Raw genomic sequence first — 144,179 nt, forward strand, 5'->3', positions numbered from 1 at the left:
AGGTATTAGGAGAGTGATGTCTGAGCCACGAGTGGAATAGGCTTGTTGGAGTGGAGCCAGTACGTGACCTCACTAGATCATCAGCAAGTTCTTCATTAGAGATGTCTTCCTGCTCTAACTCCAGGGCAGCCATTGATGCAATTTGGTTTTCCTTTTGCGGTGAGACCCAATTGGTCACATTCTGTATTTACTGCTCAAATGTAGGCAAATCAGTTCATGTGCCTGCTCTAAAAGTATAAAGATCTAAGGCTGTGCTGATAGAAACCTTAAAAAAGCAAGACATATCAAACATGTAGAATCTCTTGGAACTTTTGGCATCCAGGATCAGGAGAATAGAGCACATCCAACAATTAGCATTTTATCTTATAGCTCCTTTAACATTTACAAAATCATTTCTACTGGCATCATATTAATTTGAAGGCAATCTTGTTTGGTGGGAAAAACAGCTTTGGTGACAAGCAGAGCTGCACTTTAACTCAGATGCCACCATACAGGAGCTCTGGGACCCCAGGTGCCCATCACTTGACCACTGTAGGCTCCATTCCTCATTGGCGAATGTGGGTGATTGCCGGGGTCCAGCCCCGGCAGGGTCCAGGGAGTCCCGAAGGAGGAGTGGCGTCGGCGAAATGATGAGACAGGAGTCGTTCCCTTTGAGCAATCTTCAGAGAGAGAGAGCTAAAGCTGCTTTCTCTGGGTCCCCTTTTTATTACAATTTTTCTCATCATTATAGATTCACAATACGTCATTGATTATATAACTTAAAACTTTGTCAAGACATGACATTTCCTTAACCATGATTGAGAGCACACCAATCTACATTCTTCCAGGATATGACCCCCAGCCATACAATCATCAAAGTACAGAATCATCAATAAAACATGTCACCAATTTACATCCTTCAGATTTTCCCAAGATTTACTATTTTTCCCAAGATATGTTATTTCCTTATTAACTAATGCCAAACTACGTAACCAGACTCTAAGTTTCCTAATTAAGCATTAACCTAAAGTACACCTGCACTTTATTTTTAATCTAAAATTCCCATCTAAAAAAGTCCCTTTAAATCTTATATTTAAAATATCCTAAAGTTTATGAATCATCCTTAAAGCTTATCAGAAACCTATATAACTAAAGATTTAAGAATTTCTAAACTTAAGAATCTAAATAAAATAATATTTTTAACATTATTCTAAAACTGTGTGTTATAAAGCTATTTTAATTAATTCCTAAATTTATTCTCATAAAACTGGTTGAGCTGCTTTCTCAGAGAGTTTCTTTTGTTTCTCAGTCAAGGTACACTAGTTCTCAAAGAATTTGTTTCTCAGTCAAGATACACTAGTTCTCAAAAAGTTTGTTTCTCAGTCAAGGTGCACTAGTTCTCAAAGAGTTTGTTTTTCAGAGGATGATTGTTGTCTGTTATTAGGTTTGTCCACAATGTACTAAGATAGAAGAATAGCCTTTTATTTTGTCCTTGATATGCTGAGGGGTGGGTAGCAGAACAGCTTCCAAGGCATGAACTACCTGTTCTGTTCTAGCCATCTGAAAGTTAATTTGTTTGGCATTTAACATACTCATGCCTCCTGTGAGAAACATAAGCATGAAAATGCAAAGTCCCAATTACATAAAAAAGGATCTCATGGTTTCGGTTACCCACCAACCAGCGTGGCTTTGCCAGCATTCATCCTCACTGTGACCCTGTCAAGACAGTGGGAGAGCGGCTTTGCCAACACTTTTTCTCACTGTGACCCTGTCAAGACAGTGAGTGGGGGATCGCCTTCACCAGGTGATCAGATCCAGCCAATGCTGTGAGAGTAGGAGAGAGCCCATATTCAACTCTTGGTAGAGTAGATTCTCTGAAGAACACATATGGCGAATTGCTGACCCAGACACATGATCATATTAATAAGTCTATTAAGCAGGATATAAACTTTCCATTTGTACAGATGTTTGTTGTTTTTAATTTTCTATCTTCTCCCAGGAATTAAAAATTATTTCCTTGACAAAAATTTCCTGTCTTGAATTATGAATGCTCTTTTCTGTTATGAGTGGAATTTGGGGTCATTGCACATTTTAATCCTGTAGGAGTGCCATGGATTTGTGTAAATTTCTCTTGGGTCTTGCAACTCTGACTAGCTTTCTCCTTTTCTGATTTTTGTTATTGTGATTGTGGATTTACCTAAGTATTCTTAGGTAAATAGTGCAGTAGGTATTTGAACCCAAAACAGGTACAGTCAGAAAACAACTGGTTCCTTCCCTTCTCCAGGACGAATTCTGTGACAGGTTCCATGATTTCTCTGTTAGTCTTAAGTGAGTGCAATATTAAAAGACCTTTGTCTGGTTGCCAGCCCCAAACAAATAAAGCTCACGTTGGTCCACTCACAGGAGCAGGCTGCAGGAGGTCTCTGAGCGGAAAGGGTCATTACCTCTTTAGTTGCATTGTATGGGTCTATGGAGGGTTCAAGGAGAAGAGTCAGGGCAGCTGGGGGGGTGAGAGATACAAGGGGACTCAGGCTGGGGCTGTTTTGCAACTGGTACAGAAAGATTTAAGTGTTTAGATGACTATTTAATACAACTGTGTGTGGTTGTAGGATGTAGGTGGCCAGCAAAAGCAAGTGTGGCTATCGCCACCCACTGGGCGCAGAAGGTAATGCAGCGCTTGGGTCAGATGACTTTCTCCCTCCACCTGCGCTGGGAGTAGAGGAAACACCATTATCAAGGAACTCAGGAGCTTTGCGGTGGACTCCCTGTGTAAGCCGGGGATGCCTCATAATAATTGTTGGCCTCCTTCCTAGTCCAGCGCTCAGAATTTTTATCCCTGCAGGAGTCTAGTTTCTCACTTTAACATGCATTTTCTCATGCAATGCCAATTTTTGAAAGGAAATTCAGGGTCAGCCTGATCAGCTCTCTCAGGTTATAATGAAGAAACCCAAAAGATGTGGAATACGACACTCAGATTGACATGAGTTGCCCAAGGTGAGGGTGGGAGCAAGAAGTCAGGGTGCTTCCCTGGGTTAGAGGCTTCTACATCAAAGGAATGACATCATCCAGAGTGCAGAGATATGACCTTGCCATGTAACCTTGGGCAGACCCCATGGTTTCTTGAGACCTCCACTTCCTCCCCTGTCAATGGGGGATAGACTTCTAGTCCCTTAGTGTTGCTGTGAAGGTTAAAGGAGAAGTACATGGGAAGCATTAAACACACTGCCTGGCACAAAGGGAGCTGGCAGTGAATATTCCCTAGGGCAATGACAAGGACAAGAATCATGGTGGTGATGGCCAAGACATTGGCACTTAACCAGTGAGAAGCTATCAGAATGGCTGGAGCATTGCCGAGGTCAAGAATGGGTGTGGGACCTCTGCCTCCCTCCAAGCCTGCCAAGCTCACCCCCAAACCTTGTCATCCTGTCCAGGACACTGAGAGCTGCTGTAGAAGGTCACAGAGCTTCACTGGCAGCCCATCTACCTGTTCACACTCCAGCTTCAAGTATGCTTCACTGATGTTTTCAAGGCCTTTTACTCATTTCTGTTGGCTGTTTGGTTCCCAAAGCACTGTACTCTTTGTCATTGCCCACTATCCTAATCAATTGCTTTTCTGCAGTGACAGAAACCATCTGATCTTTGTTCCCTCAGTTCCCCTCCTCCCCAACTCAAAACTCGAGCTGTTCGCCCTCTCCTCTCTTTCAGAATTTCTCTCTGTCTCTCCCATTTTACCTTTTTCACTTTTTTAGAAGAGGAGACATCTTTTCTCCTCCAGAGAAATGTCTTGAATTGTGTTCTTGATGATGTTCCCTCCCCCCCCCCATTTGATATCTTATTCCATCTTTCCTCTACTTCCAACTTTAGTCAGTCTCTCTTTTTCTCCTTTCTCCAGATCCCTCTGTTATGGGCCAGGCTATATGGGCAATGACCAAACAGACTCCAACTTACCCTGAGATTCCACATCACGTTACGTAAAAACTGCTTCTCCCATGGGAAAGCCCCATCTCTGTACCCATCAGCAGTTGCTTAGCATAGCATGTTTGGCAACACAAAATGGCAATTTTTATACAATGTAAAATTGTTCTCTCTTTGGTTCCCATTTTTCTTGGACAGTGTACCCTGCCAGAGATTGATTGTCTAGATGTCAGTAACCATTCTTTAACTTGTACTCAACTAGGGACATTTTGACCTACTCCCCCTTCCGCTTATGATTTTAGATCTCGATGTTTGTTTATGGTTTTGAATAATAGCAACAGCCACTTATAATTAATATGGCTTTGGACTATAAAAAGGTGTACTCAAACCCCAGGAGGAGGTTGAAGGGTATAGACTTGCAGCCTACCCTTTGGCCCACCAGCTGGTGGATCCTGACTGCCAACTGGTGAATAAAGTTTCCGTCTCCTGCTTTAAGATTGACTGGGTGATTTATTGCAATCTCACCTAACACCTGGATCCCCAAAACGTCTTTCTCAATCTTTTGCAGATGATAACCTGAAATTTTAAAGAAAAAAGATCTATGATAAAGAGTAAGAAGTTCATGATAATTTTTTTTTCATAGCATAGGAAACCTTAAAATCACCAAAATATCTGAGAGGAAAGTTTCAATAAATTATGATGGATTTGTTCACAGTTCTATCATGTAGCCATTAAAATACTGAAAATAAAAATATATTAAAAGTAAAATAATTATGAGAATTATGAGTGAGAAGAATAATATACAGATTTTCTGTACTGCACCTGTATAGATAAATGTGCTATAGTCAAAGAACATGAAACTTATAGTCATATTGTTTGAGTTACAATCCTGGGTTAGTTGTTTAATCCATCTTGTAGGATAGTTAGGAAGTTTGAATAAGATTTTTTTGTTTGATAAAATATTATAAGACAATGAGGTGTCAGTGAGTCATAACTGGTATCTTCCTTCCTCATCTCTCCTATATAAGATCTCATTTCCAATTATAAGATAGTTGCCACCTGCACAAACAGCCTATACCTCAAATTCATTGCAAAACCTTAATTCACACTGTCCCTAATCTTTTCCTATTTCTTTTAATGGTTCTATCTATAGTCAGATGTAAAATCTGAGTGCTAAATTTTTTTTTTTTAATCTTGCAACCCATCTAAATTAAAAAATGTAACAGCTACGGGGCTGGGGTTGTGGCTCAGTGGTAGAGCACTTGCCGAACACATATGAGGTCCTGGATTTGATAAATAAGTAGATAAAATAAAGGTATCATTGTCCATCTACAACTAAAAAACAAATATTTAACAACAACAACAACAAAAATGTAACAGCCACCATTATTGGTTTATAATATTTTCACTATTGTTTTGTTTTGTCACAGAAACTTTAAAAGTTTACTTATGATACCCCATCCACAGGCAGATCCCAATAAGAAGATAAATCCTTGTCCGAGGTTGCTTTGTGGGCATGGGACCAGAACATGGGGGTTAGAAGAGTTAACACGCTCTAGCTAAAACAGTGTGGGTCTTCCAGGACAGTGACACTTGAGGTTTTCACTAAGGCTCCTTCTTCACACGGGAAACTTGGGTGGCCCCTAATGAGGCCTCTGAAGCTTTTTTTTTCTATATTCCAAGACTGACTGACCTTTTGATTTCTTTAGAAATATTAATATCTTTCATATGGTGACTGACAAATATCACAGGCACATAAAATCATAATTAACTGATATGGGTATCAACTGAACTATAAGTAATTTAGCTAAGGAAAGAAGTTATAAGCTTGTTTAGTATGTGGTATAACTTTAAGAAATATCACTTGGAACAATGTGCATACATCCAATGCAAGATCAGGCCTCAGTGGCCTGGCTGCGCATCACTGTGGAGTTTAGCGCCCTCTAGTGTTCGATATGAGGTCCAACACAGCTGACTCTCCATGATTTGCCAAAGGATGTTTTAAAATACATCTCTTATAGGAAGTATCAGAATTTAACTACCAGTTTTAAAAGGCTTTTGTCACACTCAGAATTACAGCTGTAGGCAAAACTGAGAAGAACACAAACTACTTATTTTCCCTTATTTTCTTTTTCGTCTTACTTTCTCCAACAATTTTCTTTCCCCCATGTATTCCCTCTGGAGCTTCCAGATCATCTTTAGTCCTATAATGGGCTTTTACATCATTTAAATGTAAATTAACATTTTAGGCCTCCAAGAATTACTTTCATATGTTATGAAAATATGTTGTGATGTTGACGGATGGATGGAACCAAAGAGAACACACACTCAGTTGCTTCAGATAATGCAGGCACTGGAGAATGCAGGGGTGGTAATCAAGACAAGAGAGCTGGGAGATGGCTTTACTTTTGTGATCCCCCAAATGATAGCCTGTATTCTGATAAAGCCTGGAAAATGACTCAACATAGATGACTATAAAGCATATGGATGTTGACTGCCATGGGCTTACCTCCATTCTATATGTTCGATATTGTGCCAACTTGGACAGGTTATGTAATCTTCCTTCAGAATTTGATTTTCTAGTCTGTAAAATAGTTTTAGACCTACTTCTTGGGACTGTTAGGAGGACTAAATAATGTACGTAAAATATTAATAGTATACAAAATATTTACTTTGAATTTATATTAATTTTTTTTTTTTTTAGAAAGACATGAGGTAAAGCCCAAATCAGGATAATGTAAAACTGCTTATTTGTATAAAGGTCCTGCCATAATTGAATGATTCTGAGGAGGAAAAAACGTATTGTTTTGGCAAATGATCTTTGGAAAACAAAGTGTCACGGCTCTAGACTTTTGAGGAAAATGTTCAGTCTCAAAAGCAAGTTGGTTTTTTAGTCAAAGGCAGGGAACTAAATGTGAAGAGAAGGACAGATTCATAAACTCAAAATGGCAATGACAACTACTAATCAAAGAATAGGCCTTTAATGCCCTAGCTCGATGTTATCATCCAAACACCCAGGATTTACTAAATGGGATTCAATAAATTATACATAGTCATAATATTCTTCTGGCTTTCCCAGATAACATAAACAAACATTTAATTTGAACTCTGTGTAAGGCCCTTATTAGACATGCCACTCACAGGACATGGCAGGTCCAATAACTGCTTCCTAGAGAGAGTAGCTCCCCAGAGTCCCAGCTAGGTGAAGTGGCTGTAGGTTGGTAGAGTAACTGGGGACCTGGCAACCTGTGAAGTGGCGTAGCTTAGAAAGCCCTAGCAATCAGAAAGACCTGATTGGTCAATCAGATTTTCTCCCTCAGAGAGTTGAATGGGGACAAGGTTAGTTAGTCAATAACAGATGTACAAAAGACATAAACGAGAAGCAAAGACTATAAGAGGTTAATAGCAGCATGTTAGATTAAAGATCCAACAACTGCTGCAGAAGGGGCAAACCTTTTAATTTGGTGCCAAAGCTGCCTTAAACTGTGAATGGAGTTATTCTTACAGGCTCTTGTGATACTACATTCCTACATTACAATAGGTTTCTTTTTCTTTTACAATAAACGCCCATTTCTTAAGGGAGTCTAAGATCTCTGGTGCATGTAATCAAATAAAATTAATTAACAGCAGCACGGGGAATAAAAATTAAAGGAGGTGACTCTGCCATCACAGAACTTATATTGTAGTTGGGGGGAAGATCATGAATATTAATTTGTGGGTTATTTATTAGATCACTACTGCCAAGTAGAATATTAGGGATACCAAGATAAATGGGACATAGATGGTGTACTCCAGGGGCTCAGAGACTCCACAGGGATATGGACAGGGCAGTGAGGATAGGAAATGGATAAGGACTGAAGATGCTTTTAATACCCACAGTTACTGTTTCCTATTAGTGGGGGAAAAACATTGACCAACGTTTGCATTCATGTAGAAGAAACTCAGTTAATAGAACTCATGACCTCTTTCTACTCCCTCACCACTTCCTATGTAAATGTAGGAAGAATTAAAATGGTCACATATGGATGAAATCTTCTCTTTTGCCTTTTAGGAGTTTCATTTTGAGAGCTCAAGGAAACAGACTTTCCTACTCTGCCTGCAAGTCATATTTATATCTGTATACCTCTAGAGTTCAGTTAGTAGGTCTACCTGGCCCTTGCCTAAGTTTTCCAGCTTTATCTTCATCAGTGAACTAGATGATTTAATTTCCCATCTGCCTTGTTCTTTGTTGTATATTTCATTTCATTCAGAACTTGTGTGAGGAAGAGAGGTCATTATTTGAAACTCCATGGGGACACTAACAGTGTTCCACATGGAGGTTTTTAAGACCATATGTCCTCCAATCACTGTTGTCTAGACCACGGAAGGATCAGACCAATGCTTAAATATAAACTTGTCAGCAATATATGACGGAAGATCTGGGATTAAAAGATGAGGGAGGCCAATTTTACGTTGCACTGAAATGAAGAAGGAATTCCAGTTTGTAGCAGGGCAGAAAAAAAGCATGGATTATGGCTGAGTCCTGATAATGGTTTTGCTCTAGAGTTGTGATCCCCAAACTCCTGCCATGCCTGCTCTTGACTCTGTGAGGACCAGCTGCATTTTGGATTTCCCCTGATATTAGATGAGCAAGTTGGGAGACAGTTCTTCATGAATCTCTCACGTGTCCACTCACTTTGTGAACACAGTTTTGGTTTGGGATGGTTTTTTGGAAGGATTTTTGTAAAATGAATAGCCTTGGAAGATAGAGATATTCATATAAATAGAATGAAAGTGTGTGTGTGTGTGTGTGTGTGTGTGTGTGTGTGTGTATTTAAGATTATCTCTGGATTCCCTTTTCTTGTGATCCTCTGGAACAAAGGGAAGATTTGTTTCCTATCCAAGTAAAATAAAGATAATGTCTCCCATTGTGACAAAAGGCAAGCAGGATTCAGCCCATTATGAAAGATTTGGGTTCCCTATGCTCTGGGTTCCTCGTGTAATATTGTTTTGCTCGAATTCGGGACCCCCAAAAGACCACCAGAGACTGCGATCGATGTAAGCAGCAAAGAGGCTTTTATTGCGAGCTAGCTCGGTCCTCCACGTGCACACAGCAACTGGTGATGCTGAGAGGCCCCGAGCCCAGGGTTTGCAGCAGTTTTATTCACTCTTTGGGGAAGGCAGGGACTTCACATACATCATAGCATCTCTTAGCAAATCATCACACATCGAGGGAAAATCAAATAACAACTCTAAAACATGATTAGCACATTCACTGGTGGGAACAAGTTGGGTAGGGGTGATTGGTTACTACAAGAGGGGGATTTGTTTGAACTGATTGGTTTAAGCTATGAGGGGAGTAGTGCTGAACTTCATGGTTTCCCAACATGTTATCAACCACTATAAACTACTGGGAGGGTCATCTGGCATCCCAGGTATTTTCCCTGTCTAATGCTGATTGGTGGTTACTAAGGGGTTGCTATGGGTCCTCACCTAGCCTGACTGAGTCAGGGACACCTGGCACAGCAGATCTCCTCCTATTATTTGTAGATATACAACTCAGGAGGGTGGGTATGTGCCTAAGAGTGCTCTGTGGGTCTTTCCAAGGACAAGGGTCACGCTGCCCCCTTCCTTAGACAGGCTTTGCTCTGAGGTAGAGGCTGGTTTTTCAATATAACCCTCTGCATATGTAGATATTATCTGAACCACTTTGTGTTGCCCTCTGGGAGCTGGGAATTGGGAATATGACACAAAAATGTTGGTAGTCTGGTTTCTGCTAATGTAGCAATTAAAAAATGTTCCTTTTTCTCTGTCCAGGAGTCTTGTGTCTTTTGCCAGAATCCATGAAACTGGTAGGGAAACCTGTTATTGTGCAAGGAAGGCAAAATTTCAGACTCTTCCTTATTGATTTTATCTTAAGAAAAAAAAAACCTTCAAAATTTCCTTTTTTCTGAAGACTCTTAATGAAGGCCTCTTTTCCTTCTTAGGAATCCTGACTGAAGATTTTTTTTTTTTTTTTAAATCATGGGGGGGGGGCAATTCTAATTATAGGAATGACATAAAATTAGGAATGACATAAAAGTTAACTAGAGATGGAAATAAGAGAACACACAGACCTACCTGCACTGAGTCCAGGAAGTCACTCAAGGAGAGACCAGTTTGGTATTTTTGTGGCCACAATTACTCTTCATCCATAATTTTGCTCCTCACCCTTGAAAAATCTTGTAGTTCCCTGAGACCCCATTAACCAATCATCAGTGGCTGCATCAACAACTTTACTTTTCTTTTTTGAGCTGCTTATGGCCCCGGACCTTCTTAGTGAGTTCTTAGAAAAGTTCTAAGTTCCTAGGCCTAATGTTTGATACATTCATGGGGGAGTGTGGCTTTGATATATGTATACATTGTAGAAAGATGAAATCAAGACAATATGTCCATCCCCTCACCTGTTTATCATTTTTGTAATGGAAACTTTTGTAAGAGTGCTCTCTCTCTGTCCTTAAGGCAGTTTCTTAATGGGGCAGCTTCTTTGAAAGGGAACCTATAGGTCCAGGTTAAAGAGGGAGGGTGGACGACTTTGGGAGGCCTGAGTTCAAAGATGAACTCTCTTCCAGCAGAGCACTATTGTGGAGAACCATCAGAAAAGACAGACAGGCCCATTTCCCTTCATTTCTCTCTCTGTCCCTTTCTCTCTTTTAAATTGGCTTGAAAGTAATGTAACAGTGGTCCACTTTATGATTTGAATATAACCCTTTGCTGCTCTGTCACTGCAATTTCTTCATTTTAGACATTTTTTTAGTTGTAGATAGACTTTTATTTATTTATATGAGGTGATGAGAATTAAACACAGTGCTTCACACGTGTTGGGTGAGAGCTGAGCTACAACCCCAGCCACAACTTATTTTTCAAATGGAGTATTTCTTTCTCTTCCTCTCTCCCTGCTCCTCCTTAATCCTCCCCCTCCCTAATCTCAGAGGAAACTGGATTACCTTTCTTCCTAGGCAGGGCAGTTTGTCCCTGAGTACACACCCACCATAGGAATGAAGTCATTCAGATTTTGAGGATGGTTCTAGAAGATCTCAGAAATGACAGTCTCTCACATTAACAAATGAATTATAACTCCAGCCAGAGAACACAGGGGATGTAACCTTTGAGTCAACTCTTTGAAAGCCCCCTGCTCCTGCTGATGGGCAGAATCATAGCCTTTGGGACAGGAGTTCCCTGTGTTTTGTTATGCTCGAATTCGGGACCCCCAAAAGACCACCAGAGACTGTGATCGATGTAAGCAGCAAAGAGGCTTTTATTGCGAGCTAGCTCGGTCCTCCACGTGCACACAGCAACTGGTGACGCTGAGAGGCCCTGAGCCCAGGGTTTGCAGCAGTTTTATACACTCTTTGGGGAAGGCAGGGACTTCACATACATCATAGCAAATCATCATACACCGTGGGAAAATCAAATAACAACTCTAAAACATGATTAGCACATTCACTGGAGGGAACAAATTGGGTAGGGGTGATTGGTTACTACAAGAGGGGGATTTGTTTGAACTGATTGGTTTAAGCTATGAGGGGAGTAGTGCTGAACTTCATGGTTTCCCAACATGTTATCAACCACCATAAACTACTGGGAGGGTCATCTGGCATCCCAGGTATTTCCCTGTCTCATGCTGATTGGTGGCTGCTAGGGAGTTACTATGGGTCTCCACCTAGCCTGACTGAGTCAGGGACACCTGGCACAGCAGATCTCTCCTGTTATTTGTAGATAACAACTCAGGAGGGTGGGTATGTGCCTAAGAGTGCTCTGTGGGTCTTTCCAAGGACAAAGGTCATGTCCCTTCCTTGGACAGGCTTTTCTCTGAGATAGAGGCTGGTTTTTAATTTTCTCCTTTGCTAGCAAAGTAATCAATTTTCTTTTTCCTTTTTGTCAAAACTGAGTCCTCGTTATTGGATTGGCATTGGTGACAAGGACCCAACTTTTGGCAACAAAAAGTCTGTAATAGGTCTCGGTGACCTAAAATCAAGGAGTCAACAGAGCTAGTTCTTTTTTTTAAAAGACAATCCATTCTCCCAGTCTTTTTTTTTTTTTTTTTTTTTTGAGAGAGAGAGAGAGAGAGAGAGAGAGAGAGAGAGAGAGAGAATGAATTTCAATATTTATTTTTCAGCGGACACAACATCTTTCTTTGTATGTGGTGCTGAGGATCGAACCTGGGCCCCACGCACGCCAGGCGAGCATGCTACCGCTTGAGCCATATCCCCAGCCCCAGAGCTAGTTCTTTCTGGAAATTCAAACAAGCAATCAGTTCCTTCCCTCTTCCATGTTCCACAGAGGCCAGCAACATTCCTTGGTTTGTGGTCACATAACTTCAATCTTTTTTCTTTGTCACATTGCCTTCTCTGACCTGATTCCTGTTTCCCTAATTTTTAAGGACCGTATTGTAATTAGACCACACCTGTTATGGGAGAAAAGAGGTTTCTGGAGAAGTGTTCAAGGAGTCCCAGAATAGGAGGGAACTCAGGCTGGGGGTATAGCTCAGTTGGTAGAGTGCTTGCTTTGCATGAACAAGATCCTGGATTCAATCCCCAGTACCCTCCCCCACAAAAATAAGAAGGGAACTCAACCCAGGAACAGTGGGGTTCTTGACATACAAGATGGTAAGAATTTCAGCACCAGCCAAAGACAGAGTGAGAAACTAAAGTGACTCCATTTTAAAAAATAAATAAATATCAGCAGCCTCTACCTCAAGGCTTGTCCTAAGGGAGGGGGCGTGACCCTGGTCCTTGGAAAAAACCCACAGAGCCTTTCTAGGCAGATAGCCACCCTGCTGAGTTGTTTACAAATAACCGGAGAGCTCTGCAGTGCCAGGTGTCCCTGACTCAGTCAGGCTAGGTGAGGACCCATAGAAACCCCCCTAGCAACCACCAATCAGCATGAGACAGGGAAAATACCTGGGATGCCAGATGACCCCCCAGTAGTTTATGGTGGTTGATAACATGTTGGGAAACCATGTAGTTTAGCACGTACACCCCTCATGGCCTAAACCAATCAGTTCAAAGGAATCCCCCTCTTTTACTAACCAATCACCCCTACCCAACTTATTCCTGCCATTGAATGTGCTAATCAATGTTAAGAGTTGTTGTTTGACTTTCCTGAGGTATGGAATGATTTGCTGTTTGATGTTGTGACGAATAGGAGAATCCCCCCAAAACCTATAAAATCTCACTGAACAAAGGACCAGGACTCACTCACTCCCTGGGACCGTTGCGTTGGGAATGGTTGTGAGTCCAGGCTCGAGCAATAAAGACTCTTGTGTGATTGCATCGGATTCGGCTCCTGGAGGTCTATTGGGGTCCCACAAATCTGGCATAACAATCTGAGAAGATAACCAGCTAAGTTCTGAGGCTTCATATTACCAAAAAAAAAAAAAAAAATCCAAAAAGTATTTAAAAGTTTTTCCTTATAAAAGCAATGCTACACAGACTTATTATCAAAAGCACTGAAATTTACCATTTTTCTTGATGCTGCTATGGATCTGATTTCAATCAATTTTAACGGACTGCTTAATTGGTTCAGCCTAAGGAGGCTCTCAGGCCCTTGAAGGCTTTGCAATAAAGACTCTTGTGTGCTTGCATCGGATTCGGCCCCTGAGGTATACTGGGGTCCCACGAATCTGGCATAACAAGAGGTTTATTTAAGAAAGTAAATACAAATTCAAGGGAGAATGTGGACTCCAAAGTGAGAAGCAGGGCTTGGGCTGAGGGTCCAATATTAATAGGATCAGGGGTTCAGAATAAAAGTGGATCCAGGATGGAGCCACACAATTTGCAACAGTTTTCCTGCACTTGCCTATTTCCCTCATTTTACAAGGGCTTGGACCAAGTTTGCTAATGTGTTTTCTGCATCTCAATGGCTTGATTCTGCATTTCAATAGTTTGAGGGTATTTCTCTTAAAACTGATCGTTTCTCCTTATTCTAAATCCCTATCACAACACCCTCCAAAATAAACTAAGTAAACTTCCCTTCTCAAGATCCTTAACTTGATCACATTCATAAAGTCCCTATTGACAGACAAAGTACCCTTTGAAGAATCCCCGGATTAGGGAATGGACATATTTGGAGGACCCTTTTCAAACTTTCACAGTATCTATGGTGGATCAAATAAAGTTATTTAAAAGTCAGTTGAATGTATGGTTCTTCTCAAGAGAGATATGATATATAGATATAGATATGCAGTTACTGGCCAAAGTATGCTTAATTTACTGGTGTACCTATAGCAAATGAAAAACAAAAACATATAACAGATGTAACTTTAGGGAGTACTATTCCATAAGGGGTAGGTGTATTAGGATTAACACAAATCAGCTGCATCTTTTATACACTGATTTAAATGAAAAGAATGTTTACTAAACTGGGCTAGTATGGCAGCTTCACCACAGAACTCACATCCCAGATCTTTCTGCCCTTCCATGCTCAGGGGCATAGCTACCTTCTTCAGTAATGCCTTCCATCCAAGATGGCTTCGAGGGGAGCTCAGCTATCTGCCCAGGGTCTAGGCAGGAAATAGAGGCAAAACAAAGGGCAAAAAAGGGAAGTCCTTCTGGCTAAGTCAGATGATGATGATGATGATGATGATTGTGGTGGTGGGGATTGAACCCAGGGCCTTGTGCATGCGAGGAAGCACTCTACCAACTAAATAAACTATATCCTCAGCCCTTAAGTCAGATTCTTTAAAAAAGATATTGCAGAAGTCCCACATGACTGACTCTATTTCATATGCTGACCACACCTAGGAAAGCTGGACAGTGTAGTCTGTTACAGGTCCATTATCTCTCTGAAAAATATCAAGGTTCTGTTACTAAAATTGAAGGGGAGAATGGGTATTGAGTAGGCAAATGGCAGTCTGCAGGAATGAACCCAAAAAAGAAGCTTATGATGGAGACTGAGAATGAATGATCAATGAAATAGGGGAGGAGGAAATGATGGGAAGGTTGTGACTGTCCTGAAGGCTACACCCCTATTTCCTGTGAACTCAAAGTTATGGTATTTGCCATGTAGAAGGCCATGAGATCTCTGCTTTCAGGACATTCTGCTGCAGAACTAGCTTGGGCAGAAGGGGCAATTGCTTCAACATACAGGATGCATTAGAAAAATCACCACACCCTGCCTTGTGTTCTCTAGTATTTAAGATAGGCAGGCCTTGGTGCTATCCTGCCTAATCAACTTTTAAAGGATGGAGACTAGAAAGAAAACCACCAGAATTTTTAGACAGGGTATCTACTAAAAGACCCTGGCAGGTACACTATCTCAGTCTTTACTTGACCTTGAGTTACAGTATAAAAAAACCTTCCTTACATTATTTTGCAAGATAATGGGTTGGGAGGAGGTTAAATGGGCAGGCCCTTCCTGTCACTTCCCACTAAGCACTGACTTTTATTATTTTAAACCAGGCTGCTTCAAGAAACTCACAAGATAAAATTCCTCTCCCAGATCCCTTCCCTTAATCTCTTTGACCTGTGAGCTCAGCAGTGTCTGTTTGGCTAACATAGTATTTTTTTTCCTTTCATCTTACATATGCCCATCAAAGAATTATTTCTTTTCAGCATTAAGTGACATTTATCATTCCATAAATCATGAGACCCAAAAGGAATACTAAACAGACAAGCAAAACTCTGAAAACAACTGGGAAGCTTACTTTTCTGGAGTCAAGTGACTGATACAGAAAATGTGTGGTCCATTCTAGAATTACTGAGGTGTTGAGGTTCCAGGGTCAACAGTTGCTAACTATATACGATTGAATTGAATGTTGCTCAAAACAAGTTAGCAATGCACTATCGGACAGGCCAGGATAAAGAACTAGTTGTTTGGGCTGGGGATGTGGCTCAAGCGGTAGCGCGCTCGCCTGGCCTGCGTGCGGCCCGGGTTTGATCCTCAGCACCACATACCAACAAAGATGTTGTGTCCGCCGAGAACTAAAAAATAAATATTAAAAAAAAAAAAAAAAAAAAAAAAAACTAGTTGTTCACAGGTAAGGGCACTTTAGGTTACACCCTCCCATGACCTGGACTGAACCTCCCAATAAACCTTCCTGTGAGAGGAGTGTGGAGGCTGCAACTAAGCCCCCAAGTTCTTTCCATTGTGCCTCTGATGTACAGACACCTGTCTTGATTTGTCTCCTTTTTTGTTTATATTTACCTTTAAAGTTTAGAAGTGAGGTAAAGCTTACATTTTTTCCAGTAAATAGGATATTAAAAACTGTCAGGTTACTAGAAAAACTAGACACACTTAGGAGATGAGAATATATGAAAATTAGACACCCATTTTAACTTTTGGCTACAAGTCTCAGATCCCCCTTGAAAGAGCTCTTGAAGGAAATGGATTTGGTGGAGGTTGGAGTTCACTGATTCTTAGTCCAGGTCCCTAATAGGGAATGAAACATCACTTGACAGGTGAATTACTAGAATTAGTGCCTGTGTCATGGATATAAATTTCTCTCCCACTGAACTTTTTGTTCACTCTATGTGGAAGAATCATCTAAGTTAGTGTCTTCGTCCCTCCATGCAATTTGTCCAACTGTCAAACAATTTATCAAATTGTCCAGCCCATTTAGTTAAAAAACAGCTAACATTTGATTGTTTATTGTATATGCCAAATATATTCTCCTATTTGTCACAACAACTTTAAGGACTGACGTTAGTGTTAATCTACAGATAAGGAAACTAAGGTGCAGAAAGTTTAACATGCCTCAGATTCTGTTAAGCAGTGCTGGCAGAGGACTCAGACCCTTGGGCCATCTTCCTCCATCATCTACCAGTACAAAGTGTAAATAGTTTTCATCTTACTGACAATAAAATATAGCCAACTCCGTACAGGTAACTTGGAAAAAAATCTATAAATTTCACCTACTGTCTTCAAATTATAATTTCATTACACTTAAGGTGAATAGAAAAATGATAGCTTCCAGAACTTACGCAGACAGCATAATTTGTATTGAAGTGTGGATCACCATGCAAAGCTCCTGCACTGAGAAGAAAGCAAGTGGAGAACTCTTCCAACTTCCCATAGGAGATCGAGGCAGGGGAAGAATGGGTATTAGAGTGACCGAGTATGTGACATCTACTGTTGTCATGTAATTGAACTTTCTGAACCATCACTGAATGTAGATCATTATTGCTCAAAGTGGAGGGTGGGCGGTGACCCAAAACTTCCTTGCAGTCAGGAAGCTGAGAATTCATATCTGAAATGAGACGCAAGGCCAATTGTCATTAGAAAGGTGTAGGGGAGAAACACTGAATGTCTAAAATAACCACAAGAAAACTGGGAAAGAATGGATACATAAAAGGGCAGTTGTAGGGATGGGGTTCGGGTTCAGTAGTAGCGTGCTTGCCTTTCATGCGTGGGGCACTGGGTTGGATCCTCAGCACCACATAAATAAATAAAGGTATTGTGTCCATGTACAACTTAAAAAAATTTAAGACCTTAGCTCTCATTCCATGTTCAACATTCTGTCTTCCAAGATACTCTGGTATGACAAAGGGCAGCCAAATAGCCTAAAAAGAATTGGTTTATTTAGTTTACTTTTGTCTGAGGTTTGACCAATAGGAAATAGCCAAGACTAGTCAACTGTGGAAGGCCAGATGCCTGTAAAGGCATCTTCCTAGACAGCCAACATGGATTTCTTCATATTCTTAACAGTCTTCAGTGGTTAAAGTGAATACATACAATGTCTATAAAAACAAAATTGGAAGTGCAGGAAAATGATGACACAAAACCTTATCTCAGCCACCACCAGAGAGCCACCTATCTAAAATGAATTGCCAGCCAATGAATAGAATAGGTAAACCATGGTAAGTTCATAGAGGTAAGCATAGTAAAGTTTAAAGAATAAGGTACTGGAATCAGTGTTCAGAGGGGCATTATAATGTATTTGCAAGAATCCTAGATTAAGGGAGAAGCACTTTCATTACAGTGGTCACTAGCTGTTTGTGGCTGTGGAAAATTAATTATTTGGATAAAATTAAAAATTCACTTCTACAGTCACAACCCCCCCCCCCCCCAGATTTCAAGGGGTTGATAACCACATGCTGTTGTTATTAGTGGACACACAGGTCTAGAAGACAACCATCTTTACAGGAAGGTCTATTGGGTAGTGCTGTTCTAGACAAAAGCCAGAGTGTGGGTAGCACTTGGAAGAAATACTCCTTAAATATATCTGGCTTTCACTTTTGATACCACTAACCTAGCCAGCTACAATGGACTAGATATGCAATTAAGAGTTCTAGGTTTTTGCCCCAGTTTCTTTTTTTTTTCCTGAGAAATATATATTTCTTTTAGCTTTAATTACTTTATCATTTACACTCTAAATCTTTAGGGTGTTTTAGTTGACTTTAACTGGCCTAGAACATGGCAAGTACAATGTGTCAATGAAGGCCTTAGCTGAAAACAGAAATAAGAATACTTTAAGCTCTCAAGAAAGTTACACCTTTATATGAATTAACCAGCATTTTTCAATTTGATAGTGGCTAAATCACTAGCTTCACTTCTGGATTAAATAATTTCTGAATTTGTAAAATCGACCAAGATGAAAGGTCTATTAACTGTCCTTTGTAAGGTAAATGCTATACTGTCTCAAGACTTCCCAAAATTGTTTCTCCATGTTTTCAAACTGACTTACTTGCATTTTTTGTATGAATAAAAATTCAAACTTTCAAAGTATTTTGTCAAGCTTTAGAGGCCTATTTAATTATTCCTAATGTCTTTGAAATCACAGATGAGACCCTCTTTCTCAGGTTCCTCAGTGTTCCACAAAATCACGATTCTAATCTCTACCTGCATAGATTTATTTCCCTTGTGTTTTTTTTATGGCTTTAAGTTCACCATCTTCAATAAAATTTCCGAGGACTACTCTTTAAGTATGTATGGCAGATTGTGTACAAAATAATATAATGTGTTAATTATTCACTATCATTCACTGTCAAATCATGACCAGAAGCACTCCTCTATTCATGTTTGGCAATTTACTTTCCAGTCAAGGAAACTCTAGGAATGAATTAGCAATATGTTGTTTTTAGTTCAGGTTGTCCTAGAGGACCAAGTTAAGAAAGTACTTAACTAGCAACCACTGCTGCACTGACATTCAGGGTTATGTACTTTTTAACCATTATAGTTTTGGCATCAGTCATTAAATCAAGCACAATCAAAAAATCATGATCTGTGATTGTTTTTAATTATCTTAAATCTTATGGTAACGTATTTTACAAATTTGTATTGATGGGTATATCTCTTTTACCTTAATCTTTCCATCTAATAAGTTGGCAAAAAGCACCACTACCAACCACCTAGATGTTCCATAGTATTGTTTCTGAATAGTTGTTTAAAAACAATCCTGAATGATAACTTAGTCTTAGAAAATAAAGTAAGGTCTAACTTGTTACTGTATTATGCTGACTTAAAAAGCATCTGAACTTATAGATCAACTTTAAATTTGAGAAGTGTTAAATATTCTTTATTCAATATCATACATAAACCACACTAAAAATGCCTTTCCATAAGGAAAGAACAGCATTTTAGATACAGGGAATTCTAATTAAATTGGCATGGTCAACAAAAATATAAAGTAGACACTGCTTCCTTATCTTCAACCTTTAATAGGCTAATGAACACAAATTTAAACAAATGTGAATCATGCTTGGTTCTGAGAGAGTGAAGGGATTTCCCCCATATTTTAAACATATTCACATAATCAGTTCTATAAAACTAAATATAAAACCAGTTTTCAGATGTCACTCACCATTTTTTTGTGAAATACTGAACATTACTAATTAAGTCCAACCACAACTTTAAAAAGGGGAAACAGTGATAGAATTTACTGAAGTGGGAATATAACCAAAATATTAATTTAACTACAAGTTTTACTTAAATCAGGATTGTCCAACAAAAATAATTTTGTCAGTCATTCATGATCTGATTTCTGGTGTATCACATCAATTAAATTATGGTGCACATAAAAAAGCCAAGAGACATTTCTGTTTGGTAATAAATAAGGCAGTAGCTATTACTCATTAGTGGCTTTTTTGAGGTAAGCTATTAGGTCTGCCCTTTCTCCCTTCTTCTTAATGCCAGCGAAGATCATTTTTGTTCCAGGGATGTACTTTTTGGGATTCTCCAAATACTCCATCAGTGTATCCTCTCCCCAGGTGATGCCTAAACAAAAAGGGATGCATTGGTTAAATAATTGATACTCCAAATAAGAGTACATTCATGCAATTTGTGCTGTTATTTAACAACAGTCCTTCTCTTACCTTTGTTCTTGTTGGCATCTGTATAAGAGAATCCAGCAGCCTGACCTGTCTTCCGCCCAAACAGACCATGGAGATTTGGCCCAGTCTTGTGCTTGCCTCCCTTTTCCACCGTGTGGCATTGGGCACACTTCTGAACAAAAATCTTCTTGCCTTTCTCAACATCACCCATTTTTAATTCTAAAAAAATGAAAGACCCAACAGTAATACAGAAAATTGTTTTCCCTAAGGAATAACATGGTGGAAACCAATGATCACTCCACTCACTTAACTGCTAATCTATGACACTAAGTACCAGGACCCATTTTGCTTTATTTAGTACATTTGCAAAACTCTTCAGTAGCAAAACAATTACTATATAGGAGAATCTCCTTAAAATATATATTTGTATGTATGAGACATAAGGTTAAACCCAATTAAGAGTAGTGGGAACCTAGCTCAAAATTCAGTTTCAAAAGATGAGGTCAAGGTCAAAAAGTCACAAATCTGAAGCTGAACTGTACTGCATTAAACTGAAACCACTAAAATCCCAACTTTACAAAGACCCAATTACTTATTTGTGCTACAACTTACAGGCACTTCTCTTTGAAGATAAGGCAAAACCCGTTAATTTTTAAAAGGTATTGGGGGGGGGCGGCCTCAGCTCTTTCTGCCTTAACACGTCTAGCTTAACTCACTTCACTTGCACTGCTGTAGTTTGAGAGGACAGGGACATTCCCACCTCCACCTCTGAGATCCAGAGGGTGACCACGAGGTCACTCAGATCAGTTTCAAGGAGACTGCTGCAACATCCTTTTGAGATGTCCGAACGCTTAACAGGAGGAATGACACATGGCCCAGGGGGAAAAAAATTGACTCCTTGGCATAAGAGCGGCAGCTTTGGGTCTCTGAAGGAGAACCTGAAGCGTTGCCAACGCTCCTGCCCTCCGGGAGGAATTGTTGCCGATCACTTCCACAGGCCCTGGGCAATGGCAACCCGGGGACCGCATCTTTTTCGAATCGGCATCCAAACCACCTCCAATTCTCCACCGGGTCCAGACTTCTACCTAGTTACGGTTCTGCTCCATCTCAAGACATCCAGTGTTGGTTGCCCAGTCCCAGCCCAGCCGACCCCGCGCTAGCTCCATTCCGAGACCCTGGCATCGGCTTCGCGTCCGCCCGCGTGCTCCCACGCTTGTGCGCGCCTCTCACAGCTTTTTCTCCCACCTGCTGCAGTTTCTACGCCTCGTGCTCACCTTTCTTTCGTGGCTAGCGCAAAGAAGCAAAGAAGGATCCCGATCAGAAGCCGGACGTCCCACTCTCTAGCCCAAGGACACGCCGGTCTGCGCCTATGTACCGGTGTCAGTGCAACCGCACTCGCTCCATCTCCCCGCGGCCTGACGTGAGGCCGAGCCGGCTCATACGCGGTGACGTTACGGAGCCTCATTGGCTATGGCGTCCAGGGTCAGTCAGCAACGTGCGCGCGCTTACCAGCTAGCAGGGTAGGATGTGTCGCGTGGATGCCCTTTTTCTCCAGGCCTTTCCTGTCCGGCTCTTACGATAGGCCTGAGATGTTGGACTTCGAGGCGGTGCCGGGAGGGGCTGACGTCACTCCCAGCCTCTGCGCGCCTGCGTGTGCTGGCGTGGAGGGTGGAGCGGGAGACTTTTGGCTTGAGGAAGTTAAACGGCTAAGGTATCAATTCTCCAGAGCAAGGTTGTAATATCTTTGAGGGGATCGTTCGATCTCCGTCCAGAGGGAGTCGCCCTAACTTTGACACACTTAAAGGTCTACCATCTGGTCAGCTGGCGACCTTTACCCAGGCTGGGTCGTATTTCCACCGCTGGTGCCAGCAGCACCTCGATGGATACCATGAACAAGGAACCAGGAGTTATTTGACAGGAGCTTGTGACCATTTTCTTTTTTTGCCTTCACTCCCAAGACTGGGGAAGGTGCTGCAGTTGCGGGTGATCACTCTGGCCCCGAGCCTGCCGCTTCTTTTTCTTCTAAAGTCTCCTCCTTCCCTTCGCGTCTCTGTGCAGACGGGTGTGCAGGCAAGCATTTAGAAAGAAACACGATTTTAGGTGATTTAGAGTGTTCTGGGAAGTCTAAAGGATTGCATCCCTTCTGGTCATATTAGTAATGCAGGTTTTATTATCACTGCTTCGAGTTACACTTCAAACCTAGCTCCCTTTCCTGACATGCATTTCTGTCACTGGGACGTCACGTTTTGACTTCTAAGTCCCTCAAATTCAGCCCCCAGTTTCTGATTAATTTCCTGAATTCTATCTACTTCTACTTTGATTTAACCAAATGGTTTTTTATCTTATTGCGGATGTGGAGAAAGTTGTAGTGGTCTGGATAGAAGATCAAACCAGCCATAACATTCCCTTAAGCCAAAGCCTAATCCAGATGAAAGCCCTAACTCTCTTTTTTTGTTAAGGATAAGAGAGATGAGAAAGGTGCAGAAGAAAATTTGAAATTAAAAGAAGTTGGTTCATGAGGTTTAAGGAAATAAGCCATCTTCATAAAATAAAATTGCAAAGTGAAGTAGCAAGTGCTGATGTAGAAGCAAGTCATTTAGAACTTCTAGTAAATTACTTGATTAAGCTGTCTACAATAAACAACTGCTTTCCAGAGTAGATGAAACATTCTTACATTGGAAGGTGAGGCTATCTAGGACTTTAATAGTTGGGAGAAATCAATGCCTGGCTTCAAAGCTTCAAGACAGGACAACTCTTTTGGTAGGGGAGAAAATACAGCTGGTGATTTTAAGTTGAAGCATATACTCATTTGCTATTCCAAAAATCCTAGAGTCCTTTAGAATTATACTAAATCAACTGTGCTCTCTGAGAGGAACAGCGAAGCCTGGATGACAGCATGTGTTTACAAGATGGTTTAGTGAATATTTTAAGCCCACTATTGAGACTTAATTGTTCAAAAATTTTTTTCTTTCAAAAAATTACTCCTTATTAAAAATGTACCTGCTTACCTAAGAGCTCTGATGGAGATGTACAATAAGGGTAATGTTTTTATGCTGGCATACATAACATCCATTCTGCAGTCCATTGATCAAAGAGTAATTTCAACTTTTAAGACTTAGGAAATACATTTTATAAAGCTACAACTGCCATAGATACCAGTTCCTCTGGTGGAACTGGAAAAAGTATTTTGTGCAAACATTTACATAAAAGGACAGGATTCACATTTATTTTATTAAGGTACAACAGATTGTATAATCATTTCTCAATTCTTGAGAATTTGAGTTTTTTCAAATTTGCACTTTCTGTAAAACGATGATGTAAACTTTGTTGTACACATTGCTTTCCATGAAATTTTGGAAAACTTTAGAGTATAATTTGAAGATGAGGCTGCAGTATACATTTTTCTGGTAGTAATGTTTTATTGCCAAATTACTCAAACTTTTCAAGACATCAAACATCACCTTTTCTTGGTTCCTCTGACTAGGTCCTAACTTAAATTCCTGAAAACATAAACCTCCTTAATGAGGTCATTATGGCTTACTCTAGAAACATATGCCAGCAAAATGAAGGAATTTCTGTAATATTTTTTTTCTTGCAAGAGGCTGGGTTTTGAAGGGAAGAAGGAATACCTCAATTATAGAAATCATAGGAATTATGGCCATAGAATTGGTGTTTCATCCCTGAATTCACCTTATCCCTAAGGTCTTTATGGTCATCTAGAATTGATTTATAGAAACGTTTTTGTGCACCAGTTTTTGAGAAAGAGTTTTTAAGATCCAGAAGGTTGGTCTGAGGCTTGGTCACTCCAGCTTTAGGAATCCAACCCAGAGTAGATCTTATTTCTTCGTTTTTTTCCATGTTCAAGCCCAGCTGTTCTTCTGGCTTACCTAAATATTTACGTTCTAAATTGATTATTTCCATGTCTGGTTTGGTTTGTAAAAGACTAGGTTTAGCAAAGCTAACCCGGTTTCTACTTATATTATATGGATTGTGTAGGGTAGATTTAGAGCGTTCATAGGGAATGTATTCGCTTGATTTACAGTAAGATATAGGTCGGGGTTTTGATGACAGCTGTCTCCAGTACAAATCTTCTGTCTTTTTAGTATCTGTGATTTTTGGAAATGATTTTATGTCATAAATGCTAGTCAGATCCTTTGTTGAGTAAGAAGGTTTGAGTGAGTAGTTAGATAGTAAGCTTTGTTCTTCCTTGATCTTCTCTTCAATATCCTGGTTTTTATGGGTCACGCCAGCTGGTATATTATCACTTAGTGCCATCATTTCTACAGAACTGGGTATAAAGGTATGAAAAGTACACAAAACATTAGGGGTACAATCTGGACAGGAACGTGGACTTTGCTGAATAATAGCCTCCAGAGGACGTCGATTCTGAGTAAGTCGGGCGATTCGCCCTTCCAAGGGTCTGGAGGGTTTTAAAATAGAGTGGAATTTTTCTTGCTGTAGTGATGGAAGAGAAAGAAGAAAATTAATTGCTTGATAAATATTAATAAGTGGCAGGTGAACACTCATTCCAATTTCTATTGTGTAAAAGTGAGATAGGTGTAGGAGTGCACATTGCAAAAAATTTTAAGATATATTTAAAGATATCTGCAAAGGAATAAAACTTCTTTTTCCTTTTTCTCAAGAAAAAATGGCATTGAAGCCAAAGTTGCACACACCTGTAATCCTAGTGGCTTCGGAGGCTAAGGCAGGAGGATAGTTAGTTCAAAGCCAGCCTCAGCAACAGTGAGGCACTAAGTAACTAAGTGAGACCCTGTCTCTAAATAAAACTGTGGGGACAAGTGCCTGGAGTACTGCATACATGGCATACTTTAAGGGCATCTGAGTGACAGGCCACTCCCCTTGTGCTAGGCATGTGAGCGGCAGGCTGCTTACCCCGTATCACAGCCCTGGGCACAAGACCATGTATTTGCACTCCCTGTGCTTGCTCTATGGCTCATTCCTCAACTGGTCACTGCAAGGACAGTTAGCAGAAATTGAATTGGTGGCAGCCTGTAATCTGCTTAGCCACTGCCTGAGTACATATACGTGGTAACTGTGCAATAAAATCAGACCTGCTTCCTGCTTGGTCTCTGGAGGTCTTGAATAGCCACTCTGCAGCTATACTCTCCTCTACCCTGTTCCGTGGACCTCCTCGCTGGACGAGAAAGAGCCCATTCTGCCCTTCAAAGATGGCAGAAAATGAAATTCCTAACCTGGACCTTTTAAAATTGTAATTCAGAAGATCTACAGTGGGACTTAGGAATCTGAATTTTTTGCGGAGGAAGTACTGGGGATTGAACTTAGGGGCCTTAGACATGTTAAGCACATGCTCTACTATTGAGCTAAACACCCAGCCCATGAACCTGCATTTTTAACAAGCATCTCTGTTGTGCTTTGAGAAGCACTGGTCTGAGGTGTTATGATTGTGCTTGCTTATTTATTTATTTATTGATGCTGCGGGTTTGAACCCAGCATCTTATCCATGCTTTTTTTTTTTTTTTTAAGAAAGAGAGAGAGAGGGAGAGAGAGAGAGAGAATTTTAATATTTATTTTTTAGTATTTGGCGGACACAACATCTTTGTTTGTATGTGATGCTGAGGATGGAACCCGGGCCGCACGCATGCCAGGCGAGCACGCTACCGCTTGAGCCACATCCCCAGCCCCCTTATCCATGCTTTGTCACTGTACACCCCAGTCTATCTGTGCTTATTTTTGAAATGTGTTAAAAAGTCTATGATTCTTTTTGAGATGTGTTATAAATATTATGAACTCAGTCATGACTAGTAACTTCAAAAGTAGGGAGTATATTCTAAGTGACATTAATAGAGATGTGTCGGGTGGCAGGAAGAAGGAAGAGTTGACTGGGAAGGACATGAAGGAATTTTCTGGAATGATGATAGTTTTCTATATTATGATAGGAGCTTGGATTACAAAGGTATATGCAATTGTCATAACTCAGTAAATGTGTAATCTAGATTGGTGCAATTTCAACTAACATATATTTCACTTTCAAAGAAAAAAACTGCAAACAAATACTGAAATCTGGTTAATGATCTGCCTGTCAAATGTTTAGGAGTAAAGTATACTAATATCTGTAAAGTATACTAATGTCTGTAAAAGCATGTTAAAAATAATAAAGTACATTGCTGGATGGCTAGAGGTATGGAAAGGTGGGTAAATTAAATTGTGATAGAACAAGTATACTAAAGTATTAATGATAGAATTTGCATAGTAAGTATATGGATATTAACTAAAATTATTAAACTTTTCTGTATGGTTGAAAAAATTTTATAGTAATGAAAAAAATAAAGACTGTAGGGCTGGGGTTGTAGCTCAGTGGTAGAGCACTTGCCTCACATGAGTGAGGCACTGGGTTCGATCCTCAATACCACATAAAAATAGTCTGTCCATGTACAACTAAAAAAATATTTAAAAAAATAAAGACTATGTATGATGATGGAATTGATAGGAGAGAGAATAGAATGAGAATGTTGAGAAAATAATAACTGTATCTTGGACTTAAAGAATGGGCTTTTGAAACAAATATGCTTATAGTTGGAGGAATTGTCATACTGAGTCACTAACTTTTTTTTTTTTTTTTTTTAACTTTTAGCTGACCAACTTTGAGTAAATATACTGTGGTATTTTAGGGGGACAGGGGGATTGAACACAGGAGCATTTGACCACTGAGCCACATTCCCAGCCCTATTTTGTATTTTTCTTTGGAGATAGGGTCTCACTGAGTTGCTTAGCGCCTCACCTTTTGCTGAGGCTGGCTTTGAACTCACAGTATTCCTGCCTCAGCCTCCCGAGCTGTTGGGATTACAGGCTTGTGCTACTGTGCCCAGCTTGAGTATGAAGAAAGGAAAAATTCCAGCTCTACATGCTTTGTTAAATTTGTCATTAAAAGCAGGATAGGGCTTATATGAAACTGACTAAGTATCCCTTATGCACAAGCAGTTTTTATTACCAATATTTTATTCTATACAAAAAAAGTTCATATCTGTATCTAAAACAAGCTTTCCCAGAGTCTACTGTTTACATTCAGTCATAAGCCAGCAATTTTCACTGAAACTGTTTTAAACTTCAAATGATTTTATGTATATTTTATCTTGTTATGATTTATCTGCACATTTTGTGCTCAATATACTTCACAAACATCCTTTGTGTACAAGTGTTTCTCTGTAAAAATGATAAAGTTGCTTGTTGAGGGGCTAAACCCTACAGGGTCATGTGGAAATATGGACAGTTGTTGAACACACCTGATAGTGTCAGAGAATATGTATATTTTCTAGCCACAGAGAATCCACATCACAAGAGAAAAATCAAGACAATTAAAAACCATTTGGTGAATGATAAAACAGTGTATAGACCTATTTCTGGTGTTATGATTTTACATCACTGTGGTAAATGCTGAAGCTAATGTAACTTGAATATGTGCATCTCAGTCATCTTTTATGTGTCTTCCATAGTTGACATGTTTGATAACATTTTGTTTTTAAAATTTGTAGCCAGAGGGGAAAAATTAAGTTCTAAAATAAAACCACATATATGCATACTAATAAGTAATTTCACTTTATTTATGTAATAAAATCAACAGATTATACCTTCTGTTATGAAAGGGCTTGATCATTTCTTCCAGGCCATTTCACATAATCAACTAAGAAGTCTCTATTGATATAGGCAGAGAATTTATTGGTTTTTGATTGTAATTCAGCCAATTCTCAATTATTGTGAATATCATGAAGAAGTTTTTAATCTCTTTAAAAGCAATGATAATGTACAAGATATACAAATGTGCAAAGATCCAATTTATTAAGAATCTCATTGAATTACTAGCTAGGCTCTATTCTTTTTTAAGCCAATAGTAGCATAGTAGAAAATCTGTTAAAAAATAGCACTGCTAAGAAAAGAAACTTTGTTTTTCCAAAGAGTACAAAAGGGTGTTCAAATCAGTTTCAAACAGTTCAGAATTAACTTCTAAAATTAAATTTTCTCTTTGCTAGGTTGGGCACCAGTACTCATGACAGATATAAAAAGTGGGCAAAGCAGGAAGGATATCAACACTGGATATTCTCCCTTTAAATAACAGAGTTGACTGCAATTACTTACAGGCTGTGCGTCAAATCCTTTCTGTCCAGTTAATTCTGCTACCTCCTTTTCGTGGTAATCATCCAGTTCAAGGGGGTTCATGGGTCCCAGACCTTAGTGGAAACACTATCTTATTATTTTGGTAGAGTAAACGAAGAATGATAATTAAATTACCCTACATAGATACATCCCATCTCCTTAATAATATAATTAGAACCAATCAAATGGAAACCAGTCCTACCTCTCCCAGCTACCCGTTAAAAGAAACTTACCACCCCTCTTAATTAATATTAGTGCTTATATTGAGAAACAGGAAATATAAGAAGATGAAAATGTGTAATAGCATTTGTTGAGTATCCCAATTTTGTTCTCATTTTTTACTTGTATTAATGTGACTCATACCTGTAAAATCATGATTGTATGAAGAGATCCAATGGGACCTTTCAAGATTTCTTCGTATGTTGGCTTCTTTTATGGACTTAAGAACATCCCATGTATTTAAAGAAGTGTTGGGAGCGAAAGTTTTAGGTGGTTTTGGGTAGAATGTTGGCTTATTTTTCTCTGCACATTTAGGAATCTAGAATATGAACATAAAGATTATTGCTGTTATTGTCATCTAGTAGAGTAAGGATGGACTCACTATTTCTGCAGGAAAGGGACAAAGGAAATTCTAGGATGAAGCTAGATGCTTTTAAAAAATTCATTAATTACTAATTCTCAAGCTAGGTATATGGTGGCTTTTTCCTTATATTCACCATAATTGAGAGTTTTTTTTTAACAAAATGATAAGGTCTTTTCTAAAAGCTTCTGAGAACTTATATTAGAGAAATGCTCCTGGATATTCTACAGCCAATGAAATCTGTTAGAGATACAAAAGGTTCTAAGGTACTCTTTTGGCTGAGATTAGCCAAAATTGTGTGGCTTCTATTTTTCCTTCCCTGCCTGACATGAAACCATAAGATAACTTTTATGACTTTTTGAGAAGGTTAAGTCACTCAAATGCAAATACAATTTTAATTCTTCAGACACATGAGTTTTTGTATTTTTTAAAAGAGGTATGCATGTAAACATGATTGAATGAGTTTCATTGAAGTCTTTCTGGTTACTTAGAAATTCATCTTTTCTTAGATTGATGATACTTTGTTAATATTTATTGAGCACCTATGTGTACACAATAGTGGCAGGAAATAAGGACAGGTCAAAAATAAATCCAGCCATCCATGAGTATATTGGCTAGTAGAGGATATAAGGTATGAACACAAATGAGTGTAAGTAGCTCTTTGCTATAAAAGAAATTAAAACAAAATGATTTTGAAGTTCAGAGAAGGGAGAGATTGATTCCAGCTGAATCAAGAAGCAGGGTCGGGAGTGGGATGGGAAGGAGGAGCCCTTCTGTCATACCACAAAAACTGGAGCCCTTCTGTCATACCACAAAAACTGAACTTTGAATGACAATTTAGAATTGAAACAGTGGGAGCAGAGGTATAGATGGCTGTATCCTACAGCCAAGCCCTCCTTTAACATTTGCAGAACCTGGAGCTGAAGTACAATTGGAAGTCCATATTACATTTGTCTAAATAGTTTAAGTCAGCAAGTAAGCTGATAATAAAATATGTTTCATTCTTTTGCTCAGACAGAATACCTTTATAACAACCTGGAAAACCAGGTTCTAATTTATATCACTAAATGGCGACTCAGGAAGAGCCAACTGCTGCTTCTGGCCTCAGCACCCCTCACTGCTCTTTTCTACTGGCTCCATCCTCCAATCATTCCTACTTCCAGTCAACAGCCATCTCTGATTACCCCTTTGGTCTTGATGAATATACTAGCTCAGGAACACTGTTAACCCTTGGGAGGATTAGTCCTTCCTCCTTGGGAGGAAGAGTCCTCAGGAGGACCTGGGACTGGGTTCAAAGCCATTTGGTCAGGGAATTTTGTGGTTCAAGAACATGTTCTGGAGTGGGTCAGAGGAGCATGGGCTCCCCTGGACATATCCTCTTGGCCCCATATAGACTCCCTGTTTCCTAGGGAAATGCACAGCTAGAGAAGGGCCAGAGTCAGGCCCCCTGAGGTGTGGAGCTCTCTAACTTTCTAGATCCTAAACGTGTTGCTGCTGCTACAACTCTGTAAGGTTGAAGTGATCCCCATTTTACATAGTAGAGTACTCATGGGAAAAGGTACCTGAAAGTTGCCTCAAGAATTATGAAATGCCTACCTCTATTAAACCTTTAACCAAAATGTGACTTTGTTTTTTCAGGGTTAAAGAATGCCTTCTTTGTTCTCTTTATCTTTTTCGTTATTTGCTGTGCTAGCTTACTTGCAAATAAGAAGGAAATTTTTCCAAAATTGTTCTAAGGGGCTAGATTAATCTTATGTCTTATACTGGTTGAAATAATAGCAGTGATCTATTGAAATGCAGTCTAGGGCTCAGAAAAGAAAATGGGAAATGTGAACTTCAGCCTGTAGTATTTTGGTCATAGTTTAAGAGCCAGGAAACACATGAGGGTGAGGAGCTGGTCAATATTTAAAATGTGAAGGTGATTTTATTCAGAGAGGGTAATGAGAGAGGAGCTGGTAGCAGTCATTCACCCAATAGATATTCATTGGTTAAGTACACCAATCTGAGGGCAGAGTTTGTTTCTGATATGGAGGTAAATACAAGGAAGGAATTCTAATTCCTGACATTTGAGTTTCTAGGCTTTCCAGTCTATAAAAAGGAGTTAATTGTTTTGAATATGGAATTAGAGGATATGAATTTGAATATGAATTAGAGGAATATAACTATTCAAATTGTGGTTACATTTCTAGCATAGCCTGTGAAATATATGTAGCTTTTAACTTAGTTATTCATTAAATGTTTATTAAGTATTAGATGCAAAACTATGTACAAGGTTCCAATGTCTTTGTGTCATCTCCAAAACTCCACATATCACCATTAAAATAACAGAAAACCATGCAGTTAGGGAAGAGTACTGCCTGAGATGGAATGGTGGAAATATGGAGGTGCAAGATAGAAGATGGGGAGCATGGTTGATGGGGACACAGTGAGGGTGCCATGTTTTTTCTCATTCTGGATACCATGGATGTTGCTGGGGCTGAGCAGGTGAGATGTAGAGACTAGAGTGGTGGAGGGAATGGAGAGGTACACTTGTGGACATCTCATGATTTGATAAGATGAGACGTTTCCGAAGGAGGTGCATGCATGCTCACCAAATTCATTATGTCCAGCTGAGAATGAGTTTGGATTATGGGGACTCTCTGGAAAGACAAATACCCCAGAAATGAGGATAGTAACTCATTAGTGCATTATGATTATATGTAATAGTAGGGTTACATATAATCATAGTGTAACTATTATTATTACATATAATCATAATGCACTAATAAAAGCATTAAATAAATAAAAATTAAGCTCTAGTACTTAAATTTTAAAAGGTTAAGCCATCTTATTTATTATAAGCCATCTTATTTATTATTTAGAACATTCTTCTTTCCAAAGTTATCTGTTTCTTAATGTTGCTAGGTCAACCAAGTTTTATAATCATTGGAATAATAATGCTGATAGCAGTTAAAATTTATTATGAGCTAGTATTAATATGGTGCTAGGTACTTTTATATGAATTTCATTTTCAGGACAACAGTTAGTTTTATTATCATTCCTATTTTATCTGTTAGGAAATTGAGGTACTAAAGGATTAAGTATATTACCCAGGTCACAGAGCTGATAAGGTAGAGCCATGAGCTGAGCCTCTTTAAAATTCACACTCTACTAATACATTATACATATTTTTTTTATTGGCTTGGATGGAAAAAATACTAAAGTACAGTTTCTAGAGTTTTCTCTTTTGCAGCTAGGTGACACATGTTAGGACCTGTTTATCAGGTTATTTGTGTCTTTTCTCTTCCCTTGGGGCATAGGATGAAATAGGAGGAGAGAGAAGACTATTAGCTCACAAATATGAGTTACAAGTCTTTGAACAGGCATTCTTGCTATGGGTTACTTTCTCAGAGGAATTATCTAACGGATGTGGGTGAAGCCAGTTAAGGAACAGAAGTTAACAGCATAGATTACAAACCTGACTTCTGTGATCATGACCTTGTCTCAAACTGAGCCTCAGTTTCCTTATCTATAAAATGGACTTGATAATATTAATTTTATGAGATTTTTATAAGAATTAAAGTACATCTAAATTACTTAATGTATAGCAATTTCTCAATAAATGGCAGCTCTTGTTTTAGTTTTATTTTGTTTTAGACTTAATATAAATGCACTAATAATGATGGGGACAACGACAACTCATAAATCTTTCTGAAAGTCTCTCATTTACTCTATGCATATTTGGAATAACTTGATACATTATGAATTATAAGAATTTAAAAACAGGATTAAGGCTGTGAAACAGTTCTTCCCTACCATCTTTCTGAGGGGAACTTTTTTGTTTTATAACTGTGGAAATGTTCCATTAACTAACCAAAGTATGTGAAATCAGCTAATAAAACTGAAAAATGTGAACCATAGTCAAAAATCTCAAAAGTTTCACCTAAATAGAAAATAAAACAATCTGTCTTTTTGAGTTTTAGAAACTATTGGGTAAAAATATATTGTACTTTCTCTTTTTTTTTTTAAAGAGAGAGAGAGAAGGAGAGAGAGAGAGATAGAATTTTTTTAATATTTTTTTTTAGTTTTTGGCGGACACAACATCTTTGTTTGTATGTGGTGCTGAGGATCGAACCCGGGCTGCACGCATGCCAGGCGAGCGTGCTACCGCTTGAGCCACATCCCCAGCCCTGTACTTTCTCTTAAAACACACATTTTGAAAGATAACTTACATCATAATACACATCCTGACCTGGCCACGCCAATGATTTCTTCTTTGAATCCGTGGGAAAATCAAGCAGTTCGTATCTATAAGGATTACCTGAAATTTTCAAGAAAAGCACTGTTATCCTGAATAATTAAGAACAGCCTTTTAACTAATGGGTTTATGGAGGAAATAAATAGAAACAATATAGATTAGAGATGAATTCTGGTGTATATTATAGCTATATAGTATAACTTTTAAAAATATTGGTGCTGGGGATTGAACTCAAGGCCTTGCATATACTAAGGGCTACACTCTTAGCCCCTTCTTATAACTTTCAAGATGCAGCCTACCCTTTAATTCTTGAGCCTTTATATGGGCAGCATGTGGACCAGAGTGAGAATGAGTCTCTAATCTTAGTGTTCTCAGCAGTGATAGAGGGCACTTATACTTAACAAGCAAAATCCTTAGGTACATAATAAATCTTCCTGGATCTTCTTTCTGGTGTCTGGAGGCTCAACAGATAAATTTCTTTACTATCTGTTTTGGCTCTTCTTTACCCAAATATAGAAAGTTTATTATTATTATTTTTAATGGAATTGTACGTGCTTAGCAAAAAGGTAGTAAAAGAACATTTTAAAGAATACAGCTTCTTAGGTCTTGTTTTGTATTTAATAAGCATTACCAAACACAGCATGGCTGCCTCTGTTCTCATTTTAAATTTCAAGCTAAAAAATATTTTGAATACCCATTATTATTATTTTTTCCTTATGGTACTGGAGATTGAGCCCAGGGCCTTGTACATGCTAGGCAAGCAGTCTATCACTGAGCTACATCCCCAGCCCATATTATTTTGAGCAGGGTCTAATTTGCCCAGGCTGGCCATGACCTTGTGATCCTCTTGCCTCATCTTCCTGAATAGCTGGAGTTATAGACATGCACCACCATTCCCAGCTCCATTCTAATATATAACAAGAACAAAGGCTGGCATTTATTGAACACTTCCAAAGCACCAGCCACTGTACTGTTTTTAATATACCATCACATGCATTTCTCATAAAATTATTATGAGAAAGATACTATTATTCCCATGTCAGTGAATAAAGAAACTGAGGCACAGATAGAATAAGCAATGTATGCAAGTTCATAGCACTAGTAGATGGAATTCAAACTCAGGCAATCTGATTCTAGAGCATGTACTCTTACCCTACATACTATTTATTTATAATAAAAGGTTAAAATAAGTGGAAGATTAGAAACCCAATATAGTACTAGTTCATGGAAAGATCTTTTTATACTTATTAACAGATTCATCTTAAAGTCCCTAAGAGTGAGTGACTGGTCAGAAAGAGGTAGATGCTTGGAAGAGCAGAAAATGAAGAAGGCAACTTGTTTCTTTAGTCCCTAAAAGGTGTTTTTATGAGTTCAACACATATTTCTGTGACTTCTTGCTAACTATGTACTAAATATAACTTCAGAAATTATCTAATTAAGGACTGAAAATAATGAATTAATTTTGATAGTTTCCCTAACACAATTATAAACTTTCAGTTGTTTAGATACATATCTTGGGTTTCTTTGCACAGCACTCACTCATCTCCCTCTCCCAATATAACTAAGCATAGCCTCAGCACCAAACAGACAAATGTTTAAGAAGAATCAGTTTGCACTGCCTCTTATCAATACTGACTGGTCTGAGAGGTAATGTAAAATTTCATCATGGTGAACACACACTGGAGTCACTATATGAAAGCAAACAAACTGTTAACACTTATCTTTGTTGTCTATGAAGTTGGCACTAATACTCCCATTTTAGAGATTGAGAAGTGAAGACGGAAGTTAACAAACACCACTATAGTCCACAGTAAATAGTAAGGGTAGAATTTTATGCCTATACTCTGACTCCAGAGTCCTTGCCTCTGGACTGGGAGTGCAGTTCAGTGGTAGAGTACTTGCCTAGCATGTGTAAGGTTCTGGGTTCAACCCTTAGTATGGAGAGAAAAGAAAAGTCTGCTCTTAAGTCCTCTGCTACACACTTTTTCAAAACCCAAAACATACCTGTCTGCTAACAAGGTGCTGAGGTTGTTATTGATGATCCTTGCACTTTGGTACAAATATATTCATGTACAGAAGACAATTAATGTTATAGGACAATTCTTGAGTTTTATCTACTCCACAGCATAAATTATTAACTCAACAAGTATTTATTTTTCCTACTACATGCCTTTTCTGTTATTATCCTCTCTTTAGCATCTTTCAGACATTCAGAGGTGTCATCTGCTTTCATGCATGTGTATATCTCCTCAGCAAAGACTGAGGAGTCTAGGGTGGGTGAGACTCTAGGATGGGTCCCAGAGGATTACTGCCCTCTCTAATAAAATACATCCACAAAGATGCTCCAGGGTGTCAAGAGAATGTGAATAAATTAGTGTCTGAGTCTTAGTTCAAATGTTAAGCTTTCAATTTAATCACTGCTTCTGCCTTGCCCCTTATGCTCATCATCTAAGCTAGAACAGGATTTTTTTTTTCTTTGCTACTGGGGATTGAACTCAGGGGCACTCAATCACTGAGCTAAATCCTCAGCCCTATATTGTACTGCATTTAGAGACAGGGTCTCACTGAGTTGCTTAGTGTCTCGCTTTTACTGAGGCTGGTTTTGAACTCTCAATCCTCCTCAGCCTCTGGAGCTGCTTGATTACAAATGTGCGCCACTGTGCTTGGCTAGGATGGAATTTTTTAAAGCTAAACCATAAGAGTAGGAAGGAAATGAAGACAAAACATACATAGAATGAAGACAACCAATTCTATATTTCTGGTTTCTGATTCTACAATGGGAGGCATTTGTGAAGTAAAAGAATCAGAAGTACCTGTAGAGTCTGGTTTAATGGTCTGCAGTGGGTCCCTGATGATTGTACGATGCATCCACAGTCAGGTGAAACTTTTCTAATCTACTGAGGGGTCACATGTCTGTGTTTTGAGTCCTTCATGCTTCTTGCTTTAATTTTATTATTGAATAAATTCCAATAATAATAAAAATCAATAGTTTTAATTTTAAGTCACATTTTACCTCTTGTCTTCAAAATCGTTGAATCATAGGTCTTGGTTGGCACCGTGGGAGCAAATGGCTGGTGAGTGCAGGCTTTAATACCATTGTAGAGCTCCTTAGGTGACGTAAAGGTCGGGAACATGGCTCCACGAGAGATGTGTGTATGGTAAGGGTGATCAATTGGATATGGTAAGCAGATTTCGCTAAGATTTATTGAGCAAATAAAAAAAACAGAAGAAAAAGAAGTGCAGTGAAAAAATTAATCATCAAATATTTATTGGGACTCTTTGTTACGGCTTATAGTGTTCTAATCCTTGAGGATGACAGTAACCCAGATAAAGTTCCTATAATCATGGAGTTGGCAGTCTGTAGACTATCTTCCAAGACCTTTGAAATTTTCTTAATTTTGCTAGACAAAACTAAATTTCATTTTTAAAAATAAACCATACTTAATTCTTTATCATGAATAATCTCCATAACTGGGTAATAATATAAGCAAAATGTGGATATTTTTAGTTTTCAGATGATGTAGGAAGAATTTCTAGTTGCTTTTAATTTCTGTTTCCTGTTTTAAAAGATCCATGTTCTTTATTTTATGAAATAATTTTGGATATTTAGTTCAGTAATACACTCATCTTGGATTGAACTTTCAACCCAGGGATCTGTTTCTTTTTTTTTTTTTAATATTTATTTATTTTTTGGCGGACACAACATCTTTGTTTGTATGTGGTGCTGAGGATCGAACCCGGGCCGCACGCATGCCAGGCGAGCGTGCTACCGCTTGAGCCACATCCCCAGCCCTAGGGATGTTTCTTTAAGTAATGGATTAACAAAATATACTGCCCATTTATGTACACAAACTGTTTTGAAATAAAAAAGCCAAAAATAGATCACTGAAAGAAAAAAAGAAAAAGGCCACAGTGAAAATTTTCCTATTATTTGGAGTACTGACAGAGGTTAAGGGAAAATAAAAAACAACAACAACAACAAAAACCACTGTCTAAACCAGAAGAAAATTGAGATCAGGAAGGTTACAGAATAGAAAAATGTTATTTTGTAGAAAAATTTTGTAGAAAGACCAATGTTATGGGTTGAATTGCATCTCTCCTCGAAATCCATGTGTTGAAGTACTAACCCCAAAGGCATTATAGTAGGTTCTAATTTGGAAATAGGGTTGTTGCTCACATAATGAGTTAAGAAGGGGATCATACTGAAGAATGGGTTCTTAATCCAGTGAGCCTAGTGTCCTTATGAAAAGGGAAACTTGGACTCAGATGAGCACACAAGAATGCTATGTGAAGATGAAAGGAGAGATTAGGGTGACACATCTGTAAGCCAAGGAACACCAAGGACTCCAGCAAACCACCAGAAGCCAGGTGCCAAACAGGGAGCAGGTTCTTTTTCAGAGCTCCAAGAAGGAACCAATCCTGCCAACACCTTGATCTTTGACTTCTAGCCTCCCACTTTGAAGCTTATCAAGCTACAAATAGAATCTTGAATCCAATAATTATAGCCCAGCTAAAAGGACTTTTCTTTTCATACTTCTTATGAACAAAACTAGAAAAGTCCAAAACAAGGTTTATTCACATAGTTGTTTAAAAAACAAAAACAAAACAAAGCCCCTCAAAACCTAAATCTCGATTTCTAGATTTCTTTTTTTTTTTTTTTTGCTTAGTACTGGGGGTTTAACCCAGGGATGCTTCACCACTGAGCTAAATTCCCAGTTCTTTTTTATATTTAGTTTTATTTGGAGGCAAGGTCTTATGAGTTGCTAAGGGCCTTGCTAAGCTGCTGAAGCTGGTTTTGAACTCACGATCTTTATGCCTCAGTTTCCCAAGCTGCTGGGATTACAGGCATGTGTCACTGTGCCCAGCTAGACCTTGATTTTAATAGATTTTTCAGTAGTTCTTTGCTCAAACACAATTTTACAATATCAGCTTAATATTTTCAGTTAAGATTGGTAAGGGCTTTTGTATCATACTCATACCAAAACCAGATAAGGACACATCAAGGAAAGTAAACTACAGACCAATATCCCTGATGAACATAGAAGCAAAAATACTTTAGCAATCATGTTCAACAACCTACTAAGACGACTGTACATCACACTGCCAAGTTGGTTTTATTACAGAGATGAAAGGATGGCTTAACATATGCAAATCAATAAATGTAATTCACACATAAATAGAATTAAGACAGAAATCACTTGGTCATCTCAATAGTTGCAGAGAAGGCCTTCGACAAAACTCAGCACTCATTCATGATAAAAGCATACAAGAAACCTACCTCAACATTGTATAAAACTATTTATGAAAAACCCAAAGCCAACATCTTAGTAAATGGGGAAAAACTGAAAGCATTTCATTTAAAATCTGGAATAAGACAAGATTGTCCGCTCTCACCACTCCTATTTAATATAGTTCTAGAAATCCTAGCCAGAACAATTAGGCAAGGAAAGGAAATAAAAGGGATAAAAATGGGAAAGGAAGAAGTCACATTATCACCATTTCTGGATTCTATACCTAGAAGATCAATAAAACTCCATCAAAAGCCTCCTAAAGATAATTAAACAAATTTGGCAAAGGAGCAGATTACAAAAATCAACATACAAAAATCAGTAGCTTTCCTATATATTAACAATGAATAATGAATTTGCTGAGAAAGAAATCAGGAAAATAATTCCATTCACAATAGCTTAAAAAATAAAGTATCTAGGAACAAATCTAACCAAGGAGGTGAAAGACCTCTACAATGAAAACTACAGAACATCAAAGAAAGAAACTAAAGAAGACCTCAGAAAATGGAGAGAACTCCCATATTCAGAGATAGACAGAATTAATATTATTAAGATAGCCATACTACTGTCAAAGGCAATGTACAGATTCAATGGAATTCCCATCAAAATACCAATGACATTCTTCACAGAACTAGAAAAGCAGTTGTGAAATTCATTTGGAAAAATAACAGATCTAGAATAGCCAAAGCAGTTCTTAACAAGAAAAATGAAGCAGGAGGCATCACAATACCAGACCTCAAATTATACTAAGAGCTATTGTAATGAAAACGTATGGTATCATAAAAATAGACATATAGACCAAAAGTACAGAATAGAAGACACAGAGACAAACTGATGCACATCTGTAGTTATTTGATTCTTGCTTGACAAAGGTGCCCAAAACATACTGGAGAAAAGACACAGCCTTTTTAACAAATGGTGCTGAGACAACTGGTTATCCCTATGCAGAAGAATAAAACTAGAACCTTATCTCTCACTCTGTACAAAAATCAACTCAAAATGGATCAAAGACCTAGGAATTAGACCAGGAAATATGTAACTCTTAGAAGAAAACTTAGCAAATAGGTACAGGCAACAACTTCCTCAACAGGACCCCTAAAGCTCAGGAAATAATGCCAAGAGTTAATAAACTGAATGGCACTGATTTAAAAAGCTCCTGGTAAAGCAAAGGAGATAATTAGGAATATGAACAGAGGATATACAGAATGGGAGAAAAATCTTTGCTAGCTACTCTTCTGACAGAGGATTTGTATTGTGTAAAGTTTTTTTTGAGTACTTTATATATAGACCACATATATGTAGTACTATATATACACTTAGTCTATATAGACTGTATATAGTACTAGATAAAGTACTTAAAAAACTTTACACAAAAAATGAAATAACCCAATTAATAAATGGGCAAATGAATTGAACAGACACATCTCAAAAGAAGAAAGACAAATGGCCAATAAACATATGAAAAAAATGTTCAGCATCATTAGAAATTAGGGAAATACAAATCAAAACTTCTGAGATTTCATCTCACACTAGTCAATATGGCAGTCATGAAGAATACAAATAATAATAAATGCTGGGGAGGAAAAGAAACACTTTTACACTGTTGGTGGAATTGTAAATTAGTACAACCACTATGGAAATCAATATGGAGGTTCCTCAAAAGACTGGGCATGGAACCACCATATGACCCAGCTATACCAGTCCTCACTATTTACCCTAAAGAATTAAAGTTATCCTACTGTGTGATAATGCATACTCTTATTTATTCCAGCATAATTCACAATACTCAAACTATGGAACCTAGGTGTCCATCAGTTGATGAATGGATAAAGAAAATGTGGTACCTGCACATAATGGAGTTTTATGATATTATGTAATTTGCAGGAAAATAAATAGAACTAGAGATGATTATGTTAAGCAAAATAAATCAAGCCCAGAAGTCAAGGGTTGTATGTTTTCTCTCATATGTGGAAGCTAGAGAGAAAAAAACGAAAAGAAAGGTGGGGGGAATCTCATGAAAATCAAAGGGAGATCAGTAGAGGAAAGGGATGGGGCAGGGTAGACGTGAGGAAGGATGGGTAAAGTGTTGGGGACTGATGTTGGTTAAATTATATTGTATGCATGTATGAATATGTAACAACAAATCTCATCATTATTTACAAATATGATGAATGAATAAAAAATGTGGAAAAAAAAAGGAAGGCTGCAAATGGTTTCTTGTACCAGTTGCCAATAAAAAGAACAAGGGTTCCTTGGAGTTTTGGCTCATCCAGGAGTGGAGCAGGAAATATACAAGATGATTTAGAAGTATCTTATAGTGCCAGAAAGTAAGGAAATGCTAAAAAGAAAGAAAAAACATCTTCCAAACCTCCACAAGGATGAGGGAAATGCCAAAAGAATACAGAAGAGAATTAGAAGAGCTTCTTATGGGCAATTTGAATAATAAAATAAGGGGGTACTGGATTACTGCCTAAGTACCAAAAAATAAGATATCCCCAAGTCCATACTGAAAATAAGTGGTTCAGTAAATAAATGGAAAAGAATAACCAAAAATTTAAGAAGGTACTTTGTTCTTGGAAGGTAGAGCCTGATTCCAGATGTCTTCTGTGCACAGTGACTTTCTTTTTAAGGGAACAGTGTGGAAAGGAGGGAAAAAAAGACTAACTGTACAGTAAGGAAGCCTAAAAAAACACTCCCTCAGCCAGGTGATCAAGGTCAACATCAGCAGAGATATATCAGGTATACAGTATGCACCCTTCATAGAAAGTGATGAAAATGGTGCTTTACCTCCATGGTCCTCCTCCCCAAAACACATTGCTCCAGTCTAATCATAGAAAAACATGAGTTAAAAGTCCATTTTGGAGCATTCTACAAAATATCTGACCTATAATTCTCAAAATAGTCAAGGTCAAGGAAAATCTAGGAAAGTGTTATTACAAAAAGACACCTAAGGAGACATGAAGATGAAATGTAATGTGGAATCCTAAAATAGGATCCTGAAACAGAAAAAGGACAGTAGGTAAAAACTGAGGAAATCTGAATAAAGTACACACTTCAGTTAAACTAATGCATTGATACTGGTTCATTATTGTGACAAATGTGCCACATTAATATGGCAATAGTAGGGGAAACCAGGGGTAGGATATGTGGGAAGAACTCCCTATATTAACATCCTTATAATTCTATATTCTAAAACTATACTAAAATAAAAAGTTTATTTAAAAAATGAGATTGGCTGTGGGTTGGAGAAGGAGCTCAGTGTAGAGTCCTTGCCTAGCACATGGCTTTAATCCTCAGTACCACCAAACAGCAAGGGCAGGGGGGAGTAGGGAATATAATTGGGAAGAAATCAAAATAATGTTACCTTGGACTTGAACCAGCCTTTCCTTCCATTTGTTAAAAAATAGTTTTCATCAAAAGTCTCACTTCTCTCACCTGTCTAAGTGGTATGAAATGCCAATAATTTTTTCTGATTATAACAAGGAAGGAAAATATAAGTTTTATACTTACCTTATTGTTGAATTAGATGGTTTGGGCAACCTAGAATAAAAACAGAAAATAATTCATAATTTAAATTAAGGGCCTTTAAAGGCTTGTATTATTATTATTTGAAAATTGCTGAAGACTAAGGATATGCCCCATTTTCAAACTACATTGTCACCAAGATAATATTTTTATTAACTTTCTGGAACTGTGCATATTGACAGGATAGAGTGATATATTTTCATATCTCAGTTATCTACTGATAAATTTTTCCATTCCACATATTCTTACTTCATATGGCAATATATGAAGTAAGTCTTCAGTCTTGCTTATCCCTACCCCTTTTGCATTTCTTATTTACAGGAAGATACAGGGGCTGATGGATAGCTTCTAATGATAAGAAAGCTCTGGTTCCTACTGACCTTCACTCTCATAATCAGGTGGTAGCCAAAGAGCCCCGAAGAAGCCTGACATCACATATGTGGTGCAATTACATGACCTGAAGTGACACAAATGTGGCCTTGTTGGGAAGATAAGTAGATAATGGGTATACTTTGTCCCTTTGCCCAGAGTTGCTGATCTCTCATGATAGTAAATGTTGCTATGAAAGGATAGAACAAAACTGACAAAGTTCCTGGAAGTTTGCCTTTCCAAATTAGTTCATTACAAGGTTGTGTATTTAATTATTTGAAACACTGCTTTCCAAGAAATAATACTATAGCCTTGGGGAAAATTTTACTAGAGAGGGATAGTTACCCACTTATATGATTTCAGCTATTAGTTTTATCCTATGTAAATAAGACTCTGAAAGATTTCAGACATGAAAAATGAACAGAATGCCATAAATTTGATAGTAAAAGTTGATAAAACTGAATACACTTGAATAATTTTTAGATGTTTCTACATATTCACTACAAAGTGATATATAAGTCATAGAACTTTTGTTACTCTAGCATGTGTTATAAATACACAATTCTCATGAATCATAAATGTTTATGTCTTTATTTGGACTCTTAAGTATGTGGGTGTGGAACTAAAAAGAAAAGTGATTTCCTCTCTTCCAGTTATATTGTTGGGTTGGAGATGGGGATGAACGATGAATCCAAGGTATATAGAGTTACAATTTACTACTATATATTAAATATTAACTTGGCATCTAAAATTGCTCTCATGTGACAAATTTTGCTGTGATGTTGATAAGTGTATGACTAAAATTGATTTGATTCAAAATGAAAAAAAAAGAATTTTTTAAAAAAATCTTTTTTAAAAATTCAAAATTTAAAGATAAAATTAAAATAAAATGAAATGCTCAGAGACACCACTTGCTTGATCCAACCAGTTATTCAATCCTATTGCTGTACTCAATTATCTCCTTTGCAAGGTTAACTAAACCCAAAGAGATAAGCAAATGCTAATTTTATCTTTTTGGCTCCCTCTAGTGGCTAAATTTTATACTGTATCACCTTAATTTGAAAACAACCAACAAATCTTAATAAAGATAAAAAAATATTTTCATTGTCATTTCAGTATGTCAATATTTTATTCTTATTTTACAAAAAATAAAAATGCGTGACTTAGTAATATACATGAAAAACCATTTTTTTTCAAAGAGTAAAAATAATTTAATATACTAGAACATAATACCTTTAAGCGCAGACTAAATTAGTATTTCTTATCCAAAAAAGATACTTAGTAATTTTTAAAAGAGTTACTTATAGATAACCATAACAATTCTCTTTTATTATGAAGTTTCAGTTCAAAATTTGTTGAGGGCCATTATGGCATTTTCTGTAAATTTTTTTAATGAAATAAAATTTAACAGATTTTTATTATATTGAATAAGTAGGTCAAGGTAAGAACATGAATTAAGATGATGTGTAGGAATCTCTTTGAACATTACTATCATTATTTCTTACTCTTTGTTTACTGGTTTAAATGCTACAAATCCTTTCTTTTGGTTTATCTGCTGCTGCTTTTTAAAAATTTCTAATGTTAATGATCACTATTTTAATAAAAAGGAAGAATTCTCTAAAAGTTCCCATGTGGGGGCTTTTTTGTTTCTCATATAACTAATTTCCACTTAAATTACTATTTGATCCCATGTAAGGGGAAGGGGGACCTCTGACTTACAAGGAATCATTTCCATAGACGTCACTTTTTTGGTTCTGTGTCAAATAATAGTATTGTTCAACAGGAAGTTTTCTGAAAAGAAAGAAAATATTAAATTGAATCTCTTTTTAAATTAACACAGTATAATGGGGAGACTAGAAAAGATAAGTAGATTAATACAATCATGAATATATAGAAACAATATATGAAAAGATGGCATTTTAAATTATTTGAAAAGTATATATTTTTCAATAAACAGTACAAGAAAAACTCACTACCCATTTGGAAAATAATACATCTCTACATTATTCAAAAAGATAATTTCAGATAGATTAAAAATCTAAAGAATTGAGGATAAATCTATACAAATATTAAAAAAGAAAGGGCTGGGGCTGTAACTCAGTGGCAGAATGCTTATCTAGCATGTGTGAGGCACTGGGTTCGACCCTCAGCACGACATAAAAGTAAATAAATAAAACAAAGGCATTGTGTCCAACTATAACTAAAAATTTTAAAAAAGAAAGAAAATGTATAGGAATATTTTTTTTTAAGCTGGTAAAGAGGGCCTTTTAAATAAGATGTTTCTTTCAAAAGCCAAAAGCACATTGATAAGACAATGGACACTACAAAGAGCTTAAATAAAACAAAAATTGGAAGAAATAAAAATAACATAGAAGGGATTGATATCTAAAACATCTACTAAATTAAAAAATTCATATTTTGAATATTTTATATTATGACCCAGAACTTTCACTGAAGATATGCCCTACGGAAACATTTGTGCAATGATCAAAGAACTATGTGAGTGGTCAAATAACCTGTGAAACATTGTGGAACATTATGAGAAAATTAAAAATAATAAAGTAGATCTGTGTTTATTGACAAAGGACTATCTCTAGATTGTAAAGAAAAAAACATCAACTTGCTTAACACTACATATCAAATGATTTCACATATAAACAAAATAACACCATAAAATTTCAGTGGGCACATGCATAACTATGTAAACAGGTAACAGAAGGTATGGAAGGAGACACACCAAATTGGTAACTGTGGTTCCCTCTAGGAGGGAGGGAAGAGGCTGGTCTCACCTGTAATATTTTCAGACGTATTGTAGTACTCACCTGTCATTGTGGTTGCCCCATATCTTCTGAATGCTCACTCTGTATTTTTATAGTGAGTCGGTACTGTGAATCTCATCTATCCAACATAGTTACTCACCTGCAAATCAGTATCCACTGCAGATGTGGGTGATCAGTAGAATTTTTGTGTACACATTTGCACCCTGGATGCTAGGGAGGCTGGGAAGTGGATTTCTGGATCTTACTTGGGCAAGGGGATGTTCCAAATGTGGGAAACTGCAAAATGTAGAGAAGGTACTGCACCTTTCATGTACCTCAGTGCCAGTACCTATGACTATCCTTTCAAGATGAAAGAAATAAAGGAATGCTGGTGAGCACTGAATCCATTCAGATATTGCAGAAATTATTGATTTGCAATAGAATAATAATGTAGAACAATGATTTTCCCAGTCACCATCAGCTTCTTTGTCTCTCTCAAGATTTTTCCCCTTACTAACAGGATAACCTACTCTTTTAATCTCTTCAAACTAGGGAATTGCAGGGGTTTTTAGGCTCACCTTGTCTCAATATGCATTTGGAATATAGGAGTTGGGTTAGGTATAATGATTCTCAAACAATCATACTGTTTCCCTTTGGGCCCCAACATTTCCAGGAGAATATGGGAATATATGGGGTGGTTTATTTTGGTTGTCACAATGAATTTAGGATGCAACTAGTATTTCCAGGTCAAGAGCCAAAGGTGCTAAACACTTTGCAATATATGCCACTTATTAAATTGAATGGCATAGGTTGTTTGACTTTCATTGGTGACTGGCTGCTGATAAAAGAGTAAACAAGTACAAATTTTATTAAGGAGAAATTTTGCTTTATGAAATCATTCATAATACCTTTCAGTATTATTATTTAACTAGAAAAATCAAAGTTGTCAGGAAATTCAGAGTATCCTTTAGTTCATAGAGCACTGCAGCTCTATTTTAAGAGCTTTTAACCAGTAACTTAAAGGAAGAATTTCCTTTTCTAAAATGAACAATTTTACTACTTTACCAAACTTAAATCAATGTTTATGGAAGTGAACACTAAGTTATACATTTTCATTACTTTGTGATTTTGTTCCTTCAGTGAATTGATGCTGAATTGGATGATGACTGATCTCACTTGGAATTTCTGAAACTTGCATATTATAGGTAAGTAAATATTACTAAAGTTCCTTTAAAGGAGTTTTACTTTGATACTTTTATGTCAGGAAGACTCGGAAGGGGCAGCAATGCCCCATGTGGCATTATATGGACATTGTATTGGAACATGTGTATAGAAACACAGGTAACTACATTTTCTTTAGTAAGTAATGCTTTTTTAAAAAATTTCTTAACCCCAGATGACATACTTTAGGATGTCTCACCTCCTGGACCTTTTCCAAAGGAGTAGGTACTTTTCATTTCCAAAGGCACAGGGCAGAGAGTTGGTAAGGCAAAAAAGTGATCTTGTTTCTCACAAAACCTCCTACCAAAGGAGGTGGTGGGGTGTGGTTGCTAGAGAAAACCTTTTTTTTTTTTTTTTTTAAAAAAAAGGTTTAAAAATTGAGGCTTCACCCATAAAGAGAGCTGTAAAACATTGTTATTTTTGTATAAAAGGCGTTTTTTTAAGGGAGAAAGAAAAATATGATAACAGCAGTTATTCCTTGTTAGGAAACAAGGTAAATCCTATTCTGTAGTTGTTTGCCAAGCAATTAGCCCTATATATGAAGACAGAAATTTGTCGTAAATATATTTTTAAGAGAGGAATATGCTAAAATGATACTATTTGACATAAAGAGGCATGAAAAGAATGAAAGACATTAACCTACATTTGTGAATCAGGGGTGATAGGCATTCTAAATGAAACAAGTATTTTTTTTTTTTTTTTTTTTTAGTGTCTTGGGGCTGCATTCAGCAAGACCAACACAAACCTTTCACTTCAAACTGGATTCTTGTTAAGAAAATAATCTTTGGCCTTCTTTTTACACACTGAAATTCTATGCAAATATTTCTAATTCTTTATACTACTGCATATTGTTTAATATTCAAATTTTGGAGGACAATAGCTTAAACTCCATAAAGAGTTATAACCAAATCTGTAAAACAATACTTTCTATACTTAAATTACTGAATAGATAAATGAATAAATGATGAGTTTTATGGTGTAGATATTAGGTGCCCCAAAAGGTCATGTGTGAGACAATGCAAAAAAATTTAGAGGTGAAATGATTGGGTTATGAGAGTCTTAATCTAATCAACACGTTAATCACCTGAGAGAGATTAACTGGGTAGTAATTACAGGCAAGTAAAGTGTGGCTGGAGGAGGTGCATCACTGAGGGCGAGTCTGGGTTTTTGTCCCTGGTGAGGGACAAAAATCTCTCTCTCTCTCTCTCTCTGTTGGGCCTTTTTGTCTGTCAGCTTTTTACTGATTTACTGAGGTCTTGATAAGATTATCAGCCATGTATGTCCCTATTTTTTTTTTTTTTCTTTTTTTTTTTTTAATATTTATTTTTTAGTTCTCGGCAGACACAACATCTTTGTTGGTATGTGGTGCTGAGGATTGAACCCAGGCCGCACGCATGCCAGGCGAGCGCGCTACCGCTTGAGCCACATCCCCAGCCCCTATGTCCCTATTTTTAATGTTTCTCTCTCTAGCTATGGCTTGTCTTATCTGTTTTACTTCTTTTGCTTTTTATAGAACAAAAAAAAACTAGCTAGACTGTTAGTAAACCAGGTAATCAGTATTGTTATATAAAAAAGAAGAAAGTAGTCTTTGTGCCATGGTTTGATGGGTTATTCTCTGAATTTCATAATTAAAATTAAGTAATCTTTAATAAATATTCAATATGAAATTCAATTTCCTGCTCAATTTTTTTTGCTTTGTCTTCAGTTTTAACTTCTGTGAATAGAGTTGCTGAAAGTGACTTTAAAAATTTATGTTATTATTGAAATACATAAATACTTTTGAAAACATTTGACAGAGAATTTTAATGACTACAAAGATTGGTGAAAAAATTACAAATCAAAAGTTCCAAAAACCAAGAACATTTGCACAAATTAGGCTAATTCTTTGTTCAGACAAAAAACATGTTTAATATCCATTTTTCTCTCATATTTTCACTTCATTTTAGGTAAGATGTGATAAGTAAGGGAATTAAGTTAATCAGAATTTTTTAGAATACTTTATCATCTCTAAGAACATTAAAATATTTAATAAACAGGCTTTTATGATTTCATGATTAGAAATCATATAATTAATTTTACTATCTGTGTCTTTTTATTCATAGTAAAAGAAATTAGTTTGGAGGCATATTTAAGTTTACAAAAGATTCAATAGAAATAGAGAAAATGGATAATAACAATCTTTATGTGAATAGCAACAAGTTTAGTTACCTTGGCCAGGTTTCTCCACCAAATCCATAATGCTGATGTCCTTTGCTCATGACACGAGGAGGTTCATATTTTGGCCTGTGTTCATCAGGCAGCGAAATCGGTATAATCCCACCGTATTCCCTTTCAGCACCCCATGGAAGCTTACATTGGTGGAGTGACTCCCTTAATTCCTGATACCTGTTAGAATAAAAGAGACTTGAAATTGTTCAGCAACAATTAAAATTTCCATTTCTTCTTAAGTATTTTTAGATAGAGAATTCTCAGTACTGGGTATATTATGATACTTTCTGGGTATTTAGGCATCATGGGACTACCCAAGAACTGAGGTTAAATTCCTGAATTCCTATCAGGTTATCTCCCTGCCACCAAACAGTGGTAGTGTATTTATCTAAAATAATATTGAGAAATAACTCACATGCTATAGAATTAATCAACTTTGGATATATAATTCAATGATTTTTGGTTTATTTACAGATAGATATGTACAATTTTAGAATATTCTCATCATCTAAAAAAAAATCTGTACTCTTAAGTCTTCATCCACTATACCTCTCTTTTATCCTTCTAGCCCTAAGCAACTACTAATCTAGTTTCTTGCTCTATAGATTTGCCTATTTTGGACATTTCATATAAATTGAATGATATATTGAATTATATAATATGTAGTCTTTTCTGATGGGCTTTTTTTCTTTTTTTGGTACTTTGAATTGAACTCAGGGGTACTTAACCACTGAGCAACATCTACAGCCCTTTTTCTTCTTTTGAGGACCTCACTAAGTTGCTGAGGCTGGCTTTGAATTTGCAATCCTCCTGCCTCAGCCTCCCAAATTGCTGGGATTACAGGTGTGTGCCACTGCACCTGGCCTCTGATGTGCTTAATATAATGGTTTCAAGGTTCATCCATGTTGTAGCATGTGTCTGTACTTTGTTCTTTTTAATAGCCACATAACATTCCAATATATGGATATACCACATTTTGTTTAGCTGTTCAGTTTTCGGATAATTGACTCTTGGGAACAATGCCACTGTGAATATGCATGTCCAAGTTTTTGTTTGAATACTTGTTTTTAACTTTCATGGAGTATATGAAGAAGCTAAATGTCTGAGTTATATTGAAATTCTGAGTTTAATTTGTTAAGGAACTGTCAAACTGTTTTCTATTGCAGTTTCTCCATTTTTAAATTTCCACCAGTATTGTATGAGAGTCAGTTTCCCCACATTCTTGCCAACAGTTGTTATTGTGTTTAAAAAGATAATTTTTATTATAGCCCTTTTAATAATAGGTATGAAGTATTATTTTGGTTTTGATTTGCATTTTCCAAATGACTAATGATATTTGAAATTTTTTCATGTTACTATTGGCCATTTGTATATCTTCTTTGGAGAAAAGTTTATTGGATCCTTTGTATTTCTAAATCAAGTTATTTGCTTTATTTTTGAGTTGTAAGAGTTCTTTATATATCATAGATACAGATCTCTGTTAGATATGACATGCAAATATTTTCTCCTGTTCTGTGATATACATTTCTTTTTGCTTACTTGATAGTATCATGGAAACACAAAAGTTTTTAATTATCATGCAGTTCAATTTGTTTCATTTTGCTTGATTTGGGTGTAACAGCTAAGAATATATTGTCAAATCCAAGATGATTTATCCCTGTTTTCTTCTTAGAGTTTTGATTGATGACAAGTTAATCTTTATATATGGTTATGAGATAAGGAATCAATTTATTCTTTTGCATGTCGAAATCCAATGTTCCAGCACCATTTGTGGAAAAGAATTCCTCATTGTCTTGTCTAGAGATCATCTTAATTTTTTTTTTTCAAATGGAGAGTACTGTAAAGTAATAGTACAAATATTATAAAAAATCTACTTGTTCCTCAACAGTTCAGTGAAGTTTACCAGGCTCACAAATGCTCTGTTTGGATGAGATCTTCGGAGAAAACTGAGGAATGATTTTTGAGAAAACTGAATTAAGTTTTGCCCCAGGGTCAATAGGTTGCTGAATAGGATCAGTGTAAGTGGAACCAGGAACCCAAATCCAGATGGGACAAGATTCTAAAGTGCCACCCCATTCTCATCCTAGGAATTTGAATAAAGTTTGAGGAGTTCCCCAAGGCTTTCAGGAGAATCACTCAGATCTGAAGGGCTGTGAAACTAGGGTTGAATTTTGGACTATGTTCAGGATATTAGGACACAGTAGAGAAAAGCTATGGTGAGAGGTGAAGCATGAGAGGAAAAAAGGGCAATATTGGACTATACTATAAGAGCAATGGAGAGCCAGTCAGAGACACGAAAGGGGAGCTCAGAGTCAGAAACTGTGCCATGTTTTTCTTTGTGTCAGTACAGTGCTTGGCTTAATGTAATCCCCCTATAAAAAGTACTGAATGGAATGAAGAAGTAACACTCAGGATTGTACTGTCTTATGAAGTCATTAGACCAAAGGTTGGCCAACTATGGCCTATAGGTTAAATACAACCCACTACCTGTTTTTTGTAAATAATTATTTTATCCGAATGCAGCCACAGCCATTCTTTTAAGTATTGTCTACAGTGTTTAGCTGCTTTTGCCTTGTTATGGTAGAATAGAGTAGTTGTGCCAGAGATAGTAAATTCTAAAATATCTGATTATTTAAAGAAAAAGTTTACCAACCCCTGCTACTAGTTAGTCAAGGAGAGTCTTGGTGACTATCAATTTTGGGTGCTATAGAGGGATGCTGGTATTCAGCTGTCAGAGAGCTGATAGGGCCTTTGAGGTCTGACTATGATCAACAGTCATGGTTTGGAGGACATGACAAGTGAAAAATATTTAAATACATGTGATTAATGACAAACTAAGCTTTAATATTTAGCTCTGTAAAAGTTACATTTAAATCATAAATGAGTCCATTTCTCAACATTTGACCCCCATATATTACTCTGTCCCAGAGGATAAGCCAGTAGAAAATGTTAATCAATCATGTGAGCTGGCATCCACCTAAAGGTGGTAAATTGCAAATAGCCATTTAAAAATAAAGGACAATGCAAAATTAGTCATGTTTCTCTTTTATTTTAGGGTCTTATGGCCTCCCACCCTATAATGCTTAAAGTACTATATAGGAGGAACCAAGTTAAAATATGAGGTTTTCAGATGAAAATAATTTAAAAGTTTAAACAAAACACATCTCCATAACAAAAAGGATAATGATCAAATTACTGATGCTGCAATCTATAGCCAATAGAAATTAAGTATCATACTTATTTTGAGGAAAGATGCATTTTATGTGGATGAACCAGTGTCTCATTTGAAGTTATTGTATAGAATTTTAAGTACCATATCCCATATCAAAAGGGCTAAATTTAGTTACAAATTATTGGGAGGCAGGATTAAAGGAAAACGACAAACATAACACATTCCTTTTCAGTTAGAACGCTAATAATAAAAAATATTAAAGAATCAGAAAGCAATGAAGTAAATTCAGAAGCAAAATGAGAACCAATAATGAAATACTAAGCAAATATCAAGATACTTCTTTAAGTAATGTTTGTTTGCCTAATGAATTTGATAACTTGCAAGAGGTAAGAAGTCAGGTGAATGGAAAAAGGAAATAGGAATCTGATGATTTTGAGTAGCTGTCACTGCCGCTGTTAAATTTTCAATAAAAGAAATACAAAATAATATACTACCTGTTTATGTACTTAATATTCTTAAAAGAGATCAAGTGAGGGTGTATGAAATAGTGACAATAATGTTATAAAATATATAAGTAAGTAAAGTAATTGAAGTACTGGGTATAAAGATTATTAATTTGCTCTTGATCGTGGGTAAGCCAGAAACATAATCCAAATAGAATCTTGGTTTTATTTCTGTTTCCAGTGTTTTCTGCTAGCCCAGTTATTCACAAAATGAACTAAAAACTTTTAAAAAAATATAGAACTTCCTTGCTGTAAGTCCTAGTGAGTCAGACTACATACAGATGGAGCCTGGTGATGAGTATTTTCAGAAAGATCCTCAGATGACTTTTAAAAAAAAAATTTTTTTTTTTAGTTGTAGTTGGACACAATACCTTTATTTTATTTATTTATTTTTATGTGCTGCTGAGGATTGAACTCAGCGTCTCGAATGTGCTAGGCGAGCATTCTACCATTGAGCCACAACCCCAGCCCCCACCTCAGGTGATTTTGATATACCCTTGTCTGCAAACCAGTCCTAGGTAACAATGCAGCTAGATGGTGTTGTCTAGTACAAAAACGGAAATGAGGTGGCTTATTTGAGAACCATTTTACATCACTATTAAAATTGCCAAGTTATTTCAAAATACTTCATATTTTAAAAGGGTTAAAAAGTTGACCTGTGTTTAGGAAATTGAGCTGCTGAGAGCTGATGTATGCTGTGATTCAGGTTCACCCTTATCATTAGGATGGACAGTCCTAAAAACCAGGAGCTTTTTGATTTGTTTTGTTTTGTTTCACTTAAAAAAGCCCTATGGTTTGCATTGGGAGTCATAGACCCAGAATTTGTTCTGAAGAAGCAAGCCTCAGCAATGATAGGGAGGAGGTGCTACTGTTATCCTGACGATACTTTCCAGAGAAGTTCAGAAGAATAACATTTAGGGAAAAGTGAATCTTATGTAAACTATCTGCTTTTTAAGAGGGAGTTAAGATAGGTTCTGAGAACACATGATCATCCTGGCTTTCTCAATCAGGGGACTGTGAAAGGAAAGAATTCACATGAAAAGGGAAAGTAAGTTTTAGTTATTAGGAGCCAAGCTTGATATCTAAGTATTGTTTCAAATAATCTTTTATGGCAGTTTATAACTAGCTGACCAGATGTGTATTTAATTTTACAGTTAATGAAAGGCAGTATTTTCTCAAATGTGTTCCTTTTGAATCTTACACTAGTTAAGGGATTTTGGAGTCAAACATCGCCCAACCACAGACCACTTAGGTAAAGGAATCAATATTTCAGTGAAAAGCTACTGATGAGTGCTTTTGCTTTTGTTTTTGGTACTGGGGATTGAACCCAAGGGTACTTAACCTCTGAGCCATATCCCCAACCCCTTTTTATTTTTTAAAAATTTGAGACAGGGTCTCACCTGGTTGCTCAGGGCCTCACTAAGTCACTGAGGCTGGCCTTCAAATTGTGATACTGCTGTCTCAGCATCCCAAGTCATTGGAATTATAGGCATGCACCACTGTACCTGCCTAATGAATGCTTTTTGAAGGCACAGTGAATTAGTCAGCCTAAATTCTTACCCGTCTCTTTTTGGCCAAATATACATTGCTATTTTTGTCAGGGACAACTGCCTATCCCCAGGTCAAACATGATCTGCTACAGGTTTCCTCTGACTTAAGGGAAGCTCTCCCTAATCTGATGATCCTTGGAATGGAAAAAAAGCTAGAATTTTGACCTGAAAGCTACTCTTATGAATCATATTACAGCAGTAGAATAGGAGCAGCAAGGGCTGATGCAGAATAGAAGTGAACTGAGCCCTTTCCTCTCCAAATAAAAATATTCTTTTTCATTAATAGTATCAGTTTACAAAAAATTTTGTTGAATATGATCTTTACACTTAAAAAATTAAGAAGAAACATTGAGTTATAAATTTCAGTGGTTACTGTTTCTGGATAAAAGGTGTATACAAGTTTTCTTCCTTGTTCTTTAATTCATATTTTTTCTGTTGGATAAATGGAGAATTTGTTTTCTCTGGATTTTTTTCGGTTTCCAAATTATGTGCAAAGAGCACATTAGCTTTGTAATTAAAAGAAAAACCTTTCTTTTTCTTAATGTAAATAGTATATCCGTAAACTGGAATAGATCCATTAAGTATGATCAAGGTGAAAGCCTCAATGCAAGCAGAGCAAAATCTGGGAGAATGCTGTTGCATCTGGCAACAAGAACCTGTAGAGGGGCCAAAAGAGTCTTCAGGCTCTTCAAGGGTTGCTAGCATGGGGATGCTGAGTTTTATTATTTTCATGGCTTCAGAGGGAAGAACCAGAATCAGCAGGTAGAAATTACAAGGAAAAAAAAAATGTTCTCATTAGAAAGAATTATCTAATAATCAAGAACATTAAAAAATGTAATGCAGGCTGGGGTTGTGGTAGAGTGCTCACCTAGCATGTGCGAGGCCCTGGGTTTGATCGTCAGCATCACATAAAAATAAATAAATAAAATAAAGGTATTGTGTCCAACTACAACTAAAAAAATAAAATAAACAACAACAACAAAAAAAATGTAATGAACTACTTTCAGGGTAGTGATGTCCTATTTTGGAAATTTTCAAACTGAGGGTAGGTGATTTTCTGTTTGAGTTTCTAAAAATAATTCTTAAATAAGAAATATGGCCAATTAAAAATTTCAGCTGAAACAAATCCACAAAGTTTAAGATGTTTCTAAGAGTCTGAATCACAAAATGGGAACATGACCACACAGGCTATTCACCTAGTGTTTTGAGATTTTTTTTTTCCCCTCTCTCAAAATAATTCAAATAAATCAGATATAGGAAATGCAGACACTAAGTTCTTGGTAAATTACTTGTCTGTATCTGTTCATATGTAAAATGGGGATAATAGTATGTATCTCATAAAGTTATGAGGATTAAAAGAATTACTGCAATAAAGCATTTAGTACAGTGCTGACACACAGTAATCACTCCATGTTAGATTTTAATCATAATGAGTAATGTTATAGGAAATTTTGTAAAGCAAATATTCAGACAGTAACTATGAGCAACAAATCCTGGGAGTATTTTTGAGCAGATGGTGTTAGAGGATGAAAGTGAACTACCACAAATACTTTTCATAAAACAAAAAATCTTGACTAAAATTAATTTTTAAATGATGGAAGTGACCACTCTAGAGTTCTAGAATGTAGTGAAGAATTTGATGTCTGAATCAAATTACACTTCAACTTACTTTCACCAAATTCCTAACAAATAAGGACACTACATGGTCAGTTTTCCCTTCCATGATGTGATAAACACAAGAGCCCCAGAACAAATTTTTACTTTTTATTTTTGCATAAAAAATACACTAATATATTAAAACCATTTTTAAAGTTGTTGCTTCTAATTTTTGTTTTACCTGTCTTCTGAGGCAGTTGGGCGAGTGGTTGATAGTAGCGGAGTGTGCAGTTCATCAGAGAACAAAGTGTCTGAGAGAATGTCAGCTCTTTCTAACTCCCTGCAACAGTAGGGCCTGCCATGAATCACCTCCATACTTCTTGGCTAGAAAGGCACAATCTAGAAGAGAAAAAGAGGGCAAATTTGGTCTGGGAAACTGGGCCGGAAAAATGTTCTGTACCACCAAGCCCTTTAACCCGTGGCTGCAATCCAGGAAAGTCTGTGGATCCTCGGATGTCAAATCAGTAAGAAATAGCAATTTAAGTTCTGTGGAAATGAATTTCAACTAAAACAAATCCACAAAGTGGAAGATGTTTCTAAGAGTCTGCATACTACACTGCCGGCCTATAGGTCCATACAAATCTGCTACTTCGCAGACAACCGACTGAAATTCAGTTGTTGCTTCAAATTTAATCATAACTATTCAAGAACACTCAGCTGAATTTTACCCCCGTGGTCTTTCTAAAAACCAGGGAAACTTCTCATTCTAACAAAACCAACAACTGTCCTCCTAGAAGATTCGCGGATTCTGGACAAGAATCCCACTGCAAAAAGGCGGAGACCCAGTTGTACAGCATGAATAGGACTCCATATGGGATTCCGGGTTCCCAGACTGGTCGGGTACCCGCGTATCCCTCCCTGGAACTTGGGGGGAACCAAAGGGGTGCACTGGCCAGGACCGCGGGTCCTGGGAGCAGTGGCCGAGCATGCTGAGGTTCAAACACACCTGGGATATTTGCCCGGGAGCGTCACTGGATTGCGCGTCCCCCTTTCCCCTCCCCAGAGCTGGCGGGTCTCCGCGGGGCGTGGAATTTCCCGGTTGCCCGCACCTGGGATCCCCGGGAGCTTGCGAACAGGTGCGGGTGAGGGAGAGAGAGGGGCCGGGGACGGGCTGGGGGTGGGGTTGAGGGTGCCTGTGACGGTGACGGTGACCGCGGCACTAGGTAATGCATCCTTGAGGGGCGGGGGGGCTTCAGCGTGCCGGGCGGGGAGCAGAGGGTGGCTCTTAGCGGTCTCAGAGAAAGCCAGTCTGGAAGCGAGTCTTAGAAGTGGGACCGGAAGTGAGAAGAAAGGGCGAGACGCACTGCCGAGAGCAGCGATGGGCTTTTCCGCTGCTCCAGCCCCTGGCCCCGCCTCTCACGATTTTTCTTTTCGCAGGGTTCAGCCCAGGGCGTCGCCCGCAGGTGCCCTCTGGTGGCCGCTGCCGGAGAATCGTTTTCTGTTTCGAGGGCTGTGCAGTCCAAGGGTGGCTATTATAACGCCTCTGCCTGGGGCGTGTGCTCTCAAGGTCTGGACGAAGGAAGAAAGCAGGTCCCGGGGAGGATAGCAGGGGGCCTCCTGGTGAGCTCCTGGGTTCCTGGGTTCTGCAAGCGCAGCCCCTGGGGATAGCGTCCCGATTCTCTGCTCTTCTTTCCCTGGTGGACGATGACTTGGCAAACGGGCAGTAGGCCTACAGCTGCAGTCCTTTATCTACGCTGTCCCCTACGGCTTAGACCCACCCACCTCGATTATCCCAGGTCCTCCTCCAGTCCCCAAAGAAACTAATGCGAACGACGTTTCTACACCAACAGGGTCTTGAGTTTGTGATAGTTGAGTACAGATCCCCACCATCTCTGAAGTAACAGGATGTGGGAGGGTTACCTTTACATAATGAAAAGCTGAAACAGCCTGCAGGAACCCAGAAAGTGCTGCAAAAATGACCCCCTAAGAAGGGAGGTGTAACAGGTGCCTTGCTATTCTCTGCCTGTTTATACTTCTTCATCAACCCACAGGTATTCTGTTTGTGCTCTGCTTTCTAAGGAAATATGTTAGCCAACATGGGGGAAGGAAGGTGCATTGGTATAGGCAGATAGATAATTGTGTACTCCTGGCCCTCTCCCCACCTGCCTGTAGTTGCTGCTCTAAGCCTGGAAGAGTGGGTCATGCTGGAGATAGAGTGGTGGATAAAGTGAAGTTGGCTTTTGATCCGTTTACCCATTTTTTTTTTTCAATTTCTTATAAAAGGCCATCCTAGCCTTTTGTCATTTTGTTGCTCTTGGGCTCAGGATCTCCTATTAAATTCCCTTTCAGCCTAGCCCATTTCACACTCCCAGCCTTCCAGCCTTCCAGTGCTTTCCATATTCTTCCTTTTCTCTGTGCTGCACCTTAGTCCCATTTCATCTTGGCCTGAGTCTTCCTGGGAGAAAATAACAGTATAATAGGTGAATCAGAGCTGTCTTGATGATGACACCAGGAAGGTTTTGGTAACCCCAGGTTGAATGAGCAGGATATATAGTGCTATTTACCAGGTTGTATGTTTGAAATTTTATTTTAGTTCAAATGAGCCTAAGGGGTAGGAAAATGTAATTATTTCTTATAAGTTTTATTTGAAAAATTCATTGATAAGTAAGAAAGATTGTCAGATCCTTTTTACACAATTGTTCTCTTTGGAAATGCTTCTTCATCTGAAAGTTTCTCAGGGATGGTCAAGATTGAATCTATTGTGTTTGACCAATATACTGTATTTCTAGCATTTGAGATTTAACTCATTTGCCTCAGCCAGGAGATTATGTGGAGGTGATTCTCAACAACACAAAGTGGTCTTCGACTCATGGATACTCAAAGTGACTGACTTCTTAGGTAAATCATGGCCAGTGGGGTCAGTAGATCACTTCAGTTTACCTTCCTTCTGCTTCTGACATTTTGATCTCTTTCACTTTATCATTTCCTAGTAATCCAGGGAAGATGAAATCTGGGAATGAAAAAAGTATATGTCTCTAATACTGTGTCTGGGTTGACAAAAATTCCAACTTATGCCTAGACCTTTCCTCTTCATTTAAAGAATATGCAGAAAGAATATAATAATGTAAAGCTTGAATTAGTTTATAACCTTTCTTTTAAGTCTGTTACAGAGACCTTTAACAAAGTGGTATTTGAAAATGAATTAAATAAAAATTTGAGGATCTCAGTATTCCTTGGCAGATAAGAATATTTTAAAAAATGAAATCATTTTGGATCTGTTACTTGCCTATAAGATGTATTGGAAAACCTCTCCATGATTAAAAAAATACACATTTTTAAAGTGTAAGACTTTAAACCTTATTGATTCCAGTGTATATATCTACTTGCTAGTAGGACAATTAAAATACACACACATGCACATACATACAATTCTGCTGTCTTTAAAATTAAACTACAAATGAGTTAAATGATGTTCTAATATTCAAATTTTCCCCTTGAGTAACTGCCTTAGTCCATTTTCTATTGCTGTAACTGAATACCACAGACTGGATAATTTTAAAAGAATAGGAGTTTATTTAACTCACCATTCTGGAGGCTGGGAAGTTCAAGAGCATGATGCATCTACTCAGCATCTAGTAGGGCTTTCTTGCTGCATCAAAACACGACTGAGGGCATTGCATGTCGAGACAGAGCAAAGGTGCTAGTTCAGGACCCTTCCTCATCTTAAAAACACACTCAAGCTCTCACTAGAGAACCACCTTCATGATCTCGTTGTTTACAGTGACAAACATCTGACTAACACAAACTCCTGACAAGAACAACTTAGAGAAGGAAAAGTTTACTTTGGCTCGTGGTTTCAGAGGCTCATTCCATGGTCAGCCAACTCTGGGTCTAAGGTAAGGCAGAACATCATGGTAAAGGGCATGGTGAAAAGTGCTATTCAACTCCTGGCAGCCAGGAGGCAGAGGGCCAGAGGAAATAGATGCAGGGAAAATGAACCCTTGCAGGGCATGCTTCCGCTGACCCACCTCCTTCAGCCCCAGCTTACCTGCCTATAGTTACTACCCAGTTAGTACACTCAAACTAAGATGGACTGATTAGGTTACAGCTTTCATAATCAAATCATTGCACCTCTGAATATTCCTGAATTCGAACAGATATGAGGTCAGACACCTTATATAAGTGATATCATGAAATATATTTTTTTTTCTGTGGTTAGCTTGTTTCATTCAGTGTTAACATCCTCAGCTTCATCCATGTTTTGGCAAACAGCAATATCACATTATTTGTTAGTACTGAATAATATTCCATTGTGTGTAGAATGGCAATGATTCTACAGCTTTGCAATATAATATTAGATCAGGAAGTGTAGTACTTCTAACTTTGTTTATCTTTCTAAGAATTGTTTTGGCTATTAGGGCTCTTTTATGTTTCCATGTGAATTTTATGATTGATTTTTCTATTTCTATGAAAAATATTGTATAATCTTTGCTATTGTGAATGGTAAAGCAATGAACATGGGAGTGCAGATATTCTTTGAGATGTAGTGATTTTATTTCCTTTGGGTATATGCTCAGAGGAGGGCTGCTGGGTCATAGGGTAGTTATATTTTTAATTTCTTTAGAAACTTTCATACTGTTTTTCAAAAATAGCTATACCAATTTACATTTCCACTAACAGTTTTCTTCACACTTTTGCCAACATTTGCTATCTTTGATTTTTTAATTTAACTTTTTTCAGTGCTGAGGATCAACCCAGGGCCTTGCAAATGCTTTACCACTGAGCAACCCCTTCAATTTCATCTTTGACTTTTTAATAAAAGTCATCCTAGTGGGAGTGAGGAGGCATCACATAGTGGTTTTGATTTGCATTTCTCTAATAATTAATGATGTGAAGCGTCTTTTCATCTATTGCTGGCCATTTTTATGTCTTCAATGTTATGTCTATTCAGATCTTTTGCCCATTTTTTCATTGGCTTTTCTGTGTATAGGTCTTTTGCTGCTTTGGTTAAATTTGGTCCTAGAGAGTTAATTATTTTTGGTGCTGTGATAAATGAGATTGCTTTCTTGATTTCTTTACCAATTAGGCCATTATTTGTGTGTAAAAATACTGATGTTTTTATGTTGATCTTATAGCTTGCAACTTCACTGAATCCATTTATTAGTTTTCATAGCTTGTATTTGTGTGTGTGTGTGTGTGTGTGTGTGTGTGTGAGAAATCTTTGAAGAATTTTACATATAGAATTATGTCAGCTACAAGGAGAGAGTCTTCCTTTCCCATTTAGTTACGTTTTATTTTTTTGCTGTTCTTCCTAGTACTTCCAGTACTTTGTTGAATAGAAGTGGGTGTGTTCTTGGTTTGTACAAGATCTTAGTGGAAAAGCTTCCAGTTTTGTCCCATTGACTTCACTGTAAGTTTTTCACAAATGGCCTTATTTTATCAAGGAACTTTTCTTCTATAGACTGTTGAGGGTTTTTATTAAAAAAAAAATGAGACTTTGTTGGATGCTTTTTCTGACTTGAATTTGAGATGATCATGTGGCTTTACCTTTCATTTTATTACTGTGATACATCACATTGATTTGGATATGACAAATCAGCCTTTCATGTCACGGATGTATCTCACTTAGTTGTAATATATAATCTTTGCATGTGCTGCTGGATTTGTTTTGCTAATGTTTCATTGATAAATATTGATCCAAAAATCCTCAAAGAAATTGGCCTATAGTTTTCTTTTCTTGTGGTATCTTTGGCTTAAATATCAAGGTGATCTGGTCTCATAAAATGTGTTTGGAAGTATTCCCTCAAACTCTATTTTTTGGAAGAGTTGAAACAAGTATTCATATTAGTTCTTCTTTGAATGCTATTAGTTCTTCTTTGAATGCTTTGTAGAATTCAGCTATGAAGCCATCTGGTCCTACTTTATTGAGAGATTTTTAAAAGTACTTTTTCAATTTCTATATTTGTTATTGGTGTGTTCAGTCTATTTCTTTCTAACTCAATCTTGGTAGGTTGTATTTTTCTAGGAATTCATGCATTTCCTCTAGGTTATTCAATTTGTTGGTGTATAATTGTTCATAATAGTCCCTTTTGATCATTTTTTTCCTGAGTCATCTGTTTTAAATTTTTCATTTTTATTTTTGATTTTATTTATTTTGGTCTTCTCTCTCTTTAATGTTAGTCTAGCCAAGAGTTGTCAATTTTGTTTTTTTTTTTTTTTCAAAAAAAACAACTCAGTTTCTTTGTCTTTTCTGGATTTGATTTATTTCTTTTCTGATTTTTATTATTTCCTTTATTCTGCTAATTTTGGTTTAAGTTTGTTCCTTTTTTTGTTCATTGCAGCATAATATTAGATTATTTATTTGGGGTCTTTCTACTTTTTAACATAGGCATTTATTACTATAAACTTTCCTCATAAAAGAGCTTTCGCTACATCCCATAGATTTTGGATTTGAAGATTTTTTTAATGTAATGATTGGAACCTCCACAATTTTTTTGAGGGCAAAAAAATCAAGATATAGAATAGTTGTAGAGTATGCTACCATTTGGATAACAAGCGAAAGAAAATTATATATTTTCTTATAAATAATACATACACACAATTTCTTACATACCCATAGAAATTTTCTGGAAATATGCACAAGAACCTGTACACATTGGTTGACTTTGGCCAGGGGAACTGGTAACTGGAATTGAGTGGAGGGAGGGAGATGCTTCATCAGATTTATTTTTGTAGCCTTTGAAATTTAAACTGTGTTTTCTGCTTGGTGCAGATTTCTGGAAGCAGATTTTAAGATAGAGTTTGAGATAAAGATATTTATTGAAGATCAGCACCTGTGGAGGAAGGAAAGGAAGCAGAACTAGGACTGAGAAGTCCATCTGTGATGGGGTTCTAACAATACCTCAGCTCGGGCTGGGATTTGTGGCTCAGTGGTAGAGCGCTCTCCTACCATGCACGAGGCACTGGGTTCAATCATCAGCACCAGGGCTGGGGATGTGGCTCAAGTGGAGGCGCCTTTGCCTGGCATGCATGCGGCCCAGGTTCGATCCCCAGCACCACATACACACAAAGATGTTATGTTCGCCGAGAAATGAAAAAATAAATATTAAAAAAATCATCAGCACCACATAAATGTAAAATAAAGATATTGTGTCCACCTAAAACTAAAGAAAAAATTTAAAATTAAACAAACAAATAAACAAAAAACCTCAGCTTACCTCTGGGGAGCTCTGCAGCACATATGGCCTGTTAGAGCCATTCCAGTTGGGTGGAAATGACCTTTATACCCCTGCCTTGATCAGGTATTAAATGCAGGAAGGCATCTAGGAAGGCTTAAGGTGGGCCAGGGGTAGAGGCAATCTCTGCTGGAGTTGACCACTTGGATAGCAAATCCTACTTTGAAGGGAGAGCTCCTACTTTGAAGGGATATCTAGGTACTGTGTCTCAACTATGAAATTCTTTCTACTTGTATACTTTTTAAAATTAATTTTCTGTATTTATATATGACAGTGGAATGCATTACAATTCTTATTACACATATAGAGCACAATCTCCTCCAACTCCCTCCATTTACCTGCAACATTGATGTGGCTGTGTCCCTGTAGTATGCTGTTTTTATATCCTTTGGGTATAGACCTAGGAGAGGGATAGCTGGGTCAAATGGTGGTTCCATTCCAGATTTTCCAAGAAATATCCATACTGCTTTCCATATTGGCTGCAGCAATTTGCAGTTCCACCAGCAGTGGATAAGTGTACCTTTTTTCCCACATCCTCACCAACACTTATTGTTGTTTGTCTTCATAATAGCTGTCATTCTGACTGGAGTGAGATGAAATCTTAGAGTGGTTTTGATTTGCAGTTCTCTAATTGCTAGCAATGATGAACATTTTTTCATGTATTTGTTGATTGATTGTATATCCTCTAAGAAGTGTCTGTTCAGGTCCTTGGTCCATTTATTGATTGGAAAGCAATTCTGATCAAAATCCCAATGACATTCCTCATAGAAATAGAAAAAGCAGTCATGATATTCATCTGGAAAAATAATAGACATAGAATAGCTAACTCAATCCTTAGAAGGAAGAGTGAAGCAGGTGGCATCACTGTACTAGACCTTAAACTATACTACAGAGCAATAGTAACAAAAACTTCATGGTATTGGCACTAACACAGACTGGTAGATGAGGACACAGAGACTCAGAATATTATAATTATTTCATGTTAGACAAAGGCACCAAAAACATGCATGGAGAAAAGATAGCCTCTTCAACAAAGGGTGCTGGGAAAACTGGAAATCCATATGCAACAAAATGAAATTAAACCCCTATCTCTCACCATGCAAAAAACAACTCAAAAATGGATCAAGGACCTAGGAATAAAACCAGAGACCCTGTGTCTAATAGAAGAAAAAGTAGGCCCTAATCTCCATCATATGGCATTAGGCCCCAACTTCCTTAATAAGACTCCTTTGGTGTAAGAATTAAAATCAAGAATCAATAAATGGGATGCAATCAAACTAAAAAGTTTCTTCTCAGCAAAAGAAACAATCTGAGATAAATAGAGAGTCTAGATCTTGGGAACAAATTTTTACCCCTCACACATCAGAGAGCACTAATCTCTAGGGTATATAAAGAACGCAAAAAGCTCAACACCTTCTTGTAGACTTTGTTGTGAATTCGGATGAGCATGAAATTCCATCAGTGTTGAGAGGTAGGAAAATTCTTTTTCAGAGAAATAAATCTTTAGACATCTTACCTTGTTTACCTTGTAGGTACCCTTTCTATTTTCTTAATTATTTTTTTCATGTAGTTTCTAAATTAGTATTCACACTCAATTTATAGCTGATGTAAGTAGTATAATAATGTTTTTTAGACATTTGGAGCCTAATAGAAGAAATCCTAGACAAGTTGAAAATAGTTGTTAAGGGGAAAAGAAATTGGCAATAAATGAGGTTGGGACATAGGATGGTGTTTTTTCACCCAATCAGACAGTTTTGAGAGTGAAAAAAAGGGTCATGTCTGGGATAATAGGTATAAATTGTGTTATGAACTGAAGTGTGTTATTCCTCCCTGCTAACTTCATATGTCGAAGCCCTAATTTCTAATGTGCAATGTGACTATTATCTGGAGACAGGGTCTTTGGGAAGTAATTCAGTTAAATAGGTAGGGCCCTAAATCTATTGAAGAAGGGGAAGAGGTCACAAGGGATGGGGGGAGGAAGGGAGGGGAGAGAGGGGAGGGAGACATCTGTCTCTCCATGTACATATACTGAGGAATGGACATGGAACATAGGGTGGGAAGGCAGCTGTCCACAAGGCAGGAAGAGAGACCTCACCAGAACTTGACCATTCTGGCATCCTGATCTCAGACTTCCTCTTTCCAGAACTGTGTGAAAAATAAATTTCTATTATTTAATTCACCCAGTTTATAGTATTTTGTCATGGCAGCCCCAACAGACTAATACAAATTGGAACTGTGCCTGGAAAACCAGGATGATTACTCATCCTTGAACACCGTTCTATGGCTGATGTTAGCCTAAAAGCCCTGTTTTTTTTTTTTTTTTTTTTTTTAAGAAGTGCATTGCTATCATTAGTCCTGAAGAATAAACAACCTTACCCTGTCCCATCCCGAGGTTTTTTGTACCAGTGCACTGTATTTTTTAGTGTCAGAGTGAACATTGTACACAGACCTGAGAACTTGGGAGAACAGATTTGCTTAGGAGAGAAACAAAACTTCAGAAATGATTTAGTGTCATGGGCAAAGTCATGCAAGGTAAGTCATATCAGGTTTGATTGGCAAGTGAGAGCCTCATGCATCCAAGTAGTCACCTACTTCAGTGATATATAACCTTGGCTCCCTGCTGGATCCATTCCTTCATCAGCCTGCCACCATTGCCCTCTAGCTATTCTGTGATGTAGGACATGACCAAGATTGACAGAGAGAGGAGGTTGAAGGGGCAGTAGTTAAAATGTCACCCACCGAGACTGAAACCCAAATGGCTTAATTTACCATGATGTGTTTTAATTAATGAGAGTGAAAAAGTGAAAAGGTTGTGGTTTCTAATCAAAGAAAGTAATTCGTCACTTACTGAAATGCAAATGGATTCATTGGAAGGGAAGCAAGTTAATTAGGTCACAAAGATAAATTAAGACAAAACTAAAAACATGTTTACCTCAATTAGATCTACTGTTGGCTTGTGCTAATAAAAGAACATACAGAAATTAAAGATGCCAATGTAAGTATTTTAGCATTGGATAACTTTGTGAAGTCAGTGACTATTTCAATTTTAGAATAAATATCACTTATGTCTCTCATTGCAGATATTATAACAAAAAGAATCTTGCTTATTCTCAAAGGGTACTGGGTTTTAAGTACTCTGTCTTTCTTTGAGGATGGACTAATGGTACAAACAAATGGTCCTTAGTTCATAGCTAGACTCAAGATATAAAAAATGATGTTTATTTTTTGCCTTTTATAAACTGTTGAATTGAGGTAATTGTATATTAGTTTAAAAATGTTAAAAATGTTTAAAGTTGTTAACTGAGCCCTGAGTATACAGTGTGTTGTACAGAATAAAACAAGAACCTCTTAAAGACTTTGATGTAGTGGTGTTTGGTGCAGGTTATTGTTTTGGCCTAAGAATTTAAAATTAATTATGTATAGACATGTCACATTTTCTGCCCTCTTGTGGTTAAAAGTAATTTTGCAGCATTGGTTATATTTTGGTGCTTTAAGTTACAAGGGACAAGCTATATGGTATTTTAAAAGCAGTGTGACAATTATGTTGGTGCATTGCTCTAGCTAATCACTTTTGTTGCATTTTTTAAAGAAAGAGAAACAATAGTTTTATGTTTTATTAACTATAATACACCAATGCTTAGAAATCTGGCAAAAAGTGAATCGATTTTATGATAAATTTTCTTCAGGATTAAAATAATATTTCTCTTTCAAAGAGTCTCAATTTGACATTTTTTTTTAGAGAGAGAGAGAGAGAGAGAGAGAGAGAGAGAATTTTTTTAATATTTATTTTTCAGTTCTTGGCAGACACAACATCTTTATTTGTATGTGGTGCTGAGGATCGAACCCGGGCCGCACGCATGCCAGGCGAGCGCGCTACGGCTTGAGCCACATCCCCAGCCCCTCAATTTGACATTAATCTGGTTATAATTTAATTTGACTCCTGCTCTAATAATGCTTTTCTTGTTTGGCTCTTTTCATAATTAATTCCTATGTTTAGGATGAGAGTATGGATAATAATTCTTTCCATTTTCTAAGCTACACATAGGATTATATGTATTACATTCATTCTATATCATGAGAGGAAAAATGCCATGATATTCTATGAGCAGCTGTTTTTATTATCTTTGGGCATCTTTTGATTAATTATTATTAGATATTCTAAGACATTAATTGCAAAATTTCTAGATTTTATTAGCTGTAATATAAAAAGATGAGGGAAACAGATGAGATATAAAGTAAAAATAAGTCATTAGGAAGAATATGAGGAGCTCTGCAGTTCAAAGAAAAGTGATATAAAATAGCATATGAATAATTGTTGGCCATTTTTTATTTCCTAGGAAAATTAAACTCAAACTCTTCTTTTATATTACTATTTTGAGATAAATGTCTCACCATATCTAACTGCTGATAGAAAAATTTGTCCTCCCAGGTATTTCCAAAGAAGTACTAGTTCTGGCTCTAGATGAATCCAGTATATCTGAGCTGGTGAGGTGATAAAAGAGTGCAGGAAAAAAAAATTGGTTAGTATCAATACCCACTTTGAGATATACTTAAAGGGAGTATAGATAATATTTAATGTTTTGTGAGAAAAATTTGACACTTCTAAATGATAGAAGAGTCTGTGAGAGTAAGGGCATCTCTAAAAAATCATTAACCTTATTGTTCTCATAGGAATTTTTTTAATAGCCAAATAATGCTAAAATTTTGGGGATAGTTATGTAGGTGTTAATGTGAGTATAATTAATAGTGCCAAGTTATGTAAAAAGTCAAGTGAAATGTACTTAATGCCTCTGAATTTTAAACTAAATGGTTATTAAAATGGTAAATTTTGTGATTATATATATATCACAATAAAAATATTTTGAACAGATCAAGTGAAATTTCCCTGATTTTTAAATATTTCTAACACTGAATAAGATATGCCTCATCCAATAAATTTTAGGAACTCAGGGTCACAAAATAAATAGTTCGTTCAATAAACATTGTATATAATAAAAAGGGACACATTTCCCACCAGGTAGGATTTTCCTAATATCATCGTGACTCCTAGGTGTACCATATTGTATTTTCCATTAAGCATTTAGCTCCATTGTCCATGTAGGTGAGAGGGAGGGAGAGGCTACTTACTGCACTTCATGCTGGTGGGCCCAGGCATAAATTCTTTAGTGCTTTGTCCTAATTTCCAAATGAGATCTGTAACAGACTACAGATTGCCCAGGGAATGCAAGACCTGTCCAGGCATGCGCGTACCTCCTGTCCACCTTTCCCCCATCCCTTGCCAATGACTGCATTTCCTGTGGCTCTCTGGACTGGTTCAGAGCTGCCACTGGAGCAGAAATGGGAGAGTTGAATTTCACCAACCAACAATAACACTTTGCTATAGGAGAAAAAAATCACTAGATGCTTCTTGACAGTCTAAATAGTGCAGCATTTATTCTGACTCCTTTATCCTTTATGATCACTCATTACTGATAAGGTAGTCACCTCCTTACCTGCTCTGAAGATAGATACCTTAAGGAATGACTATGTTAAAGCTCTCCAGAAATTTTTATCTTTCTTTCCTCCTTCCTTCTAAAATCTGTTGTGTTTAAAAACATTGAGGATTTTTTTTTCCTGGACTGTTGAGAGCCACAGCTGAAGGGGCCCCAGCAAACTTCCAGCTGCCAGCAAACTTCCAGCTACCAGCTGATGATTGGCTCACAGCGCCCCAGCAAACTTCTAGCTGCCAACTGATTGGCTCCTCTGGTGATGCTCATTGGGCTGTTTTCCCTGCCCTTTCAGACCATGGAGCTGCTCATTGGGAGGAGCTTTTTGGCTCTGCCCACTGGCGACCCAGCCAATCAGCCTCAAGAGCAGGAGGAGTGGGGGAGGTTGATAGGCTTGTGGGAAGCCGGTGGTGGCAGCTGGAAGTTTGCTGGGGCCCCTTTGGCTGTGGCTCTCAAACACTGGACCCCAGTGTGTTCATTTTTCTGATCTAAGCTTGATCCAGCTGATGTTTCCTGAATGCTTAATGTATTACAGGGCCAGAGGGCAGGTTGTGCTGGTGGTCAGGGCAGTGGGTAGAGGAAGAAGAACATGAACTTTGAAGTCAGGCAAACCTCAGCAGAACCTGTTGTTTGCTCTGATTTAAACAACTCTTGATAAGCTCAATTCCTGCTTTTAAACATAAGAGTTTAAAATAGCATTAAATGTTAAAACAGACAATTATCATAAGTAGTTGCTATAATTATTAAGCTGGAGAGAGGATATGAAGATGATTAGGATAGTCAGTGCAGTAGTTCCTAATAAGGGACCACTTTGACAACTTCTGGAGACATTTTTGGTTGTCACAATTAGAGAGAGATCCTATTGGCATCTAGCAGGTAGAGGCTATACATGCTGCTAATCATCATCTGACATGTCGGGTAGTTCCCCACAAACAAAAACTTATCCAGCCTCAAATGCCAATGCCACTATTGTCTAGTGAAGGGAAAAAATTAAAGTACATTATATCTTTTATATAAAAAGAAAGTGAGCTTGTAGAAGTTGAGCAGACCTGTCTAGTTATGTACCCAATAGCCATGCCTTTATTTATTTATTTATTAAATAGTAAGAGTGGTTGAAGCAATCTGCCCAAGGCAGGAACTGAATTTCCCAGTGTCATTTACAGATTGGGGTAGCCAGTTTATTAAAGAGAAAATAGCTGGATAGCACTTAAAAACAAAAACAAGCAGCAAGCAAACAAACAAAAAAACCTTTAAAGTTTCCCTTTGTTTTTGCTACCTGAAAAAGGACATGATAGCCTGGTGGGGGCTCAGGATAGCGGCCCAGAAAGATGGCGGGAGAATGGCTCCCTGATGACTATGTGTAATTCTTACACCATCTCAAAACCACTTCTTGCCAGAAGTTTTTAATGTGAGGAAGAAAAGAAAAAGTCCCTCTTGGTTGAAACAATATTATTTAGTTTTTTTTTTTTTTTGTTACATGCAACTGCATCCAAATTTGACCTGTGTCTCAAAGGATTTTGAATGGTAGAAAAGGAGCCTTGGAGCTAAAGGAATTAACAAAAACAGAAGCACAGAACAGAAACACATGCATTTTCAGGAAAGAACATATGGTTTTGTATGTCCCTTAAATAACCCGACAACTTCCACAGGAAGATTGTAGGTGATGTCTGCAGGACGACCTTTAGGAAGGAGGAAGAGCAAACACTCGAGCGGGTGAAGTGGAGGCCAGCGCTCCCACCTTTCTCGCCTATTTAATTTTGTTGGTCACAGTTAGGTGAACATTGACCTTTCATTTTTCTCAATGAGAAATTTCTCAGAATCAGTACATTTTTTTCATTTTTTGTATTTCTCAAGGTCATTGTCACAGTCTGATATATGAAATGTGGAACTGAAATCACATGAAAGTCGCCTTTTATGAAAGTTGTTGCTGTTTCAGGCCTGTTTGATCCCTAGCTCTCCGCTGACACCCCTTCCCTATGCTCCCTTTCATGGACTCACTGAGTTTTAGGGTAGGACCAATCCAAGTGGGATTTCCTTGGGGGAAGGAAGCATTAGCAGAGAAGAGAAGGAGTATAGAGCGGAATATTTGGGGATCTGTGCCTGGGAAAGCATGTCTGGGAGAAGAGCAGCATTACCACTTCCACTCTATGTACTGTGAAGAAGCTAATATTTTGAGGAAGTTCAGGCTGAATCACTAGAGGGATTGTGATTGTTCTGGCATTATCTTCTCAGCACTTAAATGGCCAGGCAGATGGCAATATTCATCTAAAATTGAATGAAATATTAATTTAAAATCATTCTAGAAATAATCTTCCTTTGCCATAATTCTTAAACTTTATGGGATCACAGACTTCTTTGAGAATCTGAGACCTATGAAATTTCTCCCCAGAAAAATGTAATGCTTCAGAAAAAAATCATTTTAGAAGCTATGAGCATTCCTCTCAAATCCATCTTTGTTGTAAATAATGTAATTTTTTGAAGTTTAACCCAAAACACCAAAATATAATAGACATTAAGTTTTTTTAAAAAAAAATCACCAATTGTAGACTTTTTGAAGTCTATAATTCCTCAATTGGTGGGAAACTGGTTCTGTTAATCATCAATTGCCTCATCCATTTGGAGCTGATGAAAGGATAGGAATTGGGTTTGTGAAGAGATTTCTTTGTAGAGAGTTGTTACTTTGCTATGAATTCCCCTCACTCTGCCCAGGTGTCAGGGATTACTGTGTTCCTTATCCTTTCCTATGATGCATAAATGTGATCCATGTGGTTGAAAGAAGTGAAGGCCAAAAATGTTAAATAGAGACTGGGACCCAGTACAGAGGAGCATACTGGGCCTGTGATGGGAGGGGTGGCTTCAAAGATTTCTGAGATGCCCTTGAGGCCTTTGTACAATTGTTGTGATTAAAAAGTACCAGACTCCCTTTATCTGAGCTAATGTCTTTAGCATGTGCTTTTACTTCATTCTATCCTAGTCAGGCCATAGGTTTTCTAAATCTTTTCCCTCTGCTTCCTTTTGTTCCTGAGTCTCATGATAAATTTGACCAAAGGTGACTGATGGCACTCATGCCACAGATGAATGTTTTGTTGTTTTGAACTTTCTACCAAATAAACTAGTTCATCTCTTAAAATTTTGGCTTCACTTAAACAGCCTTTGGGCATGCGTGAAATGTATCCAAGTTCTTTATCACAGTGTAAGAAAGGTGGCCTTTAGTCTGATTTCCAACAGATCCCTCATTGTCATCTGAGACTTGTTTCCGAGGTTCCTCATCTTATGAGCCCTCACCAGAATCATCCATAACTCTCCACTGGCAGAATTCTAACCTTTTTCTACCCTGCTCCTCCAAACTCTCCCACCCTCTGTCTGCCTATCACCTGATTCCAAACTGCTTCCCCATTTTCATCTATAGTTATAGTAATGATCTCATTCCTCAGCACGGATTTTCCATTTTCTGTCACTATAACAAATATCTGGGGTTGGATACTTTATGAAGAAAAGAGGCTTATTTAGGTTACAGTTCTGAGGGTTAAGAGCATGGCATGGGCACAGCTTGGTTCTGATGAGGACCTCATGGTGGATGACATAACAGTGGTGGGAGCTTGTGTAGGAGTGAGAGATCACATCATAGGAAGCCAAAGAGTGAACAGGAGATCTGGCTGAGGCCTTTATAACAATCTGCTCTCATGAAAACTAACTTAGGGGACCCAGGAGAGCCGCCTTAATCCCTTTGCAGGATGGCACCCCTAGTGACCTTGGCTCCAGACACTCCCACTAGGCTCCACTTCTTTTATTTATGTATTTATTTATTTTACAATAGAATGCATTTTGACATATTGTACACAAGTGGAGCAGAACTCATTCCTCTGTACATGGTTCAGAATCACTCCAGTAGTATAATCATACATGGGTATAACATAATAGTGTCTATCTCTTTCTACTATCCTTCCCATCCCCACAACCCCATCCCTCCCCTCACTCCCCTCTACACAAACCAAAATTCCTTCATTCTTCCCTCTACCCCTGCCCTACTCTGGATCAGCATCTGCTTATCAGAGAAAGTATTTGGCTTTTTTTTTTGATTGACTTATTTCACTTAGCATGATATCCTCTTGTTCCATCCATTTACCTGCAAATGCCATAATTTCATTCTTCTTTAAGACTGAGTAGTATTCCATTATGTATATGTACCACATCATTGTCTTTATCCATTCATCTGTTGAAGGTGTCTAGGTTGGTTCCATAGTTTATAGGCTCTACTTCTTAAAGGTCTCACATCTCTACACTGCCACACTGAGGATCAAGCCTCCAACACATGACTTTTTGGGGGACACACTCAAGCCATTTCCAAACCATAGCTTCAAGCATAGGACCCTGTGTGACTGCATGGGTCACAGGCCCATGAGGCTACCATAAGGTGAGCAACAAAGGTAAGAAGGAGAGGTCACTGCTAGTGGTCCCGTTACCAAGAGACTTAGGACAAGTTTCTAGTGGAAACTTTTTCTAGTGAAATGCTGCGTGTGATTCTCTTTATGATTTGGCTGAGGGTTTTCAGAATCATGAACTCCCCATACACTTATGGGAATGGGTTTCTTATGGAAACTGGTAAAGGGACTGGTCTGGGGCCAGAAAGAGTAAGACAAACAGATGAACAACTAGACATCAACTTCCCCTTATTTAACAGTTTTCATAAATTCAGGGGTTTAAGTAAAGAACTCATGTTCTATGACAAGAAATTTCCCTGTCTTATAGAGAGACCACTTGGCCTTTTGTTTATTTGCATGATAGGATATTGCCTGGTATTTTTCTCTATTGCTCAGAATGGGTGACTAGGGACTAGATCTGGAGGTATAGAGCTCTGATTATCTGAGGGTATAAAGAAAACCATGGTTAGCAGGATCCAGACACTCCTTTGTGGTTTGCAAACAGATGGCAGAACCACAGCAGACCTGCCTTGGCCTGTGCTGCTCCTAGATATCTAGTTTTGAGAGTTTGACCTGGAGCAGGGGTGGGCTGCTATATATGCCCCTTTTCCTGGATGCCAAGTGCTATGGTTTGGATATTGTTTAGGTGCATCCCCAAAGGTTCATGTGCCAGAAGCTTGGTTCCAATGTGACAGTGTTGAGATGGTGGGATTTTAAGAGTGGGTCCTAGTAGGAGATAATTAGGACACAAGGAAGTGGCCTTTGGAAAGGACTAATGAAGTCTCATAGGACTAGATAAGTTCCTGTAAGAATGAGTTGTTAAAAGGGAGCCTGGAACCTCTCCTGAATTCTTCTGCATACACTGCTTGACATTCTTATATATACGCCCACAACTGCAATGCCATCTGTTATGAGGCCCTCGCTAGATCTGAACAGATGGCAGGACCATGCTCTTGAATCTCCAAAGTTCTGAGTTAAATAAACCTCTTTTTTTATACAGTATCCAACTTCATGTATCTTGTTATAGTAGCAAAAAAAAAAAAATGGAGTTTGTGCTGCTATAACAGCTCTCTGCACTCACAGAGAGTGGGGTCATGTTTCTCCCTTGAACATACTATTTCTGTTTGCTTAGGCAGTAGACTTACTAGTCTGCCCCTCTTAAACAGGGCAAAGAGGGTTGAAAACAATAGGGCAGCAGTAGAGTAGTAGTGGGGCAGCTGTAAGGCAGTTCTGCCCTTGGCATAGCTGGGTTGTCTGCTTTTTCTTTGCATTAAGTGGCTACTGGCAAAACGGCAGCTTTGAGCCTCATTCTGGTAATAAAAGGCTATGAGGAGTGCAGATGAAATAAGGGTAGTGGAAAGCAATCAAATAGCACCTAGGCCCATCGGTTCAGTGACCTGGGCAGTGCGAAGTCCCCTGTAAGTTTTCCTGAAGAATTCACTTGTAGAAATAGCAACTTTCTATATAAAGGACGAGACAGCTACTCTCAACTCTGCATCCCTCCCTCCTTGACCACCTGAACACCCTGAAGAAGAAAGGAGGGGAGATTGTTTTTCAGAAGCCCACCATTTCTTCTCCCACCACCCCACCTCTGAAGAGAGAAGGGAGACTGAGAGAAAGAGCAGAGCTTGTCTCTTTCCCACAAATCGAGGTCCTTTGGGGTCCCCGCCCAGCCAATGATGGCGGGGGAGACTGCCTTGGATATGAAGTTGGCGTCTTCAAATGGACTTGACAGAGTTTTTTAATATCAAGAAGTGGCCGAGGAAGTTATGGAATCTGTCCAGGGTATCATTAAGGGATCTCTACCCAGCAGGAGTGGGAGATTCACACGGCTCAGCTGGGGACACAGTGGGAGAAAAACCAAACCATTTCCTGTGTGCCCCCAATGGAGTTGAGCTGTTCAATAAACCAGCTGTGTCTGATTGAGGACTTCATATTCTTAGGGCTAAAGTTGATCACAATGCATTTGTGTGTGGTAAATTGGATGGATAAACTTAGTTGAAGAATGGCCAGATTTATTTTTCTGTGAAAAAAAAATGTTAAATGAAAAGATAAATAGCAGAGGTAAACTTCTGGATATAGAGGAAACATTAAAGAGGTAACTGATAGATTTTAGGAAGATGCAAGGAAAAAGGCAACTAAGAGTTCCTTCATTTTGTAATATTACACAGAAAGATTTCAGATTTTAAATTCGGTTTATCATAGATTTTCACTGTAAGTGAATCTATAACAGTGATATGGGGAAAAGTGGGTGTTTAAAAACATGTTTATAATTGGTTTGTTATCCTTGTTCATTTACTTGTAAACCATGTTATTATGTCAAATAATGATAATTAAATAATTTGACATAAAGAAAAGAGTAGCCTGACAAATATGAAGTATAACTGTGCCCATGATTTTCATATAGGGTAGTGATGTGGCTTCAGTTTGGTAATGGGGAAAGAAAGGGAGGGAAAAAGCAGAATTCTTAAGTATTTACAATGCTGTTTTTATTCAGACAAAATTATTTTAACTTTACATTACGAATATCCTTTAAAGTTTTGTTTTTTTTTTTTTTTAAATAACTTCCAAGATAACTTGTACTGGACAAGGAAAAACTGCCATCAACAATACATAAACCATCAAAGTGGTTCCACTGCTCTTATTGTCTTCACCATAGAGCTGTTTGCAGATATTACAGGCCGTAGCTTCATACCATCTTTAGGGACAGGCTCCAGATTTCTTATTTTTCTTGTTTCACTTCCACATCGTCTATGTTCTTGAATACCAATCTCCTAAAATGTAAGCAGTATAAAGTGTTCTTAACCATCAGAGTACTAGAACATAAAAGCTTATAAAAATAGACCCATAATCCTAATTGCCTAATTATGCTTCAGTTGAATTGTGTTGTGCTTGAAAGGAGTGAGACACAGATGCAGGCCGAGTTTGTGATGAGCACTCGGGTTCAAGAACTTACCATTGTCTCCATTTTCTTCTTTCCTACCACCCTATTTGCACACATCTGGTTAGTGGTCCCGCCCACCCCTGTATAATGTCCCAAGACCTCAGCCCACATGGCGGTGGTTCCCCATTTCCTGATGAATAATGGCCCAAGTCCTTGTCTTTGCTCTGCATGACACTCTGCACTCTGCTCCTCATCACATACTCCTTGCTCTTACCACACTGAACCTCAGCTCTTCTCAGCTCACATTGATTTAGCTAGAACCTTTGCTCACACTCATCCTTTTGCCTGAAAATGACCTCTCTCCTGCCAGTCTGAATGTTCACGGTAGACCTCCTTTTTCAAACACAACTCAAGAAATGTCCCTGGATCCCCCCTCCACCCCTGCCCCCACCCCAAACATCCTCTGTAGGATCCTCTAAGTGCCTCTTTATCATTTTATTTATGCTATTGAATACTAGGGCCTTCCTGTGTGGCAGACAGAGGTAGACACTGGGGATATGGCAGTAGACAAAAATTATGGGATTTATGGAACTGAAATTCTGTTAAAGGTTATGGACCCTAAACACACGATAAGTCAGATGGGGATAAGTACCATGGAAACAATACATCAAAAGTGTTCTGAGAAAGTCTCTCTGATGACATAGCTTGCCACCTTCCTTCCTTCAGGCCTTAATAAAAGCACTGCAATCTACTTTTTATAAAAATAATGATTTTTTAAACATATTTCTACTAGAAAAAATTAACTTTAAAAATCATTTGTAGTAACTTATTATCTGATTTATACATAGTGGACAATAAATACTTATTAGTAACAGGATTTATTTATAAAATGAGATCCAGAAAAAAGAAAGAAACTTTGATTAAAATAACTTTAAATCTAAGTTATTTGGGTTATTTGAGATGGTGTCCTTTAAATCTGGGCCCAACTCTCCTGTGTGGGACATTTTGTTAGAAAGGGCAAGTGTCAGACAAAATGTCATAGGCTTCTGTCCCCAATCTTGCATGGACTTAGTGTGTGACTTATAGTGTAGTGAGATTGATTAGGGAAGCCATCTCCTTACTTTATACCTGTAGCCATGCTTATTATACCACGTCTTCTATAATTGTTTATAGGCATTTATTTTCCTGTGTCTTCATCTTTTTCCCCCTCTCAGAAATTTAGTTTCTTGTAAACTTATTTTGAAAAATCACGGGTCCTTTCTGAACCAGCCAGTTCTATATAACTGTCCATGCACTTTGGCTGGTTCTCGGGTATTTACCTTGGTTGTTTTTGATCAGGATTCTGGTTTTCTTGGCTCTGGCAGGTGTTGGAGTACAGGAACTCACTGGCACAGAGTGAATGCCTGGATTGTTGGAACAAATCACTCAGTGTCTTGGTGACACTTTGGGCTGTTGTCATTCTTCCAAACCTTTGGGGAAGGTTGGGAATGTGTCTGGATATGCTGGTTTTCATATTTCTTCCAAATCTCAGAGGCAGGTTGGCTGTCCCTCCAGGGCTCCTTTCTTCTTTCATGGTCCTCCCGAATCTCAGAGGCAGGTTGGCTGCCGAGTGTGGCATTTTGTTGACTGAGGGTGTGTTCATCTTCATGACGTTTTTTGGTCCCCAATCTTTTAACTCTTGAAAATTGGGACTTTTTTCCTTTTCCTCTTTTGGGGCTCCCCTAGGCTATAATTAGAAATGATTAAAATAATTTATTATTGTGATAAATCATAGATTTAAATTCAAAATTAATTTAAATCCAGACTTTAATCCGATGAATTGTTAAATCTATAAACAAAATTTGTGTTTTTATGTGAAGAATTTTTAAAATAAATAATCTGTATTAAGCTTTTTGAAGTTATCTAATTCCTGTTTCCCTAGACTATTGTGAGACAACTATAAAATATTAATAAAATATATATAGTGAATAAAACAATATTTTGAGTGGCAGAAACATAAGGAAGTATTGAAATGCAGCGAAAGTTTATTTTACAGCCATTATTTTCTTTCAGTGTTTTGATTCATGTTGTTTATGAAATGTTTTGTGTTTTGACTTTAGAGAAACCTTATCCCTTTCACTGTCTGGTGTTTTGCTCCCTTTTAAAGGCCAGGTGGTACATGGAAGCATGGTGCATGGAAACTGAGACACTACCTAGGTTTTGGGCTATGATGTAGGAGACCCCATTGACTTTTTCCCCCGCTTTGCACTCAGTATTTCACCCTACAAACATGTCTTGAGAAACCAACAATATTTTAATTAGAATATTAATTACATTTTTAGTAATAAACCAATTGGTTAGTGATTCATAGCACTACAAATATACAAATTTATAGGAACCACTTAAAATACAGTGACTGTTCAATTAGATTTAATTTTACCATGAAAGTTTGTCCATTTGAAATTTTTAAATGATTGTTTTCTAATTGTAACCTGAGTAATTTCAGCAAATTTGGAAAATATATAAAAACAAAGAAGAAAATAACTTGAATTTCTTCCATCTAGAGGTAAACATTTTACTCAGATTTACTACAAACTCTACCAGCTTATAAGAGATTATAAATGTTGTATGTTCATTTGCAGTTTAAGACAATGGCCAGCTGAAAAGTATCCAGATCTTTATTTCTACAACTATTTATTACAAATGTAAACTCTGAGTCAATTGAAAATGTACTAATGTACTTTAAGCCTGCAAAGTATCAGAGTCTAAGTACTTGTCATTACAGAGCCAGGCTGTGGGGGTTGTGGGTATAGTCCAGTGGCAGAGCACCTGCCTGGCGTGTACAAGGTCCTGGGTTCAGTCCCCAGTACTGAGAGAGAGAGAGAGAGAGAGACCAAGCTGTTTGCTGTTTTGCTGAATAATATAAGTTACATCAGTATACTTATCTTAGGAAGGCTGAAGTTTGACCAAAAAGACATCAGCCCAAACTAACTTGTTATTTACAAAGCTATAAGACTCAAGACAAATATTATATATATATATCCTGCTGGTCATATTATAGACTTAAAAACTTACCTCAAAATGTTTGTTGTAATTTTCTTTGCTGTGAAGATTGGGCATCAATAATTCATCTTCACAAAAGATGTTTGCTGTTAACAAGCTTGAAGTGGCTAAAGTCAATAAAATGAATCGTTTTGAGGAAATGATTTCCATTTTGTCCAAATCTAAAATTAAGTTAATATGTTCAGTCCAGTGTCTACAAGAAGGGAAATTGTGGTGTTTTTATACTGTCTAAAAACAAAGGAAAGTTTCCTGTAAGAGTGAAGCCAATCCCACATGTTTTAAGCACTAATATTAATTAGCTTGTGTAACTAAAATATGCATGTAAGGAATGTGTAATTCATTCTGGGGAGACAGCAATGTTTGTGCTTGCAAATTCATTAACTTTGAAAACAATTTTCCTCATTATGAAAGCTTTACTAATTAGGTAAGATCAGGGAAATAGTAATTAAGATTCCAAATAAACAGGATGCTTCATTTCTGTAAGCTTAAATAAAAAGTATTTTGTTTCTGGTGTTTACGTCATTTTTTGAGGAATAGAAACAAGAAGAATTCAATACATGTTAGGTACATTTTTAAAAAATTCACACAAAAGAGTTAGGCATAGTATTTTCAGATGTCAAACAGAATTGAGAATGTGAAAAGAATTAAAAGTCACACAATACCCCAATAAAATGCCTTAATTCTTTTTGTAAAATGCTGTTTGGTTATTAAAAAGCTTCAAGAGTAAATGTCAGCTGTATTGTGAAGGATGAACAAATATTCAATAGGCATTTTGACAAACTGGTCATCTCAGAAGAAGATGCAGGTAGTCAAGGCCCTTTGGATTGGCCCTGTGGGGCTTATTTGGTAAAACTGCATAAATCACCAGGATTTTATTTCTATCAAGATCCGCATCCTACCTTCCTGTTCAAAGTCCTAAAGAATTCTAGCACAGGCTGGGTAAGTCACACACATGCTAATTTTGTTGCTCCCAGGGCCTCTATTATTTAGGTAATCTCCTTTTACCACAGCCATGATGAGATCATGGCATTAAACGAGAATTTACAGAAATAAATGTGTATTTACTGAAATACCACCGAGAGTCTCTCTTGGAGCAGCTGACTGGTATTTTTAAAGCCCTGCCTTATCGCTAGACTGTTTTGGTTTCATAGAAGCTATTACTAGGTCCCCTTGATCCCTTCAACTCTCACAAGGGAAATGGCCTTTCATGGATTTCCAACACTCAGGTACTTCTAGAGGTCCCTTCTGGAGGTGAACCAAAACATACAATCTTTCTGTAGTGTCAAGTGTACCACCTCTAACCTCTCTCACCGCCCCTGTGTACACAATTTGAGGCGTGAGGTGGCAGAAATGAAGCCCCTTTTCTGTGTGGAAGATCTCCAGAATAAGCCAGAAGGTTGGAAAACATGGCGGGTAAACTCTTGTGATGCCCGAGCCTCACACTCGCCTATGTCCTCTTAGGACATTTGACTTCATGGGCTTCATTTGTTTTGATCTGTGGTTGCCCAAAATCCCCACAGTAGGAGGCAATTAATTCAATTCATAGTCTAGTGTTAATTTTGTAATGCTGTTATTGGATTATTTGGGTTTAATTTCCCTGAGGATTTAATGTACTTCTCTTCCAAATTCTTTTGCAAACTGCTGATGGAACTTCCTTCTCTTTTTTTTTTGTGGTCAGTAGATCCAAACTTTTGAGAAATGGATGGTGCAAGGGGCAAGTTTTGTTGACCATGTTCACACCCAGGAAAAGAAAACAGAAGGCGTCAGCCTAGGTCACTTTCAAAACTGTTTGTATCTAGTTGAACTTTTTAAATAACATGGAACTTAAGCACTCCACCAGGTTTTTGCTACTTAGGGTATTGGCACATCTGTTAGAATTTTTCTGATTCTAATCAACATCCAAAGTAGCTCATATAACTAATTTCTTTCCTGCCTTACCAGGTTAGGCTTCCAAGATTGAACTACATTGATCTCATTAATACAGGGCTTGGCTGTTTTTAATCATATCTTCATTTTGCTTTGAAAATGTTAGCAGACATAGAACAACCTTACCAACATACACAATATGAAAGCACCATAAATCATGGGTGAATTGTGCACGTACACACACACACACACACGCACACAGTTGGTTTGAGGCTTCTTGAATTGATGTATGAGCATGCGAAACATTTTTAAAAATCCATCTTCCTTACTTTGGTATTTAAATACATGCTTTTTTTGCTAAGATTTTAGAAAACTTAAGGCTTGCATCTAAGTTTGAACATTTCTGAGCTTTAGTCCCCCCAGTACTCAGTTTCTTATCAGACAGTGCTTTTTGGATGTCCCACAAGCATGTCAAATTCATTATATCCAAAATGCAATTTATCTTTTCAATACCTTTTCTTTCTCCTCTGTTTCTTACTTCAGTGACTAGTACTACATAAGTCAGGGTCTAATCAGGATGTAGAAAAAACACAGTAATTTGATCAAGGGATGATTCATGTAATTTCAAATTATAAAAAAAGGAGATTAATTCTAAAGGGGTAAAGAATACACTAGGAATGAGGGTGGGATAAGTATACAAGGAAAGAACAAACTGGCCAGAATTCAATCAATATTGGAAAAGGTATGGATGGCAAAAATATGGTGGGTTGCCCCAGGCCAGAGTTTGTCCACAGCAGGAAACAACTTATAGGTGAAAGACTGGACAGTAAGATCGTGGGATATCTGAGAATTCTAGGAATCTTTCTTTGAAATTTGATGGGGGTGAGCACCTTTCATGCCCCCATGTGCACTGCCGGCAGCCAGGTATAGGAGCACAAAGAAGCAAATAAAAACACATTTTAACCATGAGAAGTCTTCTGTTGCAGTGTCCCTCCAGTGCCTTTTACTAATAAATAAAGTATAAAACTGCTCCAGCTGCTCACTGGGTCATGTCCATGATCTCAAAGCATGCATTGAAGGGTAGATTTGGAGCTGAGAGGCAAGAAATAGATAACAGCCATGGTTACTATCCTCCATTCATTTATCCAAACCAATGTCCTTTGTGAGATCCTTGACTATTTCCTCTCCCTTCTCCCACATCTCATTAAGCAATTGTGTTGTTTCTAGTTTTGAGTTATTCAGAAATAATGGCTATTTTTAGTGTAATATCTATCAGGTGCAAGGACTGTTTTCCCAAGTGATTTGTGAATTAACTTATTTTCTTTAATAATCCCATGAGCAGGTATTATTTTTGTTCCTACTCTACAGGAGGGAAACTGAGGTTCAGAAAAGGAAATTAAGTCACTTTTCTTATAAGTGGCAGAGTAAGGACTTGAACCCAAGAAGTCTGAACACTAGTGATTATGCTAGTGTGCCCAATCAAGTCTAATCTCTTTTAACTTCTAAGTACCTTTTAAATATGCTCACTTTTCTTCATCCCTAGTGCAATTAACTAATCCATCATTTTCTCTAGATCCTTTTCTTGGTCTTCTCCAATTCCTTCCCCACAGCTCTTTTGATCTGACCTCTGCTTATTTCTCTGGGACCAACTCTACCAATTTTCTATTACAAACTTCCTTCTGCTCTTCCAGATGCACGTGATTTTTCTTGCCACCAGCCCCCTGCCCATGATATTTCTGCACATGGAACATCTGTTCACTTGCCTCTCTCCTTACACATATCCAGTGTTGGAGTCTCAGCTGAGGCATCACATGCTGTACAAAATCTCTCCTGGGCTTGCAGCTCTGCTAGCTCTGTTTTCTTCACTGATCATGTTTCTTGTCACTCTGCCTTGTCCTGTTCCCTCCACTGCTCCATAAACTCTGAGGGCAGGAACTTGTTTGTGCAGATCACAGTGGTATTTCCATTTCCTATTGCAAGAATGTTTAGGAAATTTTATTTTTGAATGAATGAGTACATTTTTTTCATTTATATTGTTAATAGAAATTAAGCTGAATTTGGTTGTTAGTTATTTCTTCCAGTTTGAGCCATTCTAGAGTTTTTTGTCTCTACTGTGACAAAAAAATGTATAAAGTGAGTTATACATTAGAGCTTAAGCTTGGGACTTGTTCTAAAATTAGAATGTCTTAACATTATCCTGTTGGGCCTTCACCTTTAAGACTTTCCCAGACTGAGAACCATACATGAGCAGTCAGCTATGAGCAGGTGGAATGTGAGTCTAGGTATATTCTCAGTTAATCATGCAGCTTAGTACATTGAGTGTATTCTGCTGGGTCTTGCTGTGTTATGGGCATCGATTGTGCCCAGACACCAGGAAGGGTGCAAAAAGGGTCTGCACAGCTCCAAGAAGGACCCTGGATGATGCCTCAGAGTATCTCAGGCAAACGTTGGGACAAAAAAGTGTTCCAGATTGCTTATTTTTTTTTTCTGTGCCTTGTGTAAGCACGGGGCTCAAATCATTTATACCAATCAGAAACCAACGTGACTTGAGTTTGAATTTAAGATATTGTAAGGCTTTAGTCTATTTGTACTTCTAGTGAAATACTTAAAATAAGAGATTGTTTTTTGCCATGGGCTGCAAGTTTCTGTTTAAGGGGCAGCTCACTCCCCACGTGGATCCATGTTTCCAGAGGCCATGGTGGGGTCCACAAAACAGGTGGTTAGTGTTGTAGCCCAGAGAAACCTGGTTATAGAGCTCTTCTCACCCTCAGCCTAGCAATTTACTTCCAGCCTTTTAACAATGCTTATTTCTTCCTTTCCATCTAAGCATAATCCAATTGTTGTGTTATGTGGAAGAATTTATGATCATTAGAGTTTTATTTTCCATTTCATGTTTGCACAGTATTTTACAATCAATTGTTAAAAAAAGGCCTGAAATTAGTAAGAGGTGGGAGGTGGTATTACTATATAATTCATTTCAGCATTAAGTGTGGCAGAAAGAAATACCTGCCTTTCTTCCAAATAAAAACAATGCATGCAAATAGCATAAAATTATTATTTAAAGAATGTAGAGTAGTGCCTTTGCTTCTAAGATTTATGAGTGGCTTGTTATAATGAGCTTGTCATATTTTGATGGCAGGATCATATTCACTTCTGTGCTTTTTACCATGACAGATTACAATGACAGGTCCTGGGAAGGTACTGATGTGAATGTGAGACAAAGAGTATCCCTCTTTGTCTGTAGAAATTCAGTAGAAATTCAACTCTAGTCAAAGTAACTGGTATGGTTTAGATATTAGGTGTCCCTCTAAAGCTCACACGTGAGACAAGGCAAGAAAATTCAGAGGTAAAATGATTGGGTCATGACAGCCTTAACCCAATCAGTGAATTAATCCCCTGATGGAGATTATCCTAGTGGTAACTGAAGGCAGGTAGGGTGTGGCTGAAGGAGGTGGGCTTTGGGGCATGCCTTTGGGGTATATACATAAATATCTATTTTTTAGCTGTAGTTGGGCACAATACCATTATTCTATTTATTTTTATGTGGGGCTGAGGACCAAACCCGGGGCCTTGCACATGCTAGGCAAGCACTCTACCACTGAGCCACAACCCAGGCCCCTGGGGTATGTATTTTGTACCTGGAAAAGTGAAGTCTGTCTCTCTCTCTCTCTCTCTCTCTCTCTCTCTCTCTCTCTCTCTCCCCCCTTCTTGATCATCTTGTGAGCCCTTTCCCTCTCCCTCACTCTTCTGCCATGATGTTCTGCCTTACCTCGAGGCCTGGGGAATGGAGCCGCTTTATGGATTGAGACCTCTAAAACTGTGAGCCCACAAATAAACTTTTCCTCCTCTAAAATTGTTCTTGCCAGGTCTTTTAGTCACAGCAGCGAAAGCGCTGACTAAAACGATTACTTAAAGAACAAATTTGTACAAGAATAAACATTAAATATTTATAAAAATTAATTCACATGATTTATTCTAGAAGGTTGACTCAACTGCAAGGCCTATATATTGAATGGACATATTTTAGAGCAATATATTAACCATCTGTATCAGCATTAGATCATCCAAATGATAAGTACTGATGTTTAAAACCTTTTTTTTTTTTTAAAAGAGAATTTTTTAAATATTTATTTTTCAGTTTTAGGCAGACACAACATCTTTATTTTATTTTTATGTGGTGCTGAGGATCGAACCCAGCGCCCGGCGCATGCCAGGTGAGCACGTTACCGCTTGAGCCACATCCCCAGCCCTGATGTTTAAAAACTTTTAAAAAGCAATTGTCCAAGAGTGAGGAGGCGGCAGCCTCTCTAGCAACAGCTTTCCAATTTGAGCTTCTACGTTTTTTAATGTTTCATTTTATTGACATTTTTTCCCTCTCAGGAAGAATGTGTGATTTTTACTGGCCTGGCAGGGGGTTATGGTACCTCTTGCCAAAGAGTCCAGAAAACTCAGAATTTTGTACATGAGGGACAAAGACCAGATGTTTAGTTAAAACGACCCATAGCTTTTATACAAATGTAGGAAATGGAAACCAAGACCTTTACTGGGAGTTTTTTTCTGTTTGGGGCCCACTTTGGTTTTGATATTTTTAAAATAAGTCAGCAGCCATCTAGTTACTCAGAATGAGGTAATGGCTTATTTTTTGGGTTTTTGTTTTATTGTGTTAAGAATTCTAAGATGTAGAATGTGCTTTTCAAATAATAATTTAAAAGAAAATGTAAGACTTTGAAGAGCTTAGGCAGGCCCCAACCTAATCCTTAGGTACTCATTTCCACTGGCTTAGCTACACTTTCCTTAGGGGGGAAATTTTTTGCTGGAACCTACTGATGTAGTTTGTGGAGGATGTTTGCAAGGACACCTGGTTTCCCTTCTCAAACATAGGTATGAGGACAGATATGTAACCAGAATGCACATGATGACTAAGGCCTACTTCCCAGATGCTCTTTTGTAACTACAGAAGGGGGGCTAATTGGGATATACACATGAATAGGTGGTTGTTCATTTTTTATTTTTAATAGGAAATCATGTTATTCCTGCCTGTGCTCCTGTATGTTGCAGGTAACAGCTTCTGCAATGGTGCCCAGCAGCAATGTACTTGCCTAGGTTTTGAGTAGGACCTGGCCCACCTCTGACCACTCTTGCCTCAACACAACAGCCATGTGACCTTCTTCCCGTTTCCAGTTCTTTGACTTTGGCAATACCACCTGCCTCTCTGCTTTGACTGTTAGCTCCTCTTTGTATCTGAGACTCAGCAGGTGCCTCTATCACTTGGGTCATAAGGACTGGACTTCAGCATTGAGGAGGGGTTTAACCTTTCTCTCAACACTGGTTTGGTTGGAGCCCCAAAGAGGTATGTCCATGATGTAGCCAGGAATCACAGCATAGCAATTCTGTTGGTTACATTCAACCAATTCCAAGCAAGAAAGCACAAAACCCCTCAGCCAGATTGTCACTATTTTCTTTGAAGGTGCACTTAAAAATATACTTTGAAACCTACAGCGACTTTGGACATAAATTTAATTAAAGAAGATTTTCTGGCAATCTTTTGATTCTAAAAAGGCAAATTATAGACTGAAAGTTTCTATACTAATTGAGGTTAAATGAGCTAAATAAATGTTAATGTTATCCTCATTAAATACCTAATGGATTTAATTCTATATTGGGTTTTAAATCTTACCAGGTTTTAAATTGGTGAATTTAAGAGATCAGATATTTCCCCTTTGAGAGTCTATAATAAAAAGAAAATAGATAAAGTTGGAAAAGGTTTTAGAGCATATTTAGAGGCACAATCAGGCATTCAAGCTCAAGGGACAATTATCTATTATAAACGCAGACACAAATGACCCAGAGTATCTTAGAATGGTGGACTTTGGCTGATCAGCCCTTCTAGAGCTGCTCCAGCTCTGATTCATTGATAGGAACAGATATTGATAGGAACAGACAATGATCTATGATGGACAATTGATGTGGCTATTTAGTGATCAATCCCTATGCCTCCCTCCCTATGCTTCCTTCTCTAATCTCTAGGTCAAGGCTATAGAATAGCTCTTGAGGCTGATTTGCTTATTTATAATTACTACCTCAAAATAACTTTATATATCCTAATCTAACCTTAACTGGATAAAAATATCAAGGAAGAAGGAGCCACAGAATCCTGGGGAGCCCTAATATACAGGCTAAACAGGACTTGGGGAGAGATAAAATAGGGGAGAAATCACAGTGGGTTCATGCTGGACCTCCCTGCCTATTAAGCAATTTTCCATTCATGTAAAAGCTTTGGAAGTTGAAACTTTCCTATTGACACAGCTGCAAAATGAACCTCTCCTTTACTTGGTATGTTACTCAGGACTCCTTGGTTACACGATACCGAAGTTTCTAATATGTTCAAGTAAAATCGGGTATTTATTGTAAGGGTCCTGTGATACATTATGAATGGGATTGGGGCCAATAGAAAATCTGTAGCCAAGGACTCAATCACTGACAAGACTTTCTCTTAGATTTTCCTTTCTTTACTCTGCATCTGTTTTACCATCCGATCCTACCACTGTCTAGATTTTTAAGCTTCTCTATCCATTTGTCAGCACCTTCCGAGTTGAAAAACTTCCTTATCTTTCTCAATTCCAGATTCAAAGTATGAGGGAAGTACTCTAATTGCCCCAGTGTATATAAGGTGCCCCACCCTGAACCAACTGGTGGCTGGGGGCTGTCGAACTAACAGAAGATTCTGCTGTAAAGCCGAGAGAGGAGATGGGATGAGTGGCACTACTAGGAAGACAATAACAAAAGGTGTCCAATAGAGTGCAAGGGATAATCTGGACTCTTCTCTTCCTGACTTCAATTATTTCCTGTACAGACAGAAACTGTTTCCCTGCCTGATAAAAACTCCCATTCTGACCTGCAATTGGAGGGTGATTTAGCCATTTTGTGATGGTGCAGGTATTTCTCTGTAAAGATGCTGAGGAGGTCTCCATCCTAACAGGGTGATAGCCGTAAACCATACTTTCAAGCTGTGCCTTCTGGGTCTTTGTTTTTGCAAGCAGGTGTTCTTGTGTGATATTTTTGTAGCCGATGTGGGGTTTTGATGGTTAAAAAAAATAAAACCCCAAACAAAACAAATTCTTTCTTCCCGTGGGGCAGCTGAGGGCAAAATTCCCAGCTATTTCTCCATATATCCATCAAAAGCAGTGCCAATGGTGAAAGCCTGCGAGTTCCCCTTCTCCCCTGGCAGGTGAAAGGCTTGGCTCAGGTGTTCCTCTCTGGCATTTGAAGGTGCTCCCGTTTCCAGCATTATGCTCACACCAGATAGGAAGCACTGTCCTGAGGATTTCAAGACCAGATGGTTCAGTCCCTAAATGATCATAAACTCTTTTCAAGTTGGGCCTCTTTCCCTTTATTTTCACACCCTTTATTTTGCAATGGCAATTCTTGCATTTTGCTTGCTCCATTTCTTCTCACTGAGTTTACTAAGGTCAAGTAATTTCTATGAAATAGAGTAGAGAGCTTCACTGATTATTTTTTAAGAATTTTTAATATTTTTTAGTTCTCGGCGGACACAACATCTTTGTTTGTATGTGGTGCTGAGGATCGAACCCGGGCCGCACACATGCCAGGCGAGCGTGCTACCGCTTGAGCCACATCCCCAGCCCCAGCTTCACTGATTTTTGAGCAAGAAAGTTTTCTACAAAGTTGGCAGATTTTGAAATTCTCCACCAATACTTGGGTTGTGTTCCTTGGAAACACAATACAAAATTTCCTTTGTTTATGACAAACTTTGTGGAGATCACTAAGGAATGTTTATTTGGAGTTAGTAAAAATAAGACTCTTGTGTTTAATTCCAAATGTAAGTATATTCCTTTGATAATTAGCTTCATAGCTCTGTCCTTTTTTGACAGTATTGACACTAAATTTAGAAGTAGTAATAATGGAGCATTCTAGTTCAGCCCTGCAAGTATATCTGTCTACAATAAAATATTTGCTTCCAGTGACAGAAAGTATTTTAGAAGTGTTCATTAGAACAATTTGATAACTGTGTATCCATTATTAATGACCCAAGATGGGGAATTACACGTTACGTGACTCATGTGACCAATAAGGAAGCTACCATTTCCATAATGATAAAGAATTCATATCACATCCATTTTACTATTCGGTATCATTTGACCCATTTATGGCTCATTTTGAAAAAGTGAGATTTAAAAATTTATAAAGTTTTTGAATGAAAAAAATCTATCAGGTAATTTCCCCCTTGCATTGCTAGCAGTAGTTGCTCTCCATCTAAGAGGTGGGGGCCATTTTGTCCCACACCCTTCTTGGACAGACTAACAAAGGAAGTCTGGAGTGCTCCGAGTTGTGCTTACCCTCTCCCTCAGGAGGGTGCTCCAGCAGAGGACACACATGCTCACTCTGGGAAGCCTTCTGAGGTGACAGTTGTGAAGAACTGGAATGGGGGAAGGTGATGTGGGTCAGCCACATTCTGGAACAGAACAGAGCTAGGAGGTAAAGTGCAGCACTCTGTGGCCATGTGCTCTCTATTCAGTGGCCTAGACAAGTTTCTCAACTGCCCATCTGGAGAAAATGTGAATAAATGCTCAGCATGGATGGCCGAGTCCTCAGCCCAGGAAGCTCCTAGTCAACGTCGGTTACCAGTTGGTGCTACTGCAATTTTGCAGAGTTAATGAATCAGCGCATGGGTGGGTGGGAGGAAGAGGAAGTGCAACGCAGGCTGGAAGGGAGGGGAGAATCATTTGGAAGGCTGGTAGGTTTTGTGCCAGAAAGAAAACTATTAAATGATTCTTAGCTTGTTATTCTTTCTCCATCCCCCCAAATCTCAAAAGTGTTAAATTTGGAGAGCTCCAGATTGTCACACTAGAGAACCAGGGGCAGCATTATTCTTACTGCATGGTAAATTAGTACCCAGAGACTTGACCTCCTGTCCTATGTGATCCCATTGCATCACTCTCTCTCCTCTCTCTGGACTTGCCTGTGAACAACAGTTGCTGAAGTGATTTTGATGAAATGTGACATTTGCAGACTGTGGCCACAGACCAAAGAATCTGAGCTACGGTATCCAACATTTTACAGGCTACAAAATAGAAGCTGGCCAGCATTTATTGCTTGTACTAACAGCTTGAGCCAAGTTTCCTAAGCCTACGAGAGTAGACTTCTTAGTGCTGCTAATTTTACTATGAGCAAACAAAAGGGAAAAGGGGAAAAAATGCTGAACAGCTGACGGAGAGTGTTGGCGAGTGCGACGTGCACACTTCCAATCTAAGGAGAGGATGGCTTTCTGTTTTCTAAAATGAAAAAGCATAATGGACAAAAGGTTATAGGCAGAGATTCCACACTGGTCTCTCGGGATGGCAGTGATTTACACATTAAGGTAGCTACCAGGGACATGTTAAAAACTCTTCAGGGAAATTTTCAATATGATGGATAGAATTTTAATATTAATAGAGGATTCATCATGAGAATGTAAGTCATAGATCTAAATCTCCCTTCATTAATTGAATCGTTCTTTTCCAGACTATTACCCAGCTAGTACATGTTTTAAATAGGGTCCTATAGCAGGTATGAAGCCTTCCTTTATCTGTAATTTCTGGAGTTCTGCTCATAGGAACAGTGGCTGAGACATTCATCTTTTACTATGTAATCCAGGCCATCTGCATTTCCCTTCTTAACTTTTATTAATATTTAGTAATTCTTAAAATATACTCATATTGAACTTTAACAAATAAAAAAGCATAATTCACACATAATATTCCACATACATGAAGTGGGTATAAAGGGAAGAATGAATTGTTAATCTATTTGCTGATCATTATACAAAGAATGAAAGTAATTTCTGTTTAGTAAACTTATCTAGCCTATAACTACCAATTACATTCAGGTTAATTGTTCAGTCATTTTCCTCTAGGTTTTCCAATCTTCCTGTAACACTGAAAGCCAGAAAGAAGGGTGGCATATACTCTAGAATCCTATAAGACAACCACAACCATTTTGGAATGAGAATGGTATCAGTGCTGATATTAACAATAATACATGTTAATAAAAAAGTAGCAAGCTATTCTTATTTCTTACATACATGACAGTAGTGGAGTGCATTACATTCATAATTTTTTGCATTACAATTCTTAATATACCTTTATACCACAATTTATCAAATCTCTGTTTGTATATATGGTATGTTTAAACCAAATTCTACTTTTTTGAGAGAGAGAGAGAGAGAGAGAGAGAGAGAGAGAGAGAGAGAGAGAGAGACTCCAGCATTTATTAGTGGAGTACATGACCACTTTTTTTTTTATCTTATTCTAAAACATGCATGAGAGTAATTTATGAATACACACCAAAATACAGACATAAGGTGTATACTTGGAAAAGTAGACCATCAACTTCTATCAAGAAAAGGGAGCTTTCCCACTATTATGTATAATTATAATACACCAATAAAACAAAGAAAAAGAAAAGAGCCTTAAACCGAGGAATTACTGCAAAATATGTTTCTCTTCTCTAGATTTCTACTCCCATTAGCTCCTCTCCACTGCAGGTATATGTCTGTGGAATATCCAATGTAACCTTGGGTGTATCATTTCATGTATTTGATGGACATAAATTTTGTGAGATGTAAAGGTGCTGAGAAGTCCTGCTGTAAAGGAAACCATTTAATTTAGATCACATTTCTTAAACTTTCTCTTCACCATAAAATCCTTTCCACTCTACCAAGTAAGGTCTATAAGTAATTGGGAAATGCTGTTCTAAGGAAGTTATTCCTAAACTTGCCTCTTCCTTTTTTAGTTTTGGGGTTTGATTTTCATTAGAAACTGTATAGTAAACCCCTATTCACATTTGAAGTCCTGGCTCAGATGTTACTTTCCCTTTGAAAATTGTTCCACTTGCCCTAGAATGAATACTCCTCTTATCTCCTACCCCCATAGGATTTTTTTTTCTTTTGGCAAATCTTTGTTAATGTTCAAATCATGAGCTGGATTATTTTTCTTTTCCACTTCTCATGTTCAATCTCCTTTCTTTTAAAGGGTGTGCCTTTTTTTTTTTTATTGCCAGTGCCCATCTTGTTGAAAAAAAATCAACAAATACCTGTGGAATGAACGAGTAAGTCAATAAGTAGAGTTTGGGGGCTTTGGCAGAAAAATTTTCTTTCTGGTGTATTTATGTGTGATAAATGAATGAACCCTTTTGAGTTAAGTACTTTTTATGTTATCTGACTAATTTCCATACAGTTGATTGAATTGAGATCAACTCTGATGTGAAATGTTTAATCAGTTATTCTGTGAAAAAATTCAAGATCGTTATTCAGACTGTTTTCCCCTTGTATAGACATGAATGGTACATATAAAACATTCCAGTACCCATTCATAACAGAAACATTTTTCTTATCTATACTATCAGTCCATAATTCAAAATTTACCTTGTTTCTTAACTGCTATAGAAGAACCTGAAATTTATGGACCTTTTTATGTTTCATTAAAACATAGCATTACAAACTTCCAGAATTAAAAGGTCTGACTCTGTTATGCTTTCAGCCTTTTTAATTTTTAAAGCTTTTTCCTGGTAGATTCCAGGTTTTAGTTTAATATTTATCAAATTTTGAGCATATTTTTTCTCACCATTTTCTTTCTTCCTTCCCTCCCTCTTTTCCTTCATTTAAAAAATATTTTTAAAGATGTACTGTATAAAGATAGCTGTCTCCCTCCCGGTCTGTAATACCAATGTTAACACTGGTGTATCACTTTGTGTTTAGTTGCCATAACCTTGAGGTAATGTAAGCATTCCTAAGCAAGACTAAGGAGGCTTGGCTAGAAAGCTACATTTATAACATCTTTTTTGCATTTTCCTGTTCTGTTGAAGATGGTTCACAAACTCACAGCCTGGTATAGAACATTAAGAGAAATTAGTATGCCAAGAAATTTAATTATGTTTCTGTTTTGAAGACTAGGCTGGCAAGTCAGGCAGGGCAAAGCCAACTCTTTTTTTGAGGTAGGACCCCTGATTGGAAGAGGAGGATTGACAAAAAGGGTTAAGCCAGAAAGATTTATTCACTTGGGGACAGGAACGCCTGCTCCCCCCATCTAATTCTTTTTGGTACCGCTCATGGTTATCCCTGGCACCGTGGGAAGGTCTAAAACAATCAAATGAACAAAAACAAACCCCCTAAATGGAAAGTAGCTGGGGAGGGGAAGGAGGAGAGGAAGAAAGAGTGAGACTAGATGATATAATGGGAAAAGCCCTTGATTTAAAAATCAGGGAGTTTACATTTCTAGTTTCCATCCTCTGTATAACCTTGGGCAACTTATCTAGCTTATAATTTCTTCATGCAAATATTGGTGGGATGTCTGCTTCCCAAAGTTTGTACTGGTATTATGAGATAAGAGACCTGCAAGAAAGAAAAATATATGTGACTATGATTGGTAAAGGTAGGTCACCCAACTCAGGTGCTCTTGAGCAATTCCTGCTTCCTCAAATCTGAGGGAAAATTGACTAGACTTGGAAGTTTCTGTTCATTAGCTGGGGTAGAGATGAAAATCTGGTTAACAGAGAAGAATTGTTACAGATAACTCCTACCAGAAAGCCAGAAGACCATGACAGTCGATAGAGTCCTTGTTAACCAGCTGAATCTTGCACCTGCAGGTTCATTCCAGGAAACCAAGCCTGGAAGTGCACTTGGAGCCTCAAACTTTCATCTTTAGATGGGGTAATTTTGACAGGGCACAAACTCCTTGGCTAAGTGCCTAAGAGTTCCTGGGAGCCAATCCTCTGGAACAGGGTTTAGACTTAACACTATTCGAAAGCCAAAACAAAGAGAATGAGTTTCACATTCTCAAACAACTGCTCTGACGTCTGAATTCCAAAGGTGTTCCAGAAACAGAGCTCACAGACTTGAAGTCTTGACCATCGGAGTTTTCCCTGTAGCCCATTTCAGGGTAAGCTTGGGGACAGTCAGCTGTGGAATGTTAGACAAGTAGAAGAGTTTCCAGAGCCGCAGATTGTTAGAACTACTTTCTGGGGAATCATCTGTGAAGCCATTCTTATTTTTACACATGGTATATCTGAGAAAGGGATTATTTAGTGATTGCAACATTTTTTGTTTTATGTGCCTCTGAAGGCAAGATATGTTTTGTCCTCCATCAAGTCTTAAAAAAAATATTTATCCTGGCATCTTCCCATTTTTCTTTCCACATGGAAACTGATATTTTTAAGACTGCTTGTGAAATCATTCCTAGGTATGCACATTATATGGAGATCTTAGAAAACCTTTGAAGGAAAATGAATATAAAATAATTCTTTTATGGACCAGACATTACAAACCATTCTTTCACTGGGCTCTTCTTAGTTAAAAAAAAAAAGAAAGAAAAGGTATGTTCTTTTTCTAGTAAGACAGAAGATTGAAAACAGTATGAAAGATAAGGAAAAAATGAGAATTTGAAAAAAAATGTTCTCATGATAGCATCATGAATGCCAAGCTATCTTATGATTAAATAAAGCATGAACAATAATTTTGGGTTAGGTATGTTTTTCAATTATGCATTTGATTTGGGTAATAAAAGGCGCAGGCTTTTCAATAATGTTTGGAATTTAAATATACTGTTTCTTTTTCCCACTCTTCAGGAGAGCACTTATAATGCAGAAGTTACCTCTAACCCATTCTTGTCCATTAAAAATTAAATGCTTTTACAGTAAATTATTAAAAGTGCTAGGTTGGCTGCAAATCATCAAAGGTACCATAAACCATTATGCAAGCAAGCAAGTGAGAAGTCTGATTAAATCTAAGGGATCTGAAGGCACATACATCCCCAGATATTCATCGAGAATTTGAAACTACAAAAGCAACCATAAAATGCTACATTAAATTACTTTAAAAACTCTTACAGGATTTTCAAAATTCAACAGTGACTTGCCTTTTCAATTAAGTATGAACTAAGAATCTCCTACCATCAAAGGTATAGACACACTACCATTTAGAAATTATTTCCACTTTCTTTAAAGCTGCAGCAAAATTAACCCTATTTTCCAACTGATATTGTGTACTTAATGGATCTGAGGCACTCTGACATATTGTGTTGAAAATCTAGTTATTAACTAAATCCTGTTTTCCTCCCAATGTCTATGCTATTATTTAATTACAATGAAAAAGATATGATGTGCTCTGGATGTCACAAAATAATTTTGAAAACATTAGAAGTATTTAAATATGCTTAAAGAAAAAAAGATCATTGTTTTGGCTTTACTTACTCATTGTATACTGCTGTGGTTTGAATATGATTTGATCGTTTACCCCAAGAGTTTATGTATTGGACAGTTGGTCCCCAATTTGGTGATTTGGGAAGATGGTGGAAACTTTAATAGGTGGAGCTTAGTGCTAGGTGATTAGGTCACTGGATTTTCTACCCTTGGGAGGAACTAATGGAGTTCTTGTGGGATCCTGGCTAGTTCCCATAAAAGGGTTATAAAAAGACCAAGACCTGCCCTGTGTACCAAATATAGAATACCTAACAGGGCACCTGGCCTATAGGAGACAATATGCGAAGAAGATTTTATTCTTGTTAACTTCATTTTTCACTTGAAAAGTCAGGCTTCACAAAGACTAATTCATCCAGTGCTATCTGCGTAATGTTAGCCCAGGACTGAATGACTCTGAAGGTGCTAACCCCCAGCATTACTGGCCTTCTTAGAATTCAGCCTTGTAGGCAACCAGCTAGTTTCACATATTACACATAAAATGGTCTATTGAGCCAACTCTGACAATTGAAAAGATAATTAAAATATAAATTTGGAGGTAACATTGAGACATGTTGTGACAATGGTGGAGAAGAGCAACAACTGTCAGAGCCAGCATTCACAGAGAATCTGCCTCTGCCTCCCACCTATTGTTCACATCTGCCAAATGGGATGAGGATAGGTAATTCTGCAGCTTAGCTGGGAGGATTGGTTTGGGTGACTAATGCATGTGAGTGAAAAAAAAAATGAAAACCTTTTGAAGGCCAACCAAGTATCAGATGATTTTATCCGTCAGTGGTTCTCACACTTTGGTCCCCATCACATTTGGGATTGGGCAGGGTTGGGGTGGCAACTTCAGAATCTCTGCTGCAATAGAATTTGCACTGCCTACCAGCTGGCAGGGATACCAGGATTTCTGGTCCAGTGATTCCACATTGAGAACCACTCATTTAAGTTTGTATAACTTAGTCGTAATCAAATCTCTGTAATGTGGGTGGTGTTATCCCCATTTTGTAGGGAAAATGGAGTTTAGAAAACTTATCAGAGTAATAAGTTTAAATCCTCATGAAAGAGAAGATGAGAAATTGCCTTCCAAGAATCTTCAGAATTTCGGAATACCTCTAGTGGGTGACAGGAACACAAAACTACAGATATTAATCTCTACTCCCCTGTGACCCTTGAGAAAGAAGGATGTCATCAGAATGTGACAGAAACTGTGCTTGGTATATACCTAGTGCTACATGTTCCCAAAGAAGACAATGAAAACTGAAGCCCTTCTTTCAGAGATCCTTAAGAATTTTAATTGGGAGAGACTGAGGCATGGAATAGTTTAGTGATTTGTTTGATTTCACATTGTATGAGTAGCAGCACTAGGATATAAGCTGTCTTGAAACTCAATTGAGTTTTAATTATAAGAAGGCAACTTTAAAGCTTCTATTTGCCACCTTGATTGCCATCTGCCATGCTCACCATCTAAAAAGCATCTGAATGCTAAGGCAACATAATGAGGTGGAATTGTACTAAATCAGGAGTCAAAGTTCATTTATTTTTACTATTTTTATTGGGTATCTTTCACATGCTAGGCACTAATCTGGGTGTTAGGGATAAAGTGGTTAACAAGATAGGATTCTTTTTTTTCATTCTAAAAGACAATGAAAACAGTTAATGGATGAGTTAAAAAACCACAAAAACTATAAACAAAATGCAGGAAATTTAAGAGATTGGTAAATACTGTTAAGAAAATCAAAACCCAGATAATGTGGAAAATAACCACAGACCCAGAAATTTACAAACACTGGTTTAATCATTTACTAAAGATGCAGAAAGAAAGAAAAGAGGGAGATTGACTACTAGCTAGTGGTTTATTTGTCACATCCTGGTTCTTAACATTTTACTTTTCTGAGTTCTCTTTTATCTATGACTATAACCCAGATTTCCCCTCCAAACTTCAGAATTGCTTTAGGATTCTCAGAGAAGGAATGTTCTTGTATTTACAAGGAAGCAAACTACAAAAAGATGATAATATGTGCTTGGAAAGATATGCAGAGGTACATTTTGAAAACTGGCTTAGTATTTGTAATCATATAAACAAAGGATTCAGATATGCACTTAAAAGTCAACAATCATAATCATAATAATATTGATTCAAGCAAGAGTTATTAATGGCTGGTCAAGTTTAGCACATGTTTAGTTTTTCCAACTCTGAGTGATATTACAGTAATAACTTGAAGTCAGCCATGGTGAGATTTTTTAAACCAGGAATTTGGAAAATGCTACCATGTAGACCTTTTAAAATTATTTCCCCCCTCCCAGAGGGCTGGTTATTATTAGGAGAAACTCCTTCATAGATCTCTTATGCTTTTATGTGTAGTGCTGGGTATGTCAAGAATGTGTCCTGACCTCTCTTTGCCCAGGATATTTCTCAGGGCTTTATTTTCAGTGAGCACTTTGAGATCATGACTCCCTCTGGGTCAAAGAGCAGTCTTGTTTAGTGCTCACTATAAAAGTGGTGGATTCTTGAAGTTGTGTTTTTCTTCTACCAAGCAACATGCTGCATGTTATGGGTTAGATATTAGGTGTTCACCAAAAGACATTGTGAGAGACAATGCAAGAACATTCAGTGGTGAATTGATGGGTTTATGAGAGCCTTAACCCAATCAGTGAATTAATCCCCTAATGGGAATTAACTGAGTGGTAACTGAAGGTGGGTAGGGTATGGCTGGAGGAGGTGGATATTGGGGCTTGTGCCTTTGGGGTATATATTTTGTATCTGGTGAGTGGAGATCTCTTTGCTTCCTGTTCATCATGTGAGCTGCTTCCCTCTGCCACACTCTTCTGCCATGATGTTTTGCCTTATCTTGAGCCCTGAGGAATGGAGCTTGCTATCTAGGGAATGAGACCTCTGAAACTGTGAGCCCTCAAACTTTTCCTCCTCTAAAATTTTTCTTGTCAGGTCTTTGAGTCACATCAGCAAAAAAGCTGACTAAAATACTGCATATGCTATATACTTGTTATGCTGTGAGTGATCAACTCTGTCTTCAGCAACCATCCATTAAACAGTAATGGACTAACCCAATAGATTATAAAGGTAGGATAAACCTCAAATTGCAGCTGTGACAGTTTGGGTAGCAAGGATGTCATGATCATGGAGACATGGCTTTCTGGAAGAAGAAGGGAAAAAGTTCCATAAATCAGATTCCAAGAGGTGAGAAAACTCCCTGGAATCTGGTAGCTAATATTCTTGCCCAAGTAGTGGATGGGGGTGGGGGAGGGTTATGAGTATAGAAGGTAGTGGGAGGGGGGAGGGTTTCTCACTTTCCTATCTGTTAATAATTGACTTAAATTAATGCCCAGAGGCTAAGCTGCAAAAAGTCAAACTAAACAAAGCAGCAATATGGTGCTTGATTGTGTCTTTTTCTTTGCTTGGTGGGCAGAGGAGGGAATGTTATCAGGACGGTGGGCAAGCAAGCTCCATAGCTCCTGCTGCAAGACACGTGTCTATATCTGCTGAGCCAGGAGTGCACAAAGTCAAGCAATTTGTATTAGTGATGAAGACTTTGCTACTTATATAGAGTTTTCATCAACCAAAAACATTGGTGTAGATAAACTGAAAACAAGGAAAAATAAGCAAAAAGCCTGGCCTACCAGTGCAGAGGCTCTGCATTCATGCACTTGGCCCTTGCACAACTGGACTAGGTCTTTGAGAGAATGGAGTGCTATGCACAGCTGTCTCCAAGGGCCCTCAGAAGAGCATGGTGGAACTATAGCTATGGTGTATACAGAGGCAGGGAAAAAAAGTGTCTCTAGTCCCTGGTCTCTACTGGACATCAGGAGCATATAAAGGAGGAAGTAGTACTGGTGCTCAGTCAATGGCTTTGGGGTGAGAGTTTGAAAAAGGCTCAGGGCTACGTTTCCTTTGGCCCCCTTACCAGCCCACTGTAGTGTGGTCTCTCTTGCTAGCATTTAACCTCTGTCCTCTCAGCCAGTAGAGCACAGACTGTTGCTACAAACCCCGATATACACTCAGATTAGATTCCTTGGTGCTTGAATTCAAGGGATTTGGACACTGCTGGGAATGGGGGTGGGAAGCTAATGTGGCTTACCTGGTGAGGCTTCTGGCCCAATCCAATGTGCTGTTTTGGATTGCACTGCCAAGTGTGTTATGGGTTACAGTGTTCTACAGACTTGTGCTATGAATGCCCATACATGTCAGAGCGATTTTTTTCCTGTCCAGTAGGTCAAACAGAAAAAAAAAATACTCAGAGTGAATAATGGAAATCTTAGCATATGTTTAGGTGATAATGACCACCCAGAGTCTAGGAGAAGACAAGTTTCATTATGATGGCTCTACTTTTCTGATGTAGCCAAGTTCCTTAAAGGCAGCTATTAGCATCCTACTAAGCTCATATTGAAACTGAGTCTTGGCAATGGGAGCCTCTGACTCTCAGGCTGGATACTCTTATTTTGGGACAGATTAACTTGGATTGACAAAATAAGGTGGGCAGGTTTAAACAGCCTCTCTTGTCAAATGGAAAAGAGCAACTGTAGTGGCATCTCAGATGCCACTAAGTTCTACACGAAAAAGTGACAGTGATCTCTTCGGGGGAGAAAATATCCTTCACTCCACTACCTGAAACAGCTGCTGACTTAGGGGACCTTGGGTTCATCTCTAACACGGCCTAGTTTGGGGATGGATCGGCTAAGGCGACAGCTGATGGTGTCCACCAGGTGGCGGCAACCATCCAACTGCAATGAAAAATTTGGATGACCACGGACAGGCAGCATAAAGGGTGAAGGCCAAAACCCTCGTCTATGACAATATTCTCAAGACGTCTGACTTTTGGCCTGTTACAAATGGCCTAGCCCCTTGATTTTCCATTTAGACGTCTAAGACTGGCAGATTAAAGGCACCCCTCTCTGGGGCCATAAACCATGCAAATAAATTGTATCTGCCAATCAGACCGTCTGGGTCATTTGTGTCTGTGCCAGCCATAATGGCCTGTTCTCTAATCAGACCAACTAGCACCAAGCTTTTCATGGAGCCTTCAGTGGCTCAGATTGCTGTCACTGTCACTTGGTTTTGGTACCTCATCAAAGGGGCAATATATTCAGCATCACAGACTGGGCACAGTAAAGAACTGTGTATTTCTAATGCAGACTGCATACCATATACTGCACAGGAGTCACAATTCTGCCAAGATTTGGTCTGTTTGTTCTGTGGTGAAGTAGGTCACATTGCATGGGACATTACCTCTGTCTATTCCTGGCAAATTGACTGTGTCACAGCTTTGAGTCCCTTTTGAGACTCCCATTGTTGCTTCATGGCTTTGACATTTCTTTGGATGGAATTGTAATACCATAACCCAAATCAGCCAACTCCAGTCCCACTACTGTGGCCCTTAAAATGAAATTGTGTCATGTGTTAGACGTTCTGCATCATTTGCAAAGACCATCCAACAATGGGCTCATAGTCAAAGAATTTAAAGGACATTCAATGTTCCTTACCATCTGCAGTATTGCCGAGTGCTGGAATGGGAGTCTCAAAAATCAGGTCAGAAGGGTTTCTGAAGTTCCGTCTCTTACCTTTTCCTGGTTTACACATTTTAGTAAGGCAGTCTGATCACTCAACATGGTTGTCAAGAAAGTTTTTTTCTTGCCATTCCCGGAAAGTGATCTGGACATAAGGAGACTTTTTTTTTTTGATTAGGATTCTACTGTGACAATTCATGAACATAATATGTATTTCTTTTCCTTAACAGAAAATCCAGATCAGCCCAATTGGTCCTGAATGATTCTGCAGTTTCTGATGCCATCAGTGTTGACCAACACACAGCCCAGCACAACATTATTTCAATCTGAATGGTGCAAAACCATATGCCTCTCCTGATGCCTGAGCAGCACTAGGATGTACAGTGAATGGAGACTGAGGCTGTAATACTCAGTGACATGGATTTATTTTTAAAGTAAACTCATAATTGTGATCCAAATCAAGTTTAACAAGTCTCAAACTGGAGTAACTGGGACCCTTCAGGTTATATGTTTGTATGTGGAAGAGAATGGATATCCAATGTCTTACCAATAAGGATGGGAGCTGCTTTTTGACCCACTGATTGTCCTCTGTAATAATTGATAATGACACCAAGGATGAATGAATTATTTTAACCCTTAAAAATTTTTAGTTGCATTTGGACACAATACCTTTATTTTATTTATTATTATGTGATGCTAAGGATCGAACCCACCACCTCACATGTGCTAGGCAAGCACTCTAGTGCTGAGCCACAATCCCAGCCCTTTTAACCACTTTTGGGTGGGTCATTATGGATGACAGACTGTTGGGGCAGGCCTCAAAATGGCTGTAGTTAGCTTGCCAGAAGTCTCGGTGAGGGAACCTTTGTTATATATTTAATGTGTTGTCAGGGCTGGGAACTGGCTGTTATGGTTAGTCAAGGTCAGAAACACTGATTCAGCTTATAGACTCAAGGTCGTAAACATTAACTTATGAGCACAGACCTCTCTATGTAACCCGTTGGCAGTGTGCTTTCTTCGTTTGGCTTTCATATAAAAAAGGCCTATGGAAATAGGCTAAAGGAGGACTAAAATGGAACTGGCTGGGGGCTGGCTAGTTGCCGTGGCCACCACTGAATAAAGCATGTCTAATATCTAGCTGCATTTTGTATCTTCTTTCACCTGCCAAACCCCAGATCTGTTTTCCGAGTCAGAGCCCCCACACGACACAGACTGACTTTAGAACACATGCTGGGTGGTAAAAGGAATAATGGCCACCTCAAAATGTCCACATCCTAGTCCTCAGAACCTGTGAATATGTTATTTTACATAGTAAAAATTGCTTTGAAGATGTGGTTAAATTAAGGATATTGATGTGGGAGGTGTTCCTGGATTAGCTGGTTATGCCCAATGTAATTGTAGGGTCCTTATAAGAGGAAGGTAGGAAAGTCAGAAATGAGAGCACAGGTGTAAGGATAGAAGCCGAATTCAGAGAGGAGAGAAAATAATCTGAGGATTGAGGAAGAGATCATAAGCCAAGGAATATAGGAGGCCTCTAGGAGCTGGAAGACATGACAGCTTCCCAAAACAGGACACTCCTGAAGACCCTTTTGACCCATTTTAGATGTAGGCCCTTATACGATAAAAGTTTGTGTTGCTTTAAGATGCTAAGTTTGCGACAATTTATTACAGCAGTAATAGTACTGTAATCTCTATTAGTTTCCTATCACAGTACTACACAAAAGTGGGGTTGTGATGTAACAAATGTGAATGTGGCTTTGGAATGGGTAGTAAGTAGAGGCTAGAAGAATTTTGTGAAACATGATAGATTAAGCCTAGAGAGCCTTGGGAAGACTAAATAAATTTTATATGAATATTCTGCCTATGATGGCTCAGAAGGAATTGAGAAGCATGGTAAATAAAAATTGTATTATTTTAGAAAATACCTGAATGTCAAACAGACTGTTGGTTAAAAAAAAAAAATGGATGCTAATTTTAGCACCTCTGAGAAGAGCAGAGAGGAAATGAGGAACATGTAACTGGCAACTGGAAGAAGGCGATTCTTGCTTGCTTAGTGATGAAAGCAAAAAAAGGTGAAAATGCTAGATTTTTTCTCTTTTTGCTGCTTCTAAGAATATATGAAAGGAAATGGATGGAAGGAAAAAGTATTAAGAAAAATAAATCAGGACCCAGTGATTTGGGAAATTCTCAGCCAATTTTCACTGCAAAAGACACTAAAATTAGGAGATTAATTATCAAGAAAGAGTGCCCTGGAGACAATGCCAAGGATGTGGCTGGATAATTTTTTTGTCAGTACTTTAGAAGGATCAAAAGGCTAGATATTATTTAATTAGAGTTCTTTGATGAGATTAGAAATGACTTATGGACAATTTAAGCCATCTAAACAGAAGCCAGGAATAGAGAAGGGGTTATCTTGGAAACATCCGAGAATGACCTTTTTGTCATTAATCTCTATGACACACATAAGAGAATCAAAAGGATTTTGGGAATTGTGTGTGATCACAAGCACTTCCAGACTGGACTGAAAAGGACAGAAGTAGAATGTGGTAAAGAAAAGTTTTAGGATTCCCATAATTCTACAGACAAGAGGCCGGCTAATAAAAATACTCACCTTCAAACATGTGATACCATTCAAGGGAAAAAAAAAAATACAATGATACCAAGGACAGAGCTTCAGACGCAGGGGATAATTCCCAAACCTTGAAGCTAATGGAATTTGTCCTGAAGGATTTAAAAATTGCTTAGAAGTAGTAATTCTTTTCTCTTTTCATTTTCTATTTACAAAACACTTTTATTACACAGGGGGAAAAAAGTGCAAAAGGAAATCTTGCACCTTAACCAAGTAATCAAAGTTAATATCACCAGTAATGGCACAAATGGAATTGTTTGCTATCAAATATAATGTGATAAGAACACATTACTTCTGTGAGATTTCAGCAAAAATAAATAAATTAAATCTTGAGGAAACAAGACAAACCTGAAGAAAAGGAGACAGATGATCTTGGATTGAATTCTTGAGTAATGCAATTTTTTCTTTCTTTTGCTATAAAAGATAGTATTAGGATAACTGTTGAAAAGTTAAATAAGGCCTGTAAATTACATAATAGCTGGTTATCAATGTTATTTTTCTTAGAATTTAATAACTACCAGGGTTTTGTAAGAGTGTCATTTTAGATAGAAATATACACTCAAGTATTTATGTCTGTAACTTTCTCAAAAATAGTTCAAGGGGAAACGCACACACATATTTATATATAGACAGATAATTAAGAAATATGGGACTGAGTATGGTGGCCCATGCCTGTAATCCCAGTGGCTCAGGAGGCTGAGGCAGAAGGATCGAGAGTTCAAAGCCAACCTTAGCAAAAGCAAGGTTCTAAGCAACTCAATGGGACCCTGTCTCTAAATAAATTATAAAATAGGGCTGGGGATGTGGCTCAATGGCCGAATGCCCCTGAGTTCATTCCCTAGTACACCCTCCCCCTCCCAAAGAAATATAGAAAAATATTAGTGTTTGGTGAATATGAGTCAAGGGTCCATGGGGATTATTTGTGTGTGATCTCAGATAAATATCATTTACCTTCATTTCAGACAGTGCTCCAGTCTTACAAATGTAGAACACAGTGCTGTGCTAATTAGAATAAAAGCTGAGATGCTGTAACAAATAGGTCTGGCAATCATAGGGGTAAGGAATAAAGAACTTTATTCTTATTCTTAAACAGTCCAGAATGGGTAGGTGGCCCATTTGTTCTTGCAGTCATTCAGGACTTCTTCTGTCTGTCTTGTTTCTCTCTATTTCATAGGACTCTGTCTTCTTCTCCATGGTTGAGGCTACTCTGCAGATGTGTCATGTTCTAGCTCATGAGAAGAGGTAAGAAAGTGGTAGAGCACATGTTTTAAGGCCTGGACTTGGAAGCAATACCCATCACCTTTAACTTGTATTCCTGATGGAGAGAATTGAGTCACATGACCACACTTAGCTGCTAAGGAAGGAACATATGGTGGTAAAGATGCTAGGAACATGTTTGGGGTAGAAGCTGGTGATATGCTCAAGTAAAACTCTGTTGCCATGGAAAAAGAGTGGCATGAGTTCCGTGGACTGATGCAAATCTTTGCCACACATATCTATGTAAATCTCTCATATTTTAGCATAGTTTTATTTACTTATGCATGTAAGCTGCTTGAGGACCCAGGACTATGCTTTCCCTTCTGAATCCTTACCATCTAGTTCACTGTTCCTCACATACAAAGCTCTCATTTTGTTTCTGTTGAGGATTGAAAGAAGCAAATTAAGTATGTGGGTTGGGAGAGCATGGAAAGGGCAAAGATGAGTGATACTTTCATTACCTAGTTCAGAAAGCAAAGCAGAACTCAGCACACCAAGTTTGTATAAAGGCATTTGATGAAAAGCTTTGCTATGAAAAGAACAAAATGACATTAAAAAAAGGACAAAATTCAAATGTGATGCTCTATAATTTGGCTTCAAAGAAATAGTTGCCTAACTGTCACCAGGCAACCTCTTTTTTCTCCAAGTTCTGCATGAGAAGATAGAAAACAGGTGAACCTGTGATTATACACAAGTTTGAGACAGAGGTAGAGGACGGACGTAGAAGCAGTTTTGAAGCATATGGGAGGAGCTGCTTGTATAAAACTCGATTTCCCAGCCACATGGTGGGATCGGAGGAGCAGGGGCCAGGAACCTTTGTTCTTTCGCAGACCCCACCCTTCACTCCCTATAAGAGGAGAGTTTCCAGCTGGCCTAAGTCAGCAGAAGTGAGCAGGTCTCCTATCCCAGGCGCCTGGAGACAACAACAGATGGTCAATAGGCAAAGCAAATTAATCAAGCCACCAAGTGTTCTCAGATTTGTTTTTCAAATTCACCAGGCTAGCTACACATGGCTACTGAGGTTATTGTGCATCATATTATCTGACAGCAGTGTCCAGCCCTTAGATTTCTCTCACTGGCTCATGCTAAAGAACATATGCCTCATATTTCAATGAGTATTTTGAGAATTTCAGGAAATTCTAAGGTTAAAAAAACCCAGTATGTCAGGAATTCAAGCAAAGACCATCCATAGGACACGATTTCAGTGTTCTGATATATCCTTATGGGAAGAGATTTGAGCTCAGGGGTTCTCTTTCTTTCTTTTTTAATATGGATTTTAGGTAAGAACCCCAATTGAGTGTGGGATTTTAGAGCTTATCTGGAGAAATTGGTCCTGACTTAAGATATGTTCCCATCCTTCCATCTCCTCCCATCATCCACCTCAGAACCTAGGTTAGTGCAGAACAGACTATATCAGTCTGATCACCCAGCCCTCAGCAAGGCTTTTAGTAATAAGTGGGCGACCAAACAGCAACATGGCATCAAATGCTAGAGAAAGCACTAGTCTACATGAATATGGGGAAACAAAGCATGGGGTGTGGGTTTTGCCCACTGTGTGTGTGAACTACCGGGTGTGTTTTTTTTTTTTTTTTTTTTTGTTCTTGGCATTGAACCTAGGGGGCTCAACCACTGAGCCATACCCCCTGTTCTTTTTTATATTTTAATTAAAGACAGGATCTTGCTGAGTCATTTAGTGCCTTGTTAAGTTGCTGAGGCTGGCTCTGAACTTTCAATTCTCCTGCCTCAGTCTCCCAAGCTGCTGGGATTATAGGCATGTACATTGTGCCCGGCAAACAGATGTTTTTAACAGCAGAAAAAAAAAGAGGCTTTTGGGAAGAACTATTAACAGGGTAATTTGGTAGTAAGTATAGAGGTGAAGAGAATGGATGATATTGAGGGATAGGGGCAGTCAAGGTGGGCATATCCACAAGGGCCACAACAGCACCAGAGATATCTTAAAGTATCCTTGGAAACAGTGACCTCCAGGCAGTGTGATGTCCTGTGTCAAGAGTCAGAAGGTTCAGGTCTAATTCCAACACTGCCAAGTGGGAGAGAGATCTCCCCACCCCCAGCTGTTGCCTTTCTATAAAACACTGGGGTAGGAATCCCTGGATGATCCTCAATAGGCCATATCCATGTGGCATGGCCAGTTTAAGCCAAAGTGTCATGAGGATGGAGGAGGACACAGAGAATGAGCTGTGGTTGGTTTCAAAGGTTGTCTTCCACATACACATAGCTGGAAGGACCATAATCAAAATAATTTTGCTTGTTGCCAGGAGGGTAAAACTAGGGGGGGGGGGAAGTTGCCATGGTTTCTGTGACCCAGGGCAGGTATTGAGAAGAACAATAACTTTTCAGTTCCTAAAGTGCCTTTAACCTTTACTTTTTGGTTGACAACTCTGGGATTATTAGAAACAATTTTAGAAACAAAATTGTGTAGAATTTGGGGCTTACTAGCAAATGGTAAAGGTAGGCTTGACCTATGATGTGATTGAGAAGCCCAAGACTCTCCTCATCTGTCCCAGAACATGTCCCTTAATTCAGCCATAGTGTAAGAATTGTCTACAGTAATGCTTTAGTGTGGATTCATTATCTGATTAAACTGGTTGACACCTAATAAAAAGTAAATGATGAGAAAATCAGGCATAGATCGGTTAAGTTTTGTTGGATAGAAGGATGAAGGAGAAGGTCTAGATGCTCACACAGTGCTCACGTGGGTAAGGTAAATCCAGGTTGGACCTCCCATAGTGGCCAGGGGGCAGAATGGGGACAATGATACATTCATAAGACCATGGGTTGAAGATTTGCTGCAGTAGGTACTAGAGCACAGGTGGGTTCATGAAACAGTTTTGACACCTTTAGCTCTCCTATGATTTTGTTTAAGTTGGACCTTATCTGTAATACTATATTTAGCATAATAAAGAAAAATAGGGTGAATACTTTGGAAAGAGGTTCTCAAATATAGCATGGGTAACAATAACTTCAATAACTTTTTGCACATCCATATTCCAAGGCTCTACCTCCAGGATTCTGGTTGTATAGGTCTGAGATGCAGCTTAGTACTCTGCATTTTCAAATCATGCTGGGCAATTCTGATGCAGGGCACTCATGGATTATCCTTAGAGCAATACGGTTCTAGATTTTCATTCCAAATATAAAAATTGGGCATTTGGTGCAATCTTTAAATTATGGTATTTAGTTGTTTCTTTTACTGTGCATACATTGTGCATTTGTATTATTGCTCCTGAAAGCAAGCAGTGTTGCCAGATCTGGAGGCAATCAGCATCTAATTTATGATATTTCTACCTGCTGCTAGGGAAGAGAGGTTTACTCATCATGTCATGGTACAAGGTCTTAGGATTGTGAACAGGAAGCTTCCTTCTGCATATCCCCAACAAAGACATGGCTTGAATAAATTGTAACATGTGGCCGATCATGTGGTAGTTAAGGGGCATGGAGTAATTGGAAGGGTGTGGGAGCTTTAGTGTAGAGAGCTGTATTGGAAGTCTCTAACTTCGTCCATTAGAGAATGGACAGAGATGGCAAATTTTGAGTTATGGGGCCATAATTCCATCTCAGAATTCTGGCAATGGCAATAAGCTACTTGGATGCTTCCTTGGTAGTTTATGAACATTTACCCTCCCTACCCTTACCCACCTCCTGCTTTAGAAGATTAACAGCCTCTGTAAATTATAGTTGTATTAAAATATATGCATTGTATCTCAATACAAGCCTTTTATATGTGTATGAAAGTGCCCTCAACCTATATCTCCCTGGGTGAGATGTCTTGTTTTGTACTCTAATATAATTTTAGTTTTGCAAAATACAAGACTTATAGACTGATAAGCTCCACGGACTATGGATTTTGAGTTAGACTATTCTGGGCTGGGAAACGGAAAATGCAAAAATACAGAGGCAAAAAAAAAAAAAATGGACATTGGGGGATGCCCAGGACAGAAATGCAGGAGAGCACAGAACTTGAGTAAGTTGAGACTATGGTGTGTGTGTGTGTGTGTGTGTGTGTGTGTGTGAGAGAGAGAGAGAGAGAGAGAGAGAGAGAGAGAGAGAGAGAGAGAGATCCTAAATTTGTAAAATATTTGGAATTTGATATCTTTGAAGATTTATACCTTTGATTTCTGTGTGGAAAAGCTATGGTAAGAATTTCAGGGATGAAGTGGTTTTCAGGATGGCCTTGGGAGAAATGGGCTGGAGGGAATCGGGCCACGAGAAGGAGTTTTATCTTGAGAAGACATCTTCATAATAAGCATCAATTTTTGATTACCTGGAATGTACATGTTTGAGGGCTTATGGGGCCATAAGTCCATCTGAAAGAGCTGAGGGTAGTTATAGACAGGTGTCCTTCCTGTCTTTCTTTGAGGAGGGAGGGGAACTCATTTTTTCTTCCTGCTTCTCTATGGAGTTGTGCTTATGTCCAGAGTTCTTACTCATCATACCAACATGTCATATCCATATATTCCAGGGGCCCCACCAAGACCAGTGAAATTTAGGTCTCTGGATTGCTAGTTCAGTATTTATTAGGCTTTATATCATGGTAGTATCTTAATGTGATTATTTTCTATATATTGAAATTGTGTTGTCTGAACTCTTAAGTTAGGGTCTAAATCGTTAGATTTAGATAGAGGGTCTGCATCAGCTTCAGCCCTTGTGCCACCAAGCAGTACTGTGGAAGGTTCTGGAAAGTAAAGAGAAAGAAAAAGATGAAAGGAGGGAGAATAAGGGGGAGGGGGACGGGGGGGGGGAGAAGCAGTAAAAGCCTGCTCAAAGTTAGGATAGTGGTGGAAAGTGCTACAAAAACTATTTACCTAGAGGGCAAAGGGTGTCCTGGGATGTAAGAGCAGCCTATCATTTCTACCACATGGGGGCAGACGCTACTTACCAAATAACCAACAACTTGCATTGCCTACAGGGTGAAGTGATCCTCTTGGTGCATTGAGGATTCAGTATGACCCCATCACTCACTCTCCAAGGCCCTCTGGTCCCTTAATAGCCAGAGTCCCATCTTTGGGCACATGCCTGGGGGGATTAAAGGAAAAAAAAAATCTGACTTTGTTCAAACTTAGATTTTAACATAATATATAGAATTACAATTAAACCGATATTACACATAACAAACACTTTGCCCTCTTACTATTTAAAATGTAGAATCATTAAAGTTTTTATGTGGGGCTCTCGGTTCTGTATCCACTTTACTGTAGTGTTATTGCATATACATTATATATCCATTATTCTAGGAATTTCCAAAGGTTGGAAAGCATTCTTCTTAATTTCTTCCCATGCTCTCTTGTCTTTGGTTCTGTTATATTTTCAGCACAAGATGTGAGTGCATGGGAATATGTGTGACAGTTAAAAAATCAAACTCTGAGCCTTTGTGTTAGAGGAATATTGTTATTTGGAGAGTGGTTGAAAATAACTAAATTATTGCAGCTAGTTCTATGGTGCTTAAAAAGCAATCCTTGCAAGCAACTGATTACTTCTGAGCATAATGCAGCTAGCCTAGTGATAACAGAGGGACATCTGATCTAGGATATTAAGGGGGAGCTATTTTTTCCAACCCACCCCTGTTGTTAAATATATATATATATATTTTTTTAGAGAGAGTGAGAGAGGAGGGAGGGAGGGAGGGAGGGAGAGAGAGAGAGAGAGAGAGAGAGAGAGAGAGAGAGAGAAAGAGAGAGAGAATTTTTAATATTTATTTTTTAGTTCGGCGGACACAACATCTTTGTATGTGGTGCTGAGGATCGAACCCGGGCCGCACGCATGCCAGGTGAGCTCACTACCGCTTGAGCCACATCCCCAGCCCATTGTTAAATATTATTATTCCTGAAAACAGAATTTCATTGTCTATACCATTTTCTTTCTGGTAGCATTTGCCCTTTTTTGATCCATATAGAACAGAGTTTTTAAGTAGCCAATTAAAAACAGAATCTCTGGGGCTGGGGATATGGATCAAGCGGTAGCATGCTTGCCTGACATGCACAGGGCGCTGGGTTCGATCCTTAGCACCACATAAAAATAAAAAAATAAAGATGTTGCGTCCACCGAAAACTAAAATATAAAGAAATTCTCTATCTTTAAAAAAAAAAAAAACCAAAAAAAAAAAAAACCCAGAATCTCTTAAAAATTAAACAAAATTCTCTTTGAAGTGGCAGTTGGGCCTCTAAAGAATCCCATTTCCATGGCTAAAAGTAATAACAACTTTCTACTAGCTACTGGTTAAATAAGGGCGCAGGAAAATGTAGATTTGCTCTCCCAAAATATAAAAATAAATAAATAGATAGCAAATGGATTGAATAGTTGTGGGCAGTTTGACTTTATTAGTCTCACACTTTTCAATGTGCTGCGGTTAGCAGTTAAATTCAGTTTATGTGAGTTATATTAGGCGACAGTTTTATTCACATTGTTACCTTTGGTGGTACAAGAAGAAATGAAGCAAAGCTACTGTTCTATAGCAAGGTCCTGGGGCTCTCCATCCCTTCATCTCTAAGTATAATGGGAAGAGCATTACCTCCATTTAAGATTTACATAGCTTTTTATGAAACACCATCACACTAATTTAGTCCTCAACCCCTTTAACACTTATGATCCATTACAGTGACTGGGAGATGATTATTTCCGGATATAGTTTCAGTTCTCTTCCTCTATTTCACAAGCTGCGTGCCAATGTTATGAAGCCCTTGCAAGAAAAGAAAGAAAGAAATGCCTTCCCAAATGATTTCGCATTCTTAAGAAACAGGCGAACTGACTATAAAGAATGATTTACTGTAGGTCTCTGCTTTGCAGCCGTGGAAACTTGGGAGAGGATCAAACATCCTCTCCAATTTGGCCACCACCTTCTTGGTTTGATAGTGTTTTTAAGTGAAATCTCTGACAGTTTTCATCAAAGCTATTAATTTGTACCTTGCAGAAATGTGATCCAAAATTGCCCGGATTACAGACATAGGAGAAGGTTTTATAATGAAGAAATATGGGGGCATCTGGAATTTTCTCTGAACATTGATGTAATCTCATCTGAAAAAAAATCAAAGGCTTTGACCCAAACTTTGAGATTCCTTATGTAGTTAATTGGTGTTAGAGGAGGTCTGATAGATACAGAAGGGCTGACAAAACTTATAAAGTCTGTTTTTTTTTGTAACTAGCATGGTACCAAGACTTCGGCTTTCTCTTATTTGGCTCCTTCCCCTGAGAGACTGTTTGTGTTTACTACCTAGTTTTATTGTTCATTCTGATTAACCTTAAAATCTCAATGCATTTTTAGAAAAAAAATAAACCAAAAGTAATTACTTGGGGAACACAGAGGCCATATCTACATATGAGATCAAACATTTCCCACCTTCCCTTGCCATTTACCTCTAGATAACTACTCTTCTTTCTAGTGCTTTCCACTTGTTTTTGTGGGGGAAAGAAAAAAAACCAGCAGGGGATATCTTCAGGCTAATTATGCAGGACTGCTTTGTGATCCTGCAGGGAATAGGGGTAAGTAGTATTCTATTTCCAGTTTAGTTTCAGGGGAGACTGAACCCCAAGGGAGAGTCAGGGCTCTGCTGACTTCTCAAATCACAGATTATTTTGGTCTCAGAATTCCTTCCCTCTACTGAAGAGGGGGCTTTGAGTACTCAGAGGATGACTCCCGGTATCCTGTGGCTGGGTGGCTTCAAGGGGTCTTAGTGTCGTCATATAGCCAGCCCTCCTCTCCTCTGTATCCACACTCGCCTAGCATGTGAGGACCTGGGTTTGATCCTCAACACCACCATAAAAATAAACAAATAAAAATAAAGGTACTGTGTCCAACTACAACTAAAAGCTAAATATTAAAAAGAATGCCAATACTCTAGGATCAGTACTGTACAGTCATTATCTTGCTGTGTGGATTTCGTCTCTTAAGGAAACATGCTGCTGCTTCTTTGCCTGCTCCCCTGTGTCTATGCCTTGATTCTGCCCATAGCCTTTTGGCAGAATTCTACCTTTGCCCTCATGTGAGGGTTCCACCACAGGATAGGATGCCAATCTTATCGATATTTCTCAACACCTGTGGATGTCTTAAGGGTGTAGCCGGAGACCTCTTTTTGCTTCACCATGGGCATTCCCAGAATCCAGTACCTTTTATAGTAGGCATATATGTCCTTGCTCTAGTGGTGACCCTTGTCCAGCCAGGGCACTGTTTCTCATGTCTGGCCAGATGGGCCTGGTCCCTCTTGGGCCCCCCTCATCTACTTAGTCTCAGAACTGGGCCTAGCAGGTTGTAACTTGCTGCACTGCCAAATTTGTGCCTGGACTGATCCCTGGCCAACATAGTAATTTACTACTCTGCAAATAAGGGCCTGAAGAAACATAAGGGTATGAGCTTCTAGATGACACCCTCACACATGTCTTCCCTTTCTTGTGTGTGGAAAGTATTAGGAGAGGAAATACTCCCCTCAAGACATATTTTACATCAGCAGTCATGTTTTCCTGGAAATTGATTTAACTTTTAACACTTTAGAAAAGAGCTGATGTAGAACATTTAATAGCCAGAGAGAAGAACTGTATTTCCCATCTTTCAATACCACCAAGGCTACAAAATGCCTTTCTCTACTAACAAGTGTGTGTTATTTTCCACATCATAATCTTACCATCATGCATTCATTCAATTACTCCTTCATTCATTCACAAGCATTTGGGTACTAGGCTCATTTGGAGGGCCTTAGGGTGTACTATGATGAATAAGACTGTACCTTTGCCCTAAAGAGGTCTCAGGTTAGTTTAAGGCCAGACAAACTGAATTCAAACATGATGACATGCCCTTAGGTGTGTCAAACAGGATGTCTTGGTAGAAAATGTTGTAAGGGTTGGGGACAGGCAGGGTTTCAATAATAAGACAGCCTCTAAGTTGACTCTTGTAGAATTGACTCTTGCAAGAATTCCTTAGGTGGAAACATGGATAAAATATATTCTAGGAAGAGGAATATTTCTGAAAGTATATTTCAAGAAGGAGTAGATTGGATGGCATGGGGTTGAGCCACTATGGGTCAGTCAGAGAGAATAATTTGGTGCAGCACAACACAGCGTATAGGGCAACAAAGAGAAGCAGCAGGACAAATTGTGAGGTGGTAAGCAGAGACCATATCATGAAAAGTTTTGAAACTATTCAAGAGTTTATATTTTATCCCAAGGAAAAGAGAAACATTGAATGGTTTTTAGGAATACATCATGGTTAGGTTTCTATTTTGGGAAATTGCTCCAGCACTAGTAGAAATATTGCCTGGAAAGGGGTACTAATGAGACAGAAAGACAGCTAAGACACTACAGCAGTGATTCAGTCCTGGAATGACAGTACTTGAACTAGGACTGTCAAGGTGGGCTGGGAGGCAAGAAAGCATATTTAAAAACATATCAAAAAGCAAGGATTTACAATAAGTGCCTGGCTTTAGTTTGGGTAATGTATGGGGGACAGGTACTAAACTAGGCTGGGAAATGATTTTGGAGATGTTTTCTATTTATCTTGTCTAGAGGGACATCCAGATATAGATGTGTGGTAAGTGGCTGATATAGGAATTTGGAGCTCAATAGAGAAGTGTGAGTTTAAGACATAGATTTGGGAGTTATTTGAAACAGAAAGACTAACCCATGGGAATACATGAAGTCATTCAGGGAAGACACACAAAATGGAAAAGAATAGGGCCAAAAAACAAAGCTCTGGACAACACTCTCATAATGAGAAGCAGGAAGAACTGTCAGTAGACAGAAAAGTCAAGGTCAGATGCCAATGGCAATGGAGCATAAGAGGTCATAGAAATTTGGGATATATTTTAATAAGAAAAAAGTGCCATCAAGAACAAAAGTGTGCTGAAGACTGGTGGATTGTCTACTGGATTTGTCAATGAAAATTGCTCTGGAGACTTTGCATAAACAATATAAGCAGTGTGCAGAAGTTTGATTGTAGAAAGTCAAAAAGTGAATGGATAGTGGAAATGTAGGGATAATGAATTTTGATTATTAATGTTGCTTATTTAATTCTTGATTCTCTCTCCTAGATTTCAAGTTTAAAGAGACCAGGGGCAATGTTGATCTTGATCAACATTTATAACACTAGCATTGAATACAGTATCTTATCCATTTAATAAATATTTGATGAATGAGAAGAGTGCATATTATGGTTTGGATATGAGATGTCTTCCAAAAGCTTCTGTATTAGTGAAGGACTGTTCAAAGGTGAAATGATTGGATTGTGAGATTTGTAACCTAATCAATTCATCCTAGTTTGAATGGACTAATTGGTTGGTAACTATAGGCAGGTGGGGCATGGCTGGAGAGAGAGAGGTCACTGGGGGTGTTCCCTGGGTGGGTTTATCTTTCCTGTGGCCTCTCCTCTTTCCCTCTCTCTGCTTCCTATCATAAATGGAGCAGTTATGATGTGCTGCCTCACATTAGACCCAGAGCAATGGACTTGGAAGATCATGAACTAAACCTCTGAACAAAATAAACTTTCCATCCTCTAAATTGTTCCTGCCAGGCATTTTGGTTACAGCAATGCAAACTGGACTAACACATGGCATACAGCATGAAAGACTTTTTAGTTTCATACATAAAATGGAAGTAAAACTAAAGAGTTCAAAAATATACATGGAGAAGGTGTCAGAGGAAGACTTTTGTGAATGTTATCACATATATTTGATATTTCCCATTTTTTTCCTAGAAATCACTAAAAAAAGCCAAAAGCACAGAAACCAAAAAACTCCACTTTGATGAAACTGAATTATTATAGCAATGATTCTAGAGAAGGGGGAGAATGTGAGAATGGGGAGAAGGGATACGGAAACTATAGACCCCAAAGGGCAGTAAAAGAAAATGGGAGTACTTCCTGAGGTACAAAACTCAGAACTCTTATTGCAATGGGGTACATATATAGGAAGCAGTGGTGCTCCTGGATTACATTTGCTTTTAAGAATCCAAGAAAGTAGAGTCAAATGAGAAGTCACAAAGAAAAGCGATATGTAGAGGAAATGAACTGTTTCCATGGCAATAGCAAAGAAAAAGTTGCTATTGTGAGAAAGAGCCACTATGGCCTATTGTCACCACTCATAAAAAGTTGGGAAATAAGAAAATTCCAGATTAAGCCTTGGTACTGGTCCTTTCCAACATATACTTGCAAACAGTTGGTCTGGAAAAAAAACTTCTACAGTGAAAAATTGTGAGAATCCATATAAATACATATCATAGGGAGAAGGAAAAAAGAACTGAAAGACACTAGGCAAAGAATATTTATGAGAAAAACATTGCCTTAGAGCAGATGACTATTATAACCAAGTACATTGCATTGATTAAAATAATAACCAATTGCTTATATGAAACTTCAAACAGATATTCAAGAGCCCCAAGAAGAGATGTGCTACATAGGGGTAGATAAAACGTAAACTGGAAGAGCTCAAGAAAGGAAGATTTTTAAAAAGTCAAATCATCATAGAAATAAGGCAAAATTGGAAGGAATACAGACACTGCTATACTAAAGAACAGAGGATCAGCTAAGAAAGAAGATGAAAAAAAAAAGGTTGAATGAAAGAAAATAACAGATGGAGAAAATAGGTGAAAAGGATTCAACAGACATGTAACTATTTAATAGATATTCAAACTCCCTCATAGTAAAAGAAATGCACATTAATATACACCGAGACATAGACTTATTTTTAACAATATTAGTAAAACGTGATAGATTCTGCTCATGTTGCTTAGTAGTTTGAACAGAAGGAACATCCTTCTCTAAGGGACAGTAAATAAAGACGTGGTTGGTTCAGATACAAGCGTTTTATCAACTTCCTGCTTTTATAAACCTATTTTTTCTGTAGAAAGGGAGTCAAGCACATCTGATAGGGAAAGGGACAGAGAAAGGAGATGATCCCATAAGAATGCTGGAGATTTGGAAAACCATCCACATGGAAAAGAAAAAGTCATTATCTGGAAAATGTAAAAGAGTCCTGTGCGAGGTAACCGAGTTGCTGATCTGCACTGTTCAACTGCCTGTTTGGGGTATCAGGAAGACGAAGGTTGGGGTTTCCAGGGCAGAACAGGTGGAAATACAGAGGGGCAAGAGAGCTGGCTACAACAGTGGTTGAAGTAAAAATGGAGTCAAAGGAGGTTGGTAATTTATTGGATTCATTTAGGCTATTGAATTTCAGAAGTTGAGTATCCCAAGCTGTGGACCTTCAAGATACAGAAAGCTCCCTTATAACCCACTCCTCTTCCTTTTCTCAAAGGCACGATAATCTGCTTGGTCAGATTTCAGGATGTCAAATTAGGCTGTACTTACTCACAGTGAAACCAATTGGAGAAAAGATTTCAGTTCATGGATGTATACTTGTCCCTTTTCTTTCACCCAATTGACCAACATGATTAGCTGGACAGGTTTATCAGAAAGATCTCTGCCCATATTTTCTTCCTCCGTTTCCCCCTTGTCTTTGTTGCTTACAGAGGCAAGGATTGCGAGTTCACAACCCGTCTTTTCCTTCCCTATAGCTAGCTGCCTTGGGTGTGGGGAGATGCGAGGTGCATGTTGGAGTTCCTACACTGTTTTAGTTTGAGATTTATGGGATTCCAGGCAAAGGGTGCTCCCTGCTCTCCAGCCCAAATCACTGTGTTTTCTTCACAGATCTAGAGAGCCCTTTGGGAAAAAGTGGCTAAGCCCAGAGATTTTTGGTAAATATCTTTGGAGAGATTGTTACAGCATGGAGAATTCTCTATCAACAAGAAGAGAGAATCTGCAGCACCAGACTATGGTGAAGAGGAACTAAAGGCTTTGGAAAGGGTGAGAAAAGATAAAACTCTGTATCTTGTGTTAGGCTTAGAAATGTCAGAAGCACTTTGAGTTGAAGTTCATAGTAAAATGCTTCAGCAGGGAGTTAACAGTTTTTTTTTTAAAAAGCCATATCAAAAACTAGAAGATATGTTGGCACTTTTATACTTTTGAAAAGCAAAAGGGCTTAAAGGTTTAGGATAGAAATGAATAGCAATAACAATTTAATAAACCAACAAATTCATTAATGCCTTATATGAGCAGTACAAAGCAATTCCTGAGCTTTTATTATTTATATCAATAGATAGAAATCTTGACACAGATGTTCATATAACCATAACGGTTTATATTTCAGATAGGTAAAGATAAATTCTGTAGTAAAATAATTTGTTACAGGGAATTCAAATCTCTTCACAGAGAGATGAAACAGAAAACCTTCCACATGTGGTAAAGCACAGTATTCAACTAATCTTACCTGGGACCTTGACTTTAGTCTTTGTTGAGATTTTAAACATCATAAATGAGGCTTCCTTATAAACATAGATGTTGGATTTACAACATTGCATGAATAAGCAAAATAATTTTACATTTCTCAAAAAGGGGTTTGCAATTTCCATGGGAACAGGGATGGGGTCATCTTAAATTCTCTAGAATGGAATGGGATTGAGAGGATAACAGAACCTCAGTGAATGGGTCCTAAAAGACTCCATAGATGGTAAGTGGGATGAAACTTGAATACAGGGAACAGAAAGGGAGGTCAAAGAAGTTAGACCATTTCTGTAGAGTATCTGTCTCTTAATAATTAGTCCGTAGATGTCTGTCTGTTGTAATGTTGTAGAACATTATCTTAAAAAAAAAAAAGTAAACAACTTCAGTGAAGGTAGAGGAAGAGAAAGATCATTAACTACAAATGGCTTAGCATTCTCATAATCCAATTCTGGGACCTACAGAATTGGAAGTTGGCAACCTGCTCAAAGTAACACTGTCTGTCTATGGTTGTCTGTCTTTCTCTGTTATGGTTTGGATCTTGGAATGTGCCCTGAAAAGCTCATGTTTTGAGAGCATGATCCCCAAGACAACAAAGTTCAGAGGTGGAGCTTTTAGGCAATGATGAGAGTGGATTAATCCATTTGATGGATTAGTAATTTTAATGGCAATTGAGCGGTAACTATAGGTAGGTGGAGGAAGTAGGTCACTGGGGTATGCGACCTTGGACAATATCTGTCCCTGGCCGCTTTCTCTCTCTCTCTCTGCTTCCCAACTGCCAAGAGCTGAGCACATTTCCTCCATGATGTCATGCTTCACCTTGGCCCAGAGCAACAGAGTTGTCCAACCATGGACTGTATCTTTGAAACCATGAGCCAAAGTAAAACTTTCCTTCTCTAAGTTGTTCTTATCAGATATTTAAATCATAGTTATAAGTTGACACACTCTCTCCACCTATCATTTTTGTACTAGCTGTATTGAGATATAATTTATACCATATAATTCACCCATCTAAAGTGGACCAGACAATCATTTTTAGTATTGCAGTTATTCAACCATTACAAATGTTGTGGAACATTGTTATTTGCTCCAAAAAAGAAATCTACACCCTCAGCAGTCACCCCTATTTTCCTACACACACCCCTTCCCCAACTCTAGGCAACTATTTATTTTATGTGTATAGATTTGCATATCCTGGCCTCTTTATATAAATAGGATCATACAATATATGACTTTGTGACTAGCTTCTTTCACTTGGCATGATATTTCTTAGGTTTGCTGTATTATAGTATATATCAGTATGTCATTGCTTTTTGATTAGTAGTCTGTTTATATACTATACATTTTATTTATCTATTTGACTTGATGGACATTTGGCTTGATTATACTTTTTGGCTACAATGAGTTATTCTGCTTTGAATATCTTGTACAATTTTTGTGTGAACATAGGTATACAATAAAAAGAAATGAAAACCTAGGAGTGGAATTACTGGTTTGTGTGTCAATTCTAAGTTTAATCTTTTGAGACACCGTCAGACTGGTTTTCAAAGTGGTTGCACCATTTTATATTCCAGCAGTGTATACGGGTTCTAATATCTTTATTAATGTTATTTTCCATGTTTTTGCTTTAGCCATCCTACTGTGATATCCTAAAGTGGTATCATATTGTGGTTTTAATTTGTATTCCCTGATGGCCAGTGATATTGAACATGTTTTTGTGTGCTTACTGGTCATTTGTATATATTTAGAGAAATGTCTATTCAGAGCTTTGTCCGTTTTTAGTCACTTATCTTTTTGGTATTGAAATGTAGGATTCTTTTTACATCTTAGATACAAGTTTGTGACCAGATATATAATTTGCAGATATATTCTCCCTCTGGATTTACTTTTAGTTAATAGCTTTAGTCACTGCAGAAAGCCTTCTGCAGAGAAGTAAAAAACATTCTGAGATGCCATTTGCATTTATGATCTCTATGCAATTCGTCTATCTGGGGGCTTTTATACATAGCTTTGGGATTAGGAGGAATAGAAAAGACTTGCTGAATAAGAAACTCAATTACGAATTTCATTCTGTTTCCCATTTGGTGGGAACATAAGATGGGAAGGAAATTTGCTCGTTCTATATATAAGCTTCTAATATTCTGCATGAGCCTTAGTGCTTTTACCTTTAGCTAGTGTTCAGAAACTGATTTAGAGCGACTCTGATGGAAAGAGCTGGACTTTGTCTGATAGAAAAACTAGACTTTGAAAGAATTCTGGTGCAGAATGTAAAATCAGACCTTTCCAAAGTTCACCTTTATTTACTTTTCTTTAAGAGAATTAAAGAGTCTTATTTACTCTGGCTTTTCCATATATTTTTTATAGATTTAGATTTGTTTCAATTTTTTTAAACACCTAGCACTCCAACCACTTTTAGTTTATGATTCATTTTGACATCACAATAGAAGTTTTAGCAGTGCCAGCCAAAATAGCTCTTCATGATTTGCCTCTAATTATATGGGTCATGGTGAACTTAATTATTTATATTGCCATGGAGATTTACAAACCAAAAAGGTTGCCTAGTGCATGTAGGTTGTTCAACTGCTTTTTGATTAACTCATCGAGTACCAAGAATCATGAAATGGAAGAACTCAACCCGTGAGAATGCTTACTGCAATGCCTCTATGGGTGAGCAGTCCTCCAGTAAGTGCATATTAATATAGGTGATTTTAAATCCTCTTCTGTATTTGTCAAGTCTTATAGAATTAACATGTTTTTATAATTCAGTAAACCATTATTTTAAAATTGACATATTATTATTATACAAGATGTAATTGCTTATTATAGAAAACAGAAATTATAAATAAGCAGAAAAGAGCAAACTAAATTTCACTCATAATTCTACTACACAGAGGTGACCAATATTATAATTTTACTATGATTCTTTCCAGAACACTTAAGATTATATGGTAATACTGGTCTACTGCCCGATTTTCCCTTTTATAAAGAAAGATATTCACAAGATAATATAACACATTATATGTATAGAAATAAACTTCAAATCCATTTCCATGTTTGGCGATTGAATTAACCTTGAGAGGTAAACAGGAAAAGTATTATTTTCTCCATTTTATGCATGAAGAGATAAAGGTGTAGAGAACTTAATTAGCTTATTCAAACTCTTAAATTAAAAAGTAATGGAAATGAGAACAATATTTGCATTTTTTGACTCAGAATCCAGTGTTCTTTTCACTCATACGCTAATAATAGGGTGGTGACACTGTAGAAGCTGAATTGCCAAGGCAGGAAATTGCAGCAAATCTTAATTAAGGATATTCCTGAATCTGAGTAAAGAAAAAATGTTGGATTCAATTATGAACTACAGTTGAATGAAATGGCATGACTTTCTGTGCCTCATTAGCAGCTAATTAATTGCTACCAATGTAAATACCTTAATGTTACAAACATCTTATGAATAAGGTCGAAAATAACCTATAAACACAGGAAAGAACAACTGTGACTCTACATATGACATAATAAAATGATTATCCCCAAACTACTCATCACCTTGGAGAGGTAGCTGAACTGATCAAAATGACATGCAACATAGATGAAAGCAAAGTTTTCTCCTTGGGATCTCCTGTAACTCTGTAGAAAACTCCCATGAACTTTTCTCTGTGTTAAATTCAGTTATGGTGGCCCCTGGATGGATTCATGTAGGATGGTGGCTGTTGTGTCTGTGCAGAAACTGGCAGGAAGAATCTGTTCTGCAATGTCCCAACATGTTCCTCTCTGCTGCATGTACAATGAATGAGGTTCTCTCTCTTTGTACTCAAAAAGGAAGTCACATCAATGCCATGATTTTAAAGACTTAGTTCAGTGGCAAGTATGACAGAAGGCACAACAGTGTGATGAAACCCTTGAAAAAGGCCAACAGAAGTTCTTCTTTAGTAGAATATCATTTAAAATAGAGCTCAGCAAATTATGGTCTATTGGTCCCTATGGCCTGCCCCCCCCCAACCACCTTTTTTTGTTCTTGTTAAAAACCATTTTATTTAGCATAGCTGTGCCTATTTATCAATGTATCTATAGCTGCTTTTGTGCTACAATGCAGAATTGAGTAATTGCACAGACATTATATGGTTTATAAAGATGCAGATATTCACTATCTGGTCCTTTACAGAGAATGTTTGTCCACCCATGTTCTAGAGCAAGAACATGGGAGCTGCATTCAATGCTGAAAGAAGGCCAAGTAGAAGGATATTCTAATCTGAACTAGGAACATTAGCAACAGTAACAAGGAGAACATTTCATGAATTTTCTAACATTGAGGAATTAAAAAATGCTAGAAAGTGGTATTACTGTATTAGAGTTCAAAGTATTCATGGCTGGGCAGGATGATTATACATTGGGGAAGTTATCGGAGAGATTCAGGGATAAGAGTAATCTCTGTGGGATGCTTAATTGCTATCATCACCTGTTAAACACATCGTTTCTAATCCTCATAATAAACAAACATCAGTTTATTTATCCATAAACCTCAGTTGATGAATAAGGAAATAGTTTAGAAAGAACAAAACATTTTCCCCAACTTCCAATGCTAATAAATGTTACATCTATACAGTGAGAGTGGCTATTGCATACAAGAATGAGGTTTTGTTTTAGAAAAATTTGTTTTAATATATTCTTTAAAAACATAGAAAAGGGCAAAGAATAATATAACATATTTTCACTACCCAGAACTTACAATTATTACAGTATTCTAGTCTAGATTTTGAAAACATCTCTGGTAATTATATAATTAAGATGATTTAAAAATAATTTAAAATATCCTTTGAAAGCTATACAACTAAATACTTTTTTTTCTAATTAGTTATACATGACAGTAGAGTGAATTTTAACAAAGCATTCATAAATGGAGTATAATTTCTCATTTTTCTGGTTGTGCATGATGTAGAATCACACTGGTTGTGTAATCATGTGTATGAGACAATAATGTCCGATTCATTCTGCTGTGCTTTCTATCCCCACACCCCCTCTACTCTCTTCACTTCTCTCTAATTCAAAGTACCTCTATGCTTCCCTAGCTCCACCCCCCTTATTGTGAATTAGCTTCTGCATATCAAAGAAAATATGTGGCCTTTTATTTTTTGGGATTGGCTTATTTTGCTTAGCATGGTATTCTCCAGCTCCATCCATTTACCCTCAAATGCCATAATTTCATTCCTCTTTAAGGCTGAGTAGTATTCCATTATGTATATATTCCACATAAAATACATTCTTAATTGCTGTGCTTTTAATAATATTTGTAGATACTTCTTTTAAATCACCAGGATCTCTATTCTCCTGTATCTGTGGTAGCCAGATACAAGGAGAATAGAGTTCTTAAACTCCCCATGAGACTCTGATTACCAACTGATTTGGAGGACCCTGAATCACGCACATATGTAAAGTAAGTGATATATATATAGCTATATTATTCAACCCCACCCATCCCTTTGTATGTTCCTGGTACTCTGCTGCACAGCCCCACTTTTACAGGTTCTTTAAAAAGAACAAGATCTTGCATTATTAAGCAAGTCCATGTCTTGGAATAAAACATACATTTTATTTAAGGTGCATAGAAAATTGGAAGTAACCGATTCAACATTTTTACATCATAATTTTGTTTTATTCTTTTTCTTCCTTTCCTCATTTTACTTCCCATTTTTCATCTTGAAATAGTTGTATAAGGTAGACTTGACTGGTGGTCAAAATAGCTGACTGAAATCATTAATGTTTCAGAACACATTTCCTCCCATCCTCTGCAACCCTGCCAAACTGCTGTGTTCTCCAGACACAAGGTAATTCCGGTTAACAACTCCACCTTAATGATAAGGGAAGTGAGAGCATACTGCTTGTCCCAAGATGAACAGAGCAATCCCAGTAGAGAACTCAAAGTTATGGGTCATTTTCTTAATTAAAATGTTGATCAAATGAAATTGGTACTTTCAGTGACTTTTTGCTCTTCTCGTTAATGGGGGAAGTGTGCCTCCTGCTAAGTAATGACTCCCAATGTGTTCCTGGGGCTCCCCTGGGAAAGGGGGTTGTCACAGGCCTTCCCAGGCAGATAGAATCCTCAGCTCTCACTCCTTCCTCCTACTTGTCTGCCATCTTTCTGGGGAGTGCTGGATTCCAAGTACCTTAGTGTGCTGGTTGTTTTTACTATTTCTCTAGGACCACCCAGGGCCCCCCTAATAATGAAAGGAAGCCCATGAGATGCCAAAGCTTCTGTAGTCTGTGGCAGAGTTGGGAAGATACTTTTTTTTCCCATGTAAATTTATTTTTATTTATTTTTTTATTGGTTGTTCACAACATTACAAAGCTCTTGACATATCATATTTCATACATTAGATTGAAGTGGGTTATGAACTCCCAATTTTACCCCAAATGCAGATTGCAGAATCACGTTGGTTACACATCCACAATTTTACATAATGCCCTATTAGTAATTGTTGTATTCTGCTACCTTTCCTATCCCCTGCTATCCCCTCTCCCCTTCCCTCACATCTTCTCTCTCTACCCCATCTACTGTAATACATTTCTCTCCTTGTTTATTTTCCCATTCCCCTCACAACCTCTTATATGTAATTTTGTATAACATTGAGGGTCTCCCTTCATTTCCATGCAATTTCCCTTTTCTCTCCCTTTCCCTCCCATCTCATGTCTCTGTTTAATGTTAATCTTTTCTTCCTGCTCTTCCTCCCTGCTCTGTTCATAGTTGCTCTCATTATATCAAAGAAGACATTTGGTATTTGTTTTTTAGGGATTGGCTAACTTCATTAAGCATAATCTGCTCTAGTGCCATCCATTTCCCTGCAAATTCCATGACTTTGTCATTTTTTAGTGCTGTGTAATATTCCATGGTGTATAAATGCCACATTTTTTTTTTATCAATTCATCTATTGAAGGGCATCTGGGTTGGTTCCACAGTGTAGCTATTGTGACTTGTGCTGCTATGAACATCGATGTGGCAGTATCCCTGTAGCATGCTGTTTTAAGGTCTTCAGGGAATAGTCCGAGAAGGGCAATAGCTGGGTCAAATGGTGGTTCCATTCCCAGCTTTACTAGGAATCTCCATACTGCTTTCCAAATTGGCCATACCAATTTTCAGTCCCACCAGCAATGTACAAGTGTACCCTTTTCTCCACATCCTCGCCAGCACTTGTTGTTGTTTGATTTCATAGTGGCTGCCAATCTTACTGGAGTGAGATGGTATCTTAGGGTGGTTTTGATTTGCATTTCTCTGACTGCTAGAGATGGTGAGCATTTTTTCATGTACTTGTTGATTGATTGTATGTCCTCCTCTGAGAAGTGTCTGTTCAGGTCCTTGGCCCATTTGTTGATTGGGTTATTTGTTATCTATATTTGATAAAGGGGCTAAAAGCATGCAATGGAGGAAGGATAGCATCTTCAACGAATGGTGCTGGGAAAACTGGAAATCCATATGCAACAAAATGAAACTGAATCCATTTCTCTTGCCATGCACTAAAGTTAACTCAAAATGGATCAAGGAGCTTGATATCAAATCAGAGACTCTGCATCTGATAGAAGAAAAAGTTGGCTCCGATCTACCTATTGTGGGGTCGGGCTCCAAATTCCTTAATAGGACACCCATAGCACAAGAGTTAATAACAAGAATCAACAAATGGGACTTACTTAAAAGTTTTTTCTCAGCAAGAGAAACAATAAGAGAGGTAAATAGGGAGCCTACATCATGGGAACAAATTTTTACTCCTCACACTTCAGATAGAGCCCTAATATCCAGAGTATACAAAGAACTCAAAAAATTAGGGAAGATACTTTTCTTTGTGTCCTCTCTATTGGAGTGTCACCAAAGCCACTTGTATCCAGTGCCTCGAAGAGGGTGTGAATCTCCTTGTATTAGTTTGCTGGGGTTGCAGTAACAAATTCCCACAAACTGGCCTATTAAATAACAGGAATTTATTGTCTTACTGCTGGAGGCTACGAGTCAAAAAAAAAAAAAAAGGTGTTGGCAGGTTGGAGCCTTCTGAAGGCTGTGGGAGATAATCAGTTTAATTGTCTTACCTAGGTTCTAGAGTTTTGCAGGCATTCTTTGTAGAAGAATCACCTGATTCTACAAGAATCTTCTTGTAGAAGAATCGCCTTCATCCTCACATAGCATTTTCCCGGTGTGCATGTTGGTGTTCCGATTTCCACATTTTATAAGGACACCAGTCATATCCCAGTATGACCTCACCTGGACTAATTACATCTGCAACCACCCTATTTCCAAGTAAAGTCATTTTCTTAGCTATTGGGGATTTGGATTTCAGTATATGAATTTGTGTGTGGGGAGCACAATTCAAACCATACAATTACTCCTTTCGGGCTTTTGGAGTTTTCTTAAGAAACGAAAGAGAAGTTTGGGTCAAAGATTCTTGATGAGCTCAAGATGAGTCATTTTCTAAATGGAAAAAGCACTAATCATATGGTAGCGATTATCAAGGAATAAAGTGCTCATGTCTGCATGACGAGTTCCATCAAGATATCTACATGGACAAACTATAGCAAGGTCCTTTTCCCTGTAGTCCCAGTTAGAAAGATGGGAATGGTCCCTGCATTTCACCTGTACAAAGTGGTTAGTGTTATAAGGAGGCTGGTGTTGAACAAGTGAAGGACATTCCAGCTCTCATCTTGCATCTCTCCAGAGGATTGATACTGCCTTTCCCAAGAGAAAGTTAACCATAACAATTCATTCATTCTTTCAGGTCTGTCTTAATACTTGAGTCCAGGGTTGATGGAAACCTCCTTGGGGAGTGGGAACAGTGTTATAGAACACAGAAGGAGTTTTCGGATCTTCTGTTTGAACTAGATCCCGACTTAGCACTTCTGATGTTGTTGTTCGTAGAGTGAGCATACTGGGACCAGAGAGGTGAGACAGCTGCCGAGAGCCCATACCTGGGTGAGGAGCTTGTGCTTGCTCTACTCCCTTCCTTCACAGTTCTTTGCAATACCATGCTTTAAGTCAGCAGGAGATCTCTGAAGGCTACTGGGTCAGCTCATTTTGCTTTTCCTCTCTATGTTCTTATTAGTCTGGTTGCAGCTCATGATATTATAATGATATATTTACTTGTCTGGACCAAAGAACCTTTTAAGGCCAAGGCCTGTGGACTTGCGTTTTTATCTCAAAGCCTAGAACAGTGACTTCAAACTTCAACATTATCAGAATCACCCCAGTGTGCTTGTTAAAACTCGACCAATGGGTCCACCCCTAGAGTTTCTGCTTAAGTAGGTGTGAGTTGGGGCTAAAACTGCATTTCTAACAAGTCTCCAGGTGTTGCTGATTATGCTGATTTAGAGGCCATGAGAACCACTGACCTCGAACATGTGCTGCTCTACACTAAGCACACAATAAATGTTTTTAGAATACATGAATGAAGATGAGGAATATCACCTATGTTGTGATACTAGGAAATTAGGGAAAGGAAAAAGGTGATTGCTTACCTGTCTCTTCTGATTCTCTGGGGTAGTAAGGATACAATGAGATTATTTGCTAAGAGCATTTTGAAACCTGCTCCAGCTTTGACCAGTCCTGTTAATTCTTATTCCTCCTTCCTGAGGCTTGTTAGAAGAGTGGGTTCAGAGCTTGGTTATTGTGAGAGATGATGAGATAAGCCCAAAGATTTCCTTATCTGCTATTTTGGGACAAAAATAATCAAAACTTCATACTTTCCATGTCAAGAAAGCTACAAAAGCTGGTTTTGTGCTGTCTCCTTCACCACTCCATCCTGTCCCTCTCCCATCCCCCCTACAACCACACTTTACCTTGGCACATGAAACAAGTATTCACTTGTCAGTTCAGTCTTGCCCCTTGAAGGGGAAAACTGTCCTATTATTTTTATAGTCTAACATAGTCAATCATACATTAATAAAACCACAAGCCAAAGAAAATAAAATAGTATTTGATTGGAAAAAAATTAACCCACTTGCTTAAATGCCAACTAAATTAAAAAAATATTCATGCAAATCATGCATTTCAAAAAAGGTTTCCATTAAAGCTTCTGATTAATTTCATAGAAGACTTGTTTAAAACAGACCCATATTTCTAGTTGTTAAATATAATTAATTATAAATTGGTTACTGTAACTTTTCATGCTGCTGTGCTAGTAGTCATTTCTAACACTTGCCCTCTGAAAATGAAATGTTTCCATGTGTCTCTTTTCAACCATCAAAATCTCTGATAACTGGTGCTATGATTTGAATATGGTTTGTCCCCTAGAACTCATATTGGAATTAAAGTAGAAACTTAATCTAACTATGCTGTTTAGAGGTGGGCCTTTGGGAGTTGATAGGGATTAGATAAACTCAGTTGGCTGGAGTCTCCATGGTGAATCCTGGTGGCTTTCTAAGAAGACAGAAACCAGAAGAGACTACCTATAAGTGCCCTTGTCTTTCAGCATGTGAGGTCGGTCCTATACCACCTTCGTACTCCACCAAGAAGGCCATTACTAGATGGCCCCCCTGGACCTTGCACCCCCATAACACTGTGCATAAATTAACCTTTTTTTTCTTTATATCTTACCATGGGACTAGCACAGAAAATAGTTTCCTGACCACTTGAAAATTGGGGTGATTTCAAATAGATTTACTGCAAAGGAAGGAGTGTGGAACCAATGGGCAACATACTATGTGGAGGAAGCTACAGAATTCAATGCCTTTTGATTTTGAGAATGAATTGGGTTTGTTGGGCTTTGATAGAAAAAGGGAAGAAGTTCATGGGAAAAAAAGGGGATTAAAGATTTAAGAGAATGAACATCCTGATGATGTCACTGAAAAAGAGATGTTTCTAGAGAAGGGTCTAAGGAGTCCCAGAAGAGGGAGGGAACTCAGCTCAAGACCAGAACTCAACTCTGGCCTATGTGACAGAAAAGAATCGCAGCACAATCCAAAGACGTAGGCAGAAGTTTATTTAGGAAGGCAGATACACCTTTAAGGGAGCATGTGGGCTGTCTCGAGAGTGAGAAGCAGAAAAAAATAATAAAGGCAAATTCAATTAAGATGAGAAACAATCTAAATGCTTAATTGATTGGAGGGAAAAAAAAGAGCCAATAACAGGTGTTGCACTAATCCACCAGGAACCCTCAGATGAGAGCCTGGATGTTAATTTGTATTCAAAATGAAAATTATAGAAATCTGAATTTAAAAGATACATCATAGTAGTGAAGATGCAGCAATTATGTGAAGAAATGCAATTTAGACAGGGGAGATGGTCCACTTTTTAAGGGGTGATGGCAAAATACAGCTGCACAGCCAATATTTATACCAACCCATATCAATGAAGTTTTTATGCAGTTGCAAAATGGCAGTTTGGAAGAAAAGGGTCACATGACCATCCTTCCAGTACTGCTGTTTGATTTTCAGGTGTCAACTTGAGTGAGCTAAGGGGTACTCACCTGGTAAAGCATAATTTATGCTGAATCACTGCATTAATTACTCTTGGTGCTTCAGTAGGCGTGGAACCCCTCTCTCCTCTGCTGAAAGGAACCCCAGGTGGTTCTACTTTTGACTAGAATTATTGGGCTGCCCAGGTGACTCTGTGAGGCTGTAGAGAATGGTGTCTGAATTGGTGCACGGGATGGGGAAGGGCCTCTCGAAATGTGGGCGGGCACCATCCAATCAGCTGAGAGCCTGGATGAAACAAAAGGCCCTGGCTGGAAGGGAAGGTTCATTTTTGTCTCCCTGAGCTGGGGCTTCCCTCTCTTCCTGTTCTCAGATATCGGAAAAGCCTCCCCTCTTTTCTCTCTCTATTCTGATTATTCTTTCTCTTTGGAGAAGGCTGGCTAAACCTTTAGCTGTACCCAGTGTTATTTTGTTCTCCACTCTGCTAAAGGCCACACATTCCTAATCCTACTTTCTAATCTAGCCTCCGCTTTTCATGAGCTCCTCTCGTGGAAGGGCTACTAGGAACATAGTTATCTGTTTACTAATCTCAGGGTGAGGGTGAATGAATACAATGAACCATGGGGCTTTTGTAGGTAGGCAGCAAGAGTTATAAGACTTGGAGTTTTAATAAAAGAGGATCCAAGCAGTTCATTCTTGCATGCTTGCTATAGGATAAGGGACAATCCTGAGGCTGGATAGCTTAGCAGAACTTTGCCGGAAAAAAACGGCAAAACCAACCTATAACTGAAAAAGCAGTTATTGACTTGATACTTGGAGGCGTATTTTGGGGGTCTGTTCAGATAGTGGCCACGCTTTGTGTTGCAAGAAGTTGGCCTTTTTGGACTTCCTGAGAAATTGTCGACGGTCAATAGAACTTCGAGCCTAACTCGTCATGTCAGGTCAGCTCCTAGGGTGTCACGGGTAGCTTTCCTACTATGAATTTGGAGAAATTGGTATTTGAGAAAGTGACTCAAACCACTTGTTAATCAACAGGTATGACTGGGCACTGTAACTAGGGTGGCCTTACTAAGCAGGGCAGCCTCTGTACTACTTTCTCATGTAGGCTTCTCCCCTTTTTCTATGAATTACAGTGGCTATGTGAATTTTGGGGTAAAGCGCCTGTACACCAAACTAGCACGCTGATTGCCTAAAATGGCTGTGCTTACCAGCTGTAGCCTGTACTACGATTATCAAGACTTTTGATTCTCAAATCCTAAAACAGTCCTTGTGCTGTGGCAAATGCCTGTAATTCTGGCTACTCAAGAGGTGGAAGCAGTAGGATCACAAGTTGAAGGCCAACTTGGGCAATATAGCATAGACTCAAAACAACTTTGAGGGGTGGGTGGGCTCAAACCACAGTACCATGCCAAAAAAACTTAATGGCTTCATGTTGCTTGGGTAGTACCTATTCTACTTCTGTTATGGTTTGGATATGAGGTGTCCTCCAAAGGCACCTGTATTAATTGCAGGAATATGCAGGAGGAAAAAGCTCTCAGATTATGAGACCTGTTAACTAATCGATCCATCTTAGTTTAGATGGACTAGCTGGATTGTAACGGAAGGCAGGTGGCATAGAGCTGAAGGTGGGTCACTGGGAAAGTGACCCCTTTCAGAGCACTCTCCTGAGACCTCATCTCCTCTCTGCTTCCAGCTGGTACTAATGGAATAGATCAACACTTTACTACCACACTCTACTGCCAGGATAATCGGCTTCACCTTGGGTCCAAAGCAATGGAGGTAGAACATTACAAAATGACCTCTTAAGCTGAGCCAAAATAAACTTCCTCCTAAGTCCTTGTATTTTGGTCAGCTTTTCACGGCTGTGACCAGGCGGAATCCAAGATACTTGCTAACAGTGAACTTCCGAAAATCGGTAGGAAAGCTACTTTCTGTTGCTCCCTGCCTTGTGGATGGCCTTCCAAAGTTGGATTCATGCCTCAGAATTTGAGGAAGAAAACACTGCTTTGTGGGCTCAACATAAGCAATCATGTTTAGAACTGCCGTTTAGCACTGCAACGAAAAGCCTCTTAACATAAACTAGTAACTTATGCGATTTGGGCACCAATTGGTAACTTGTAAAATGCCACACATGGTCTCGCCCAGCAGTAAAATGACTCGGGTGTCAGGAAGCCAACATTTCAGTCCTGGCTCTAACTAGGTGACTGTTATGTGATTTTTATAGGCTAAAATGGCCATACAAATGCCTACTTTTCCTAGTTTAGTTACTAGGTCAAGGGAGAACTTCTAACAAAATGCTGTCTCAAATTATATGTCTGCAAGGAGATATGATTTCCCTTCTAAGAAGGCTGGCAATCTGCAATGGCTCTTTGTTACAGCATGTCGGAAAGCTTGGCATAGTTTGGGAATGGAGAACCAAGGGCCCGGTTGTTGTGAAATAAACTGAAAGGAATTGGGGAGAATGATCAACAAGGCAAGGGGCCCAGGACACACTAGAGGATGCCTGATAGAATTTTCAAGGATAGAACTGTAATGTCTTTAAACTTCTAGGATAGCAATGAAACTCCTAGGCCTTCAGCAAAAGTTTTTAAAAACCTTCATCTTGAAATGAAGATGGGAATGTGTCACGATGAGCAAAAGGTGTGACATCTGCAGTTGAAGAGAAATAATGTCCACACGCTATGCCCTTCCCAATGCTTGATTCACTGAATCACTCAATACACTTCCACTCTACAGGGTCTTAAGGAAATCCTAAAAGCTGGGCACTAAAAACAATTCGGGCTGATAAAAGCAATAAACACAACTAATTCAAAGCAAACAAGTGCTAAGCTAACTCAAGTACTGCAAACACTCTTAATCATGACAGACCTATTAGACACTCCATCTGCATGATAAGCGCTAGATCTAAAGTCTTAAGGCTCAAGTCCAGCAGATGCACCCTCGCTCAGACCACAGCAGTTCCTGAACCAATAAAGGCTTCTCCCGGGGGTGTAGTTGACAGCTGGTTGAGACGGTTGTAGGGAGACGTTGCCATCCAAGGTCAAGAGGCTGCTGTAGAGTTAGAGCGCTGAGGATGACAGAGGATTGGGCAAATAAAAGTTGGGATGTCAGTCCAGGTCATCAGGCTCTCCAGCATAGGTGGGCATCAGCGTCAGCTGGCTGAACGTGCATTCACTTGCTCCAACATCTATACTAAACTTATATACGGTTTGGTTTCCTTCCTGATCTCACACCTGACTCTCTTCAGGGTGAAGGAAAATGAGACTTCACTGAATTTTATCAGGATTGTGGAAAGTGACTTGTCCATCGGGCTGTGCCTGACAATACTGGAGGGCTCTGTAGGCTAGTGCCTGGTGGGACTGCAGCCTTATTTGAAGTTGCTTAGGCTAGGGCCATCCTTAGAGAATGGTGTTGGGTTAAGGAGATGTAAGGGGGAAAAAAGCTAAAAAGCATAAAATGATCTTAAGAATTTAAATTATCAAACACAAGGACAGATTAAGGAATAGGAGGTAAAGCCAGTCGGACAGACCTGAAAGGCACAGGTTAACCCCATGTGATGTAGGAAAGAACTACAAAAGACTTCAGAGACAATACAAAGCAAAAGTGAATAGTTTCCATAATCTGAGCAATTTGAACGAATGTACATACTACCCTAAGAACCCAAACTTCTTTCTAGAACCTCTAGAGAAAGGTTAGTCCTAACTTTCCATCTTATTGCTGCCAATTGGAAAACAATTGGCAGGCATTATAGAAAAAGCAAACACCACATTTTGTCAAAAAAGTTGAAGTCTTTAGAGATAAAGACTAAGATTCAAATCTTTCAAATTCAGATTTTAGCTAATGTTTGTAAATAGGGCTGTCTTAAACTTGGTCATGGAAAATTTGGGGCATTACTAAGGTTTTTCTAAAGTCTCAAGATTATAGAAGGTTGAGTAACAAGTATGAAGCTAATTGCATCTCTTACAGGCACCGTAAAAGAAGCAAACTTATTAGGAGGTATTAGCATAACCAAGCAGTTGAACCTGTTGCATCTCCCCCGACCCCATTAGAGGGATCCTTAGGTGCCTAAAGACCAGCATAGCACTGACAGTGGTGCACCCCTGTAATCCCTGCGAGACTTTTCTACTGTAATGAGACTTTACTACACGTGAAGGAGATGGTTATAGGCAGGGCACTTGGGAGGGACCTTTGTTCCATCTTCCTTTGAATACTGCCTGAAGCAGGCAAAACCTTCCCCTGAGGAACCTCCAGCTTTGCTACTCAAACTGTGGTCCAAGGAACAGTGGCATCAACATTACCCACCTGAGACCTACTGAACTGGAATCTACGTTTTAGTGATATCTGGGTGACTTGATACACGTTAACGTTTGAGACGCTCTCCTGTAGGAAGTGTTTGGTAAATGTTTCTTAGTGGTTGGAGAGTCAGCTTATGAAAAGGGTTGTTGCTGCCGGTAGACCATTCTTCAGGGATTTGGATGGAAGTCATGTGAATTAAGCAATTTAGTGGGGTGGGGGGAGAAAGGGCAGTAGGAATTCGGCCATGCTTGGAACTCTTAACAGATTTAAAAAGACATTTGGTCTCAACATGCTTGTCACTGAAGAGACTAGCAATTGCCCACTAGAACAGCGGGTATAGCTGATAATTCCATTATTCTGGACAGCCCTTAAATCTGACAGATCTTAAAGTAATCTAGCCATTGTGTTCCTTGTGCTAGGCTGGGTGGCAGAGTAACATTAGCTTGGGGTTTAAAAAAAATCTCTTGTATCTTGAAATTCCTGCTAGAGTAGGTCTCATGAGTGAGCACTCGAAAAATGTCATTAACAGTGATTTGCACCACAATGGTAATACTTCTAATGCAGTTCATTCCAATGAATGTTTGGCTTCTCGTGTTAACTTTGAATTGCCCAGTAACCCAAACTGCATACTGCTGAGTGCACAGAATATTGGGCTCTGGCTAAGTGTGATTAGATATTGATTTCTGAGCCCCACGAACACTTAGTGATGCAGAAACTATTGGGTGCTGGTTCATTATGGACCATTGGACTGAAACTGGCAGAATTCCAGCAGTCACAAATTTATGGAAAAATTCCAGAGTAGCTGTAAGGCTCAGGCTGTGGGTGTTTTTTTTGTGTGGCCTTGGGCAGGAGAATCGGTGAACCTAGATACTATTCATCTGTCTGCAGTTGCATACTTCTACCAATTGGACTGAACATACAAGAGATGTTTAGTGCAAACTTATTCTGACTGCTGGAAAAGACGGTTACAAGCAATGGATCTAGCAAAGAATAGCATAGTATGGCTCTTCTATACTTGTTGGAGTTGCTATCAAAAAAAGCTTTAAAACTTAACACTACTTATTCTCACCATTTAAGTTGTAGAGATTAAAAAATGGCTATGAACATGTATTCAAGACATGGAGTTTACATCCTCAAATCTGAGCAGACTCTGCAACTGCTTTGATTAATGGAATTAGGTAGAAGTGATAATGGCCAGTTCGAGGGGGCCCAAGGTGGGGGTCCAGACTTTGAGATTGGCATCTAGTTGTCTCTTGGAATTCAGCCATAGAGGCTTTATGTAGGTTCGATGAGTGTCCTGCTTTGTGCATCAGACTGGACATTCAAGATGCACAAAGTAATCTCATGACTATTCGTTCACTTTTTAACCCAATACACAAGCTTTCCAATGATTTTTAGCCATGATCCAGCCACAAATGTGTAAGAGCCAAGGTAGAACCAGCCAGTCGAGCCAGGGAATTCAGAACTTCTACAAGAGGAGATTGTTTTTTAGGCCAATATATTTTGGGGTGGATTCTTATGTATCAATAGATCAGAACACAAGTTGCCCTACTTAGGAAGTAACTCAGTAGGTATGCAAATACATTCTTATTTCAGATGTGACCCTAAGCCTTTAAGACTCTGCTGCCCAATGCAAGTACTGGCACACCCGAGCTTGGAACATAACTTTTAAAGTTAGGCCTTGAATGATGCCTTCTGAGGAAAATCTCATGCTTTCTGTACTGACAAAGTCTACTACAACAATGAGACCAATATTTCTGGTTGTTTTCAAACCTGGATCCAAAAGGGGCATGTGCACGCTGAGCTTATCTGCTAATGATTCCAGAAGGCTAGTGTCTCAGTTCCTCTAGGGTGCTTTCCTGGCAGGGAACTGACCAGAACATCAAATGGTTTCCATAAAGTTCCTATGTTTCTGATTAAGAATAGGGATAGAAAGTGATCATTATTTCTATTTCTGCATCTTTAGGAAACTTTCTCAATCCATTACTCATGTCACATTGGCAATTAGGATTCTTTTAATGTATTGGTGCAAGAGTTCAAAAATAACAGTTTCTATGTCTGTTCTAGCATCAGATTCTCAGCCCTGGTTGCTCCTCAGTCACCTGAGTATCCCATATTAGTTAAATATCTGAGGTTGGGGTCCCAGCATTAGTACTTCAGGAATTATCTCCAGCTCCAGGTGACCTGCAGATAGCAAAGGTTGAAGCTTATTTAGCCTGATTTAATTGGTCGCTTGTGGAGAAGTTTCTCAATAGGCTAGGTTTGGAAATCTTAAAAGCCTCAAACATACCAAAGTTTTTTATAGTCAGAACCCTTAACTATAAAACGAAGACATAGCAAATGTTAATCCATTCTGCTGTGGTTTTTACTTGAACGCCACCAATTCTGCTTCTGTATGAATGTAGGTAGAGGTTTCAGTCGACATTCCACAGAATTCTCAGATGCCCTCCTTCCAACCTGGTTTAGTTAAATGAGATTGCATAAAAGCAATAGCACTCATTCAGTTTTAATACTTATTCAAAAGGCTTCACACTTCTCATAACTTCTTGGTCCACTGGAGTTATTTTGAAAGATGTTCTCTTCTATCCTCATTCATAAGTAAATTTCTTAAGAGGAGCTCAGCTTCCAGCCTGGAAGAACTGTGATGCAGAAGAGCCCGTCTTGAACTGATTCCTCCAGGTTGGCTGTGGTTTCTTATGGCTCCCAATAGTTCACAGCCTTCCTCTATCTTCAGCCTGTGAAGTTTGGGATACTTGTGTGCACCAACCTTCTTTCCAGCATAGCTGACTGATAGAAGGGAAGGAATAAGGCCCTCATACTTCAAGGGTTTTGCTTTCCTAGTCTCTTGACTAAATTCTGCCCCATTTTTAAAGGGGGGGGTGGGAAATCAGATAGTCCTGTGCATGAACTTCTTGAAAAAAGCCTGCCTTATGTAACCAATGTCTTCCTTGTCTTCTACATCTTCAAGTAAGATATTATCCTCCGGGTCTCAACATACATGTTGTCCCTTGATTTGGAGAGAGCAATGGTGAGAGGTGTTTGCATTCTGAGTGTTATCAGAAGGTCTCGCACCAGGGAGCCACAGATAAAGCCTCACTGGTTTTTCTAGGAATGTATTTTGTCAGCAGTAAAAATACTGGTGACATTACCTATGTCATGGCTGATGGCTTGTGCGTGGGTGTCTTTGTACATGTTTCTAGCCTGCTGAGGACTGGCTTTCAGTATCTGCTTTCTTCCTCCAAAGCCATTACAGGGTTGGAGCTGCATTGTCTAAGACGGGTTCCAGATTATATGCTGCAGTCCACGGACACTGGCACTGGAAAAGCAGGATACTCTCAGAGCCAATGTATAGGGAAAACAGACTTTCACTTCTGAAAGCTGTCCCAGAAGCAGAGGATTTTGGACAACATGATCCTGAGACCAAGGGCTGGACAATGGCGGTATTTGCATATAAAGAGGCCTGAAGTTGTTACGGAATATGCGTTCAGTTCCAGAAGAGTTCATTTTTAAGGCTGAGGATAGGTCTTCAGGGGTGATGACCTTAATGTGCTTCAAACTTTCCATGGGATTCCAGGAGCCTGAAGTACCTCTGGCGTTATTGCCTTTGAAACTTTTTCTGGACACTCCCTATCCTGATCTCTTCCTAGTCTTTTCTTTGTACTAGGTTTTTTTAAACCCAGTAGGCTTTACAACAGCCATATACCCAGTTCTCTGAGACAGGGTCTTGCTGGCCTTGATCTTTTGATCCTCCTGCCCCAGCCTCCAGAGTGGCTGGGGTTATAGGTGTGTGCCACTATGCTGGGCTTTTCCTTTATCACTTGAATCATTTCTACAAAGATCTAGAATACCTCCTTTCTACTTTCCTAGGCATGCTTGAGGGAAGAGGGGAATGTTTCAAGGTGTGCTACACAATGAAAACCTCTGAAAGTACCAAGACAAGCAGGCAGCCTTATCTCGCCACTAACAAAGGGCTAGCCACTCAATGAGCTAAAATGATAAATATTCCAAGAGCAATATGTGCTCACAATAAGTTCCACAGCACTCTTGGCAGAGTCTGTGGCATTTATACTGATGAAGCCACTAGATGTAAATTTTACCCAGTAAGGGAGCCAATGGATAACTGTCTGGGGTTTTAGGGCCTCTATCAAAATGTTTACTATTAAGTTTCCACTCATCTTAGGACATCACTGTGCAACTTCAGTTCTTGCACATAGCAGTGTATCAAAGGATGCTGTTTACTCACTGTTGCTTTTGTTTTGAAATGCAAGAGTCATTTTTCCCCCTTGGAACTCGGTTTTCGGTTGCTGGAGAAGTCCCGATTCTCTTTTAATCAGAGTTCCCCTCTGACGTTCAAATCTTAGTACTAATTCAAGAGGGAGTTATGATTCTGTGATGGACTCGTGACATTTCTTTTTGTGGGATATTAAAGGTCAGAACTTAATGCCTTTTGTGATATATGCATCTGGCTCAAGATCGGGCAGTTCTGAATGATGGAATTTAAATTGTAATTTAGTGAAGGGACAAGAAATAAGAAACTACAGCTTTGCAGAAGTGCCTGAGCTCTACACCACTCCCTTAGCATGTGTGTGAGGGTTTGAGGGTTAGAGCTGCTATTTAAAGTAAGCTTTCAGGGATACCATGCTACTGTTCCAGAAATGAAAGCAAAAGCTTATCTTGCTTATATTCTGGTGACCTGATGTCTATCTTGGGAAACATAAGATAATGCCATGGCACAAATCCTTCTGAAAATCCTGGATTCAGATAACTATACCTTTTGCTTCCCACTTGGTCCAACTGATTCAAAATTCTTGTCCTTTTTCTCAAACTTTATACTCAGTTTTTCATCCATACATAAAAGTGGATAGAAACATTTGAGTCCAAATATATTGGATTAAAGTTCTTCTTTCCAAATGAAACCAGCTCTTTACAAGAGTTGAACCAGGCCTCTTGCCACTATGGAGGGATGTGTATTTGTCTGACAAACTCCTGTGTATCTCCATCTTTCATTTCTTGCTTGCCCATCTCCCGGTTCTTCGCCTTTCCTTTCACCGGGTATGCACAAGACCCTAGTCTGGATTCCCTGTCACAAGTTAATTTTTTTCTTTTGCCATAGCTTTCAAATAGTATACTAACGACCATTCGATTCAATAATCGACTAAATAATTTGCTACTGCCATGCATTTGGGTTATCTCCATGTACAATTACTAATAACACGGCAACAAAAAGCCTTGAGGTGAATAAACACAAGTCTGCTCCCCCCCCCCCAAGAGTAGAAATAGCTTTATTGACTTATGCATATTCCTGTTTCTACACTTGAAGTTCATTGTAGTAATAACAATGGCTGGCAGTTTTAAAGGCTTAGTAGATGTTGGCCACTATGTGCTAACTGCTAAGCTTTCATCATGAAACATAAAGGGCTGGGGATGTAACTTGGCAGTAGAGCGCCCAGGTCTAACTATGAAGTAGTCAGAAGATTGCTTTTGGAACTTAAAACGCCCGCCTCCTGAGCTGGGCCAATTGTGGTCCTGCCCAAGAGGGAATCATCATGTGCTCAGCTTCTCGGCTTCGAGGGCTTCTGGGAGAGTGGGCACCCTGAAGCAGGAGTTCAGGGGCCAAATTCGTCCTTGCTCTTCAGGGAGAAGACGTCAACGGAACTCCTCTTACTCAACCAAACTCGCAGAATGAAGGAGGTGAAGAGGGAGCGGGGAAGTGAATCACTGTGAACAATTAGAACAGGAACACAGCAGAGCTGGGAACGGTGACGAGACTGACACTCGGGTCATTCCTGCCAAAGGAGAAGTTCTGATGAGAAGGCTGGGAGTGGGCAGCCCAAACCTGCAGGCTGAGGAAGAGCCGGATTTTATAATGCCAGGCACCAGGGCATTGCCAGAAGAATGAAGTCTGTGGCAGTGCTAATGAGGCTCAGGAGGTGATTCCTCCACCTGGTGGCAATAAAGACAAAGAGGTGCCTGCTAAGAAAGAACCAAGCTTCAAACTTTCTGGTGCACTTCTTGGACACCAACACCTTCCCGGGTGTAGTCATTAAATAGTGAGTCCCCAGAAGCTCATATCCCCCCAAAATGATGGCATCTCCACATCCTTAAAAATGATGGTATTTTAGTCATGTACATCGACAAAGCGCTTACCTTTTGGGTCAACACTGCAGACATTCCAATTGATCATCCCTCTTGTTCAAAGCAGCATGCAGTCTTACAATTTCAGCTTGTGGAATACACCCAATGCTGATGGCAGTTGTCTGAAGGGTGAAGCCCTACATCACTGACCTTGGCTCAGGCAATGGAACCTTCTTGAATAAGCGCATTGAGCCACAGATACTGTGAACTGAAAGAAAAGGATGTGCTTAAATTTGGATTCAGCAGCAGAGTATGTCTAACTTCATGAGTCATCGGATACCTCTGAACTAGACAGAAAGGAAGAGGAGGATGATAAGGAGGAAGTAGTATCTGACAGCTAGCAAACTTAAGAACTGAAACCATTGACATTCTTCCTCCTTGGAAGATTTGCCTCAAAGAGCACTGTGGTGACCTCTGTTGCCTTAAGTCTTTCCTATGTTGCTGACCAGCTTATTTTACAGTTCAAGAATACTAAGGTTTTGAAATTTTTCCCTGTGGCACATCAGCCCTGTATCTGGCATTTGTTCTCAGAAGAGTCACCAATTACAACAGTGTTTAGTAGCATTTTGGCCTTAGTTGCGTTCGGAACTGCTGCCTTAGAAATTCTTATTTGAAGGTGAATAATGGCTTGTTCTCTTTGTAGTTTTTACTTAAGCTTTGTGGATCAGAGTTGGTTTGGGGGCAAACCCCTAAACGGAACCTTAAGCTTTGGTTGTTACCAAAACGACCTCCAAAACTTTGACCTGGTTGAGATCTTGTCATAGAAGTTGATTTTGCACTTGGCTTTTTTGGGGGTAGGAAAGGAGGGGGATTTACCACATGACCTCATTAGTGACTTAAACAGGTGCCAATAAAGCATCTGTTTAAGTTCATGACTGCACAGGAAGATCATGGCTACTACCGACGGATGCTGATAAATATGAGGCTGAAATGCATTGTGGATCTGTTAAGAGAACTACTTTCTTTTTAGAACATGTGTATAAAATGTTTTGATCATCCTTTCAACACTTGAATAAAGATGCAAAACTTTCTTTTCCTTTGAATAACGCTGTTAATGTGGGAGGATTCTTCATTCTAACATGTCTAACATGTATGTCTAAAAGATTGTATAACACACCACATCCTTAAAAAATTGTTCAAAGGTTTTATCTACATCCAAGGCTGGAAATCAAGGGACTATCCAGTTTCCAGATTTTCTACCAGAGGACTGTGTAAGTAGGAAAAGTCTCCTTAATTTGTGTATAAACATAGTGCACAGCTCTTTAACATGTGTATGACTTTCATGAGACTGTTCTGTGACATAAATGTAATACCACATGATGTGCACAGGCCTCTGGCATCTGAAAAGGTTCTCGTTTATGTATTTTGGGGATTAAAAAAAAACCCTGTAAACATAGCCGTCCCCCCAAAAAAAGACCTTGAACCAATCTTGGGCCACCTTCATCACCATCTTCAGTGGGGAACAACTCCCAGTTTTGGAACTCCAGCTGGCCAGGTACTCAGTTTCTACCTCTCCTTCCCTCCCCAGTAGCTGCTAACAGCAGCATAGTAACACCCTAGTTAACCACCACCCTGAGGGCAGAGATACCGGTTAACAGATGACTCCACCTATTGGATGAGAAGGGAAACGGGGAAAGATCGATTTCCAACCAAAACAATCCTGTTCAAGATTTTTTTTCTCCTCCCTTTCTGTTCTCCCACCCTCCCATCCCCAACGTATGTGAAACAAAGTAGTTTGCATGAACTAGGATTTTTTGAGGACTGAGACATCTGAATACATTACAGCTGTGTTGTATATTCTTTAATCCCATCAATTTCTACTTCTCAATGTCTCATGTACTCTACTGTCTTCCTACTTGTCTACCCCAAATTACTTCTCTCCCTTCTGCTACTAGTCTTCCTGTTCAGATTTCTATTTCACACTTCCTAAGATGACAACTTTATCCTCACCACTTACCTCTTCAGCATATCATTCTTCTTACCCCTGGTTCTTTGTCCACCTCCAGAAACTGTAAACCCTTTTACAAATCTTCTGACTATATTGTAGATAATAATTCACCATTTCTGTATATTGTGTCCAGTGTCTTAATGGCAAACACTTGTTTTTAGGGGCTCCATCCTCATATCAAAGTAGACTTCAAGCCAAAGTTAATCAAAAGGGATTAAAAAGGACATTCCATACTAGATAGGTGGTGGCGACTTAGTGGTGACTTAGAACAAAGCAGCCCTCTCGGGAAAGGAACATCAATCGGATGCCAGCAGAAATGCCTGTCAATCAGCCAGCTCTCCTGACTAACACCTGTCCATCAACAGGACCCCCTGGCCAATCCTGGAGTTCAGCCAACTCCCCTGACCAACTCCAAGGGGTCAAAGGGACCCTAAAAACGCGTTTTCCTGTCCCAAGCCTTTCCCTTCCTGCTGTAAGCCCCATAAGTCCAGTCTGATTGAGCTTCCACGCGGTTCCTCCTCAGACACTTCCCCTGTCCCCTCTGTGGGTCTGATCGAGTTCCTCCTGGGAGTGATATCTCAAAGCCTGTTCAGCGGCCCTTTTAAATCTGCCTTCTTTGGTCGCTGCCTGCCTCACCTGATCTGACACATACTGCTTAAAAGAACCATCAAGACACAATAATAAATTCAGATGCTCCAAACAGTGGAGCATCTACATTCATCAAACTCCTATGTTGTGGTCTCGAACTTAATTCTTTAACACCTCTTTCACCACTGGATTGACTGTCCAAACAGCTGAACAAAGAAAGCATAGAGCTCAATACAATAAAGTTTACTGATGGTCTATATCATCCTTCAATGATGGATGCACATGGATCGTTCTTTAAAATAGACCAAATATTATGCCACAAAGCAACTCTTGGCAAATACAAAAACTAGATACTCCTGCCTTCCATCAGATCATAATGGAATGAAATTAGAAATCAATGATAAAATTAAAAATCTATTCCCACACCTGGAAACACTTAAACACTATGCTTCTGAATGAACAATGGGCTGCAAAAGACATCAAGGAGATAAAAAAAATACAGATACAACATACAGATACAAATCAAAATCTTGGACACTAGGAAGGCAGAACTAAGAAAGCTTATTGTATGGAGTTCATTACTTAGGTCACTTATTTGTTGACTTTGCTGTTGACTTTAAATCTCAAAGTCCTGGGGGGGGTGGGGAACGCCAAAAGCAGAAGACGGGAAATTGATCAGAACTGAAATCAATGAAATTGAAACAAAGTTTGTTCTTTAAAAAATTGACAGACCCTTAGCCATGCTAATGAAGAGGGGAGAGAACTCATTATTAACATAATGAAAAAGGAAATATCTTCTGTATTTCTGTAGTGTCTACTCTGATAACTTCTAGTGTCTATTGTGATAACTTCTAGTTATCTGAAAACGTGTACTCCAATAAAACAGGAAATATCAAAGGCATTGGCAAACTTCTAGTCGTGATTAGCCCAAACCGAATCAGGATGGGTATATACAAGTTAAACAGATCTAAAGCAATGAAATAGGCTTCTGTTGGTGTCTTTATCAACCAAGAAAAAGCCTGGGACCAGATGCATACATAAGAGTTCTACAAGATCTTTAAAGAACTAGTACCAATACTCGGATCATTTCATGAAATGGAATGAGTTTGAAAGTGCTTTTTTTTTTTTGAGGCCAACATTACCCTGACTCCAAAAACAGATGAAGATGCATCAAAGAGAACTTCAGACCAATATCTCTAATGAACGTAGATGGCAAAAATTCTCAATTTTGGCAAATCAAATACAAAATAAAGTGCACCATGATCCAAGAGGCTTCATCCCAGGGATGCAAGGCTGGTTCAACATATGGAAACATAATTCATCAATAGACCTAAAGAATCACATGGTCATATCAATAGATGCAGAAAAAGCATCTGACAAAATGTGCAAAACACTAGAACTAAAGTTCTTACAATTTTAATTGTTCCTATCTATGCTAAGCCCCAGGCCAACATTCTAAATGGCAAAAAATTAAACGTTTCCTCAATACTTGAACAAAAATGCAAATTGGTGTAACTACTCTGAAAAGCAGTATGGAGACTTCCTCAGAAAACTCGGGAATGGAAGCACTATTGGACCCAGCTATCCTGCTCCTCGGTGTATACTCAAAGGACTTAAAAACAGCATACCCCAGGGACACAGCCACATCAATGTTTATAGCAGCACAGTTCACAATAGCTAAACTGTGGAACAACCCAGATGCCCTTCGTAGATGAATGGATAGGGAAACTTGTGTATATATACACAATGGAACATCACTCAGCAGTAAGAGAATAAAAATCACAGCGTTTGCAGGTAAATGGTTGGAATTGGAGAAGATAACGCTGATTGAAGCAAGCCAATTCCAAAAAAACAAATGCCAAATGTTTTCTGACAAGGATACTGATTCATAATGGGGTTGGGAGGGGAAGCATGGGAGGAGTAGACGAACTCTAGATAGGGCGAGGGGGATGGGGACAAGGGGGTTAATAAAAGATAGGGTAGTGATGGCCATCTCATTCCACCAAGTACACATATGAAGACACAAATATTGTGAATATTCTTGGTATAGAAGCAGAAATATGAAATCATGCTCTATATATGTAACATGAACTGTAGTGCATTCTGTCATAACAAACTAGAACAAAAAATTTTAAAGGCAGTGGGAATGGATTTTTAAGTCTTCAGACCCAACTAGAACTTAGGAACCCTCCAAACTTATGTGTAAGTTACCCCTTAGCCTCAGTCTTAGGCTGGGAAAGTTATATTACCTGGCTAGCAAATTGCTTTGAAGTCAATAAAACCATAGTCTTTCAAATTGTTCTACTAAATATTTTGAGGCATATTAACTTACTAGTGTTGCCTGATAATGTGACCTTATAATTCCCACATGGTTTTAAATTTTGCTTGGGCTCATTCTCAATTGGGATTCTTGGGTCAGTATGTCGTGTGTGCTCTGGTTTGTGGGAGGCCTTATTTGCTATAGCTTCAGTGTCCCAGAGGCTTCACTTGTCCAGTATGAATTCATAGATGTTGGAGTCTTAAACCAATTACTATGAAACAGTTTTTACTTGGAGACTGTATCTGGCACATAGTAAGGTGTGGGACTCCCTAGATCTGACTACTTGACTTCTTCCTTGAACTGACTTTTTCCCCCCTCTTATACAAAAGAGGCAGGGTTTATGTAGGAATTAAAGTTCTGCACTCACCTGGGTCCAAGGTCTCATCTGATTTCCCCTCCCC

General features: G+C 38.5%; 3 protein-coding genes, 1 long non-coding RNA gene and 1 pseudogene across 6 annotated transcripts; 2 read left to right on the top strand and 3 right to left on the bottom strand.

Moving 5' to 3' along the window:
- Window positions 1-19,491: 19,491 nt before the first annotated feature.
- Window positions 19,492-21,502, bottom strand: Cycs (cytochrome c, somatic). Its single transcript, XM_026400231.2, has 3 exons — window positions 21,398-21,502; window positions 20,166-20,342; window positions 19,492-20,067 (listed from the first exon to the last, which is right to left on the bottom strand). Exons 2-3 carry the CDS (start codon window positions 20,332-20,334, stop codon window positions 19,919-19,921), a joined length of 318 nt encoding a protein of 105 aa, XP_026256016.1. The 5' UTR covers window positions 20,335-20,342; window positions 21,398-21,502; the 3' UTR covers window positions 19,492-19,918.
- A 13-nt stretch (window positions 21,503-21,515) lies between these two features.
- LOC113190733 (uncharacterized) lies at window positions 21,516-101,050 on the top strand. 3 transcript variants are annotated; one of them, XR_003301816.2, is made up of 3 exons: window positions 21,516-21,605; window positions 46,152-46,216; window positions 100,184-101,050. It is a non-coding gene; the product is annotated as an uncharacterized LOC113190733 (long non-coding RNA). The 3 variants fall into 3 exon arrangements; XR_013343329.1 differs by having other exon boundaries at window positions 21,599-21,834; XR_013343330.1 differs by lacking the exon at window positions 100,184-101,050 and adding an exon at window positions 46,942-47,119 and having other exon boundaries at window positions 21,599-21,834.
- On the bottom strand, window positions 23,736-56,499 carry Spmip4 (sperm microtubule inner protein 4). The gene is made up of 10 exons (XM_026400229.2): window positions 56,268-56,499; window positions 55,503-55,660; window positions 48,441-48,617; window positions 43,972-44,043; window positions 41,869-41,898; window positions 36,084-36,265; window positions 33,045-33,133; window positions 28,617-28,791; window positions 28,236-28,327; window positions 23,736-24,578 (listed from the first exon to the last, which is right to left on the bottom strand). Exons 2-10 carry the CDS (start codon window positions 55,634-55,636, stop codon window positions 23,754-23,756), a joined length of 1,776 nt encoding a protein of 591 aa, XP_026256014.1. The 5' UTR covers window positions 55,637-55,660; window positions 56,268-56,499; the 3' UTR covers window positions 23,736-23,753.
- Npvf (neuropeptide VF precursor) lies at window positions 75,126-78,479 on the bottom strand. Its single transcript, XM_026400230.1, has 3 exons — window positions 78,342-78,479; window positions 76,607-77,013; window positions 75,126-75,177 (listed from the first exon to the last, which is right to left on the bottom strand). The coding sequence occupies exons 1-3, from the start codon at window positions 78,477-78,479 to the stop codon at window positions 75,126-75,128; spliced, it is 597 nt and encodes a 198-aa protein (XP_026256015.1).
- A 35,215-nt stretch (window positions 101,051-136,265) lies between the features above and the next one.
- LOC113190716 (smad nuclear-interacting protein 1 pseudogene) lies at window positions 136,266-139,263 on the top strand (annotated as a pseudogene).
- The last annotated feature ends 4,916 nt before the right edge of the window (window positions 139,264-144,179 follow it).

Source organism: Urocitellus parryii, chromosome 3 (assembly GCF_045843805.1).
Source record: "Urocitellus parryii isolate mUroPar1 chromosome 3, mUroPar1.hap1, whole genome shotgun sequence".
Taxonomy (NCBI): Eukaryota; Metazoa; Chordata; class Mammalia; order Rodentia; family Sciuridae; genus Urocitellus; species Urocitellus parryii.

Coding starts and splice junctions, on each gene's coding strand:
- Cycs (XM_026400231.2), bottom strand. CDS start 20,334: ATGGGTGATGTTGAGAAAGGCAAGAAGATTTTTGTTCAGAAGTGTGCC. Junction 20,068..20,165: donor AGATGCCAACAAGAACAAAG/GTAAGAGAAGGA, acceptor CTTTTTGTTTAG/GCATCACCTGGGGAGAGGAT.
- Spmip4 (XM_026400229.2), bottom strand. CDS start 55,636: ATGGAGGTGATTCATGGCAGGCCCTACTGTTGCAGGGAGTTAGAAAGA. Junction 28,792..33,044: donor GTCAGGATGTGTATTATGAT/GTAAGTTATCTT, acceptor TTCATATTCTAG/ATTCCTAAATGTGCAGAGAA. Junction 24,579..28,235: donor AAGGATTTGACGCACAGCCT/GTAAGTAATTGC, acceptor CCATCACTACAG/CAAGAAAAATTCCACTCTAT.
- Npvf (XM_026400230.1), bottom strand. CDS start 78,479: ATGGAAATCATTTCCTCAAAACGATTCATTTTATTGACTTTAGCCACT. Junction 77,014..78,341: donor ATTACAACAAACATTTTGAG/GTAAGTTTTTAA, acceptor TTCTAATTATAG/CCTAGGGGAGCCCCAAAAGA. Junction 75,178..76,606: donor CCTGATCAAAAACAACCAAG/GTAAATACCCGA, acceptor CTTACATTTTAG/GAGATTGGTATTCAAGAACA.